Raw genomic sequence first — 102,758 nt, forward strand, 5'->3', positions numbered from 1 at the left:
TGTATGTGCACTATGGTCCTGATGAAAATAAAATTATAATAATGTGCCCACTTTAGTAGTGATTTGTAATCTATGTATAGTTGACAACATGAAAAGCATTTTAAAAAGTGCGCATGCATATAGTTCTCACCTAGGAGGATTCATAAACTGGTAATCTGTCAAATTTTCCAGTAAAATGGATTATAAATATTGTTCAACTAAATGTTTATACTTTTACGTGATATTGAATTATCTGTGCCTACATCTATGCAAACCAATTAAAATTTCGCCCGACCAAGAACAAATAAAAAGTCAATACAAATCAGTTTGTTTACGTTGTCAAAAGCTCCATTTCATAGCTCAAAAAAACCTTGGATGCTGATGTAGGTTAGGGTACAGTCAGCAGCCTTAACGTGTATTAAATGGATCAATTTATCACGGATAAAAAATTGGGCACTTAAATCTCATTCAATTTCTCACCAGCACGGAGGAAAGGAAAAGCCCTTCTTTCTTGCGGCTACATAATATTTCTCGTATATACACGAGTAAACTTGTCCATAAAGGTTGTTGTGCATTATATTTTATGGATATGAATGAATGGAAATGGATCATCTAATGCTACCGGTTCTACTGACACGAATCCATCAATATGTCGCTATGAAATATTTGGGGATCAATTTCTCCAGAGTCATGCTGGCACAACTATTGTCGAAAATGACAGGTTATGAATTTTAGAGTTTACTTTTCCTGCTTCCTTCGATTTTGTTACTTTCGGATTTTGGACCAGTCTCTCACTCAGGAAACATGGGAGAAAAGGCCGTATGGGGTGTTTGTGTTTGGAAACCCTTCATCCACTCAGCCTTCTTCTAAATAAATTCCTCCCCCGGAAGATCCAGGTTATTATTGTTGGTTTCCAACATGTTTACATATTAAAATAGACCACATCCTTCGTGTGATTGTGATTAACTCCGCAGGACAGTTTTCTCCTCGACTGGGCTGCGTGAAAGTGGGCATCTGTTTTACGGAGAAAAGACAAACGAGGAGAGAAACCAAGGTGGCTCGTAGCAGTGTGTATTTACGTAGATGGATACTTACTATAGTCGTCAATGTCTAATCTACTACGTCCCACCCAGTGTGCGATGGTATACATACGTGACCGGATGTATCAGGAATTAGTGCAACTTTCTCCTTCACACAGCCAACGTCCGAGCCAAACTGCCAACTGGTTCATTGTTAGGAAAAGAGGACCAGCTCACAGCAGCTCCCATCAAATATCGAGTGACAGCACAAAGCCAACGTTTGTCTTGTTACACGTTGTTCTTGTTAGGCCACAAAGTAGCAGCCAGGATGCCTGCCCAGTCCAACTAACCAGGAGGCCTGTGTGTGTGTCGACAAACAATGCAAGTAGAGAGGAGCCCTTGAGAGCGTAATAAATCAAAATGAAGCTTATCAAAAGAATAACAAGGAAAGAGAAGGAAAGAGTGGGCGAAGGTTAGTAGATCGAGATGAGGCTCATGTCGTTTTTGGCTGGGAAAGCAGTCCTCGTCGTCGTCCGTTCTGTTTCATTCAGGGCAAAGAACAAGGATGGTGGAGAAGAGTAATGAATGTTGTTTTATATCCTGTCAATAATATGATACGTGTGGAGTGTGCATTTCCTGGCACATAAAACTCGCTGCGATGATGATCCCAGCCAACCAAGTAGATAACCGACCGTGTGGTGTGGTAAATAGTAAAGGAAGAAGAAAGGACGATGATGGGAGAAATTCCCCGCAAGCGAGATTTGTTTTTGTTCCATCAAATCAAAGGGAGAGAGAGAGGACAATGAGAAGAACGTGCCGCTAACCTTCACTCATCAAGGGAAACAACAAAGCTCCGATGCCTGCAATACTTACCAAAGAAACAAGACGCGGTCGGAGCATCACAATCCAACAACACTGTTTTAATTCAAATTCAGACTGTGATTTTCCCACGCTAGCTGCTGTTGCATATTAAATTCATTTCATGCGGTAATTATCAAACGAAATGTTGCAACGTAGCCGTCCAGATTTTCCTGCCTGGATTTATTATTACCTGGAATAGTAATCAACACAAATTTCAAAAGATGGATGAATGGTTTTATATTTCAAACGAGTCCCTTGCAAATAATTCCAGACATTTTGATTTCAATATTAGTTTTTTTTAATAATAAATCGTTTTATCGATTACATAATGATTTAATAAACTATTATCCCTGACATGATGCAAATACAAAGATAAACACGTATATTGGATTTTTTAGTATTTATGTACATTTCAACTCACTGAGAGAACATAACTTGAAATCGTATCTCGAACATAAGGTCCCACTACGTTACATTATCTGTATTGGATGGAAAATATTATGAATTTTATATATGTATTTAAGCTACACATTATTGTTAGATTAGTTGTATTATATTTAAGTATTTTAGATATTATACATTATTATAAATAATCAGTACACTGCTGATTACCAACGAACAGGGGTGAGGTGGGAGATACTGGAGTTAAGGTGGGTGGGGGAGCACGCACATAACGGTGCAGTGGAGATTGGTTGTGGTTAAAGTTGGAGAAAGTCATGTCGAAACATCTTTGCTTCCGTTATCAAAGTTGTAATCGAATATAGTTCAACTTTCTCCTCGTCCTCCTTGCCTTGAGGGGTCAAAGTAGTTGCTGGGCGGGCAAGCACCATCTGAACCACACTAAAAATGTTTAAATGGAGCACTAGTTCACACAGTGCTCTCAATTTTGTCTTGCATCAAAGGAAGTTCGGAAATGGTTTCACTTTCCTCTTCCAACGTAGGGATTTGGAGTAATGGAGGCATATCATAAGCGTTCAGTTGGGTGGACGCACTTTGGGACGATATTCCGGCGGGCGATGAAGTACGATGAAAAGTACTTAGGGCTCGGGGGTTCTGCCCTCCTGGCAAATGTGGTGGGGGTGGGATGTTGGTGGGACCACCTATAAGGCGCTGCTGTCTACCTTCTCTCCCTACGTACGTGGGCCACTCCATGTGACCCGTTATGCAAGTACTGTCCACCAACATATGTTGAGGATGAGTGGAAGCACTGACATTAGTGGACAAGCCGTGTCCATGATGATGGCGAGGAAGGGTTGGACAGGCACCAAATCCTGGTGACCCGTACTCAGGTCCCTGCAATTTAGAGCAAAAAGGCACATTTAACTTGCCGTAAAATTTCATTGATATTACAACCGTTACTTTGATCCCTGATCTGTGAGAGGGGTTTTGCCATACCACGTCGTATGACTACGTACGTAAGACCTTGTTGTGGTTGGAAGGATTCTACCCCCTTCAGTGTCATCAGAACACTCGCAAAGGATTAGTTTGGGTAAGGCTTGGAATTATATCTTCATTTGGCTTGTCAAAAAAGTAATTTGCCTTTAATGACACTGAATAAGCGTCTCAAATTGAACAAAAAGCGTTTTTTTGCACTGATTTTTTTTACATTTCGCCCAAAAACTTTATGGGCTAAATACGAAAAGTGTTTTCAGCGATGTCAATTGAAATAAATATTAAGAGTGATATGTATTTCTGTATCTGGTTCAAACCAAATATCGACCTACGAGACTTTCGACCCAATTTCGAAAAACATGACCCTCGTATTTAACGACTTTGGAAAGTGTTTTAGGCAGATTGAAAATAGCATGCATGCGGATAGACTCGTAGTTATTACGGACGAGGAAGTACATTTACTATCAAAAGTGAAATATGTAACATCCAAATGGCAACGGACAGTTTTCACTCAATCTTATGCAGAAATTGGAAAGTTCCGAGTGCCCACATTAGAAAAATTGGCTTCTCTCATCCATACGATACGATCCTATAAACCACATCAGCCAGGAGTGTTTGTAGCATCGGCTGACTGCTACACAGTGGAGGAAATGTAGTCCATCCAGGAACTGGGACTATGTATGTACGTATATATAAATATACGTAGTGAGTCTATCTAGCCAGTTAGACTCCAGTCGTCAGTGGCTGCTGGGGTGAAAGTGTGCAGAAATGGCAGTGGGAGCCTGTTTGCTTATATAAGCTTTTAAGATGTACATCCCACATTCTATTCGGGCAATTTCGCAACTCTCATCCATCCACTTTGACTCGCTCTTCTGCATAGCAATACATTCCGGGTGTAATGTTGAAGTGCCCGTCTATTTGATGTCCTACACGATGTTGGACTACTACGAACTTTCTTCCCTAGCTGTTCCGATTTGACTACAGTTATGAATCTTTTGATGCTACTTTCGTACACTATTCGCTGCGTGTAACTATAGGTTTACGATGTTTCAACGGAAAGGGACCATCAAATTGTGTTCTTCACTACTCGCAGAAATGGACTCTCACTGCCAATCGTGTGTCACAAGGTTTGTATGTATAAATATATACGCATGTAGATGCATATAAAGTGCGGTGAGGTTTACTACCGCGGCTGCTCATTCTACATTATCACTTCCAACACTCCACATCAAAAATTATTTAATGTCAACCCTCCGACCGCAAATTAAAATTTACTGCATCGAGTTTGATATTTTACGTAATCGTGCACTTTCTAGCTAGCCATTGGATACTGAATATTCTATTATGGCTGCCATATAGTCCGTCATACCATTTCAGATGCCACCCATAGCCAATAGTTGTTACAATAATATTGTCATCTTTCAGGATGGCTACAAAATCCTTTACTTATTTAATCATAAATATATCATTAATTGGTTTGTAACACTTTTCTAAGCTATTAAATTGTATGTATCAGACCAACGGACAGGTGAGACCGTATTCATTCTTATGTAAATATGCAGTAAATAATAATGCATAAAGTTGGCGAAACATGTGGACAATCTTCCCTTCCGCATACCCACGAATTACCCAGCACGCAGGCTGCATCCATTTTGTACCAGCATATTTTACTTTCGTCTTTATTTCCCTGAGAGAAAGCAAACCACGACCACTTTTCTTGGCTGGAGAAAACCATCAACAAAGACTTTAGTGAGTCGTAACAGGAAACAGAAACAGAGAGTAAAGTGCATTGTAAAATTGTAAAGGGAGACCACTAATTCGATTTCGGATGTCTCCTCTCCCTCCTTTCTTTCAGCCGAACAAAACCAGTGTGCATTAGCTTTGTTTTTTATTTCATTTCAACTCAACCACCACTCTTCCTCTCTCCCTGCCTGAGGTACATGCATGCATTTATACGAACGTATGTAGCACTGTTACTTACGCATCTCAGGCCGACTTCCACACTAGAGAAACTCAAACAGAGGAAAGCCAACCAACCACTCAATTCAATGATTCCGCGTTTCCTAATGCGAAAGATGTAACTTTTCCCATGCATCCATCTCTCTCCGTAACGGTCTCCGTTGCACCGTGCGGATAGATGCATACCTATTTGTATATTTCGGATTCACTCAGGTAGGCCGTTAGACGAGAACCACCCATCCACCCACCCACACCCGCAGTAACACATAGCATATTGCAGTCCGCATGGTTCTCCTCAGTTTCTGTGCGATAGTCAAATGTAATAAAACAAAAGAAAACAACACGCATTTCTCCGAAACCCATAATGCTGCACTGACATTTAAATTCCATAGACTTTCCACAAACATGCATCAAATAAACGAGAGCTGTCAGTAGCCGGGTGCTTGTTATGTTCTGCAGACGAATTTCCAGGCAGTCAAATAGAGCTTGTTGCACCAAATTGCATCCCAAGCAAAACCTCAACGTTGTACATGCTTTTCTCCCCGTGCATACTTAGGCAGAAGACATAAATAAAGAGTTGCTCTTCAGGCCTCGATCTTTAACGAACTATAATGATACGAATTCTGAATCTGAAGCAGAGTTATTTCCTAAATTACGTACGTTTTATGTAACTTCGAATGGAGCTTATTTAATCTCAGTAAATTGAAGCATATCACTACTTTAAGTATTCTAAACAGGTGTTGCTCCCTGTAAAATCGTTGAGAAATAAATAGCAACATTTATCGCAATGTTATTTTATTTTTATATTTTTTGAAAGCAAGTTCAACAATTTTTCTCATTCGTAAAGTGAAAGTGATGGGCAATTTTCAAACATTTTTCTACCAACTTTACCAAATTCCCAACCCCTTTTGACGTGTACATCACTGATCGAATATGGAATTCGGGGTGGTGAATTTGTCGAGAATTACTTAATGGAAATGTGGCTGACGATAAGATCCCTCCGCTGCTGCTGCTCTACGTCGTCGTCAAGTAGGGAAAGCCTTTTGTCTCACAAATGCTCTCTTTTTTATTACTATACACGCATTGTAACAAAGCTGTCTGGTCGAGTTTCAGCGTTGTGATGTGAATGAGAGGCTGAAAGCCCCAACAAATAAAATGACATTTTCTTATTTGAATGAAATATTGCATTATTCAAATTGGGCCTCATTCACCAATAGCGGCCACAGTGCTTTCTCCGGAATCTTAAACTTCCAGCCAGACTTGACATGCATGCATGCATGAGGCATGAGGGTCGTGAAACCCAGACAACACAGCGGGACTGCGGTATACATATGTATGAAGGTCAAATAATACCCCATGCTAATGTTGCTCCTCTGTTTTACCAATATTGATTTGACGTCTTTGTTCCCTCCTCCAGCCTTCTTTTGTTCTTACGGAGAACAGTTATTCGAATGGAGCTCTGCAGGATCGCGTTGAAAATATGTCTTGCATATAGACCACGCTAAACAAGGTTTCTTGTCAGAGATCAGCAACTCTGAATGGATTTGTGGAATAAATAGGAAAGCCCACATAAGGTAGACAGGTCATTTTAGGCCGCAGCAACGTATTGTGGGAAACTGAGGTTACAGTAGTTAAGTGGTTGGTCGTGGGCACAAACTGGGCTGAACCACTTGAAACGAAACAGAGGGCCAACACACGTCCAAGGGTGATAATGAAGTGTGGGAGTAGAGGTAATAAATCATTCGGCAAGGGCACGCCAAAACTGGTAAGGATATGACAGAGAAAGAAAATAAATTGCAAAATTAGCACTATTAATGATCAAATCGGGTATAATCCCACTATAAATTTTCAAATGGCCCACATGTGGTCGGCCCATGCGACATTTACCAAATCTATAACGTGGCATGTAACTCACTCACTGTTCGCTCGAGCAAACATAAAAGCAAAAGTACTCATATAGGAAAATGAGACTACAGTTTTTGGTTTCTTTTTGTCCACGCACCACAAACATACGCTAAACGCAGTGTAATGAAAGATGGTGCAAGTACATTGGAGGAAGGCAAATGCACATATATCGTATAAAGCAATATTTTATAAGATATGGGCACATTATTTGTGGGTAGAATTGTGAAAGTCAGGTCAACTTTTATAATCGGACTTGTAACATGCAATGTGTTGAACGAGTTCCTTTCTGGATGGATTTCGTGGTCAGTATAAAACCATTGAAATTCCGCCTGCCACAAGTTACAAGAAAAACATAAAGTTGAAACGACAAGTTAGAAGGAAAGGAAGTTAAGTCCTTTTTTATGTTGGCGAAATTGAGTAAATACTCCATAACTCATGCTGATCTGGACGAATCGGTTGTTTTAAAGCTTGACAATACCGACGAACGGTTACTCCCCCGTAATTATGATACAATGAGTTCTGCGGGGTATTAGGCACGTTTTTTTGCCAGCAATGTTTTGATTACTGTAGATTATAAATGATGAGGATTGTTAGATAAGGCCAACATCTAAATTATTATGACATTCAGCCCCACCACAAGTGTAATGAAAAAGGTGCATATGTGTGACTTTAAATTGGTGTGACTAAATTTGAGCTCATTTTATTAAGGGAAATATTTAGGCTCCTCCTGTCGCCCCAAAATTCGACACACCAATTTCGTTTAGAACTAAGCCCGTTGATGTTGATGAGAAGTTGAAGTAATGGGCTGAGAAGATTGTGGCTGGAGCTTCTAGAGAGCTTAATTGTGAGCATAATCACTTTGCAAACATTTTGAGCCAATGAAGTGGGTGTGGGATCGCATCTTTTTGGCCAAAGTGGTGGGATTATACTTCCGTATTCTTCCCCACATCCATCCAACTTTTACTACTTTACATCTCTCCATACTACATGCGTGCATAGATATGCGACCGTATTGTGGATACTACTTTTCGCTTTCCAACCCATCTGGTTTGGCAGAGATTAGCATTAAGTGCAATTTGTTTCCTTCGCTTGAATGGCCAAGCCACTTTATGCAACATTTAATCATCTTACAAAAACAATACGCTACACATTAATGTGCCTCATTACTTCAAGTAGTCGTCTGGTCTGGCACACTTGCCTCGTCGTAAAAGCCAAAGCCAGAAAATTACGTTAACTCCAAGGTCTAAGATATGGCTGGAAAATTAGGTCACCGTTTCTTCCCTTCTTCTTGGAGTGGTGCACACTGTGTAATAGGATTACAGATACAAACAACTCTGGCGGTGATATTTTGTGTATTTAGATTATTTTGGATATTGTGCATGTATATGCGAGATTCAGATTTTCTATTTTTTTACAAAAAAATATTTAATTAATCAAATGCATCGGAATGTTTAGATTTATACTTTCTTTGCAATGTTCTAAATGGGTCTGTAAACGAATAAACTGCACGAGAAAAACAGCTCAGAATTGGACACTCAATTGGGCTTTAAAAGTCTGGCAAGATTTCTGTCATGTTTGCATTACTGAGATTCCACGACCCGTCCAAACTCATGTGAATTTGATAAGTCTTTCTAATCACAATCTAATTCACTGCAGCGAATAAAGTGAAACTCACTCACCATGAAATTTGGCCGAGTTCCAATGTGCGTCCCAATATTGTTGAGGTCTTGAAGAGGGATTCCTCCGTTGCGGAGCGTGCAGTAGTTGGGAAGACCCCCAGGGGTAACGCGGGCTGGGGAGGAGGTATCAATCGTCGAAACAGATATGTGTTGCTGACGTTTTCGGTAGTATTCTACCTCGTCGGGATCTTCTTGGCCAAATCCGCATTCCAACAGATTATTCAATTCCCATCGCATTCCCACACGTCCAACATTAAACATTTGATTAGGAGTAAACCCGTCAGCATGTCCGCCACATCAGAAGGGTAGATTAGGGTAGAAAATGTACAAAAACATAACAGAAATTTCCAATTAGACTGTGAAAAGTGACAATTACTCGTTACACAAGCTGTGCCTCATTCATTACTAATTATTTGTACTAGCACTTATGCAATACTCAACTTTCTAATAAGAAATGTGCCATGATGATACAAACTTTCTTAAGTCGTCAATCAATCTGAATTTCGTTAACACGTAATGAAATGCTTATAAATAATACATAACCAAATACGTCTACATGGACGCGGTGGCAACTAGTTGCTTTAATTCAAGGACAAAATGTAAGATACTGAACTGACAGAAAGCTCAGTTCTCAGAATCTAACATTTATGTATGTAGTTACGACGGATGAAAAAAAGTACATTATGTGATGATGTATGTAGCTTACCTTGCGGGATGACGTCAGGATTCTTCTCGTCCGCATCACAGCCATCAGGAGCATCTATTTTGAGCGGAGTGGTTGCAGCCTTATCACGACGCCTACGATCATGACTTCTTCGTCGTGTGCAGTACACGCGAAGAAGTAGAATTACTATTGAGACAATGGACAAGGCAGTAAGAACTCCGATGAGAATGCTGACAGTTGGAGAAAGTTGGAAGTGTGCACTGCTTCGTGGTATTTCTACAAAACACATCAAATTAACATCTATTATTAGCAATAATAATAACAATAATAATAATAATTGGAGCCGTCATCATAATTCATAATACTTCGCAACGCTTTATTTTCCCCATAATGTTGGACACCTGTATAGCAAATGACACCGAGAGAGTGAGAAAGAGAGAGAGTGAAGGGGGAAGAGAGCCAATATTCAAGTGGGAGTACTTGGACATAGACGGCCCTGCATAGTTCCATCCGAAGGGCTTAACGACCAGAGTGGATCTACTGGTCGTATATCAATACAACTGCGGACGCGACGTGTAACTTAATAACTGGGGATTAGGAAATGAACCTGCATGCTGCCTACCTACCTACGTGTGGTGGACAGAGGTTGTCGTGTCCCTTCATACGAACAACAACAAGGCCGACTGTACACTTCCGAAACTTATCCCGCACCAAGTCCCGGAGCCTGACTAGCATTAATTCATCATGAGATCTTACTTTTTACAAAGCACAAAATTAGAAATGACGGCTTGAGTAATGGACATTCCCTCGAGTATATTTTATCAAGAAGTGAGAGACGATATATCACCCTTCAGGCCTCACTTTGAAACGACTTAGGTAAGTGGTAGGTGTTCTGATTGGTTTGTTTCCGGATTGGAGTTGGCGGAAGGAGGGATCTATATTTATCTCACTCCCGTCAACTTTTCGAGACAAGAGAAAGTTTGAAATATAAGACTGAAATAGTTAAGCACTGACTGTGTCAAATTCTTAGCAGTGATTTCAGGAGAAAACGCTGTGCGAAAGTTGTATCGGTGTAGTTGGCTTAAGTATTTACTCAGCTACACGCGCAAACAATCTACTAATTTACCGTAATGACTCTTCGGATAACGGGGCTGTATATAAATATACATTTCTAGACATCTGCATATGTAGCCACCCACAGGTGACGATTTTGAACGAGTTTTCTAGCTGACGTTGATTTCCACGAAGAAAACAAGGATTTCAGAGGTTGCCACATCGAAATATGATTTAAATAATGAGACGACGAGGAAAGTTGTATGTTCATATTATTTTTTAAACGCTGGGGGCAATCGCATTGCAATGACTCCAATTAGTTTAATTTAATTGAAGAGAATGCTAAGTGAAACTTCTCACTGTTGTGGCAAGCGAGGAAGAAAAGGAGGATGAGGAACGCCTCTGGAAAGAATTGAATTATGCGCCCATTATGTACAACCAACTAACAAAACTTACACACCGCACACACACACAGCCACAAAGGGATGGAAAGGAAAACAAATAATATCCTCTGATGAGCCATGTTTTACGACTTCATGCGAATAAAGTGTAATAATAAAGGAGATGGCTTTTCTGTGTAGTTCCCCAGCCTGTTTCTGAACAGGGAAGAAGAGAACAAACGTGATCAAGCTTAATCTTACACGCAGAACTCTAATGAAATGAAATTGCTTTCTCCACATTCCCTCAAACCAGCATATGCCGCAGAATTCTTCCCCTTTTCCCTTCCACTCCTCGCTTCGCCCTGGAAAATATTGCATTGGGTAACCCAGAACTAACAACTCATCTCGACATCATCCGCAATACTCGCGTCTCAACAGGTATTTCTCTCCCCATGAGAATATAACCACTTCCATGTCACAAGGTAAGTAACAATGGGGGCGAAATTTACGGTGCATGTGGCAAATAAATGTATTTTTGTACATGGGGTAATCAGCACAACCAAGTCTCTTCTGCTGGTTTTTTGTCATTTTGTCGCCCCATTCCAAATGCATATGTGTTCTTACAACCGAAAGTCGTTAGTGGTTTGGGTATTAATCTTCTATAACTCAAAAGAGTCTGTGAAGGAAGCTACTCGCAATATGTATGAAAAAGGTGGAAACTATCCAGGTTGGTTGAATTTTTAAGCACCTAGGAATTTATTATAAAGCGAGAGAAAGCGGGAGTGAAATCTCGTACCTTTTTCTCGGGTGAGTATTTTCTGTAAAGAAAAAAAGTTTAAATTTTCATTCCATTTTATAGTGAATACTTTGATCATGTAGACAGATCTTGTTTTATTTTTTATTACTAAATTGCCAGACTAGAATTATTTACTTTTCTAATACATACATGTTATGAATTAAATGTTTATCCATAAAATATTTGATGCAGACCAGCTCGTTTTATAAAATGAAGTATTGTGGTTTGTGCAATTACTAAAGCTTGTTCGTATTTTATCTTGAGTTCACTAATAAATTGTACTCCTTGAATTGCTTTTCTATGTGATTTAGTAGTGTTTATTCAATGATTGGTTACATACCTCAGGAAGTCTCATTGTGTATACTGTAACCGAAGCAGCTTCTGACCGACCCTTGTTGTTGAATGCGTACACCTGAAAAAAGATGGTGTCAACTTTCACTCATAATGGAATGAATAGGAAAGGACAATTTTTTGGTAGAAATTACGAACGAAATGACTTTAATTTATCTTCGTGTTTGTAATAAATCCGCTAAATCCAAGTGGCTGACTCTCACTTTAACTTAAATATCTACTAAAATAACCGAGCTTGATTTAGAGTTTTTTGTGACAAAATGTAAGTACGTGACACCTTAAAGTCAATGTTCGATTCTTATGCCATTATGTAATTTATTAAAAATGACATACGGATGCGGTGAAAGTGAAACCCGGTTCTAAGCCAGCTACAGCAAACGCTGGGACGTGCGACGTTAGGTTTGCTTTAAGTTTGTCACTTTGTGACTCCCTCAACTCGAGGATGAAGGACTGTGGAAGGCCACCATTAAAGCCCTCAGTACAGTAGAGGAAGAACGAATCAGTTGAGTGATTGGCAACAGTACAATTGTGCACCGTGTCTGGTCGTCCTGCAAATCAATGACAATTACTCAACTTTCTATGCAAAACTAACTAACCCTACTGCAAAAGTAATTAGAAAATTACCAGCTGCTATAACGTGATAAACGCATGGCACGCGTTGGTCCCCGATTTTGTTACTTGCCTGGCATTTTAATAATATATTAATAAAATGCATCGTGTTGTAAAAAGTTTATTCGGGTCAAGTTTACACAAGACTTGGGATTGAATAATTGTAGATATTGCGTCTTCCTTACCCAGCAAAGTAGCGTTCCATAGTCCAGCTCAGTCATCGGTGTATAGGTGACGACACTACGTGTCCCAACGCTTCTGGAAAATATTATAAATTTAAGTTGGGTATAAAATTAGAATGAACACTTTCAGATGATAATAAAGTCATAAAATTTGAAAGAAACTGATACTTCGTGTACACAAAGTCTCATCCCTATTTTAGATCCCTTTACAAATTAGCTAAGACGCTTAATCTTCATTAGTGACGATATTAATAAACCACAAACTAACTACTTATAAAGCCATTTGATACATGGATAGATACATGCACACAATAGATATAAAATACTACTAACAGGGGTGCTTCGTATATATATAAGGATGCAAATACATGTACGGACTTGGCAAGAAATTGTGTAGATCAGATCCAGAGAGTAATCAAAAGTGTGGACGTAATAAGCACTGCATTTAGAAGAGGAAATAACAACTGCAGTTTAATAATCTCAAAGGCGTCCCTCCCCCCAACGAGGAGTGAATGAGCTGTTACGTATAGTGCAGTAATAATAATAATAATACGGCATCTTACACATATCGCCTCGTATCTGGCTTTCCCTTCTCAACCTCCCTCTCCACCTTAACATTACCAACGACTCAGTCAGTCTGCGGGTGGAATAAATAGTAGCATTGCAAACACATAGTAAATATTAAAGATTGGTGGAGAGCGAGTGAGCAAATAATATGAAACCGCGTGCCATTAGGGTTGCAAACAACTTTCTTTTATAGCAAAATGATTCATAATCCACAAACAACGCTCAATCCTTTGAGATTAGATTAGCAACTGCCCACTTAAGACTTCAGAGTCGCAAAATGCAACAATATTAATAATCCTTTTAGCTTTGGGGTACAAAAACAGGAGCGTTTAAACCCAAGTCAAGCTTGTAGGCTATAATTAGTGTCATGTCATTGATGGATTAGTTCATTTTAAGCCAGAAAAGTTACTTGTTACTCATTTGGTTGGTTGGGGAGTGGGATTTCACAACTTGTGTTGCAACTACGACGGATAAATCTTGCTCCCCTGTGAAACAACTTCATTTCCGGCATTTGTCATGTTGACATTGTGCCAAAAGTATTATCCTACCCTCGTCCTGGTTGTGTCATGTACGTAGAAGGAACTGAAAAATTATGGTATTTTGCTAGATTTGAAACAAAACTTGCTTCAAATAAAACTAAAACTAAATATGCATACAAGGAAATGTTTCTCAGATTAACATCCTTCACTTCATTATTGCGCTGCAAGTGCTATGCATATCTTTGTATTTATGACTATTTCATTGTATACGCTAATCTCGCATTTTACTATTTATAAGATATAGAATATCATTCTTAAGCCCAGCCGAATATTTTAGCTCATGTCCTTATCATACGCAAATGAACTTGCGAATGAACTTCCAAATGAAGTGGAGAACGAATCTGCCAGCAAACAGTTCTTTTCCAGGATGATAATTAAGCTTAATGATGTCAACATGAAAAACCAATACACTCTGAAATTAACATGCGCGTTAGACATCTTTATTGCAATAATAATCCATGAAAGAGATTATTCCTGCGCACACAATGAAATAAAACTTTCACTCTGTGCAATTAAATAGAAATATATGTGTGCTCATGGTTTATGGCTTCTCTACAACACATGCATATTCCATGATGTACCTGCGCACTTGCAATTTTGCAATTTCATTAGTTCAAAATTTTACATAGAATATATGATAACAAAGAAAATATATTTCTAAACTTAAAATAGTATGCACTTTGAGTTTGGGATTAACGATTAATGACTTTCTCTTTGTGTGTGCCGTCCAACTTTTTTCGTAATTTTATTTGTTAAGCTTATAGAATTTAGCAATTAAATATAAATTCGCAACTACGCTGAACTAATAATCTGTAAGTGCTTAAAACTTCGTATGGATTGTCAATAGCCTTACCTGAATCGTTGCGAGGGGACTTCTAAACTTTCTGCAGAATTGTTAAAACTCCACCGAAATTGTACTTTTTGGGGATTCGCATCCACGTCGCTATAAAGTTCATTACGCAATGGCATTATTTCCAGCGATAAACTGAATTACGTATCCTTCTGGTGCATGTGTATGAAAGTGTTATGTAAGTAATGTTCTCTTACCAGGTAATGTTTGCGTTTTCCAATTTGGCGACGCCATGGACGCGGATTTGGTTTGGCTTGCATGATGGCGCATCTATAAATATTTTAACAAGTCATTTAGGATAACTCTTGTACCGCAGTGACGTGCCGCTATGTCAGCCTTCGTGGTTTAAATAAAAACTATAATAAGGGATTTCCCCACCCACGGGTGCATTCTTTAATATTTAACGTCATTGGCTTCTCCCGTCTACCTGCACACAAAGCTGTAGTGATTACAACAGGCAAAGAATGTACTTACACAGAACGTCCAAATAGAACGGTGGGCTTGAGCCTTCTCCTTCAGAGTTTCGTCCAATACAGGAATAATTACCTATGACAATTTTTATTTTAGTATGAAAAAATTTGTAAATGTCAAGCCGTTGAACTATCTACAAGAGTGTAAACGGTAAGAATAGAAATTTAATTACCTGCAGACAAACGCGTCACTCTCTGCAGAACTAAACTCTGGTTCGTCATTATAATTCCAGCACTGATGTTGTGATACAACATTTTGCCCTGCAACAATTTAATTAAATCAAGAACATAAGCCAGCGAAGAGACAATGAAGTAAATTCTAAATTGAGAGTTGAACTGTAACAAATTCTAAGAAATTTATAATTTAGACCATGTTAGAAGGTCTGCTCACATTGTGCCTCCAGTTGACCTGGCTAACGACGGGGAAGGCGGAGATCAAACAGTCGAAATACCTATTGAGAAATACATACATATATATATATATACGTATATATATATGTTTGATAAATATATATGTAGAAATACACGTCAGATGACTCCTTTATGAACGATCCACTCAACGATGATCCCAACTGAAGCCTTGCCTCGGGCATATCTGATTAAAGGATTAAACAAATCAGTCCAATTTCCGGGCACCATTTCCACTCATTGAGTTTGTGTGCCATTGAGGCTGATAGGTTTGCAGTGATGCAGAATGATGAGGATTCTAGCCGTCTAGTTGACAATATTGACATTTTAAGCATGTTTGAGCCCCATTAATTGATTCCCCTCGTTACATCATCACCTTGCATTGATCCATTTTCCTATTTTTGTCATGTATGTAAATTGATCACAGACAAGTTGAAGTTGAGAATGAATCAATTTGATTTGAATTCTTAAAATATGATCGTTTTTGGGAGGGGAAAAATTGACGGAAATGAAGCAAGGATTAAAGTACTGTTGGCGGAGAGCTAGAAATACTACACCCACGCTTAAGTTACACAATCTCACGTGAAAGTTAGGCAAGAATGTGTCTGGTGTTGAATTTTCTCTGGTTAAGCAACAAGTTTTGTAATAATACAGACAGAAGAAAGAGGAAAAGATTCCAGCCGACTTTTGTGATCGGCGTTCATTTAGATTCATAGATTTTCTACTTTATTTTCAATCATTCCTTCCTCTCTCACGTGTGACTTACTGCGGCGAGGGAAATGAATCAGGATCAAATGGAAACCAAAAAAGAAATCCGGTGTGGGCAATGTCTGGATGCGGAGGGGAAGGAGAAAGCGAGGAAGAAAGATTTATTTCATTAAATCTTCTCTCCTCATATGATTATATGCTCGCGTTACTAATGCATACGTACGAGACTACCACGAGATGATAAAATTATTTTTTTAAAGCTAATTAAAAAGTTATGGTTAAAAAACAAAACTATGTAGATTTTAAATTGAAATCCGTGCTTATCGTTTTTGTACTGGAATATCCGCTTCAAACAGATTCTGTTGTACGTCTTAGGATTAGCCAAACCAAGACTTATGGAACCGTTATGACTGGATGTTGTGTTATTCCGACCCGTTTTAATTTACTGTTGTCTATCAATGAGTAATGTGTCTCAAATGTATCCTGTCGTCATTTTATTACTGCTACTTAAAGACGAGGTTTATGCATTTTAAACACGTTTCTAGAATAAATTTGCAATTCAACGCCCAGTCAAGGTTCTGAAATTGGACTGTAAATCTTAATTCATGAACTGGAAAAATTTCTGTGTTAAACGAACCAAAATAACAATACGATCTTATTATGCTGATTATAGTCATTTAGTGTTGCCAATTTTATCCTAGATTCTCCCTCGTTGTAGATTTTGGGCTGCTGTTGCCTAATTCTTTCATTCTGAAGTCGTCTTAGGAATAGTCATAAGAATATGATCATCTCAGATGAATCATGTACAACAGAAACAAAGAGTAAATTACGAAATGCTAAAATAAGAACAGCACTTTGTAGGAATACAAATGTATGTGCATGTAAGATTAAAGAACTGTTTTTATCTACGTCAATTCTACAGTATAAGGTGGAATCAATTCAAAAGTTTTCATTTTCTCAGTAACGGTTGTGAAAGGAATTTGTTATTGCGAATCCGTGGAATTTACCACCCTTCGTGTTTACGCAAGAATCAAATGAAAAATAGGACGGAACTTTTATTAGCTCCGTTGACAAATATCACGGACGAGCCAAACAAACCCTGCCTTCACTGCATGTAAAGTTAATGAGATTTGTTTCACTTGCTTCGTTTCGTCAGTCTCCTTACTTACAAAGTACATAAGCAGGCTTGAAAAACGCCAACTTTCAATTTCGACTTCCAAGTGAATTCTTGAAAGTTGGAAAGTATGCAGCACATGCACATGTCTCAAGATTAAATGCTACAAGATTAAACGCAAACTGAGATGAAGGTCTATGTATTGTTACCTTTTCAAGCATTATTATGAAATGGGTAACAATACTCAACTCGCCGATGAATCAACAAACTTTGTTCGATTAGCTTATATTTATACATACATAACACGATAATAAATCCACAACAGATGTGAATGCTAGAGTTATTTAAATAATAAATAAATAAAACATAAAGGCATATTGTCTCTGCATCATGTTTAAATTGCCAAAAATATTCTGACCACAAATATTCAACACAAATATTGTGACGACTGTATGCAAACTTACATTGGATTACAAGTTCCCATCCGTCCTCCAATACCTTGCTCGGAATTATTGAGTTTTCAGCTCTGCAAGTTCACATAAAATAACTTGTTATACATTTTATCAACGCATCTAGAGCTTAAACTTTCAGTAAAATCATGATTATAGTTGAAAATGTATTTTGTAAACTGGAACGGAACGTGACAACCCGAGACTTATGTGCATTCATCCCCTCATTAAAAAGAAAACATGCTACATGACTAAAAACGAACCTGCAGGAAAGATATTTCCCAGAATCTTCTTTTTTCGGAATTAGTGAGAGCGTGCTCGTAGTTGTGTTGCCGTCCTTTGATGTCTGAAATATAGATAAAAAGTGAAGCATGAATAGACGCTCAGCCGGATTTAATTTTTATATATACTTAATAACGACACTATTTATACGTATTTTATATTGTATTTCTTAGCCAATGTTTATTAGCAGTTACACTTTTTTATATGTATTTATCAAAGGTTAACGCTATTTTTGTAGGCGAAATAGCTTTTTTGAATTGCTGCCGAGCATTAAGATCATCCTCCGTCAATAAAAGTTTCATGAAGAAAGAAGAATCTTTGCTATGTGCTGCTACCCAGGACCAAGTTGAGGAGCAAGTCAACAAAAGCTGTGCTGCTGTCATTGTATTCATTCTCCAACTTATTTTGAACTTGTGTTCTGCAGACTTTGCTTTCACCGTGCTCCGAAGAAGATAATGTGTCTCTTTTGGATAATAGATGTGGTGGCCCGAGATTCTCATTTTCTTCCTAATAATTCTTTTGTCACAGCCCAGCACCATATTCTCTCATCAGTCCCTTAGACAAAACTGTCCCAGAACTTTGCACGTTTCCTACCATGCGGAGCAGGGTTGGAATAAAGTTGAGCGAGCGGAACGGGAAGACTAAATTTTTAACAATGCGTAGTCAGAAAAGAAAGTGTCTCATCTCTTTGGGAATAAGTTAGTCAAAATATTCGCACGGTTAATCAGAAACGTGAAAGCTGCATTAGGCCTTTGTTGTATCATTTATTAAACCCAATTCCCATTTTTTCTCATTGTCAACCTCACTTTAAAGTTTTATGCGTGCCGCTGTGGAGGAGGAAACAGCGGTGGCGAGTTGATAATAAAGTCGGGTAAAGTCATAAGTCACTTTCTTCTGGGCTCTGTCATACTTTGCTGCCTGTCCAATTATGGCGTCTAACCCTGAATGATGACGAGCCCATTATTAAATCAGTTGGACTCTGTGGAATTTGTGGCCGCACTGGCGGCGGCAGAACTGCCGAGCGGAACGAACGTTTAAATTATTCTTGCAGCTTCCTTTTTTTATTTAAAACATTGGTAGGCTGGTCTTGCTTTCACTTCATCTGTAAACTGTCCCAGCTCGTGTCGCCTTAACTTTCTACGAACCCTTTCTTGAGATGGAAGGTATCTGAGATGATGACTTTTATCCAGTACAATGTGCATACATAGGCAGGAATTTAAAAAAACGGATTTTAAAGTCAGGACATTTATATCATGATCGAATCGTATGAAAAATACGAGAAAAATTAAAAGTATACTTTCTCTCTAAAAAAACATCCCACATTATGCTTAATCGTTAAATAGCTAGTGCCACAATTTTAGTAAAAATGAATCATGCATGAAAAAGTGGGTTTTATTTTTTATTTTTGCATTTCAAACATCCGATAATCCGATCTAGTCCTCGTGTTGCTTGGATTTTCCCTTTCTCGTGTTTCAATGAGATTTCGATGACTTCTTCCTTCCCCTTCCGGGAGAGAGCTAAACCCTTTTATTTTTTGTAATGCGTTTTGCTTTCTTTGAAAAACTACATCAAAGCGTCGAGGCAATCCATGAATTCCTCTCACATTACCAACAACGTAATAAGACTTGCTTCCCACCCGACCACGACATCAATGTTGATGAAGGATTCAAAAGTGTGTTCCCAAGCTCGATTTTACAACTTACATACAAGCTCACACACACCAAAAAAATTGAGCTTAAACCCATTAGTTTCACATTTACATTTTTCCCCTGAATATTGCATTTGCATCAGCACCCTTGATGCCACCAAATCGCCATGAAAATTTGCTTGGCTTTTCTTGGCTCAGCTTATAATATTCACTTCAAAGCATACCACGACGACTATTTTTACCCTGCTTCAAAGAAGAAAATGACAGAAAATTACATCAAGTATAGTTTTACCTATCAGTAGTACTATCCTCTTTTTTGCAGAAAAAATATATCATGTATTTGTGTGAAAGTTGGAAACATTAGGGAGTAATATAATAAATAGTGATTTACAGAATATCCAAGTTTGGAAGAACGCTGTTTGTCGATTTTTTTCCTTCCCTGTTGATCATGTTTATCCGAATGTAACTCGACTTCTCAAATGATTATCAAGTTTCTTTCTATTTGGCTTCGATCCCAAGGAAAACAATTTTTCCACAAGAGTAGACTAGCAACTCTGATTTTAACAGCCTCCCAACAAGCTAACAAGTTAGTGAGTAACGCCGAACTATGTTTTATGGGGTGCGAGTTGGAACTCACTTTCAGACCTTCTTTTGTGCTTTTCCCTTTACTTTCTCTTTGCTGGAACATGGACACTTTTTCCGTGCGCTTGGTTTGAGATGTGATGGAGAGAGTTGATGGAAGAGTTAAGTAAGTGCGGACTAAGGTCGGGCGTAAGAAACTTGGCTACGACTGCAATAAACTATCTTTGGCCCGGTTGCCTTGTGTGCCCCGGATACCCCAACGCCTCACGTACTTTTCACACTACCACCTCCACTTCACAGTCCAAAGTGAGTGAGTTACACAAAATCTTTAAAAGTATAAAAATCAAGCATCGAAAAACGTAAAAGTTAAAAGTACTTTCTTTCCGTTCAACCTACGACTGATACGTTTTGCGCTGTGAGAGCAACCTTGCGAGACCTCATGGATGGAGATGAAACAAAATTTCTTTCTCTCCACACATGCCGAACTTGGCCTTGTTTCGCACCCACACTGCTTCAAATCACAACTTCGTTTATGAGTCTATCTGTCATTAAATAGAGTACGAGGTGATGTAATGGTTTCCTGTTTAAAGAAAGTAAAAGCCAAGATGGGGCGTCAGGTTTCGTTCTAAACGAATAAATTTGAAATCACACTCACTGTTCTTCGATTAGGAAACTTTGGAATTTTGGAAGAAAGCGGAAGGAAGTATATTCTGAGGAGAAAATCATGAAATAAAAAAATATCGCATGACATGTTCTCACTAAACGTTTTCAAAAATTACTAGGCAATCATTTTTTATCGCTTAACCGTTCCATTTTTTAACAAGACTTTCTGAAATCGTGAAATTTTGACCATGGAAGTCATTCCTCACATTTTGTATTTTTTAGCATGAGGAACAAAGAACTCGTACTTGCAAGTAAGTACTCAAGCACTTATGTTGGGTTAGTGGAAGGAAGTCACAAAGGTGTTAATGGAGATATATATACATAAATTTTACAATATATGTATGTATGTACATATGTGCTCCTTTCTTTTTCATAGAATTGCCTCTTTGCTGAGGAGAATGAAGCAAGGGAAGAGCCGGGTTGTTATTGGTGTATAATAAATAGAAGCTCTAGTGTAATTTAAGGAGTGGGAAGATTAATTTAGAAAAAAATCCAGTTTTCCACAATGACAAGGAGCCCCTCCTCTGGGTGCTATATGTGTCCTGCTGCTGTGCCAGATAAGGTCTCCTGCTTGGCCCCTAACAAACCTCTTTTCTCATTCTTCTCCCATAATGTTGGCTGGTTTTGTACTTCTTCAATGGATGTTGTTTGTCTACGATGCTTCCGAGAATGAAAGTGGACCACTGCTGTGAAACTGTAATTGACTTTTGATTTACTCAGCTTTAACACCAACCCACTCAAACGTCAGTGTTTCTTGAGGTAAAAAATAAAGCTGTCTCAAACTCCTACCTCTTTCTTTAAAAGGGGTTTCGCACCATGCATATTTATGTAATTTCAAAAGTGAGTACAAACAAGTGTTGGAGTTACGTAAGATTCTCTTCAACCAAGCAGTAACTGCACGCCTTCAATGTTGAGAGGAATTACAAACTAGCATCTAAAATCTGATGCACTTTTTGGTATTTTATGTACATTTTAAAAATAGAGTACAAAATCTTACCGTTTCTTTCGCACTTTCCACTCTTTTGTCGTCCAAAAACCACCAAATGTGAGCGGGTGGGCGTGATCCGACAGACTGACACATTAGGTCATACTTCTTCCCTGCCGTTATTCGACTGCTTTTCCCCAAAATGGTCACTTTTAGAGAAAAATTAGTTATCGTTAGTTATCAATTAGTTTATTACAAGTTAAAACATATTTCTTACTATTATTACGTATCTAATTAAATTGCAATCATATAAACTTACCTTCCAGTGGACTAACTGTAAAATCAGAAAAATAAACCGAGTTATATCCTTGTAATTAATTGCATATATTTTTTACTACGATTATCCAGATAAATATACGCAATTTATTATTTTTGGAAATCAATTATCCAGTACTACGCACAACACGACAACAATGCCAATTACTTTAGTGCTACGAATTAATGATGATGACAGTCATTTGACCCAACCAGCGTTCACATTTGCAATCTGCAGTGATAAATATGTTTCATTTCACTTAGGATTAGAGTTCCCCTTTCTCTGCGATATCATGGGAATCGCTCTAGTGTCCTCCAAGATTTGTACCATTTACGTCAACGACAAGAGAGCTCGAAGAACATGTAATTAAGAAGAGCGCAACTTTGGCAACGACGATCACTCATGTGAAAGTGTAATGTAGATGTGTGCTGCATGGTTCGTGCTTGCAGTGCTAACGTGGGAGTCGAGGACGTGAGAATCCTCCTGGTGCAAAATTCTTTGAACATCACTCTCAATGCGATAATGAAAATGTGCAGGAGAGTGAGTGAAAGCGAGTTATTTTCTGGGCCGACATTTGCAGATCGTGATAATCTGTTGATGAGAAAACCTCAAGATCAGCCAATAAATAAGTAACATGGTTATGCACAAATAATTGCCTATGGGCATGTACATACACTACATTTCGCACAGGAGAGAGCCTACCCAGAAATATAAATTTGCACGCATGCTCTCGTTTTAGAATTAATGATGTGAAACCTCGAAGCCATCTGCACATCAATCAAAATAGAAAATGAGCAAGCCACACATAAATAAGACCATATCATAAATACGAACTTGGAACGTAATGTCAGGAAAATTTCGTGAAAGACGGATATTCGTGAGAGTGAAAATTTGTACTACATTTTACCAACAAAATTGTGTATGTGTGTAAATATTTATTATTCGTGATACAGCTTTGCTTAATGCATAATTAAAATTGTGTACATATTCTCAGATTGTACACACGTTTATGTACTAGGGAAACTACAATTGCGTAAAATAAGTTGAGTACTGTACACTTGAAGTCCCGGGGTTTAAAAATGATATATTTTTAAGTGACTGATTGGGAATTAAAAAAAAATTAGGTTTTATTTCATGATTGACGCATCCTCTTGGGAAAGGTCATCTCGAAATTAAATGTTAAGACGACGATGATAACATGTCCATCCCCTTCAATTTATAAATACACCCAGATCTGGGTGTTGCGTAAGTAGGGTAACAAAGTGTCATGCTTTCAGGTTGATAGAAACTGTCAGTTGCAGTTGGGTTTAGTGAGTTGTGTATAAATATGAGGACGCGATGGAATGAAACCGCAGCAGTTTACGCAAACATTTTCTCACTGACCCGATTTCGATATTTCCCACCCGTGTAAGCATTCCCTTCCTGTTCGCCGACTGGGCAGAATGTCGCAAAAGAGAGCAAATGATTATTTTTTGCTGTCAAGTTTCACACCCAGTCCCGTCAGATAGTGACATGACAAGAAGGACAAGTTTTCGATAGTTTTGAGATTATGACACGACACGAGGCCCTATTATACTTGGTGCGGTGTGGATGAAATTGAGGACTGGGAGTCAGAAAGAGGGAATTCTGTCACGAGCTCGAAACTTATCTCTCTTGAGGGAAACATTCTTGGAAAGATAGACCGACTTCACTAAAATATTTCTATCTGTCGGTGTCCAGCCAGACCCGACCTCACTTTCTCTCTTCCTCTCGCCCTCCTCTCTCTCTCTCTCTGCGGTCTGTGTAAGGAAAACCATTGCAGGAGTAAAGAAGTGGTCATTTACTGACACCACACAGGAACCAGTTGACTTTCACTGCTCCGCCTCGCTTTCGCTCATATTACTCAATACCACGCAAGGATCACCTCCCATGCCCTCCACCACGCTTGGCCACTACGGCCACCAAAACTTCACGGTGATTTCCTATGTGTTTGTGAAACCCAATATATACATATGCCCAATGACTTGAGTTGGCGTATTCTATCCTCTTTTTTAACATAGTGATACTCGTGTGGTGTCATTGTATCCCTTCGAAGCTGACAAATCCACAGCATTGTGTCGCGTTGTTATGCTTTCCAGATGTACTTTATTGCATGTATGTTGCTTGGATGCTGTGGACGAAGGATTGAAAATTTCAGTATGCACCGAGTAAGAACTTTTCCATCTAATTCTGGAACTAGCCTGGAATGACCATACAATTCATGAAAAATGTAAGTTGAGAAAGAGTTATGTGTCATCCTATTTTAACGTGAGCCTCGTTCCCGACACGTGGACGCCACAAGCCACAAAACCAGGCAAGTAAAATATAGATAACCTCCTCCTGGACCACGTCGCCTTGTATTTTACACATGGTTTGTGGACTTTAACTTTACATTTACGCGGTTCAGCCATTAAATATTGCAGAAACGATGTATCTGTGCATGTGCTGGACGAGGCGGACTTAACTGTAATAAATTGCAGATTCCACAGGCTCCGACGACGACGACTACGACTAGTGCCTCCAAATTTCTGCTGACTGATTCACACTCTTCTGCTGGCTAACTTAATATATTGTCTCATACTCATACATACATACAACCGGAACCTTTCAGTATGCTCGTGGAGTGTGCTACACAATAGTTCTCAGGACGCTTCGGAACAACTTTTTGTATTCCCTGAAACTGTCCTCTCCTGTTGTTAACTGTGACTTGCGTACCTCCAGAGCAAGCAACACTACGGCGATAACAATATAACGCTACCCATGTTGCTATTTATTTTCCTCTACAAAAAAAAACTAAAGTTGGACCCATCTTTCAAAACCCTTGGTTATTTCGTCTTGTACAACTATGTTTGAAAGTTAAGTTCTTCTTTTTGTGCGTGCAGGCTCTCTTCCGCTTTCCTCAGACTTGATGGGAGTCATGACATGCACAACGTTTCTTTCTGCTATTCTGGTCAAGAGAGAGCGAGTGAGCGAGGAGAAAAGCCTTTGTGAAATTCTTCGGTATTATTACTGTCACGACTTGAATTATATCTTTACGTGCCCCCTCAACTCATGCAAGGTTTATAGCAGAGAAATAGATAGAATTCTACCCTGGACTCTGGAGAAATGGTGGTGGTGGATCCTTATAAAATCAATAAGTATTTATTGAAAATGCGCCCATTACATAATTGTGCTTATAAATATGGATGTAGCATCAAGTGTAAAGTGCTCATAAATGTAAACAATGTTTTATAAAGTGAAAAAAATATTTTACAGCTTGGTCAACCATCAAATTTCATTAATATGAGCTATATTTGCGGAAGGAAGGTAGCGCGGTTGTGAATGGACGAGGGCGATGGCAAATAAATAAGTTAAGTACCCATTCGTCATGACTTTCCAAACGAAGTGGTGATATCCTTGATGATCACGTACGTGGACGAGTAACAAACTTCCTTTCCTTTGCCCTCGTCCGCGACTTCCCATGAATAGAAATCAGCTCAGCTCAACTCACTTCAGTTGTCGGAGGACTCCTCCACGACCTGCCTACCACCATAACTTCTGCCTTACAAACTGGTCCCCTATGCCTTGGCCAAAGCCAGAAAATCCAACAACACCTTCCGATTGTCCCCCATTAGAGAAAGCCAGAACTAATACGAAAAGTTGAAAATGCGATAAAAACTCTTTTAGCTGCATTCAATTTCGAAAATGAGAACTTTCTCCTGAATCATGCGGGTCTTCATGTTTGACTTTGGTGATGGGTGCCACATTGCGACAATTAACTATATGAACATTTTGCAAACATGCTTTCTTTATGTCGATGCTATTTATAAATTTGTGTTAGCATATTACGCAAATGCATACAATAAAAAATCGAGTTCTTACAGTTCATATCCAAATGGACGGTGGTAGCCAGAGGTCGGCTTATGTTGTTATTTGACGCTTCGCATGTTAATTCGGCAGATAGGTCGGACCGAGCGAGGACCGTGATGGTGAGATCATTCTTCACGAGTCCGTCGGCAAAGTAATCGCTGGTGTCGATCAGCTTTCCGTTTCTGTACCAAACAACCCGTGGAAGAGGGGAGCCTGAAAAATGAAAAATACGGAATAAATAGAGTATATTGCATTCACTTGACTTTCTGAGTCACGCGGCCAAGTTCATTTCGTGGGGTCGTCGTGCAGAACCCGACACAATATTTTGTCATTGCATGAAATGCAACAGTAATGATGTTCAATGTTAAGTCAGGGACTTCACACGTACAGCCTTTCCGTAAAAATGTCAACCTTGAATGTGTTTCCCAGTCCGCCCATGTGATTTGGCTTCACTTTCTCCCTTCTAATCTCCGATAGTCATTAATCAGTTTCACTTGCTTTCATTACCCTTCAATAACATTCGTGTTTTGAGTGGGAATTTTTGACAAGCCCCAATAATGAATATATTTATATCTATATAAATACATGTATATGTATATAAATCAAAATGCAACCCAGACGGTTTACTCTGAAAATTTCACAAATTTCAAGAACAGATAGAACATGTAATTCCAAACTGAGACTATAAGCGCAGAAGCCTTGTAATTGATGTCTAAGAATACAGCCTCCCCAGACCAATAAAAAAGTGAAAATATATCAGATGTATTCGGAGCAAAGTATTTCTGCCTATCTGCTTAAGTAAAAGGAACTGACAAACCATTCAATTTTTTATGCTTGTACGATTTCCAACTGTTATTTGAATAGTTTATTGGGAAGGATTTGAATGAGTGCTATCAGAGCAATTTTGTAGGGTTCAGCAGAAGAGGAGGGATTCGTATTTAGGTAGAGAACTATGTATTGCGCAATTTCAGGTCAACGTAAGAAAGGTCTGCGGCTATGTCGACGGAAGACGTGGGATCTCGAGGTTATTCGTTATGTAGATTGTCAGCGAGTGCAGATTGAAGATATCGGCGACATATTGAATTCAATCTTTATTTATGTCTCCATACCCATCCAATGTTCCCTTCTGAAAGATATGGATAACACACATATAATGCCACATTGAAATGACAGAATATTTCACTGAGGAAAAAACGAGAAAAAGAAATTGAAGGTTTTCGATTGTAAATGTGCACCTATAATGCACGATGACATGTTCTACGTAGGTATGTGCAAGTAGGGGGAAGACGAGGGCTAAGAATTTCATATATTTCTCGTCCTTTTCACATTTCAATGAAACATTTATGCCTCGCATTGATCATCAATATGCATATAAAGTATATTTTTGAATCCTCGCACATTTCTGAATATTATAATAATATCCTTCTGGACAATAACCCCTTTTGTATTCGATTTTAGATTTTTAGAAATTCTTTTATTCAATCGAATTTTATGGGCTTCTTGGTAATTTGAATACTCGCAAAAATAACTACAATCGGAGCAAGAATTGCCATTATGAAGTGCAAACGGAGAAAAATACAAAAATAATCCGCACTTTCTCCTCTTCCGACTGTTACACAAATAAACTGCTGGTATCTCGAAATCTTTAGATAAATGTATGAATAAACGTGGAATCACCGAAATCCACCGCATTATGTATCTCGTGATAGAAAAACTTTCACAATTTCAATCCACATTGAATAGGAAGAGAGATTTTAGTAATGGGAATGGGTGTTGAGCCTTTCCACTTTCTCAATGCTCTGCGGAGACCTCATCCCCGTTGGAAACACTCTCCCCGACAACTTCCAGAAGGCACAACCGCCGTGGGATTCGTCCTGGCTTATTTAGTTCACTTCCAACTAACCAGCTTGCGACAAACTTTGGCTTTGCGTACTTTCAAATCTGAATCTTCAGCTTAAGATTGGATACCTCAATCTAAGCAGGAATAATATATTTGTGTCAAATCGACAGTACCAATTTCCCACTTGGTGCATGGAAATCAGAACTGTGCAGAGTGCATTCTCGCTTAGACTCCATTTATGTTGCGCAATAAGATGAGCCTCGTTTTGTTGATGTTACATGTAATTAATCTTGATTGCATATTTTACACTATGTGTGATTATTACACAACATTACACAATAAATAGGCTGTATTTATTTTGCCATCATTTGTAGCTTAATTTCTCATCAATTTCATATTTTTTGCATGTTTTGTTAAGTAGACAACAAAAATACACAGATTACAACATTTCAAAAAGGTACTAGACCAATTTCGCAAAATGTTTATATTTAGACATATGTGCTAAAAAATGAGCAGGACAGCCGTGCTATACACATACAGCGTTGAGTGGTTAGGATGGCTGCAAAAGTTCCCAACAACGTCATGAAGGGACAGCGACAGGAGAAGAGATTCTTACTCATTCGATACATTTCGCGATTTACTTTGAAGGCACGCCAGGCAGTCATCCCATACAAACAGATGGGATGTGTGTGCAAAGAGATTTTTTTCTCCAGGCGATTCCAGAGAACGTTCCCATCAGAAATAAATCCGGTGTGGCGGGTGGATGGATCGTCTTAGGAATTGCATGCACATAATGTTTCACTGACTGACTTGTTTCTATTTCCTGCCAAACAGAGCGGACGAAGTGTTTCAAATGTCCACGCTTCAACTATGTGCTTCTACTCAAGATATACGTATACATATACCTCGAAAAAACAAAGTCTCTCCTCCATTCATGTACATATGTTCGTGTTTCTATATGTGTATCTCAAGACTGTAAACCGTAGGGTACAAATTTTCTACAACGCTGGCCGACTCGCTATGTCGTTTAATCTTCGTCACTTTCTTCAATTCCACTTTCACTCAGGCAAGGTTCCTTAAGGACAACTTGACTAAATCCACTTCCACTTTACCCAAATCGCTCGAAAAAAAAGAAAATGTGTAGGACAGCAAAAATTTTCGACCTCTGCACAAAAATGAAACTTTGGCATGTATATGAAGGCAGGGAAACAAGTTTGGAGAGGGAAAGTAAATGTACGAATTGCACGGAGGCTTACTTTACACTGACTGACACGGCGCTGTCAAAGTTGTTTGCTTGTGGACCGTGTCCTGTGTGTATCTCTTTCATTTTGTTTACTTTTCGACGGAAAAATGCTCACACTGATATTCCGTAAACCCTGTTTGAGGCATGCATGCAATATATTCCACACCTAAGACAAATCAGACTTACTTGCTGAAAATGGATATATGGATGTTAAACTCATGTCCAAGGAAAATTGCAATGCAGAGCTGGCACAAAATTCCTTTGCAGCCAGATACATGCTTTCACTCAGATTCATTTGTCTGGTCCTTGAAGCTCCATGAGGCAATCTTGGGAGAAGAAAAATATCCTTCTGTTTTTGCTATGTGAGCTGAAAACATCAGATGCCATCGTCATTCGTCGTTCCCTTTCTTGTGCGGCAGCGAATGAAGGACTACGTTTTTTGTCTTGTTATAAATAGAGAATGCTCAAAATACAATAAGTGCACAACCTTCTGTTGTCGTTAAATAAAACTGTTTACGTCGTCATTTTGCCTTGAGCATTAACTTTGAGTACATACACATTCATTTGTACAACTTGCAATATTTTTTAATCCTGGATTTTAATTTATTTTTTATGGGGTCTACATAATGTTTCTGACTTGCGTAATCAGTCAACTTTAACTATAAATTCATCTAAATATGTACGTACGCCCATCTGTGATTACGTATATAGTCCCTATTTTTGTCACATTAAAACTCGTTTTGTAGGAGTGTACATATATCCATATTTTACAAAAAATATATCAATTTTCTTTTATAATTTCTTATGGCTAGCTCAGAAAAAATTATCCACGTCTGCAATAGCCCAGATTTTGAAATTTGGCTATATTAAGTCCCCCAATTTATATTCAATGGAGCTTTGATACTCGAAATATTAAAAGTGCCATTTCCTGGTGAGGAAGAGTATTAAATACTTTTCATCGCACTCCTAGTCTCATTTAAGCTTTCCTTTTCCGGGTTTAGTTAATTCAACTTTGCAGAAAATCGGAGATTTGAGACGTTTAATTTTATAATTCCTAATTCTAACAATACGTAAGTGCTAAGATAGGAATGTTTCTGAGAGCTTAGGCATTCTTGACGTTGTTTTCAGAATTATTGTATTTGAAATTCCATCAGAATTGATACCTACTTACATACCTATATTCCTAGAATGGATATATGGATTAAATTGAAATTGATTTCGCAAAACCAATTCGGTCGCTCTCTGAGATTAGTTTGTCTTGGATTGTGATGAGGCAATTAAGCATGTCTCCAATTGGGCCTAAATGAGGAAACTACTATTTGTTGCCACTAACTTTGCTTGAGACTTGTTAAGAAACCTCATTAAAATTAGCCATTAGTTTCAAAGAAGACATCAACACTCTGCTCCGGTCTATCGCTTTCTCTCCTTTACAATACATGAAGTTGCGAAAATTTGCATCCTACTCAAATACTACCATTGAGAGAACTGTTACATAAGTGATTCATTAAGGTCGTTCCATCTGCAAAGCAATTTTGCTTGGACATTCCAAATTTCTAAGTTACAAAGTTGCAAACTATTCCCATTTCGAATGATTTACTTAAGATTAGAACTCTACTCAAAAGATTTTGAGGGTGCTTTCAACTAAGCCAGTCAACACAAACAAGGAACCTAATATAAGGACGCAAGTTGGTTCCATAGCTAAGACCCAGAGAACAACTGGATTAATAAAGTGGGCTAAAAACCGTTTCATTTTTCTGTGTCTGGAATACAAACGCGTGGATATGTCATATGTACATACGTACTTGGATTGCATACGGTGACTAGTATTCTACACATGTTAATTCTTAATGGCACGTGGAACCATGCTTTTATTTAAATATTTCACTCTAAATGTGTATGTCGCACCCGGAAACATAAACGTGAACAGAAAAACTAAGACCGAAAAATGCTACATTTTTTATTTTTCGTCAAAACCACTCCCGCCGTGTAGGAAATTACTGCAAACAAAGTGTCATTTATCACAAGTTTGTATTGCATACGTAAGTTCCATATGCAGTACAGCTATCCACCGGCTTGAACATTTCGTAGAATTATTTCACTGAATTGATCGCTGATATATAAAGTGTCTGGAGGTTCTATGCACTCCAGAAATCTAAAAGTGAATTGAAATAAAATGACGAAAATAGATGCATATTCTGTTGACTTTACAGATATAAATGACAGCATAAATCAAAATACGTTTTACATAGGGTAAAAATAGAGATCACATCAATAATCAAAGATATGTGCGTTACTTACTTATCAATGTGTGCATTATTTGGGAATATATTTGTTTTCCGAATCCACAAGATCAATTTATCAATGCATCAACCTGCCTTTAAAAGAACAAGCCTCACAACAAAGTAGGCACGCTAAGCTCTTGGAGGAAATTCAAAGCAAACTGAAAACCTTCTAAAATGTCTTGCAATGATTAAGCTCTGAAATGAGGAATACAAGAGAAATCCGAAATTGAGGGATCACTGCAGTGCAGCAAAGAAAAGAAAGAGTTGGGAAAGAGCTTTGTAGCAAGTTGGCCATGTATTTCTGTGTGTGCATGGGAAGTGGTATAAAAGAAAAGATATCAAACACACATACAAATTGTGGACTAGTTTGCTAAGACGGAGGAGGAGGACGGAGCAATAGGAGGGTAACAAATGAAAGGAGAAACCACTTTGTCAATTTCATTATGAGTATGACGTGGAGTAGGTTGGCTGGGGGTGGAGGTCAGGAAGGATGTGGATGGAACCTTCGACTACCTCGCTCTCTCAAAATGACTCCATTTTCTGAGGCAGGATCAGGCAAGGCTTCAACTGCTTTCTCTCTCTCTCTCAATCCGCATCTCTCTCTCTGGTTTTGTAGCGGAATGTAGAAATCGCTCTCAAAGGTTTAGGAGGAAGTGAACAGAAATACGGGAGTTTGGCAGGAAAATCATCAAGTGCTGTCACTGTCTCTTCTTCTTTCTTCTGGGAGTATGAAGGAGCAGCGTTTCATAATAATCCTCCTTTCTCTTCTCTCTCTCAGGAGTCGAGATGCTATATATTGACTTGCTCCACCAACTTTAATTTCAGCCTATAAGCTACTACCCATCAGAACCATAATTGTTCAAAAAGTGGCCATCTTCCCCCACTTTCACAACTACTTGGCATTGTTGAAATCGTAGAATTACACTTCTTGGATGGGGGAGCATTTCAAAACTTTAGTTTAAATTAGGAAATTCTTTGAATCCTTATAACTAATCTAATTACATAGTTGGGAAAGTTGTGTGAAGAGAGAAAGATCTCGTCCTCATTTCACTTTCTCATAAATACACAGTTGTAAAAAGAATGAAACATCTGATTAACGAGATGCACTTTCATAGCTTAACTTTTTTATTTTCATTCAATGGAAATTTCCTCGGAAATGTTGAGTAATAGCGACGGCCTCAGTTACACGTGTAGATATTTGCTTCATCGTAGATAAGTCGCAATCTATATGACAATTTAATTGGCTTAAAAATTGCCCTGATTTCACAATAATTCTGCCTAATGACGTTGCCATCAGGTATTGCGCCAAGTGTGAACAAAGTGCAAATACCTCGAGTCGCAACAACAACAGAAAATAGTTGTGCAACATTTTGAGAGTGAATGAATTCAACAAAGGACAGCACAAACTAATAAATCTGGACATTTGTATTCCTATAACGTGCATTAAGACGATGGAAACTTGAAGTTCTCCCACTTTCTAGGTAAACTTTGTTAATAATAATATGCTAATATACAGCAGATAAAACAGTTTAGCCCCACTTTGCCCGCTATGCTGCTGGAAGAATGAATTAAACAATTCCTGTCGTCGCCAACAAGCAGAAGTAATAAAACGAGAAAATGTGTCGAGCTTGAAACTCTTGGTGTTATTAGAGGAGAAAGTCGTCGTCCAAGTTGCTCCTCGGTCGTCGCACATATGCCGGACTAATGCTCTGCCTTTTGAAACTCTGAAACTGAAACTTGAGAGAAACAAGTACCTTTAAATGATAGACCGACCGACGTATCTGTGCAATGAACAATCTTTAAGCATGCCGAGAGAAAGGAGAAGGATGAAGAAAACTCTCTGCTGCGTAATATGTATGTCTGCTCCACTGTATGTACGTTCGTATGTATATCTGGTCAACGTCCTGGTGATTTCAACTCACTTAAAGTTGAGTTTATGTCAAGTCAAGTGAAATGAAGTGAGGAATATGGAGTCCACATTGCCAGAATTGTAAGTTCTTATTCTCGGACTCGACGATTCGACTCAGCTTCCGTTCTCTACCACTTGGACGACTGCTTTGCTATGCCAGGGTCACTGGAAGCAACGACAACATTAAACATTTAATGCATATGCTCCAAGCTCATAAGAAGACAGAGCAGGAATTCATTTCGGAATATTAAGTTAAACTTGCCAAACCAAGTTGTAACCGTACAACGCTTGCTTTCACTTTATGAGTTCTCGACTTGCTCCACCCGGCAGCCAACTTGTGATAAAGCCTACACTTACAGATTTATGTAATAAACAACGTGCTCTATTTATTTCATGTTTGGTCTTGCTGGGTCATCAAAATCTCAAACAAAACGTAGATGAAAACCCTAAACTAAAAATTCGCACAATGTACAAAACGTCGTAGGGTTGGCACATGTCATAATTTTCAATGCCTTGGTATGAGAATGCACAATAAAATAAGTCTTTCTCACAGGACGAGTGACAAAACGGAACAATTAACCCAGGAACATATAATCCTACTTGCGGAATATAATTCTTTGACGATTCTACATAATTCTATTTATTCCCGACTTTGTCTTTTTGTTCTTCTGGTCTTCAATCCAGTTTCCGCCCTCAACTTGAATTCGTTAACTGCTCTCTCTCTCTCTCTCCCACGGGTTTATGATGAAAAGGTGGAAGGAAGTGATTCAGCTGATGATGCATGCAGCACGAGACTTCTAACCTTGCTGCCTCCATCGCGGTGTTGGCGAGGAAGAGGAAGCAGTCTCCGCAGAAAAGAAGTCGCTCATTCAGCAAATTTTGAGTGAAAGTTAAACTTGGGTCCCATTTGTATGTATGCCTATCCATGGATAGGCATCTGCTTAAGGCAGGATGTGTGATTTTACTTTACGTGGAATTGCCAGATTCGGATCAAAGTAATGGGAACAGTCCCAGCGGACTTCCTCCACATCTGTATGCACATTAAGCGTCTCTTACTCTGTCTTTCTAGTTATTTAACTAAAACTAAACCCATTACCTACAGACCTTCTCCACACAACCTCAACTTGAAAGCTGCTCTTCTCATTTTATTCCAACCAGATTCCAAAAGTCAAGACGCAAGACTGTAAAAGTCACTTCATTGGCCGATAATGCACAGCACAACGCCGACCCGTGTACATACATACATATGCGTTCTCCTGGCTCCCTCAATTTTAATCAAAGTACTCCATGTGACCCACTTGAGTCAACGAGAATTCTTTCTACCCGCTATCTTTGCCAACTTGAGGGACTCCAACTTGCAATAACATATTTCTGAGAGTGGGACCAGGTTTTGCTTTAATTTTGTAGAATTGAGCACATGTTAAAGACGAAATGTGTAAAAAAAAGTTTCCAGGAAAGTCGTCGAGTTGGAAACAATACTATTTTGATTTTAGCGCATTGTTGTGCAAAAGTAAATAAGACAGTGGAAAAAGCACACTCCCACTGCTGCTGTGTGTACAAAAAGGATAACAAACTTTTGGGTTTGGGCAACTTAAAGAGCACGAGGAGGAAATGAAATCTGGGTTTGGACCACAAGGTACGAAGACATAAGTGAGTTTTGCTCTTTGGGTCATTTTGCGAACCATTGTTTCATTTGGACAGAGAAATAGAAAAACAAAAAGAAATTGGAGAAAGGCTGAAGCCGAATCAAGTTTAGCCAATGTCCTAACTTTCAAGGAAACAAAGCCACAAACAGGACAGAGAAAGGGACACAGCACACAAGTAAATGGAGATAAAATGAATGAAAAATAAAAGAAATGAAAAGGCTGGAATCAACTCAATGGAGAAAGAGCGAAGAGTTAGTCAAGGAATCAAAGCAAAAGAGCAACGGGGAAAGAATACAAGTTCGAGAGGCAGAGAAAGCTGGGGGGAGATAGGTCCGAGGGAGAGAAGAGAAAGAAGGAACTTGAAGGACAGATGCAGAGGCGACACAAACAACCAAGAAAAGAATATCCTCCAAAAAACAGGACATGAACATGGGACAACAAAACAAGAAAGAGAAAGGATTTAAAAAGAAACTGAAATCCAGAGAAAACAACAAGCTCTGTTAAACTCTATATACTAAAAAGACCAGTCAAACCAACACCGGTGGACATACAGACAGGCAGGTTTCTTTTGGATTATTACTCCTACAGTAAAAACCCCTTCCATTCTAGAAAGAAAGCGGATTTCAGTTCAGGCGGCTAAATCATTAAACATAAAATCCTGTTGATGGAATGTTTTAATTTGCGTATTTCTCTTTCATTGTTTTGCTAACTAACATATATTTGGATTATACGCAAGTAGCACGGAAATTTCATACCAAATATTTAACTTCGAGCTTAATTAGAATTCAATTAGATATCGTGTTCATGCCATTTCGTGATAAACGGTGGATGCGCAAAATTATTCACAAGTGTACTCACTCGCAGCGTGCATAAAACTCATATCCGCTCTGTTACGTATGGCCATGCATCACAAAAACATGTTATGTAACGAAACTCATCCTGTGCCTGTTTCAACGTAAGAACAACAAAGCAAAGCAGCATAACCACTAATATATATTTATGGGTATACACATGTGTTTACCTTATTTATTTATATCTGTGTAATGTTGGCCTACATATATTTACGTAACTTGTGAGCAGAGTGTAAGGTTAAGCAAGTGAAGTTGCTGATGGTGGTGTCACCACACACTTTCCCGAAATTATTTGCTTTGGTGAAATTTAGGAAAGAGAGAGCCGAGGAGCGAAAGGCGAAGAAAAAGCAGTAAGGACAGAGAGCAGAGTAATAGATCAAAGGGGTGAACATACATGAATCATTTTTACTTTTTATCCCCATCATATCGTCCCAACACCCAGTCCACTTTTAGCCAACACTTGCACTCTTTGCCCCTCTTTGTGCTCAACTTTGTTCGCTCGCAATACTTTTTTTTATATTTGCACAACAATGGAAGAAATAACGAGAAAGTATTCCGATGCGAGGAACTTGCAGAAATAAAATGACTCGAATTATGGTACGATGCAGAAAACGGTAGGAACAAGAAATCATTTTTGACAAATATGAGGATTTGTAAAAAAACGAAACAAAATAAATTGATTGGAACTTGGAGGAGAAGGAGGACCAGAAAAATCAACCTGGAGGGTTTGGCAGAATCAATCCTCTTTCGAGATGGTGCAGTATGTCGCAGAATTAATCCCAACAAAATAAAGTACGGAACCAATCGAAGAGGAGTCGTCCACCTATCCTGCCTTTCTGCTTGTATTTAAGCCCACAGTTTTTTTAATCTGCTACTATAACGAAGACTGGAAGGAATTAATGATGAAATTTGGACGAAAATTCGTGTTCTATATATAAGAAGAGGTTGCCGAATAAGAAACGATCTTTTAAATTGTTATCTTAAATTGTTGGTTGCCGGAAACTCGCTTGCTTGATACAAAATGCAAAGTGTAACGAGTTTCCAATGTTTTGAATGCAGGATGCCCAAATGAGAAAATAAGATTCCATGCATCGCCCACGTATTCGCTGAGTGAAAGTGAAACATTTTATTCGCAGTTCTGAGAGTTGACTTTTAAGCCCCATAAGTGAAACTCAACTCCCATATTCCATTACATTACAGTTTCTCAAGAGTCTCACATCAGATACCACACGACCCGTTTTCTTTCATTTTGTGGTACTTTTGGGATCCTGGTTCCACGGGTTGTTTAATGTTATGTAATGCTCAATATTCGAAACCTCGTTTCTGTTTCATTCCCTTTATCACATTCTGCAAAGATGATGGAAAGATGGAATCACCTATGGTAATATTTACTAACAACTCCATTACCATTATGCAGGATAACTTACTTAGTCAGTGCAGGCATGTACCATAAATATGAATAAGCCACCAAACTTATGTATGTGCATGCATACACCTGCAGCTAGCTGTAAAAGTTATCATCCACAACAACTACTGATGGAAAGGCAGAATGCAGTCGAAGGAGAACTGCACATTTTTCCAGGACTATCTTCTTTGTGTATTTTTAGTTTTGGAGCAAGGCTGGACGGAGAGCTCATTCTTTATGCATTTGTTTATCGCGAGTCTAGAGTGTTGAAATAGTATGGAGCGTATCACATGAGTACCGAATTTCGTAATTTGGATGAAAAGGGAAAAGTTTGTAAACTTGTTACCAGAAAGCAAGCATTTTTCCTTGCTTGCTGGTCATCAGACAATTTGGCATAGTATTTTTTTTCAATAAGCACCATGTTGAGAATGCGGATCAAGCTATGAAAAATCTTTACGAATTGTATGAGATTATTAATACGTAATTATTTATTCTACCGATGAGAAGAAAGTTCCAATGACCTTCTCTTCCGAAATTCCAGCCGATTGATAAATGTTATCCTCCTTGAATATTATTCTATTCTAGGGTTACTTTATATAAGCAAGGATGCATTTTATAACTGTTCAAACAATCACTGTTACTATTACCAGACAGATTAAGTACTTAAATTATTATTATATAATAAATCGGTCAATTACCTCCTTCCACGAGACAGTGCAGAGTAAGAGCGGAACCTTCCGTGTAAGGACCTGAATGACGATGGACAAAAACAATTTATACAATCAGTAAGTAAATATTTATAGAAAGCATTCATTGAAGCAGAATTTATATAGGCAATTAATGATGATTTTCGTAAATAAGTGTATAAATTGTTGACTATTTGGTATAAGCAGGATGGAACTCAACTCCACTTGTTCAAATAAAGAATGCAATGTAATGACCATCAGAAATAATAGTTGACCTACCCACAAAGATTGTACGCTCCGACCCAGTTTCATCCACTATCACCGGGTCCTTTGGGGGAACTGGAATATAAAAAATGAACACAATAATTTTCAGACTTTTCTTTTCATACATTCGTATTTCACAGAGTTAGTTTCCTCTCTCGGGTGTTCATGTGTGTGTTACGTTCATTATAATATTTTGTCATTAGGAACAAAATAAATACATGGACAATAATGCATTTCTGGTTTCGCAAAAAAATGTTTAAGATGGAAAAACCTTGTTCACAAAACTTTCGCGGTGTATCATTCATGCGTTATCATTTTTGTGGTTAAAAATAAACCACTGCACTGATAATGTCATTAATTATCGTGATTAATTAGACACATTTTTTTACTTCATTTAATTAGTAATTAATTATGTATTCTATATTATTGTGAGAAATAAATAGATATGTGAGCACAAACCAGTCATTTAATTTTTCTTGCATTATATGACTGCTCAACATTTGCAACATTTTCAACTATGTTCAAGTTTCTACTTAGGACGAGACAGTATTAAAATGCATCATAAATTATGACAATAAATTTATTTGCAAATCATAACTAGCAGCAGCACATGTTGTTCATACTAATGAAGATTTGCAGCATACTAAACAAGCAACTTCTTGCGAATGGAGATGGAGTAAGCACCCCAAGCAGCACAGATGTCTAGGTGTGTGTGATAAGACCTAATAGAGTGGGGCAAAATAGGCAGTTTGAATTTATTACGATGATTATTATGAAAATGGCGATACTTCTTGCTTTATAGCATGAAAGGTAAGATGCAAAAGAGAAAGCACTTGCTGTGGAGGAGAGCAGCGTAATACATTTAAATTCAGAACCCGGACTGACGCTGAATATTCAGTACCCAAGATGAAGTTTATTATTGTCTGCTGTTATTGTCGTGTACGTACTTGGCAGGATTGGAATTGCCCTTAAGAAATATAAGGTTGCCAGTAAATGAGGTGTTGGTTATGCTCTGGACGAGGAGTTTAAACAACCATAAAGCTGCATTACAACGTGCGCTATAGTTGGTTTTACAACACTTATTGCTTGCTCCTTAAATGAAGAAGGTATTAAGTTGTGTTTTACAATAAGATTATGGACGTACATATGTATGATGTTTCATGTAACATGCTGCTTTCTTCATGGCATCCTCCATTGGGTCGGAATGAAATAGTTTGAATTCAGGCATGCGACACTAGAGATAAGACACAAACATCTCGAGCGTTTTTGTAGGCGTGGGGCGGTGGTGGTGGTGGCGCTGAAAATGGTATTGGTGGACTACAACAACTACATATCTGCATGTATACACACGTAGAGTAAATTATGGCTGGGACGAAAACAAGTTCAACTCACTCAAGAGAAATCGCATCTGAAGCGGAGAGTGGGAGAAAGTAACTGGTGGAACATTATGCAAGCACTTCTTTGCGCGTTTAAGTACTTTCTCGCCCCGTTGTGTCTGATTTGGTTGCGATGGATTCTCAAGTTTTACAGCCAACAAGAACCACCACCGTCTACTAAATACGTACTTCTACGTTGGTGCTGCTGAACTAGATACAGATTCACACAACCATACTAAATAAACATGGATGGAGTGAAAGTGTAATGTAATTCTAAGTAAGAAGGAGGGAAATCTGGAGATGGAGGAGTGAAATCAGGAGCGTCTTCCACCAAGAGAATTTGATCAATAAAATAGGGAGAGCATAAAGACCATTCCTTCCAAGACATTGACTCTGGACTCTGAATATTCGACGTCTTTTAAGCGTCGAAAACACAGTATTAAGCGAATCCTTGATTTCGTTGAATTTGATGGATTGCTGTAGATAAATGTTGCATGAATAAAATGATTGAACGCTTTAGTTCCCTGGAGAAGGAAGGTATGCACCAAAGTAAGGAAGACTTGTGGTTAACTTACATCACTCCAAAATAGGAAGAAGCAAGGACGCAGAGAAGCCGAGCCATTTCGAGTCATTATTGTCAGGCGTGAAACACCTTGCCAAGAAACAAACGAAACACACAACAATGCCAAGAAATGATTATTAAGCATGTTCCGTCGCAATCCTGTTGGACGTTCCCAGATCTGTAACTGCAATTTCTTGTAAATTTTGAGTATTCCAAGATTTGATATATTGGACGGAGCGTCTGAGGAGTAACACTTGTGCCAAATTTTGAAACAAAGTTCCAAGAAAAGTATGAATTTGAGTGAACAAGAAACTGCTAATTAGTCTTTTGTAGTTCTTTATTAGGATAATAATGACAATCTTTTTCTAATGCGAACAATCCAACTGTTCATCTGCAGAATTCGTGTGTATATATTTCGCTGAATGGAGAAAGCAACAGTTAAATTTATAAACTCGGAGCTATAAACTAGAGAATAAAGTTTTCTCTGAGCCGTGTTGTGGTTGGATTAGGTCCATATAACGTGACTAACAATAAGGAACTGGGTCGTAGGTCGCCATTATGTGAAATACTATGCTATAGTATGTAAAGTAATGCCTTCCGTAAATCTTGAGTCTCGGGCAGAACCCATTTCATGGCAAAAGAAAAACCACCACATTTCGTCTTATCTGCGACCATGCTCTGCAGTTGTTGTTGTTGCTCATGTTCAACTAATACTGGGCGAAGAAAACATGCAAATTTGAACTAAGCTTAACGATGTGACGCTTGGTCGTGGTATAACACAAAATTATGTGATGTTTCTTTATATCTTGCTCTCGTATCTTTGTACATGCTCTGTTTCTCTGCTTGAACAAGTTAAGATAAACTGCTCTATTTCATGCACTGAGGTTCCCTGGTGTCCAAATTTAGTTTGAAATTTAGGGTCTCCCCGAATGCGGTGCTGCGTCTTCTGGGGGGAGCCTACCACGATCGGATGAAAACCTATATACAGCGAGGCGCGTAATGGTAAAATTAATCCCATAATTGCCACTTGCTAAAAAAATACTAAGCTATGTGTGCTTTAAGGCTATTATTTTGTATGCATACATAATAAACCTCTTGCCTCGCTTTAAACGTAACGTTCGTTTGTAGATAAAACTGGGGCAAGTTATCTTTACATAATTTAAATGTTCATAGTCTAAATATTACAAATGTAAATCGCAAGTTGGAGTTCCGTGAGAACTGGATGGGATGAAATGCAACAACAAAGGGGAACAGGGAATGGTTCTGCAACAATCATTACTGAAAGAAAGTTCATAGTTTTATTATTATGATCATGATACTACTTTCCGGAAGACTTTGCGAGTTTTCGCAATTTTGCTCAAGAACCAAAGTTTTCGGGACATTGCAAGAAATGTAGATTCCGGAATTTTTATTTGCGCCACTTTCTCGACAAGTTCATCTCATTCTTATCAGTACATCTGCACCATGCGATATCTTTGTAAAAGACAATTGACCCTGCCTCCAAATTGGCATTCTCTTCGCAGTTTTCTATAGATATGGATGCCATTAAATCTAATATTTATAGGAATGTCTCGTTCGCCAATGATTAATGAGCAATGCCTGGTGGCCACATTTCTTTTATACAAGGACAGAATATGAAATATGTTGCTCATGTTCCTCTCACATCCGCCGTGCTACACAATGCAGGTCAAAGGACTCATAAAGTCTGTATCTTAAAAATATTTATGTCAACAACTCGTGTTTTCAGGTACTTAGCTTGAGATGGCCCGTTCTCTAGTGTGGCATTAAATGCAACAACGGAACATTTCTTTGCAATTTGGCGCAAATATTAATGACGGCATGTCATATTCATGCAACACAGGCAGAGTCAATCGTTGTTTCTGCTAATTACCAAAAGAAATGCATCGTATAAGGCCAAGAGCAAATATTGTTGGGCGGAGTTGCATTCAAAACGCTGTTTGAAAATGATTAATTATAATTTCTGTGGATCAGCATCAACTTGTCACTCAAAGCAGTTTCAAAACATAACGTTGCAGAGAAAGAAAGACTCGAACTGTAAAATTAGATGGGATGAAGCATCAGCCGTTTTCAAACCATGCCAGGTTTCTCCGTCATCATCCATTAGAAAATGTGTAGGAGGAGGAACTAGCAATCTTTTTGTTCGCTTTTCAACCACTAATTAATGGAGGATCGGGATGGGGGAGAGACGCCAAAATTAATCATGCTTTTTCTTATTTTTGATAAGGATAGGTACTGCATTAGACATTGCGTTGCATTGAAAGTGAAAGTGCCTCATTGGTGACATACCTTATACCACACAATGCATACGCATATGTACGTACTTGGCCTGTTTAACTTGAAGCTTGTTTTGATTAGCTAATACAAAGTACAACGCATGATGGGTGGGATTATGTAACGTGGCTGTAAAATGGCTTGGGTGGATTAGGGTAAGCGCTGCACGATTATTTGCTTTCACTTTCAGGATCTTCTAACAACAGTGTTAACTCAACCTCGAAAGAATGGTCTGTCACATGCTCGCGTACACTGTGTCTACTCGCACAATGTTTTCGACAGAGTGGATTTGCTTCAAATTTCAACCCTTGTTGACATTAATTATTGGGCGTCGCACTGTTCGCCTTAGGAAAAATTGTTTAAACTGAATTATAAATATTGCAGGGTATGGCGAAAAAGTTATTTACACGGCATTGAAATATTTACAAGAATTTGAGGTGCCAAAGGATCGAAACTAAATTGATACAGCGACACTAGACTCAGTGTTTTGCAGGGTGTGCAGGCACATGATGAAAAAGTGCTCCGTTTATTCAGTTGGTTGAGTTTGGCTACTTGTGTGAGTTTGCTTCAGAGCAGCCATCCAAAGTTGTGTGGTTGGATTGATGGGAAATCTTTTAAGACCATGAAGATTAAGTATAATGTGATTAGGTCTGCTTTGCTAGGAGTTGCCAACCGCTACTGACTCCCACTCTCGCCACCCACCACGAGCCAACGTAGGAACGCAACAACCCTTGCTAACTACTTCTAGTCAACAAAACGACCAGAAACCAATCCATTGCTTTCCTGTCTGCCCTCGCCCTGCTGTCTGCTGATCCACAGAAGATCCATCTGCAATCAATACACACTTCAACGAAACGCCTAGACATTTGCGGACGCCATATATATGGCAGTCATCCTTCCTAGATTTTGGCTTTCACTCATCTCGTCTCCTTTATTCTCTCCTTTATTCCTTCTCCTTTAAAGTGGGTTTCCCCATACCGATGTAGATACCCATATGGCCCCCATGGCAGACCCTCCCACACAACTTGCACTTTCCCCACCCTCCGACATACGTATGTGGAGGGTGTTACTGTGGGGGGTGTGTCATAGCTACCTTTAAAACTCCAGGTTTCCTGAAATTCCAGACTATTTGGAAACGGAGCACTTTTCACTACGCAAATATGTATTCGCTCGAATCTCCTGAAAGAGACCCTCGTAATGAATGCTGTAACCAAACGAGATGATTGTTAAAGTTGTTGCATTATATTCTACTTTTGACTGGACTGACAAAGTTTATCTCTAAATTACGACACTAAGCGAACTGTGAAATAGTGGTAATACTGACATTTTCATATACATAGCTTTATCCAAACACATCGTATTATAAACTAGTTATAATCTCAGCAGTGCATTTGTCTGCCATAAGGAAATACTAGAGTCGACATACATATATTTATATACACAAGTTGTGTGAAGAGTTGCGTAACCTAAAATTTAAAGAGTTTCAAGAAGAACCCCCGGAGGATTTCACCATGTAATCCAATCTAAGGACGAATACTTGAGAAAATTAACATGCAACCATCTGTTGGAAGCATGAGCAGATTAAATTAAATATTTTACCCTTATTATGACCTTTATCCAAATCTGTTCTTTATGTAATTTGTTGCGCATACTTATTTACAAATTATGTGATTTGGGTACTAAAATTTGGAGGATGATAAATGTGTAGAAAGTAGCCATCTGGTTTGACATTATCCTGATTGCCTAGTAAGTTACAACTCGCTTACAGCAAATTATGTAAGAAACAATTTTTCAGTCAAAAAGGACAATAAACCTTTAATAACATCCTAACTTTTGTTTATTGTACAAGGATTTATACCCCCAGCGTAGATTCAATTTTCAAATTTCAATCTTTTAGAAAATGGTTTTCGTTGAAATATAGCCAAATATCAGTGCGTGAAGGTATGGCAACGACCAAAGTTATTGGTTTCCTGGGACTTGGCTCCGTACACTGGTCGTGGAGTGGAGGGAGGTAAAGTGGGGAGTAACTTATACAAGAAGAGTCGGCAGTCAGCAGGTACCGATTACGAAACTTTGTCACTTTGAACAATCAACTAAAGTCTTTGAAAGTTCGCCTGCGTTAGAGCTTACTTCATTCAATTTCTTTGTAGTGGTGCAGCCGGTGGTATGCATAGTGTCACTTATTGTTCCATATCGCCCTTTGTACCAATAAATGCTGGGTCACAACAAAATCATTACATAAATACATACATGCAGCTGTCAATGGCAAAAACCCTGCATTGTACATTTGTATATGTACCCACATACAAGCTTTATTACTAGGAATTTGGAAAGTTCTGGAGATTTAATAATGAATTCAGATAAAACTAACGATCATGTGTACTTATACATATTTACACATCTAAAAACTAATGTGAAATGTGGTCACCTTGTATGGTTCCATATTTAAGATGGTGATTATGAAATTGTATAATTACAATTTTGTATTTAAGGAATTAATACAGAAGTGGATTCAATGTTAAGAACAAAATAATAGTTTCTTCGGGTCACTCGCTGCATTGAAGTGTTTCAGGTAGAAAAGCGTAAAATAATAATAGCGAATACTGGCAAATAATGATAGCAAGCTGGATCGCCGTTGTGCCTGTTTGTAGTACATTTCACTTAAAATTAACCCAAATTGCTGAAATGGAAAGTACAAACGACATTCGTTAGTTCGTTACGTGGACATCATTTCTCCAGACTTATTGCCCATCCACCTACTTTCACTCCATTAGTTATGCATGCATTACTGGCAATTCCGAATGGAAATCCTGTGTCCTGCAGTAATATAATGGAAAGGAATTATTTTAGCAAAAGCCCAAAGTTGGAATTCTCATCCTCGTCCTGAACAACGACGAGGAGGAGAAAGGAGAAAGTACTGATGGACTTGTTGCTGCTGCTGCTGCTGCTGGTCGAGTTGGTCTCCTGTGCTGCACTCCACAACAGAACGAACATACTGCACAGACCAAAGCACGTTGAGTTTATTGCGTTGGGAATTAACAATTGAGGGCATCCCAAAATAAGGGTAAAAGCAAATATAATTTTACATGAACATGATAGAAAGTAGATCTGCACAAGCCCCGTAATGCTAAAGTTCATTTTATTCTGTAGTACTTGAGGTGCAGGCCGTTATTTGCCACTTAAATCATTCAGCAAGGCACATGGGCGAAATACATGAAGGGGAGCGCATTGGAGGAGCGGGGAGAAAGCACACATTTGCACAGAGTGTGCAAGGAAAGATGAAAAGAGAAACAGAATTGCAGATTGAATTGCTTGGGCGGTGCCTCAGCTGGTTCATCAGTTGGGCAGTCAAGCTGCTGTGGCCATCACATAAATGTTAGCTTGGAGGATACAAAATGACCCAACAAGTTCCGATACTTATTGCTGAAAGATAAAAGTAGTTTGCTAAAAGCTTCAGCTTTAAAAATGAGTTCAAAAAGATGAATCAAGCTTTACTGCTCATTTCATCCATTTCACCAACCAGCCAATCCTCCTCGTTCGTATAATGTTTGCAACTGGGTGGTGTGGCGGTGGGATGGTGGAGCGAGTGGGTTGAGTAAGTGGAGTTTAGAGCGCTAAAGAGGCAGATGGTCATCGTAATGTAATGAAATGGGAATGTCTATCGGTGTTGGAAGCTCTGTAAAATTGTTACGAGCCACATACACTGTTATTAGACGCCGATGGATATACATGGACGTATACATCCATGCTTTCACTCAGGAATGCGAATCTATACAACAGCACCCACCAGTAGAAGGAGCAGCAGCAGCAGCATGAGTTGATTTTCACTCCAGATATTACTGTAGATTGTTGGCTAAAAGCATTTCCAGTTCCTTTTCGTGATGGGAGAGTGACCAGAAGAGGGAGAAAGTTAAAGCTCCGTTGGGCTGTCTGATTTGCTCTGCTGCATTCTGTTTTGGGTGGGTGGCAAGCATTCAGCAGACAGAGTGGAATGAGTCAAAATCAATAACTGCTAGACGTTGGCTAGTCGAGTGAAAAACGTAGAAATTGAAATGGATTATTGTACTATATAATATTGCAGTGAATGAAATGTGTGAGAAATATGATAGAGTAAAAAATACTCTGCAAAATATTTTGCGTGTTTTACTACAAGACTTCCCTAAGACTTCTCCAAGAAGTATTTATGTATCTAGTACCTTGAACATTAATGCGCTTGTTCACTAAACTGACTACATTTTGGGTAAAATTTTACGACGATCATATAAAATCAACAACAGCATATAATCATTTAATTGCATGTACAGACACTTAAAAGTCACGCTCAACTACTTGATTTTAAGCTCCTTCGAGGTGGGCAAAAGGATAATGTCGTGGCCATCAAATCTCTGTAATTATTATTGAAAGAGCTTTATTTCTGTAAGTACATATGAGTCGTCTTTTATGTCAATTTAACTACAGATAAATTAGTTCAGAGCGCTGAACATAAAATGATCCCTCGAAAAGTTGTTACTCATCACGAAACATGTCCTCATCATCTGTTCGTTTATTAGGTTAGGTTTACATATGGCCATAAACTCGAGCAGAAAATGCTCTGCATACATACATACAAATGTAGGGGCGAAGAAACCTCAATTAAATTGTGAAAAAGGTTGTGTTGAAATCCTGCAGTCTTTTCTTAATTGCATCGACAACCTTTCAGCATACTCTTTCTCTTGTCTGCAATCAAATGAGGGTCTAAATGGCCACAATGAGGTTGCTTAAGTAAGAGTCTGCTGAGCCCGAGGTAAGAAAATTATCATTCCAATTGAGTCTGATCAAGTTAAACAAATTTGCTTGTACAAAGAAGACCAAAACTTTGTTTGTTGAAAAAGTTTCCTAGTTGGCATCAGACAGAATTTGATTCTTGATTTGCAAAACTTTACGTCCATGGTTTGTTCCACCAGTAGTGCGATGCTGGTTCAATGACTAAATGGACTAATCAAACAGATCCATGTCCCGTCTCCAGCCCCACCAACTTCTCATTAATGCCTTTCCTCCCTCTATTTTGATAAAAGTTTAAACCTACGATTACATTACAATCACTTAAAAGGAGAGAATTTCCCTTGGAATTATAGTATTAAAGTTTTTTTTAGCATTTTTGCGTCACTGCCGCTGCTGCTACTCGGTCGGCATGATTCTGTGTGAAAGGCTGATAAAAGTTTTTGGCAGAATTGGTAAAATACATGCAAATAAATTGCAGCAGGTCGACCAAGTCTACATACCTAATTCTGGTCGACTGTTGCTGAAATTAGCTAGCGAGGCGTAAGAGTGAAGCCACGGGCTCTACACACGCAGCAATACGAGTGTCTCCAGAGTCCCCTTCAGTCGCTGTAGACGTGACCTGAATTGTGAAGAAGGCTAAATTACATCGAACTACTCTTTTGTATTGATTTATTTAATTAGCCATGATTTTCCTTCCGAACTGTGTTGCAATTTGCATACATCACGACATGAGTTGAGGAGAAAGTGATTGAGGAGACGGAAAAGGAAGTGGCTAAATGGGAATAAAGTTCACTTTCTGGTGAAAGTCGGCAAGACGATTTCTCTCAGAAAGCCTTCTTCCTTTCTTTATTTTGACTCAAAGTGTGTAAAAGTTTCGTAATACTTGAGCGGAATTTAAAACACAGAATGAATTTAAAGTTGAGTGGGCTGTTTTTTGAAGTAGGTGAAAATATTATTCATTTACAAAAAATAAGTGGATATATGCATACGTAACAACCCAAGATTCCTAAACTTTTTAGCTTGTTTCCGTGGAGTGAATGTATTAGGATTATGTAATGAGGTTGTCCAAGGACGGGCCTCCTTTTAAAAATTATTAAAAATTTACGAATTGGGGACAGGCACGCATTTTTTCGCGTTGTCACCCGTTGTTCTTACTCTTATTATTTCGCAATTGAATCCTCCTAAATTCTAATCCAAAGTTATTTCTCGAGTCCATACTAAATTTCAGTTGAATGTATAAATTCTTAGAAATCTGTATGGGTCACCGCTTAGTGCCCCTCTGGTTAGTTTTTGTTCATATTTGACTTTATATTATTTCATACGAAGCCATTAAGTATCACCGTGCCGAATTTAAGCTTTTCACCACAATTTCTAAAAATCGGTATGGGTCATCCTAACTGGTCCCGGCATATGAAAATTTTACCAATTTCACTTCATATTCTTCCATTAGGAGTCATTAGCACGCTCCATGTCAAATTTCAGCTCGATTGGATGTTTTGGAAAAAATCGGTATGGGTCACCCCCTCGGGTCCCTCCGGTTGAAAAATTTTCCAAGTTCAGTTCATATTCTTTCATGAGGAGCCATTAGTCAAAATCACATAATATGCATTCGAGTTAGAGATTTAAATTTAAGAAATCAAGGAAACATAACATGTTTTTAAATAAGTATGCAAATTTATGGTAAAACCAGTAACAATTTTATAATTATTATTATCACACACGTGCAAACTGTACCTATGTCGTATGAAGATTATTCGAATCAATTCACGTTCCCATTACGTTCGGAGTCTTAAAACATGATGAATGGTATTTGTTCCATCATTCGGATTATTTGATCGTTGATTACAGTCATGGAAGACAGAAAATTCAAACATAATATTCATCTTTGAAATTCTATGCAAACGGTGTGTTTTATATATTTTATAATATAAACATCAAGGAAGAAACTTCTTTGATAAATTTAGACGAAATGAAACGCGAAGTAAATGGGATAATTTCATGCTTCCGCACACGAAGATCAAAGTTTTGGCAACCCTTTGTATAGTTTTTCTTGCATACAAAATATTAGTTCTTGTTTTTCGTCCACAATATTCCTCCTTTTCGTGTCTGATATTTTTCCTGCACAAAACAGCTATTATGATTCCATGCTTTCTTCTTCATCTTCATCACAATATATCGCTGCATATTCAAGTAAATAAGTTTCCATACCCAAATAATCAAAGTTCTGTGCACAGAAATATTCCGTAACGAAATTGTGAGGAATATAAATATAAACGCAATAATTTTTTGTTGTTTTGTGAGTATTTCTAATTCAGCTATGTAGAGACGTATGTACGTACGAATCTGTATGCATATTGTGACAAGCTTTATTCTTATGATTACGTTGTACATTTATCTTTATTTCGTTCGATTCCTCGCCGTATAATAAACAAATATTAATGTTTTCATAGAAATGGAGTTTCCTCGTCAATTGGAATATTCATCGAATAGTAATGTTTTCTCTATTCTCCGAGTTCCAAGAAACGATGCATGGCCAATGAAGTGGGTCATTTGCATGTATGACAGAAGCGAAAACGCAATCACCCAGAAAAGCCTGGAAGGCAGTCTTTGATGTCTCTTTTCCTATACGTGCGATATATCTCCTCTCGCTTCTCAATTCCCATTTTCCAAAGCAACATCTTTTTATGAAAATCATATAGCAAAGGGCGAAAGAGAGAGAGAGAGAAAGCTGCAATGCTATCCGAGTAATGTGGATGTCATCCCAACCGGGTAAGATGGATTGAGGATATCTACATCCGCATCTTAGGCCATGTGGCAGAAATAGTTTGAAATCATTGGCAATTTGTCGTGTTGAAACGAGATCTCAACTCTTTTTCTTGATCCGTTTGTGTTGAATAGAAAAAAGTGAAAGTTGCGGATGTCCCACCCCAGACGATAGTATTATTACTTGTGTGCGCTGGCTGCTGCTGAGATCCATCCACTCTCGGAGAGAGAATTTGCAGTGTGGCGAGGCACGATTTGAGGAAATACTTTTCATTCTATTACCACATGATACATTCGTCCGTATATACGCACATATACCCCTCACACTCGGCTTTCTCCTTCCATGCTGGCTTTTTGCTGGGGAGAAGCAGCGAGCGAGGAATGATAGGGAAAAAAGAAAGTTGGAGGGATGAGGCGAATCACACTTGATGGAGCAAGAGAAGTCGTCTCATCATCTCCTTTGGCACATTCATGTAAGTGATAGCAGGTGGGTGCAGATATTGATGGTTTGACGATAGCTGACTGGCTCCTCAGGGGCATCAAGACCCACATATTTTCGATGAAGTCAGCTATATTCGCCTCGGGCTTTACTTTGCTTGCTCACCTTACTCATTCCTCCTTCCATCCCGTTTTCATTCTTCTCAAGGGCGGAATGCTTTCGACAAGGTTGGAGACAGTGAAAAGTCGACTGAAACCACGCCAAACACACAGCCTTGCTCTCCATCCAGTGTGATATCCTAAATAAATTCGGGGACATTTCACCTGCTTCTAACTATCGGTGGTTGGACGGTGGTGACAATCGGAAGCCATGGTGGCTATAGGAAAGTGGACTTTTACTGAATACGAATATGTGTACGATTAAGGTCTGCTGCACCCATCTTAGGATTAGTCATGCTCAGTGGGTGTAAGATACCGTTGCAGTTTCAGATTTGCAGCCAGTATCTATTTCGTATTAAATGCTATTGAAGACAATCTCAAACCGCAGTGCAACGGACACAAGAGATTTTCGAATTATTTGTAAACTGTGTTGTTGACAATACTGCAACAAACAGCGTGCCTCAATTTTTTTTGTAAATGGCAACCATCTACCAACACATATTTATATATAGACATCGAGACAGAGCATGTCTGAGACCCAACAAGAGTAATTCGTAACAAGCGGAAACGAAACAAGGTTAGCCCCAATTTCAACTTTTGTGAAAAGTTTGACTCTGACTGGAGTAAATTGCATACCTTGTTTGGTTTAGCGTTGCTGGTACAAGCACACAGTGCATGCACATACATCCCGTTAGATACGTGTATGATAATGGTATTGAATTTTATGGATAACCTCACAGGGAGACTGAGACGAAGACGATCAAATCTAGAATCTGGATCTTCTTGAAAGAAGAAGAGCAGATTTCCGCTCAAGTGCTGTTTTCGCTACTTTTGCAAAGACTTGAATGATGAGGACAGCTGAGGAAACACGTTTGGAGGACGACGGATCCATTTCATGTTGTACTTGAAACCTATATTATCCAATGAGCCAACACAATACCCGACTGAGTAAATAATCGTGCTTATTTGGCTTCCCATGCACCAACAGGATGCAACCTTGTTTTGACCGTGTGCTATTGACAAACACTTTTGAATTATATAATTCAAACGGAATGTTATGTAATTTCGCTACGCGATTTATTTTTTGTGGTGTGACATAAGTATTGGCGCATTTTTTACAAAAGGAAAGACGGGTTTCTAAAAAAAATCGGGATAACAACAAAGTTGGTTGAACACAATGTGGAAGCCTTGCAGGAAACAATTTATCTGGGAGCAGAAAAAAATCAGTGTGGCTGCTTCGTGTCTGCAACTTTTCCCACCAATGACTTATTTTCATTAAATCCTATGATGTAGAAAGGCTAGAATTGCCAGTAACTGATACTGAAATCTTGCGGTTTCCTGTTCTCTCTCGCTAGCACAATGTTGCTGACTGAATAATTTCATTCCATTCCCTGAACCAATTCGCTGTACATGTGGATGCAAGAAGTGAGCAACGAAGGCACCGACAGATAACAATCTTCCTCAAAGGGCATGTACGAACGGCAGTACTATCATCAACATGTAGCTGTTCCTTCTCCAATCCAACACCATCATAGGAAGTCTGGCATGAATTGCGATTTGGCGTAGTTTTCCCACGCCATCCAAACACGAAAATGGGTAAATGTACAGAGGACGCGGAAGGAGCGGAGTGGACGTGTAGTTTGTGAGAGAAAGTGAATAAAAGAGAAAGTGAGTAAATGTACGGAGGATTCGCGCGGAGAGAAGTTGGTTGGTTGATGGTGGTGCTTGTGTGCCGGAGAGATTGTGGAGAAGGCTGGCGAGATCGATACAGACGAAATTGCCAAGTTCTGCACACAGAAGTGCTGCTGCTGCTGCTTCTTCTTCTTATTTGCTTTCTCTCTTCTTTTGCCAAAGCGGAGCAACGAGGCGAGTTGAATTTGGTTGGGATTGTTGGATATAAGTTAAGAGTTGGAGGCACCACACTCGCACATACCAGAGCATTCATGAGAGAAAATCTTCCAAGTTCTTAGTTCTACTTCATTTATACTGTGTTTAGTTAGATCTTATAGTTTATGGGTGAGATAGATTGTGGATGGGATTTTTACTCTTTAACGCAACACAGAGAGAAAGAGAGAGAACAGGCAGGATTCGCAGCACCCGTGATAATAATGTGTGCCAACCAGCGGCGACTGTCTCCTCACGCTGCATATGCGGAGAAGTATCTGCGAAACTGCACCACCGCTACTTATTCATGCTGTAAATTTATTCTTCTTGCTCCTTCTCCTTCATGCCGGGACTTGATCCTGATTTCGTTCTGGCACGGACACAGCAGAAATGTAGGAATTGGATGAGCCAGAAAAGGAAGAAAAGAATGCATGGCACACACGGGGTTAGGCTGTGGTTTGCTAAAATGTTGATGATTCTTTTATCACATTTTTCTGTTTTATGGACTCGCCACCACCAGATTTTATAAAGTGCTCCTTCTAAGCTTAGAATTTCATGCTGAGGCACATTTTTCTGCGACTTGGTCACGAAGAAACATGGTTTTTAACTGCAAACCAACTCTTTTGGACAGGAGGTTAAACACACAATTTCCACGAGTGGCAAAATAGCACTACAGGTTTTAGGGAAAAACTAGTAATTTCTGTATTACAAAGTTGTATATCAATCAGGGTTGTAAAAAGGAGAAACTTTTTCTACTCAGAGTTTCAAACTCTTCCACACATTGATTTACTTGACGGGCAAAAAATCCAAGCACGCAGGCAATTGCATACTACATGCCGTGTTGCATGATTTACTTAACAAGGGCACAAAATTCTGGTAAAATTCGTTACACTTTTTTGGTTAATGCAAACTTTCCCACACATTAAATTTTGAAATCACTTTTATGTTCACCGTATCATTTCCAAGTTGTACAAAGTTTAAGTGTAACTTAAAAATCACGAAGTGCTTGTTTTTTATGTACCAAAGTGTCAGAAGCAGAACATGAAATTTCCGCTTCCTGAATCCAATACGCGATTTGGTGATTGAAGTTTTCCTAATTCGACACATTTTTTTGTTGTTTTTCGTCTGAGCCCATGCCGACATATTCCTTTGCTACCACGCAGTTTTTGGCCAACTTTAGCTTCCAGGTTTTCTGAGAAAGCACGAAAGCAACATGGACATGCTGGTGCAGTTTTTTTGATTGAAGACCAAGTGTATATATGCATGTATGTACTTGTTTCAACTAGCAATACGCAAATAATGCAAAAAACAGCTTCAATTAGACACGATTGAAAAATGTTTCTTTTTTGCTACTTTAGCTTGAAAAGTTGAAATTGGGAAAACAAATAAAATGTGACCCTGAAAACAACGTTAATATTTGTGCTGAAATTGTTAGAAAATTTGTTATTGGCATAATAACACCTCCTACCCTGCGGTTATAACGATAAGAGAAAGTTGAAAAGTAGCAAACTTTGAAACCATTTACACCAATCTCGTCTCAACTTGAAAACTATATTGATACTCAATTATACTCTCAACAACATGCCTACATTCAGACACATGAACGTGCGTACTACAAACGAGTTGAAGTTGCTAACTAAGTTATGCATGGATTCTCCTCCATACTTGTTATGTACTTATATCTCATTAGTAAATACGTAGTTCAACAACGTCATCAAAATTTCAAACTTTCTCAAAACTAATAGCTGCTTTTTGTCAATTTTTCTACATTGCTGTGGATGGATCTGTAAAGGATGTCGATTTTATTTAAGTAAACAGATACATTCTATAAATATTCTATGAATAAATACGTATGTACATATCCAACCAATAGTAAACTACTTATATTTGCCACCAAACTGCAGAACTTAAAATTGTAGATAAAGTAGTGATTGTGTTTTTTTGCATAAAAATCAATTTTCATATATTCTGGTTCGTATACTTGTTTACTAACCAAGTTTAGAAAGCTCTGTGAACAAGACATTGCATTATTTTATTTATCACGTCATTCTATCGTGTCGCACGATTATTTTTAGCGTACCAAGCAAAAGTTAGAATAAGCTACGCTTTCTACATATGTACATATGCTCATAACCCCAGCCACACATACAATAAAAGAAAGTTTATCGGCAAAAATATTTCTCCAAAAACCTGGGATGAGTAGATTAGGTGGTTCTATTTCCGTAATACGGAAATGCGGAAAAAACTTGGAAATTCATTGTCGAATCGTTCAAGGTGGTGGATGTGCAGGGATTCTGAAACTATTCCCCACCCACATTGTCCAATAAGATTAGGACGTTATTTCTACCGTGTACCAATTTGTGTCACAGACTGGACTTCCACTTCGCTAAAACTCAATCTGAAGATAAGCCTGAAAAAGTTTAGATTGGACGGAGGGCTAAAATGGTGAAAGGAGTGAGAAGCACATTAGCGCAATGAAAGTTGGGAAATGCAAGTTACGTGACACATTTATGGACCAGTAATGCTAAAATACGAAGGAATGCTTGTACAAATACTATATTCTCGTTTAAGCTCCCATAATAATACCTCTGCCGTCCCAACCCATGTGTATGCAAACGGGAAGGAATTTATTTATTTGTATGACATAAAATTTTTCCTGTTGTGATTTTACAACTGTGTTTTGAACATAATTACACAATGTAAAGATCAATTTGATTCTACCAAAGTGTGATAAGCCATTTTGTTCGGTTATGCATAAACTTATAAGGATTCGATAATACACTTGCACATATGTACATGAGTACATATAAGAAATATTGACTGATGAGTTTTTCGGAATTTGTTATGTGCAGACTTGAGATTCCCGATTGTGATGGATACATGAATAGTGCTGAACTGGTGAAAGTAATAAAGTCACTCACCTATAACGGTCAGGTTGACTTTGACATTCCTCGTTTGGGCAAGTCGGAAGTCAACCCGGCATCTGTAAACAGCAGCGTCACCCTCGACGACGTTTTCTATGGCGAGAATGGCTGGACGAGAGCTGAGCCGAAAGTAAGCCCGATTTCCAAAAACTAAAGCAAAAAATGGAAATAGACGTAGTAAAGAGTCATTTCGACCTTAAAAATAATTGAACTTGTTTTGCCGAACCATTTTCATCTGACCATCTCTCTGCTTCGTTGAAGGGTCGGTCACGGGAGTCGACGCTGAAAATAAATTAATTGCCAGTTAATTTCACATCATGGCTGGTTTTGTGGTAGACATTGTGGTAGCGGATGCTCATCTCCACTCAAATTCAGAAGTACAATAAATAGCAGAGTCCACTATATGTGTATCTACCCAGTGGACAGTGTGCTCACAGGTACGTATGTGCGGTCTTTTGGGTGGAAACCGTAAAAACTATTTGATTTCCCTGTAATTTTGTTAACGGCTTTGTTTGCCTCTAGTTATACGTATGTTTCCTATAAAACAGGGAACTTATTTGACCTGCAACACAGCGATTTCATCCCTCGATCCTAAACACACCATTTCCATTGTCCACCCGCAAACCCTTCTGTGTTTGACGTGAATTCTATGAAAAATTATAATCAATCCGGGCACGCATCATCCATCCTCTTACCAAATCCACGTGTGTCATCCAACTAGAAAGTTGTTGGCTATGAAGGAGTAGGGATCAAAGGTTGCACAAAAATTGAGTTGACTTGACTATCATTTATATATACATGGGAGTGAAAGAGATCACAATGGCCGTCACCGGTCATTGCATCAGAGTCGGGAACAAAATCCCGTTCCGACCAGGCAGGCTCTTCTCAATTCCTACCCACTGACGAGGAAACTACACATTGTTACGGCATGTGACAAGAACATATCCACTCCAATGCACAATTTTCATCAATTTCTCCTCAGAACAGATCAACTGCCAGCCAACCAACAACAACCCTCATCCTTCTAATTCCTATACTGATAGTGATGGTCAGCAGTTTAAAAGAATCGACCGTAATCCAGGATCACATACGCAAATAGTAAATAGACGTATTCTCATATGTTGGAACTAAATGCGAGGAGAAAGCTTTACAAAATAAAGCCATCATCTCGTACAACATGCGATTGCATGTATAATAAATATATTAATTGTATAATGCATTAATTTTGTTTTGTGGACACACGTTGTGCGATGATATTAGCTGACGGCATACGAATGAGTGGCGCAGAGACGTTCCTGATAACTACGTACGTTCGTACATACACGGACGATATCAGATTATAAACTTGTCTCTTTGTCCCAATTTTGTCACTGCTGACTGAACGGGTGCAAATGCTGTTATTCCAACACCGAAATTGGGAATGATATGTGTGTCAGAACGTCAGGAAAAATACTGGGAATGCAATAGTGTTAGTTGTGCTGCAGAAGGAGAGAGTTGACGCTTTTGCACAGAATATTTTCTTCTCATGAGATGTAGAATTGAATGTCAACATCACTCATGACGGAAATCTTGCTTTGGGTGGAATTCGTGAATGCCTCGAATAAAGATAGGATCCTGTTATGTCCATTTCATTCTCACTCCATATTGCTTTTGACAATTGATTGCTTTATCAGCATATTCCTTCATGGACACGCATACTCTATAAATTCTGTCATACTCTGCCCTGTCCGCTTCCAACACTGTGGAGGACGGGATCGATCTGACTCCTGCCTTTTACCAAAATGAACAAATTTCATAACACGAACTGCAGAGCTCCGCTGCACCTCAAATGATGGAAACCTGTCCTAATTTCGAGCACCAAAATTGTCGTTTTTGGTTTAAAAGGCAATGCGACAGGGAGTATAGATTAGGACCGATTGCACTTAAAATTAAAATTCTGCCGGCGTTTATACAGCGGCCTTTTTCGGTTGAAAAATCTCCAGAGAGCAGGAAATAAACCTTAAAAGGAGAGAGAGAGAGAGGAGGACGCAAAAATGTGGTTCCCTTGTGAGAAGATGTATCCTCCTCGTTCTGAAATTCAGGATGAGCTGTGGATTTTTGGATACCGCCTTCATTTCATTGCCTTTCTCTTACTCTTCTGCTTTCCAACCCTCAGCCAGCCACCAACAACCTCGACTCAAATCAGCCAAAAGTATACATTTATACAAGGCCTATAGTGGGGAAGTAACGGTGAAAAGTGCCAAAGCAAACTTAACCACAGCAGTCCCAGCCAGCCACCACACAAAACGATTGGAATTGACCAGTTAGGTCAATCTTGAGCTAAAAAAGGAGGCTAAAGCCTTCAGATCAGACACTGCAACAACACGCACGGTGATTCGGGTGGTTGTTAGTGTCCTGAGCCGCGAGAAAGGTGGTACACAAAGGACATGTTTAGAATTGGAAAGCAAAGATGCTCCAGTTCACTATTATTAAAGCAAGGAGAGCGAAAGAGAGAGAGAGAGTCAGGAGGCTTCAGTCCTGGAGAAGAATCAACATCCAACTAATGTAATGTTCTTGGCAGAAGGAGCAGTAGAGATCGAAATTGCTGTTATAAGACAAAAAATAGCACATATCAGAGACAAAGAAAGTCAGTGCGGGCCTTCGCCTTTTTTATATGTAGATTGAGCACACCTGACACAGTCTTTAAACAAAATTCGAGATTAATGGACTCCAGACGATAAGGTAAGGACATAAGAGACCGATGGGTTCGATGTAGCCTGATATCGGAGGATTTTTCTAATAATAAAAAAAGTTTCAGTCGTTTTTCGAAAATACTTTATTTTACCCAATCATGTAATATAAAAGGTTACATAATTCATTTACATAATACGGAATTTCTGTAATCCCTGCCACCAGCCAGACATTAAATTTCCATCCCGATTGTGCAATCATGCGTACTTACCTAAACACATATACATATGCGACAGTAAAGATCAAAATCATATTCACTATTACCTGACATTTTTGGTATCAAACCCTCGATTTCCTTGTACATAAATTTCAGTATGTGCTGAGGTTGTTTTTTTCCTATTCTGATCACTTATCAAAGATTGGATTACCTAGATAATAATTTTTTGCTATGATTTGTCCTTTCCACATGATCGCCATGATTCTCGTGAACAACTCTGCATCGTCGCTTCCAGCTTTCATACACTTTCTTGACCAGGGTGACAGGGATTTCATGCACCTCACCATTTAGATAATATTTCCAAAGTCCACCCAAGCTAAATTTTCTGTGTTCAACACCGTGTTTAAAAAACTGATTCCAAAAATAGCCAAGGCTTGTGACTTGACTAATACCTTTCTGATTTTATATGATGGTCGGGCCCTGATTCACATTCGACGCCTTTGCCCACTACTGGGTTTTCCTCTCATTGTTCGAAAAGGCAGTGCCGTGATGAATTTCAACTATTTACTTCTCTCTATAATTCAACTTTTAAATTTATTTATCATCAGCAGGTTAAGTTCCATTTTACAATTAGATATATTAGTCACATAGGATCGCAATATTCATAAAAGTAGTAAATCTCGGGTGTTTACCCCTGTGGACAGGTTCTCATAATTGATGCAACACATTTTATCTCTGAGCTGAAATATTCTGCTCATTTTCTCAAAGTCTACTAAAAAATGAGGACCGAAAGCGAGACATGTGGGCGTGGGTGGATGTTGAGACAGCCTTGCTTCGTTATGGTGGTAAGTATCTCATCGTACAAATTTATTATAACTTTAGGCTTTGCTGACATTTCTGGTCGCTGCGTTCTTCCCAGGTTGTTGAATAAAGTAAGAAATTTATAAACTAAGTTTTGCTGAAAAGTACTTACATTGTTTGCCAGTTGTGACGCAACAGTTCTCAAAGTTTTAGCACGACGGCGGAAAAGGTCTGATATACGTATGTAATCTGATATATGCAATATTCTTGAGTCTTGACTTGCCAAGTAATATATACGTAAATAGATGATCATATTGCATATAGGATCAATTCAACTACTGATGAATATGATACATAAACGTGAGTAAGAAAGTTTTCCATCAGATAGAGATGGCATAACATGTTATTGCTGCAAGATGTGTAAAATAATAATTATAAAACTATCGTACTACAGATATCTCTGTATACAAACAAAGATAATCTGATTTGATATATTTATTTTATTTGCAATAAAACATCGCTGTTCACAATTACAGATCAATTCTTTTTCTTTTGCGCAAACCTTAAAAACACATTTGGTTTTGAAACAATCCTTGAAATTTAAATTTAAATCTACAAACTCAACCTGACTGGAAATGGTTTATGAGACTTATATGTACCTTCGCTATAAAAAAAGTTTATTGCATTGTTGGCTCCACAGAATAAAAAACTGCTGGTGGTAACCCACCACAATGGTTGCTGGTAATTTTGACGTTTCTCAGCCAAGGTTATGGTGAGTGAGTGAATGCCCCTGTCGCTGGTTGGGTGGGTCATGGGCCTCATAATATATTTAGAGCAAGTAAATAAGTTTCTCCGTGCACCTGTTTGCATTAAACGTGTTTCAAACTTCAAAGTGTTTGGAGTTGATGGGCGTCCTTTCGTTTTCATGATGCATTTTCAAATATTTAATTCGGCCAAAGAAATGTGAAGCCTTTGAGGTTCATGTACGCGCTCCCCCTTTTCACCTTTCACCATCAAGCCAGCCAACGGCTATGGGCCTTTGCAAGGAGCAGCTTCTGCTTACCCTCTGGCAAATATAAAAAATGTATGTGTTGAGCAATATCGTAAATTGTAGGCTGGTAACAACAATAAGTAACCCTGCATTTCAGCATCAATACATAATGTGAATCCTCAGACTACACAGCATTACACATGTTCCTCCTTTTATTCCCTAAAAATGAACTGGAGAAGAATAAAGTTGCACAAAATCCTACTTAGCATTGCATCTCAAACCATGAATAGAGAGTGAAACTCTGCTTTGTACGACTCTTCCAGGTACAATAGAATGCAAATTAGACCCACCACAACTTCCCAGCCTTAATTATTAATGATATGATGCCAACATTCCCGAAACCTTTGCTTTGTTTATCACATTCTTGTTACACATGTCCGCGATAGCATCTTGGGCGATGCAAATTTTTATATGTATACTTGGAAGCATGGTATTGCATCAGAGTAAATTGGGCAAGGTTGAAAAGTGCTGCTGGACAAATAGGCACTTCAGGAAGGATAAGAATAATAAATAAGTGGGTCGATATTAACTGGAACAAATTAGAGCCTTGTTCCCTTTCACTTCATTAAATTCTCGAAACAAAGTATTTTGTGAATCCTCCACCCACTTGCTCATTTACGCATGTAGTTTTTTTCATGCTCGCCTCACTCAATCAGCTCTTATAGCCCTGCTGCCGACCTGCCCTGCAATATCTGCTCAATGCAAAGAGGGACCAGAGTTTTACTCAAGAATAACAACCATCAACAATTTATAGGTTTAAGGCTCATTTTGTTTGCTTAGCGTGAGTTTTTTTTTCTTCCTCGACTTTCTCCACGTACTTTGAGTGGCGGAGAGGCTGAGGGAACGCAGGACGGGAGAGGAGGAAGGAAGTTCGTAGTCTTAATGACTTGTGTTACTCACTCCACTTCGCTCCTCACGAGCTTCAGCCTCCTTTCAACGTCTCGCACACTCGCCCAATCCAATTCTTCTACTTATCTGACTATCTGAGGAGCCTAAGTTTTGCAGTTGTAATCCCGTCTAATTCGTTCATCTCGTTGTTGCACATTTCAAATTAAATCTTTCGGAAGCCAAGCTCTCATTCCGCCCTGTTTTTATTGTATCGAGTAATAATAATTCGAACCAGAGTGCTTCTTTACATACTTCTCCTCCTCCTCACATTCGCATGCACTGTTTGCAAACTTGTTTTAATTATTGAGCACATTTGTTGTTGTCGAATTGTACGAATCTTTTTTACTCGCAAACGAGTTTCACGGTTTATGTGCTTTCTATTGGAGTTGTGAAAGTAATCCATTGTAAAATATGTTTGGTCAGCAGTGAATTCAAGGGTTGTAGGAAAACAATGCACGTCGAGTCTCGTTTGGTCAGCAGCAGAAGTGATGGCTTAAGCTCGGTCTCTGGTGGTGATCCTTGATGTGTTTCTTTCTTTCTATAACAAGAGAATTATCGGTCTTCCCTTCCACTGCACGTCTCCAACCAACTCGCCCAACAACTGAGCCTAAATTCTACAACACCGGATTTCCGAATTTCTCATTGAAAGAAACAGAGGAATAAAGCGGACTTTGCACAGGCGACACTTTTATTCCCGATTGGATGCGACATCTCCTACACGGTTTATCTTCAAGCATCGGATTATGGAGCTTGTTGTGCTTATGAAACTTTTGAGAAGGATTTTCAGAGCGTGTAAATTGTTTTTTTTTCGTCAGACAAACTCTTTTGAGCACTCATTATTAACTGTAGAATGAAACAAATAGTACCAAGTAAATAGTGCAGAACGGCAATGAGGATGAATGCATACATACATAAATAAACTAGTGTGAATTTGGTATGCATTTAGTATATTTTTAATAAACCTGTAAATTGGTCGACCCAGATCCTCTCGGTACCATAATACCAACATTACGTCATCTGTGGGATCGTGAGGTTCCGGTAGCGAAATATCACAGGCTGCAAGTGAGATTATAAATAATCGTGAGATAATGAGTACACATATTCAACTTATTGTTACCATATTTTAAGCTTACGTAAGTTGGCAGTTCCTTTTTCCACCGATTGGATATCAATTGTAGGAACTGAAATACAAGCAAATTTCATTTATATTAATTTTTTAATCGGCTCACATATCATGTTTATACAATCAGAAGATTGTTTAAATTACAATTGATTAAAAATATGATAATGGTTTTATTAGTTAATTTGCAGCAAATGCAATGCAAGCGGTAACACATTGTTAACTGAAAAATACTTCCCATAATTTAGCAAATACAAGAATTGCAAAACAAACAAAAAATCCCAACATATTACGGCGATTGTGCCAAAAATATCTACGTAGTTAAGCATCATTTTGTGATAAATATAAACGTCCATGAGATGAGCATTGACCCTTCAAAACTTTTAGAAGGAGAATCAATAACACTCGGGGCGCAGGCAGGAGGCAGAAGTGCAGCAGGATACACAACAATATTGAACTTGTGCCACAATCTTGAAGACATTAGAGCGATAGGAGAACATTAGAAGTGCAGACAGAGAGAAAGAGAGCATTAGTGCAGCGTAATTATCTATATGAAGTAATGGTAAGCCCATTGCAGAGGGAATTAAATCAAGAGCAAAAGTGAGAGTGAACAGGGCTGCGAGTCGTGTCAAATAACGCGAGGCAGATCACTACGCCACATGTCGAATACTTTCTCTCCGACTCCTTTGGAGTAAACCCTTACAAGTCCAGGCCAGGAAAAAAATACACCAAAATGGAGAAACACATACATACAGCAACATGGAGACGAGAGAGTCAGAGAGATGCCAGTTGCAGTGCAAGCAAACTATGTGGTCTTTCGTGCTTTCCTTTTTCTTTCGACAGCAAAAAGAAAGCTAAAGCACAAATGATTATCAGGCTTCATAGCAGAGCCGCAGAATTGGATGGAGAAATAATGTTCAATGGTCCAATGTAGATTTAAAAGAAGTGCATTTGCGGTTAGTGGATGGCTGATTCCCTTCGTTATACTTATGTATGTACATACTCTCGCGATACGAGTCTCGGTTGCGATGTGCTCTCTCAGCATATGAGTTCTCAGCCGCAGTGAAAGAAAGCCAAAGAGACGATATAAGAATAATCTGCAGTCAGATCTTTGGAAAAGTGCGGATGCGGATGGAAGGTCGAGGCCTCGCATCGATCTCATTGTAGTGCCAAACGAGTATATCATAACACATGGGCTAAACTTTATGTAGTTTTGCTCCCTCTTTATTTTCCCATTTTCCATTTCATGGCACTCCTTAATGTTTGACTAGTTTTATTTATTTTTTATTTTTTATATCCTCCTTTCCTCTCCTCCTAGATTTCGTGAGGTTGGCCACTGTTGCCTTATTTAATAATATGTACACAAAGTGTGAATAATACGCAGCTTATGTAACATGACTCATTATGAACTTGTACATTATTCAAACGACATTATTATGCCTACTCACTCTCGGAATATAATTCGCCCTCCACCCCTGCGGAGACATTTATTGTAAAAAGTTTAAATATATTTACTTGTCGTCAAGTTTTCAACAAGCAATTCGAACTGAGATAAAGTTCAAGATCACGACAACTCAAAGTTGTTTGAGTGAGCATTCGAGAGGGTGAGGGGGAATTTTAACGCGGTCCTTGCGATCCACTATCTATATAAACATGTAGCGATAAGAAGAATGGGACACTCCATTTAAGAGTATATTCAAACTCTATAAATGTCACGCGAATACTTAACAGTTTAATATCAGCAGTTATCTCTTTTCAAATTATGACAGTAAAGGAAGAACCAGAACTTTTGTTGGAGGACATTACCATCAAAATAATATAATGTTGGTCTTATAGTGAGTACATATTTATAGGCATAAAGGTATTTATGGTGTATGTAGGTACGCGTGTAAATGGATGTGATCAGAGTGAAAGTTGCCTCCCCCGTGAGAGACACTGCTCATCGCATAATTAGTGAATGAACTCCAGTGAAAGAAGTGATGTGCGTATAATAAGCAAAGAGGAGCTGAGAGTTATCCTTACTAATTTAGAGTACAAGTCTATAATTAGGGAGCTGGCTGCTTAAAGCAAACGAAGCAATAAACGCATCCTCTCATCGACCCAGAGTCTCAGCAAGTTGAACTTTCTCCCTCGCCTGCATCTCCTCATCCGACTCACTCAGCACATATTACACCAACTTCCTTGCCTGACTACTTGAGCATTTCAGTTATTCTAATCGGGGATCGAGCCTACAGGGCTCAAGCTAACTTTGGCTCCAGTGAAAGTTCATACATATTTCATACAAGTCTGCTGGTTGCCCATATAATACGAGCAACACGCTCGTATTATATTCCGGAAGCAGCAACACCAAATAAGAAAGAAGACGACTTTGAAGTGAGTTGATCCTGGAAGATGAACTTGACTAAATGCGTAATTCTCAGGATAACGCTCCGCCGCCCTCCACAAGAGGAAAAGGAGCTAATGATTACTCATTTAAAATGTCGAGTGGCCAATCTCAATCGGGGGGAAGCAGGATCGAAAAGGAGACGGAGCGAGGAAGCTCCGAGTGAGAAGATAAAGTTCAACTTTCAATTTATCTGTTTCACTGTCGTCGTCCTAAGAAATAAGTCAAGCCAGCGGAGAGTTCTTGGTCTTGGTGAATGTCATTGAATAATTAAATCACCCACGGATTATGCAGTTAGGCAGGTAGTTAAATAAGATTAATGAACTTTTGCCTACGAGTTGAACTTGAATTCATATCTGAGTGGTTAATAAGAGTGTAATCCCTTCCGGATTGAATTGAATGTCATGTCTGCTGCATCGCTGGTCGGGGTGGCATTTATCTATACATAATTTAGGAGAAAGTGAGATTATGCATGTCTGTTGTGCGGTGAGTAGAGAGTTCTGTTGACTAATTAGCCTTCTTAGTTTTCAATTTACCTCGTTGAGCTGAGATGAATTTATTATGAAGACGTATTGGTTTATGCATATAAGTACGTACGATTGGATTATAACATGAGATTGCATAATAAATATAAAAGTAGTAAACTGATTCTAAAGGAATGTGCGTCGCATCTTAAAACTCGATGGATAAAAATATCCCATGCAAGAAAGTAAGCTACATTAACTTACTTTTGGTACTTTGAAGGGTATTGGTTTTTCTTTCGAGATAATGGAGAAGAAAGTGAGCGAAAAAAGTGAGTAAAGGAGCGAAAGAACCTAAAAAAGTTGTCAATAAAGTTTGCAACCTAATAACATCTACAAGATTCGTGACAACTTTACAAACGATGAATTCTAATAACTGACAATTATTGAAAGTTGATTGTTTGCCAAATATGTTTGCAAAATCACTTAGGAGAGACTCGAACCAGACTTGAGTTGAAAAAGTTTCTTTTCTTTTACGCCCTCGAATTCGTCCTCAGACTTACTTTTCCTCCTCCTCAAGAAAACATAAAATGCAACGCCTACAAATTTTCACAAGGAGATGGCGAATTAGGTACTGTATTGAGACCAAAATTGAGTAAGTGGGAGCATTTGCACAGTCCAAGAAACCATATTTTCATAGTTCCTCAGGAATTCAAAACGCCTATTCTTATATAATTCGATTTAGATCACGTATGATATTACGTATGGTTGAATACTGAACTATTTTTATTTGCACTGTTCCAAATAAACTTTTTTTATGCTTTGCCATCATGCCCAGAAATGAAGAGAGACAAGACAAAAATGGGAAAGAAAGTGGAATTGAGTCTGTCTTTTCGTTTATAGCCCAGTAAACCAAGTCCACTTTATAGTGTTTGGAGGTTATAATTCAAGAAGCAAATTTAAGGCAAGTCACCAGAGAGAGGGAGAAGAGGAATAATAAGAGAATAGAATATATAAGGTATGTACAACTGGTTGAGTCATACGGACGACGACGGAGGAGCCAGTCGAGAGAGCAGAAACTTTGAGAAATGGACTCAAACAAAACTGACTAAAACTTTTTGAAAGCTGGAAAAGTTGAAGTCACCTCTGAATGTCCACAGGCAGCTGGAGTAGACTCACTTATTGTCACAAGCATCGTGGTAGCAAACCAATTCGCCAGAGCAAAAGCGAAGAGGGTGCTAGGTATTCGAATCTAATGGCACGACTACGTGTTGGGTAGCAGGCGGAAAGAGAAGAGTTTTTCATCTAAAGAATTAGATGTTATCCGAGTTTAAGGGAAAGTGTGAAACCAAAAAGTAGCTCCGTCCCATAACTCACGTCGTCCCGAGTCATGTGCCAAAACTAAGGAGAAAATTTGGTGCAAAGTTTTCTCCTTAATTTAAACCGCCTGGGTGAGTTTGTCTGGATCTATGTATGTATGTACGTGTATGTATGTATATATATGCATCAGTTGTTGGACAGAAGACCCAACCTTTTGTTAACTGATCGCTCTCCCTGTCAGAAAAACACCAAATGTATTCAAATTAAAAGTGCGAAATCCCTGGAAAACTAACAAAACGATGATGACGCTGATTGCTGAGAAATATGAATGAAAGTGAAAATTCACTTCTTATTAAATGTCAAAAAATTAAGCGGCATTTGGTGCGATCATATCAACTTTGTTTAAATGGAGAACTATTTACATACTTATTTTATTCAGAAATAGTTAAAATTTTACAGTTGAAGAATTTTCTTGGTCCTTATTTTCTCGGCGGGTTTGTGGTTGTGATACCATATTAAGAATTCCAAAGAAAAGTTTGTTTCTCTGCTAACTTGCTTAATACGTGCAATACATATAACATTGTAGTTAGCACAATTTTGTAGTGATACTTTTTCGAGACGCTTGACTTCACAGCTTTTTGTCTTGGCAGGCGCTGTGTGATGTCGGAACCGTGCTATGTAGGCGTTGGTGGTGTTAGTGCGAACTTTAATGTTGCTAACTTTTGTGACAATATTTCACCGATTCATCTGTTTACTATAAAGATGGGGAAATTAGAAATAGGCTTATTAGCTTGTGAAACTTTTCGTATATCAATTTACGTCGGTCCGTTAATGATGGAAGTTTTCTAGGTCGCTTTTCTTTATTTCTCCAACTTTTACTCTCCGTTTCAAGCGGTTCGTGCTGCATGGGAACAAAAACTGTGCTTTGCATTTTGATTCCGCTGAAATCCAATCCAATAGGGTCAGCCGGTGAAATACTTACGCTTGTTTGATTCTAGCTCTAACTTTAGATTTATGCATGACTTTCTTTCACAATAAAATTCAAGAAATTGCAAGGTTTCACATCAATGGTTTGTTCATTTTGAAACTCATTTCGAGTTGTGTTTTCATTAGTAAAATCCGAGTTTAGCCAAACTTGTAAATGCGTAGAGTACATGATTTAGTGAATGACAAATGATGACATTTAATTCTTTGTTTTCTCTCAGAAACTAATGAAAGCTCTTGAGCATTATTTATAACACCTATTAACAAAGTTTCAACAGCTCAGTTAATTTAAGCATGACCATTTATTAAGAAATAGTTGAATCAAATACATAAATCTTTGCGAATACTCGGAAAAATTAATTAACGAAGCAGCTGCATAATTTTTAAACGTATCTATTTGCTTATTTATTCTCGTGTCGACACAACTGTGCCAAATGTTACTTCATTCAGTAAATTCTGAATGAGAAATTACCTTGTTTGTGTGAGAAATCAGATTGCTACGCCTGCTTGAGGCACCTTGAAGCACTTTACTTTATTATTTCTAAAGTTCAATCAAGTGTAGAAGCAGAAAATGCTCCTAATTGAATGGGTTTGGGCTGTAGCTATGTACTTGCTAAATAGAAAGTTTTGGGGTTGGTGGGCTGGATTGGGAATTCAGACTTTAAAGTAAATTAACTCTCTCAAGTGTATTACAGAAACAATAGTGAAAATCTTGAGTGTCCAATTTGAATTTGAACTGTTTCGCTAATATAAATGCAAGTAAGCTGAGGAGATTTTGGAGGTCTATGTATCCAATCCTACTCAAGCAACATGATACTCGTACTGCCTGAGAGAGAAAGGAGTGTAGTGAGTGGTGGGCGATCAAATTGCGATATTAACTTTTCTCATTCATGGGAACAGTGAGTGAGTCCCTTAATGACATGCTTAATTTCATAGTAATCGATAAATGATGGAGCTCAGCTAATCAGCAATTTCCAACGCTTCAATTCAAAATCAACATAAGCACTTGAGCAATTATCTTACACTTTCTGTGCTGTAAAGCTTATCTCGGTCTGCTGAGTAGTACTATTTGCTAAATGCTATATAATTTTATTTCAATTCAAATAGCTTCCTCCGCTCAATTTGTATGTATGCATATTTAGTTCCCCAGTTCCTGTGCCTTGGACTAAAACTCTGTAGTTTTGCTAGAGACAGTGCATTATTTCGAAATTCATTTAAAAACATAGAAATGTTACATAAAATACGAATGCCAAATGCAATGAAAAGAATAAAATGAGACGTTGAACAAAAAATAATAATAAAAGTACTTATCGTATTGAGTATTTTTTTAGATGCGAAGGAGATACCTCGTTTATAATCTTGTTTCTCGGATTTCAATTTATTCTTGAAAGGAGAATTCCTAATCTCGTCAGCTACATTTTAAATCAAAGGAGTCCAATGCAAAAAATACACGTCGGTCGTACATATTATTCCCACGCATGGCAATAACAGAATTTCCCATCTGTACAGCTCTCGCGGATTATACTAAAATAATAATGTACTACTCCTACTACTACAACTGCATGTGTACATACCTACATATTTACTACATATTTACAACTGTCAACTATAGTTGGTTGAAGCGCTGTGGTAAAATAAACGCGATTTTCTCTCATCCCTTTGACATTTAGTATTTGCAAACTTGGTCATGGAAGAAATTAAAGCTGAAATATTAAAATGGGAGGAAGAGAAGGAAACGAACGCTACGATGAGTTTCACTTTCTCGAAGAGAAACCCATTTCGTGAAATCTCGGTCTAGCAGAATCGACAGCTGTAAACAAAATCAAAGTGACAGAGAATAACTTTAAAAGGCTGAAAGAAGAGGAAAACAATAAAAACAGAAAAAATTTGGGATTTCAATCTCTCTCTCCAACCTGTTTTTTTTACTCTTTTTATCTCTCGCAGTTTAGTACTAACGTTGTTTTGGATGCGAGCAAGTTCACTAATTGTTCAAGTGAACTGAGATGCAAATGATGGACTGTGCTTAATACGTGCCTACATATTCCTCAAAAGGAAACTTTTTCAACAATAAGTTACATTATTATTTGTGGAACAGATATAATAACAACACGCATATTGGTATCTTCAAACTGTCAACTTGTAACACAATATTTAATATTTTTATGATCATTATTCATCATGAATCTCAACTGAATTTGCAGAAGCATCACACAATTGACCTAGATTTGTATTTTTGGCAGATTTTATGTAGGATTCACGTATTCCGTGCAACTCAAGCTGATAAAATAAACGAATAAAGTACAGCGTGTATTTGTCTATTATGCAAATGATATTTGCTTCCAAATTTCTTGATCCAACAAAAGATGACCCCGCTGCGAATGGTTCCTGTGCCAAGATATTTCTCTGACAGCTAAAAGACGCTCAATAGAACACTCTTTTCTTCATGACTGTTTCACGTCATTAATAATTTCAGACTTTGAAGTGATTTAGAAGGGGGCGGAAGTAAAACAAGTCAATGCAGTGTGCAACTCTGGGTTGAGGACTATCATGAGGATTCTTTAACAGAATTACAAAGTGTATCCAAATTTGTTGAATATAAATAACGTCTTAATTTTAACACATTTTAATGTCATTTGTAAACTTGAACTATAAAATTAATACTGTTAAAAACTTGAAAAATCACGACTTTTGAAGATTCTGGCTTTACGAAACCTTACAAGCGGAAAGACCTTCTTGTTTGAGCTGAGCATCTACTAGGAATGTCATTTTGTAACCCATCCAAGGATGAAGATTTGCCCATCCCTCATAAAGATTTATTGAAAGGAATGACCACCGCACGATCCATCAATCTCTCCAGTTTGTCGAATCCCAACCAACTCAATTCAACCCCTCAAAAGAAGGCATTATATTTTCCTTTTTTTATTTTACGAGTGCATACTTGAAAACATAATGGACTACTAAGTACTTTCTCCCGATATTGGGCGCAACTTTCTTCCCCACATGTGTGCATACATATGTATGTAGCTGGAAAGATGTGAATGATGTGTGTGGTTCCCAAGAAGTCATACAGAATCAGATCCGTTGAGGGGATAAAAAGTAGTGGAAAATTGAATTGAAAGCAAAGAATGAGAACCTAAATAAATTTATGGAGGGACTGGAGGGAATTCTCTCTTTCTCTCTCTCTTTAGCTGCAGGTGGATTTTACAACAACCACTCCAAGCAACAATATTTTATGGCATTATAAGCATTTTTTTAGAGAGCTTTTCTAACGTCTACTTCAATTTACGAGTTGCTCAGTACGTCAAAGTTGCTAAAAGTTGAGAATAAGGTCAACTTTGGCATTTAGAAAGTTTTGTCACAAATTCCTGGTCATCATCACCTTCTCAAAAGTTTTTTTCTCTGCTTCTACTCCTTGTGCAATACGATACACGTCGTTCAACTTTGTACGAACAAAGTGAGGAAGCGAGATAGTCTGCTGTGGAAATATGAATTGGCGGGATGCATTACCCTGATTAAATTAGGTTGTCCTCTTGTATATCTGAATCATTCTTCGACAAGGAAATTGATACCACGTACGTACCATCAGCAACACAGTCTGAACAACTGTATCATCTCTCGTTCCAACCATGCAATTACATTAGCCAAGAAATTGTCGACTTTTAGCGATAGGTATTTATCTTTCCTTCCTGGGTGATGAATAAATGAAGCGTAAAACATGGCTGACCAAAGTAAATCTCAATTTCATATTTCGAGAGAAAATATAAGATACATGAGAATCAAGAGCATATATTTAGTGCAACATCGGAACTATGCACATTATCACTATATGCATACCTACGTACGAACTGGACACGATCCCACTGCATGTATATTATGCATATTAATGCCCATCCGAATCACATAAAGAGTGTTCGGTGACATCTGTAGCAGTGCATTTGTCCAAATCAACCCATTTATTTTTCAGAGTGCAAATGAGAATTGAAGAATTCCCCATGCTTTCACAAGACAATCTCATTATGCACTTTGTTTCAACAACGCTTTCCTCCAGAAAAAGTGTGAGACAAATATGTCCATTATTGCCCTACACTTCACTTGAATTACATTATTGATACGCTTTGTGACGTTCAGAATTGAAGACATTGGTTGGACGGCAAGTGTAGAATTGTGAAGGAAGGAGAACAAAAGTGTGATGAAAATCCCCCTCAAATGTTATTGTGGACAAGACCTCACCCCCGTTTTCTGAGCACCATCACCACGAACGAACCCTTTTGTTTCATCGTTTCCTTCCTTCCGTCCTTGTCCCGGTCAACTTCTTGCATTAGCTGAATACATGTTACATCAGGGAAATATCTGACACTGCAATTTCTCTAGAAAATGGAGAAAGTGGAAGGAAACTCACCCGTCGGTTGGGCAAAAGGGTTATAGGAACAAGCTACTTAGATAATTGCATTTCGACAGGAGCAGCAGCACGGAGTGAAGAAACGATGAGACAGTAATAGTATAAAGTTGATGTTTGTTCATGTTAGTGGTGTCAAACCAACTGGACACAACGCAGCAGAATATTTGATTCCGTCCATTGTGTGGATTGAATTTCTCCCCGACCTTTAAAATACACGGGGTAAACCTATGGTTCTTGTTTACCGTGCTCACTAACATGATCTGCTCTGCTGGTCACTGCTGCTTATTTCGTTCAGCTTTTAACACATCCCACTCGCACAATCACCTACATACCTCGTTATGTACCTCGTTACGCTTGTTTTGCACTTCTGCTTTTGGTATTTCGACTTTTCGAGGATTTCCGTCGCTTTCCTCAGACTCAAACGCAGGAAAATAGGAATCTCTAGTCGACTAACTAACCATCACGCACTACGAGAGCTACCCTTTGATCTTTTGATGGAATGAATTATGATGTACATATGTATATACCTACATATACCGCCATGTGTACATGTGTGTGGGCGAGAAGGGAAGGTCGACATCAATAAGTCAACTGACCGTTACTCAACCTCAGGACCACTTTGGGGTCTCATTAATGCTGATTATTTGCTCATCATTGATATTCATTTCGACTGCTCCTGGAAAATTAAACATCAAACTACATATTTTCCGAACATGCCTTTCCGCCCCTCTTCCAACGGCAAGGAATTCGCGGATTCGACGTTTGAATTATTTTGTACAATGTGGGTGAGCTTCGTTTGAGTCGTTAATTTTCTGTATCATAATTTGGGGCCTATAAAGGAGGAAGAATTACTTATTATGGGACGTTCATCTTTATGCACGAGTTATCAGGGCAGTCTGACAGGATTAAGGATGATTCCATATTTCCTCCTGGGTCAGTGGACTGCGTATCTAGCGTCTTTTTTTGTACTTTGTGGATTAGTCAATGTGAAAGGGAAGGGATTTCGGGGTTCACTGATGTTGGGGCTATCAGCATCATCATCATTATAGTTATCATCAAAAGAACACAATTCCAATTTCCCCATAAAAGCGAACGAGACAAGAAGACCAATATAAGAAGCCCTACTAGGAAGGAAATGACACTTTGCTGGCTGCAGCCCGGCGTAAAATCTGTCATATTTCATAGGCACGAATTGGAGATAATAATAACTGTTATAAGTGAAATAATGATAATAATTGATAGGGACGCTCTATACGGAATATTGTACAAATGGAGCTATTAATATAGTTCTGCGCCCATCATTCTCTGATGAAGGATCAATTTATCCAGTGCCATTATAATGGTATTATATTTCAACACGGTAACAAGACATGATTGGAGTGTGAACGAGGGAAATTAAGTATAATCACATCAACTGCTGCTCCTCGTTCTTTTCTCTCTCTCAATTTGCAAGAATAATACACATGCATGAACATATTCTATATATTTTCTTGCTCATATAATAAAAATGTCTAAAAAATATGTAGAGGGGGAACTATTCCTGTAACTCATCATTAAAATGCTTAACGAGCATATTTATAAATAATGTCACAATGTAGATCTTTGTGAACAATTTTAATTTTAATATTTTGTGTAATCCGACTTCTTTTAGTTTATTTATGAAGTTACTAATTAAAAAATATGTCGGAGACCAACAGAACGAGCAGAGTTAATAATAGGATTCACATTTCCAACTCCCACACTTTCTACGAGGCAGCTGAAATCTCCATCATGTCATCCAGCTCGTGATTTTAACTATTTTAGATGGGAATGAAAGTGCACTTTATTCAGCCAACTATGAAATCGCCTGTTATGTTTAAACCTCAGAGAGAGGGAGAGATCAGTGAGATGAGAGTTTCAAGCAGACAGATTTACAACGCCAAAACTTTCACAGAGTCCGTCACACTGTGGATATTCGCCGCGTTGGAGGAGTAACGAGGAGCTGCCCAAACTTTGCCTTCGCTTCCGGCTGACACCACCACCACCACTACACCTCGCTCGGCAGGTTCTTCTCCGCTTTACACTAATGCCCATTATTATTAAGGAGAAAGTTTAATAAGTGGCTTATTATTGAGTCTGAGTGAGCCCAGAATTTTGCTGCCCTCCGATGAACATTATGTAACTTTGAATGGGATTGTTTCCTCCTTATCGAGTGCTACGTGTTTGGTGTCATAGTCTGGAAATGGCCACCTGAGTCATAGTTCTGTATTGTAATTTTCACGCGTCCACGACACAATGCAGTAAAGTGAAAGCTAAAACTCTCACTATTCCATCTCCATAATGAAACTCGTTTAATATCCGTGTTCGGCAACCAAGGAATAAAATTTAATCCATAGTTTCTGAGACAATTAAGTCGAAATTGACTAAATTGACATCTTGATGATTTCAAAGTTTGGTCTTTAATGGGATTTTTATTACGTAACCAGCTGCAATATATGTAGATCCATCTATTGTAACTATCCCATCGTCAATTTCCTTGTCTGCTTGAATATTTTGGTGTGGGATGTTCCATGGAACTTTATTAAATGCAGCTATACCACGGTTAATGTAATATCAGGGTAGAGAGAGTTAAGTGGCATGACCAAATGCACCAAAGGACTGTTGCGAATTATGCCTTGAAAGCATTACAGGTAATAGGCCATTTTATCCAGTGTTGTGTGCAGGCTGGCTGTGCAGTCAGTGCAACTGATAGTGCACGGTTCAAGGAGAAAGCATCTCCGCCCGATGAGTTTTCCACCATTTCTGAGGGCGATTGTTATGCAGTAATGGCAAAGTGGCATTATTATCTGCTTCATATTGACGCTCCTCCGGATTTGAATTCAAACTCAGGTTTGCCCAGATTTCCTCTTCCAGGTCTGCTATTATCATCCAGGAGGGAAGGATGCGGAGGATGTCGCGGTTCTGGAGCAGAGTAGGACGACGCCGGAGTGGTAGGCATGCCCTCATGTTTCCCATCCAAACTCCGAAATTTCCCAATTTAAAGTCACATTTTGCTGTGATGATACTTAAATCAAAGGAAATCACGTAGCCACCGACACTCATTGCTCACGCACGCTGCTGATTATGTGCCCTGGAGAATGCACGCCGTCAAGGTTCCAATTCCAAGAGGAAGGGACGACTGGAACAAATAATCTTCTCTAATCGGCTTTGATTTTCATTCACTTTTATTCCTTCGGCCTCACAACAGTACGAATAACCGAATCCTCAAGTTTATCCTTGATTACGGTACGATTTTTTCGCTTTCAGCAATAATTATTGTTATTACTTTGGCGAACTAGTTAGATTTAGTCAACCCTGTTATGTCATATGCATATGTACATAAGTATGAGTAATACTGATATTAGTAAATGCAGCGTAGTGTACTCTCATGAGTAAATGGAAACATACATACAATCTCAAATATCGAAATGGTTGTATTTTGCAAAGATTTACGATACGATATTCGCCCACCAGTCACCCAGCATTCTTTACTGCCGAAATCCCGATAGTATAAAAGTAGGTGGACAATTTCTCTAATCCAGAATGTATCACGAAGATAAAAGACTTGGAAAACCAAAAAGGTCACCGCCTCAACTAATTTCAGTCATGGCCCTTTATTAAAGCGTGTAACACGCAAATCCCATCCGCTCAACTGATTTTGTTGAAATAATGCTACTTTTCCCAACACATTTGTAGACAATAATGATTTATACGTTTGTACATATGTACATAGGTACACATATTGTGGGCAGTATTACATACCTTACATATAAACCAATGCATAACCATTCTCACATAATATTGCATGCACTGGGATGAGGGATGTTTGCAAAAATTTAGGCAACTCATTGGGCCGGACATAAATGCTAACCACCACCGATTGTGGTATTGTTTTACAGAAATGTGCTGTATGGATTGGGCATGAAACAAGGAGAAAGTCCGACTGGGCTGAGAGACCATGTTCCGAATGGCCCAGAGCACAATTTTACCTCACTCAAACATTACAATATCTATTTCCTGTTCTGAAAACATTGGTTGTTCAAAGTGGTTTATTTGCATAGGAGCACTCGATGCATGTATGGTTTCGTCGAAAAGGATCCTTTTGCCTGGTCGGTCGGTTGGTCGGTTGCTCCTGATCCATCCAAATGCCTATTTAGCGAATGAGAATTATTTTCCATGTTGGTTGGTCATACGTGGTCAGCAACCACAGGACGACGACGCTTGCATTGTGTGTATGTGCGAGAACCATTTGAACATTTGAGGTCTGCGATTGTTCAGCCAAGTGAGAAAACTCATATTTCGATCGTGTTTCCAAGACTTAATTCGCCTACAAAATCAAAAGCCTACCAACAAAACCCCACTCAACCCATGCAGTCAACCAACCCAACCCTGCCTGGGATGAATTTAGTGTTTCTCACGGGTTAACCCGAACCATTACTATTAACATTCGGGTTTCGGGTTCAGGTTTCGGGTCCCATGTTAATAGTAATGGTTCGGGTTAACCCGTGAGAAACACTAGATGAATTGTGACTCCTTCGTGTTGCATGGCTCCATTCCATCTCAGTGAGTTGAATTGTTGTTGTTCTTGCCATACCAAAAGTTATTTCGGCTTCAGTATGTACAAGTTGTTATGCATTGCAATATGCCACACTTCAGAATAACGACCTCACTGTGTGTATGTTACCTCAAGTGTAAAGTCCTTATTACTCGACGTCTGTTTACATTCCATTGAATATTTTAATGAAATGCTGATGCACATGCAAATTTGTACGCTTCATTTGGCATGAATGGTGCTTGTAATAGTAGTCCTTGAACAAAAAGTTCAGCGGAGTTGGTTCTGGTCGTACATTTATGTTTGTTAGTTTCAAACGAGTTGGACATATTTATTGGAAAATTTTATGTAAATTAACTGTAAAGTGCACGCGCGCTTTGTGAATCGTTCAGTACATGTAACACGAGTTTTGGGCTTATCTAATGTTTGCACACACTCATAACTTATTGTGAAAGTCGTTACTTTCAACTTCACAATTTATTTATCACCATCTCCAACATTAACATTTATTACTTTGACTAAAAATATTTTCTTGGCTGGGGAAAATAACGTACAACTTCCGCAATTCTTCTTGGCTGCTGATGTGTTTGATGGCAACCATAAATCTGCTACTTGAGTCGCCATTCAGAAATTATTTAAAATTGACAGTCACATAAAGAGGCATTTTCATTACGAACGGATGGAAGACATTTGCTTTATACGAACTCCACAATACTTTCACTTGGAATAGCTTTTCACAATAAGGTTGATGTCTACTTTACTGATCTATGCGAAGCCCGTTAAGAAGGGTCAGACAGCAACGTTAGCACTTTTCAACAAACTTGTAAGACACAGCGACTCACGCAGTATTATGCAATGCAATTTCCAACCAAAAACAGCTGAGCCAAGTCAAGTAAATTCAGCGACTGACATTACATTGCACACTTTAAGCAAGTTGCGTCTTCCATTCATTAGGACAAGAATTGCATTGCAGGAGGAATCTACCGTATCTCCAACCTTTCTTATCGTCTAACTGCTTTACTTACGTCGCTAAGAAAAGTTTTGTCGTTCACTTAAAACATTGAACTTTCGTCATCGATGCGGCGCACCGCTTTGATTGCATGATGCCGATGATGTCCAAAGCTGATAGGAAATTCCAAGTTCAAATCCAATACGAGAGCATCTAAAAACTTGGTCATTGATTTTCACATAAAATTTTAAGCTTAATTGTTTGTCTTGTCTTGTCAAAATTTTAACACTACTCGAGAAAGTAGGAAGCTCGTCCTGCTACGTAATTATGCAAATGTCGTCGTAGATTTTGCACATTGATGTAGAAACTAGCTGCCAGTACGTGTGGCTGGACACTTCTTTATTCAAACTGTGTATATTATCCCAATAATAATACGAGCCCAAAGTCTTTTTAGCAAGCGTGCATGCAACACCTCACATACATAAATTATTAATGCTGCTTACTTATTTGTATTTTGCTGTCATACGTACCTGTTAGTACAAGTGCCTAATTTACTCCACTTAACCTTGAGGCACTTGATTCATGGGTGTCAAGAAATATGGATATTTACTTTCCTACAATGGGCTTTCATGAATTATGTAATACAGAGCCCAGTCAAACGAAGGAAATCAAAGAAATGTCAAAGGACATTTTCTGATGGAAGACGTTGGAACAGAAATGAGCTGGCAGCAAAGGTTTTTCTCAAGAACTTAAAGAGGCTCGCAAACACCTCACAAAGCAGTAATTTATCATATTGTTCTGCATGAAATGAAAGCAATTCGTCAGTGACTGGAGGAAATCTTTTTCGTTTGAAACCATCACCTGCCTACATGTACAAACTCCAGTAATGAGTAATGAATAGCTGGAAGAGTGAATATCAAGAACCTGCGAGCGAACCAGAATGTAACGTCTGCTCTTTGTACCCACGCACTTGTAAAATATTCCATTATGCGCCAACTTTCCAAGGAAAGTAAAAAAAAACTTGAAAAAAATCTGTAATTCTTTCTCCTCCTTCTGTTCTCCATCCAATCCTTCAGCAGCTGCTCCGTAACATTTCGAAAAGATTTACTTCTGGCATTCATGTCTCTGCCTGTTCGCAAACCAAGTCTATTCGCCCGAGTGAAAGTATGGCTATGCAAAAGGTGAAAGCAATATTAATTTCGAGACACATACTAAATTTGTGACTGTGGGGCGAGATAGAATACAATATGTAGAATACTTTATCCGACACATCGCGAAGATCATTCTTCATGATGTGTGAGATAGTGTAGCTAGAAAATAGCCCAACAAACTCGAACGTATTCAGAAATAAAAAGGAGTAGTGCCTCACATGCGAATTTCTCGAGTACAATGCACCAGTACGATTCTTGATAGCTTACCATGGAAAGTGTAACGCTTTTGCAAATATACCAATGTTTCCGAGTATAAGGACAACCTTTCCAGCGAAGGCTTAGCTTGTTCTTCTGTTGCTGATGGCGCTACATATGTATAAAAAGGACGAGTGTATGCGTGTATATCTGACTCTTCTAGCTTGGAGCGGCGAACTTTGCTTTTGCACTCTTTAGTCACTCAGGATGTCATTCTCTTTTGAACACTGGCTGGGAACGAAAGCCCAGCCAAGCCAAAAAGAAGACTTCCCTCCACATAACACTCACCACCAGCATACAAGAAGAAATACCTCCTTTTATTATTGAATAGCTGGGAAGGAAACACAAAAGGGGAAGCAGAAAATACGGAGAAAATTGAAAGTCAAAATGAAAGACGAGGAAAGTAGGAGACCTTTTGAAGAGGAAGAAGAACTTTCATTTTATTTCATTTAATCTTAAAGGATACTGCAGGCTTCTTCACTTCATTACTCAACATCTGAAAAGAAGCACCTTTGTAGTAGTGGTGTCGTACCAGCCAAGAGCAGTGCAACTACTCTCCCAGCTACATTTATTTCTCATCCTTCTCCTCCTCAGCCCCGGCCACTACCTACCGACATACATACATAAGAACTCATTTGACACTCATAAAAGCTCAGTCTGCATTGTGTGCACAACACCATTTCATCTTCCGAAAGAGATGAATGGGCTGCCTCTGTTGCAAACCGGAGGCACCAAAAAGAATATTGCAAAACAGGCCGCCATTGCATGTTCATGGAGCACGCTACAGATTTCCTGAGCCCTCCACGTACACATATAGGATTGTCTAAGGAACAATCCGCCGAGGACAGCCTGCTCTACTTTCTCCTAGAGAAGAAAATCTCTAAGTCAAATTTAAATCTGGAAAAATGAGCGGCATTGCGGGTGTAAACCAATTACTGAATAATGCTGTGGAACCGTAGCTATTTGCTTTCGCCAGGTTTTTTCACGCAAAAAAAACAGTTCACCAAATGAAAACTTTCACTCGAAGAAAATAAACTTGTTTTTTCTCCTTGCGACATTCAGAAAGAGAACTAAACACGATGTTCATTTTGCTTATATATAATTTATGCGAGTCAGAATAAAAATTACTCTCTGTTATATTTTTAGATCATTTTAAAAGAATCAGTATTGTTTACTTTGGTTGTTATTTTGTAGCTTCCAAAGTTTGTAGTATTCAATCGGTGTACATATTTGTTTGTATCAAATGAGTCTCGTAAGTCTTATTAGTGATGTTGACCTTGTATGCAAAATTATGTAGCAAAATTCAAACACTTGTCTGACAGCAAATGAAAGTTCGGCAAACCCAAAGGGCATCTACAATTAGTTATATAAGCATTGTAAAGTAAGAGTATAATTGGGCTGAAAGTGGATGAAATGACACCCAGCGTGTCTAGACGGGTTTGATGAGGCCTTCGCTAGTTCGCAATATCAAGGATCGCTGATGGATATCCGGCAACTCTCCTTGAACTAAATCTGACCACCATAAAGCCAAAACCGCCTACTTTTCACCAATAACCATAAAGTAACATTTTATTTAATATTTCCCTCACCTTATTGAGGGAAATAAATCTGTGGAATCTTCGCCCTCCCTGAAGCAAAGTTGAATGCGTATACTGTTTTCTCGTAATATTTTTATTTGCTCTAAACCAAATCCTTGTTCCCATATACTTTCTCCGCCGGCTTTGTAAAGTCAAACCACGTAATAATTCGAGTGAGCAAAAAAGGAGGCAGCTTTTTCAAATCATACCGGCCATTAAGGTGCATACACGCCTCGTAGTATTTCTGGAGAAAGCACACGGGATCCAAATCGGGCTGCTTGCTGGTCGTCCAGTCAATATATAACGGGATGGTTATAGTTGTGCCTGAGTTGTGGGCCATAACTCTGCTGAAACTACTATTCAATTCCACGTTCATCCAGACCAGATGTGAAGTGCATCCGGGAGGTTTGGTCTGGGCGATATTTTAAAACCAATAGAAGGTGGGATCCTCCGTTTCACTCCCTTCACTCCAATGCTTCGTTTCCTCCGAGGTATTTCAGCCTCCTCGTCGTGTACTTTATTCGTGGCGTCATCTCAACCGCAGAAAATTGATGCATGTATGGAGACCGTAGTAAAGCTTCTCTAAAATCTGTTATACTTACTTCTCCATTGCAATTGAATACAAGGTTGCTCGTGTGCCACCGCAACCAATAGATTTTTTCCACATGCTCGAATTTGAATTGGGCATTATATTCTGTCCTGCTGGGCTGTCAGTTATACATAAGCAGCGAGACTTCTCCAACACAAACGACTCCTGCCAATAAAGGTTACTGCAAGTAGTGTTCAGCACATACACATGTACTTCCGATAAGGTATACTATCCAGGTAATTGAAGGCTTGAATTGCACATATATATATGTGTATGGAGCTAACCCCTTCAGAAAACCAGCTATGGGAGACGAGTCGTTGCTCGCGAGTTGGACAGATTCAGCAACGCAGAACGACGCATTGGGGAGATGTAGAGGTTGTTCAATAGTAATTCCAGTTATCTGCTGGTGTTCAGTGGGTATAGATTGATTGAACACCTTCTACACGTGTAGAAGAAACTTAGGTGTCAAAACATTGTAAAATCGAAATGGCAACCGCTCAGCATGGGTTCAGATGAGAATCCGATGAGCCAAACCGGATATAGATATCTCTCTATCTCCGGCTTGGTTGAAACTAAATAGAACGGAACTTGGAGCCCAGTATATTTGCACCTTATACATACGCTATGTCTCCACAAAATAAATCCTACAATGGAGCCTCCTCTCTCTCTCTCTCTCATCCATTATTGTCGCTCACACATTTGTGCAGGATTTACTTTTGCTTCGGTATCCCACGTCGCGACTTCCTTTTTAGCTGGCTAGTCAGTCAGTAGAACGGCCATTGCCTTCTTGATGACTGTTGCGAACAAGGGGTTCCTCCATTCAAGTCTATTTCTGTGCCCCATAGTCACAGCGTATTGTGTGTCGCCATATCTGGGTCGCAGCAACTTTTTTGGTCTCAAGTTTAGTCCCATGTGTTTGTATTTACTACTTTGCGTTCCGCAGTACCTAGAAGATTGCCATACTCTAGACGTCTAAAGTATGTGGGCTGTTTTGTGTGCGATGATTTTTGATTCTTATAGCTTTGAATCGGGGAACGTCTGTGTGATAAGTATATGTACCTGAATAGTCTTCATACGCTGTGGGCAATTTTTTCTAACAACGGGGAACTCCACCCTGAGGAGTTCGGTCTGAGTACCCATATGAAACAAATTGACGTGTAGCATGATAGAAATATGCATGGAGAAAGAAGCTTCATGCAACAACATATGGTTCACTTATGGGGTTTACCTACATAAGTGAACGAATAGAAGAGATGGAGAAAGGTGTTACATTTATTGTTTTTAGTAGTAAATCTGCCATTTTAGATGACAAGTAACTTTAAAATTGAAAGACTTTTTGAAGAGACGTACGAGTGAAAGTGTGAAAAACATCCACCATAAAAATCCACGAAACGTAAATAACTGGTCCAAATATGTACGCTTTTTGTCCCAATAAAGTGGCATCAATCCCATGACCCATCGACTAGCTGCTCTCTTTGCTATCCATACGTACGTAATGCCAGTCGAGCAGAATTCATTTATTGTCTGCCTTGTCTCAGGTTAAGGAGCTTACAGGTTCCAATTTGTGTTGCCCTCATCCTCGAAAAGTTGGTCCGAATAGAAGGAGGAACGTATCTCGACGAATGAGGAAACATGGTTGCTTCATTCGTTGATGATGATATCATACTTTGTCATTGCTCCTATTATTGTCGCTTCAGCAACTGATGTGATGCTTATAAGGAGGCGCGTATTGTGCTAAGAGAAGGTAAACCGATTTGCAAACAAAAGAGTGAATTTCAATCAAAATAAATGACTTGGATGGGATTGAACTGGTAACAAGATGTCAGGAATTATATCTTCATGGACGAAAGATCAAACAGGAAATTGTGTTGCACTAAATTCAGAATTTGTGACTGTTGTCGATGCTGCCGGCGATAGAAACAGCGGAGGAGAAAGCCTGGCGAGTATTGTGAATCCAAACAGAGTCGATTTCTCTTATCTCTCCAAGGACCAGAGCAGTGAGCAGGCAGGCAATGAGTGTCTAGAATCTCGATTCTGGATCCAATCCTCAAAATAAGTTGTAAAAATCGACCATCTCTGAAATTCTGGATCCAATCTATGCATTGGTTTCTCTCTCTCTTTCTCGTGTAACAAAGTGACGCAGACCTTGGCGTGGTGGTGGTGAGTCTATTTTCATTGCTTTCACTCTCGAATTTCTTTCCGCTCCCAGCTCCTCCTAACATATAAATTATCCGCAGTTTTTTTCCCAACCGAGTGCACACACATCCTGCTTCTCAATTTTACCCCCTGTCTCATCCTGGTCAAGCGACAAAAAAACAAGAGAACGGACAAGTGGTAGACGTACTTTGGAAGAGAGCAACATAAAACATGGAGCCACCCAAGAGACTCGGTTTGTGAAAAGACAAGAAGTGTTTTTCAATGTCGTATGTCCATTTTTTGATATAATTCCCTCGTATGTGGATACAAAAGAAGAGAGAAAATAAACCTTAAAATTGACCTGGTGGATATTGCTAGCTCTTTCATTCAGCTTGTCCAAATTCCCTTGGACATTCTTTCTACTCGAGTGAAAGTCATTGCAATTGAGGAAATAAAGTGCATCTTTGACACAAACCTATTACTTGTACGGCCCACTTTGGCTGGGTTGGTTTATTTGAGACTAAAACAAATCGAATGTAATTAAGCATACAAGGGCTAATCAAGAGTGGCTTGGGAGAAAAATGTCAAATTTAATTACGAGAGGACTAGTAAAGAGTTTTTTCTTCTTTTTTTACAGGACTAACTCTTTGTTGAGGAAATGTGCAATAAAGAAATGCTGCAACCTTATGGTACACGAGCATAAAAGCAGACACTGCAAACACTTAGGACACTTTCTTTAGTGAAAAAATGAAGATATTATTATTTGGACATATTTTTTCATGTAATTACGTTAAAAGTGAATAGACTTCCAACTAAATTAATTATAATCATGACAGATTCATCAAGATGTTGCGCGAAACACATTTTTTCATCTTTTTCTAAGCGACAGAACTTGTGGAGACGAATGGTATCGATTTTAATTCTCAATGAACAAATCAGAGGAGCTCAAAGAATGGTCTTAAGTATATCGTGATATATTTGCTAATGATTCAGTCGAGGAAATGTCCATGCCCCCCTAAATCATCGCATTCAAGAACAAAAAAGTACATAAAAAGACATCACATTTACCAACTTTTGCCCACGCTATCTCCAAAATTATTGGAAAATGAAATTGGAAAGCACTTTCTCCACAAATTGCTCACACAGTTCGACATCGGACATAAATTGAAGGTGCTACTTAATCCGAGAGATGGATGAAACGATGTTTTTATTGCATTCTCAATCACGAATCTATCGCGAGATCTTTCCTCTCGACCAAAAAAATCCACCCATTCTCCAGTGACACACATACATCTCGAGAAAGGAGCTTCGTATAACAGGTCGCTATCATCTCGCACTCTTCCCTCCTTTAAATATATTTACTCTCCGCCATCCGCCTAAGAAAAAGGGAGATGTTTTCACAAAACCAATTCCAACGTTAGGAGGGCGATAGTAGCGTCGCTGACTTCATTTCCAACCAGGCATGGTGACAAAAGTATTATTCTTGCAATTCTCAATTCCGTTTCTCCCGTCGCCACCACCACCACCTACTCAACCCTTCATTTTACTTGAACATTCTTAACTGCTCCGCACACTCTCCAGAGCATAGTAAGGAAAAGGAATGGGCTTCAAAACTAGAGATCGAGATAACGATTTAGATCCTGGGTTTGCAGACTTGCCTTATTCTTCTTCGACCTCGGCCACTTTAAGCACTTGTTCTACCAGCCCATCTAATATTGATATGGAGAATGTTGGATCTGGCTCGAAAGGAGTTCTTACTACATCTTCTTCCTCCTTGCCACCAAGAGCATCACTGCCACAAAATATTTGAAACGTTGAATGTTCCATCCAACAAGGAAGAAAGTAATTCGGCGGAAGCGTAATATGGGAGGGAATGAGAGAAAGACATTTCTAAAAGCTCTTTGTCTGCTTTTACATCAACATTAGCATCACCAGCATCTCTTACCAAACCAGCAGTGACTGGCAACCGGGGAGGAGATGAGACGATCAAACCAAGAATAACCCGACCCACCATCTCACACAAGCATCAGCAACGCGCAAAAGTGATCATATATATTAGTTCGTCCAACTTTCAACGTTCTTCCCATTATTCGGCGGCCACAACCATTCCTCCTTCACGAAAGAAGATGCAGCGCCCTATATCCAAAGTTACCAGAGACTTTCTCAAAATATATGTTTTGACAAAGTCTTCCTCCTTCGTATCTCCTCCACAAAAGAGTGTCCTCCGTTCCATCCTCTCCTCTCTGAGATCATTAGGAACAAACAGTTTCAAAAAGTCTGACTCATATCTCATCTTATGATGGCCATAATTTATACCACCTTCCCCACTTTCCCTGTACCCAAGATTATTATTAATCGGGCTCAAGCAATGTAAAGAAATGAGAGATGGTTTATGGTCGATTCCAATGGCTACCTTGGAATAATTCGCAAGAAATGACTTTATCCTTGCACCCAATCCGTTCGCTCCCATCGTTTGTCTCATTCGCAACTCGGTACAATTTTATTTTAAAAGTTTCCTTATTTATTATCGCCCTTATTTCGGCCAGAAGGCCAATTCGTTGTCGAGTGATTTTTTTTCTAGAAAGATAAAGTGCCTACGTACAATGGTTTCAGAAATCCAGAGGGAAAGTTAATTCCTCAATCCGATAACATTATTCCCTACTCTTGTGTAATTGAACAGAATGGAGTGAGAAATTTCATTAGTTTCATTGTGGTAGAGTGTGTGTGATTTGCAGCGAGTGTGAAATTTTTGTTCGATGTTTTTACTTGCGTGTTTTTATCCGCGTTGCAGCTAACTCCATTCCATCCCCATCGCTAAACGTGTCACGACTGACATTTTGCTCGACAAAGTTTGAGACAAGAAAGTAAAGTAGGTGGGTGGCTACGAGATAAGCATCAAATAAATTCTGCTTACGAGAAATTTTGCAGTAATATCAAGAGTTAAAATTCCATTCCTTCGCAACTAGTGTTCACCTTGTGCTTACACGAAACTTTTACATGCATGACGGCTCGTCAACATGTAAATACACGTATATGCATACATTTTGGGGATTTAATATAGAGCGCGTGACCCAAAATAGGTATGCATATAATACATGCATGTAATTATTTATGTAACAAAAATTCTCGGAATGTATAATGGCACTACGAATCCCTACGAAATTAGTGAATGATCATCGCAAGTGCTCGTACAATCTTTTAGCAGTATGTCTGAACAGCGATCGACAGCATTGAATTTTACACAAAGGCATCGAGTGAGAAAGAAAAGTGGCAATAGAGCAAAATGCAATATAGATAAGAAGGTAACAACCATTCGTGTGAGAATAAATTGTGACGGTAACAGCGAAATGCCTGGTCCCACTTAACCACAGCTCCCCACTCGCCCAGGTTGTACAACAGTTATGTGTCCTAATTTGTCGTCTACATGTTCACAAAACCGTGAATGGGGGAGACGGAATGTTCTAATGGCTATTTTTCCAAGAGGAGAAAGTGCGACAAAACACGTCACCTGAACCTCTATAACTTTCCATCATTATCTGCAGATTGCATTGATCTCAACCAACACAGTTTTTGTGGAAAACTGAGAGAAAAAGAGCATGAGGTCATTATTTCTTGCCAGTCGCAAACGCCAACTATGTACATAGTGCAAGGTGCAAAAGTTTCTATACATGGTTTTTACGTAAGTAAAATGAGCAAAGAGTATGGAAGACGGATAGCTGGCCAACTGTGAGCTACATTTTATGTATGGTATCCTTCTGTTTCTCACAACAGCCGTAGTTTGGATGATATTATAACGTCCATGTGAATGTGGAATGCACAATGAATTGCATTCCGCCAAGATTGGAAAGAGGTCTGAATTGATCTGAAGGTAAGGTAAAAATTAGACTTTTGGGACTCACGATTCTAGAACTAGAGGAATAAATCACTTGAAACATAACGGGCTTTGAAGCTTTGATGTGTTTCGCTCGAGTAGTGCATGCATCCACATCCAGCGTCAACCAGTAGAGAAAAGAGAGCAAGCCATTGGAATTACCAGAGAGAAAGTAGGTGTTACTACAGGAAATTCAATTCAATAACTCTCCATCACATTCACCAATTCAACATTCTGCTGCAATGCAACCACTCAATACCTCTTAGCTCGCCTATATATACAACTGTGTACGTTCGTTACTGACTTGTGTGTGTAAGCCATTTCACTTAATGTGCTCCCAAAGAAAAAGGATACTTTCGCATCTCATCCGGTGCAGAAAAAATGCTGATTTCGTATCCGAAACATTCAGCTATCAAGACTTGAATGAAATATCTTGTGCCGTTTATTTCCAATGTGGCCGTAAATCCGGCAATTCAAATGTCAAAGTTAGCATCAAGCCCGCAACCATTTCATTGGGAACAAGATGATAAATAAACAATGCATATTGCTAACTGAGAAGTGGGCCCATTTTATGTACATACTTAGTTGTGCGCCAAGATTTCAATTGAACAAAGTGTATGCAGGGTTCACCTTACATAATTCTGTGGTTATGCAATAAGAGAATTGTGTTTCATGACAAAGATCGAGATTTGATTTCACGATGAAATCATTTTATGTTTCAGAGTTATTTTAAAGATGGGTTAGCCAAAGTATCATCGCCATACTTTATTATTACGATGACCGTGTATTTGTCATATATACCTTATATATAAAACAATATGAAAATGGAAAATTATGCAACCACTTAGTTCAACAGTGGTCATCATACGGGTGAATTCATAATTACGAAATAATGACGCCTTTAATAAGCATACGTAACTGTGGGATTTCTGTATGTAGTTCAATATAGGCTTTAACAACAATAAACATTTTGAAGCATGACCATTCATAATTCAAGCCAAATAAATACATTTGGTCAACAAGTTTGACACGGCCAAGCCCGAAATTATTGATTTATTCTCTTCGTGGGTACTTCTCCAACGGTAAAATATAATTATGTAAACGAAGGAATAAGGTTGTAATTCTCAATCCCACTTATGTACATCCGACAAAATAATTATGTACCATCTCGCATCAATATTTAATTGCTGGTAGCGACTAGGCAGACAGCATACATATTCAATTGAATTAACATGCAACCTGGGCAATATTATAATATTATTGACTTGATGGAATACAATACATACGAACGTTGAGGATTTGTCCCAAAATTCAATAAATAAACCAGAAATAAATTACTCAACGCATAATCGTTGTCCAGAGTGTCATCCATCCATAGTTGAGAAACCGTAAGGAATTGATCCAAGTGTCCAAGTCACTTGATCCAAGTTAGTTGATCGAATTCCATACATACTCGATTGAGCGCATGTAAAAGTTTTGTGCGTATTTATGTATGGACTGTTGTTGTATACGAATTAATATTCATGGCGTCTACCTCTAACTAGCTAACCATGTATATATTTACATATGCACAGACTGACTGTTTATGAGATTGCGAAAGTAAACAGTTGAAAGTTTATGCCGATCTATGAGCCGACCACATAATCGAAAGCATGCATATAATTCGCCAATGGAATAAATATTCGTCGTGCTTTTATCCCAGCAAACTTTGTTCGCAATTCGCCCTCCAAACGGGTCGTCCTGTTGTCGAGTTGAGTATCAAACAAGCACACTCATAAATTATTTCGGTTTTATGACAAATATTTCATGAAAAGTATCATGAATATGGAAAACCCGAGTGTACTTATATTCGTCCCACACTTATAACCACTCAAACCGCTCCCGTTAACTGACTGGATTTTCGTCGACTCTCTCTCTCTCTGGTTTTCTCCCAGTGAAATGTCAGAATTGGGGAATGTCAGCCCAATGATAATCTCTGACTGTTTTCCATCGTCTACTCCTCATGGAAAATTTATAAAAGGAGAAGAATCGTGAAAAAGCGTTAGTTTTAGAAATGTCACGTCCTACTCGGAATAAGAGACTATCATAACACCAAAAATGTCTTGCTCAGCTCAAGAATCCAAATTCATTTTTTCCTCTCTTCGGACCACCACCACGCCTTGGGTGGATCCAGATGGATGTTTTTACATACTAAATCGCATACTTGGTGATACTTATATATATTTTATCCCCTCTAAAACAAATGGATTCCCAGTATGGGATAGCCTGTTCTCTTCCATTGAGATGAAAGTGTGGTTCCTAAAAGTTTAGTTTATGGATAGCTCTTCTGTAATTATTTAATTAGGCATTAACAAAATAACTCAATTATTTACCTTGATAGACATGTATACTTGAGCCTGTTAATAATCTTTCTTTTTTGGTTTAACTGATTATAGTTTATTTCTTATATCCCATCATTCCAGAATTTATTAACCAAGTAAGCATTACGGGCTTATGCTGATACTACGAATAATATCTTTCGTCTTCATATTCGCATTTTTATAGTTTGGGACATTTCGCTGAAACATACTCAAACTCTAGTAACACTAAAACTTAATCTACTTGTTTCAAAATGGCATAAAGTTACTTAATCTCCGAGAGAAACGAAAACGAGAAGGTTGTAGCATAGTCGAAATTGCCAGACTACAATTGACAGATGCAGACAATGATGCCTAATCATTTCAAGTTATAAATATACCTTACAGTTGGTTCAGAATTAAACTTAACTGGAACTTTAAAAAAACCTACGATGACAATACCAGTCCATTTGCTTATTAGTCGTAGCATAAAAATCTGCACCAAAAATGTGATATATCTCACTCCAGTCAACCAGCTCCTTGTACTGACTCGCTCCTTTCTCCTTCATCACATTTATGCAAAGAGCATCGCTTCTTCTGCGTCGGAGAGCATATGGCTTGTAAAGAATATGGCGAAACTCTGGACGAAATATGGTGCTTGTTATGAAACAAGACGGACAAAAAGCGAAGAAGAGAAAAGAGAAAGTTGCTTGATTTGCCTATCTTTAGCACGCCAGCAGTTGTTCAAACTCAAACAGAATTCTTCCTCCACACGGAGCTCGTGTAGTAAAGCAAAGTTAAATAAGAAATCGTTAAGCTCCTTATAACAAAACATAAATTCGCTAATCCATTCACTCGCTATGTAGACGAGCTGGGTGATGCAACGTTAGAGGAGAAATGTATGTATGTATTCCTCACTTGCCAGCTGCTTTCACTTTGATCACTTGCAAAAATTTCTTACACTTTCTTCGCATCTCCAAATTCGAAAGTCGTCGAAAGTAAAGAGAACCAAGTTATGCATAAAGTTTGCGAATCGTGGGGCTAGAAATGGAGGCAATGTGGGTTTATTTTAGCGGCTCCAAGTGACATGTTCTGTAGAATAAAATAAGTTGGAACAAAATAAAATAAAAATAGTACAAGTTTTTCATAACTAGATAAACAAACAGTTTCCACTAAATTGTTTAAAAATTCGATTAGCAATCACCTTGATTTGTTACGTCATATTTTTCTTTTTAATGTTTACAGATGCGGATGTATCCAATAATAAGTAGCATCAATTAAATAAAACTATGCATGCATTTAAATAAACAATTTGTGTCTCGTTATATAAGAAGAGACAGCTGCTGGATCAAGGAAGCTTGGAAACGAAAATCAAACACACGGTTCCATACGTCGTTCTCTTACGTCATACATACGCATATTTCAATAAATTTCTGTTATGAAATATAAAGCTTGTTGTTATTGGGTCGCTCCGAACTGTAGTAGTTTCTGAACATGACACCGTCAACAATATGTAATATGATATTATACGGGATTTTAATTTTATTGCGTAACGTGGGGTTCTTTACTTTCACCCCGCAATAATGTCAACCTTCTATCGTTTCTGGGATAAATTTGTTCGTTATGGCGCATTTGTATAAATACGTGTGGCTCAAACCCAATTTCAAACAACCAAGAACAATTCCATCGAAATCAGTCTCAAGAAAAGTTTTAATTAAGCAATTCATATTTTACGTTTAAAGCGAAAGCAAATCTCATGTTCGCCATAAAACGACAAAAGCAGGCTCGAGGAATAAGTGTAAGTTTCCCCTTTGTGGTGAAATATTATTGTACAGATAATGAATGCAAATGACGAAGAATATCACGCAGAAGCTCATCCACTCAACTCATTCAAAGGGGACAATTAAGTGAAATCACTTACTTGGCTTCCCGATCCCTTCAACGGTGGGAATGGTGGAGAAAGTGGCGAGTAAAATGGCAAGAATTTGCACAAGCACATTCACTTTAGAATTAAGTAATGTCGTTCCACCCAGTTTTTGATGGGGACAGTTGACACTTTTCCTCATTTTTATTCCACCAAAGCTTAGCAATGTCTCCATCCCGCCTCCACCACCGCCACCACCAGAGTCTGAAATGTCTGAGGATTCTGAAGCTGAAATCGGACTTGGACTCCAATCGTCTCTTACACAACCATCTCGGCTGATGCTGCTTCTTTTACATAACGGAGACTTGTTTCTGCTGCTGCATTTGGTGGTGGTGGGTCTGCTGTTGTTGGAATTTCGTTGGGAGCACTTGCCTGAGCACGTCTCCCAAGATTTTTTCTTCATGTCGTCTTATTTCATAGAGAAAGTACACACTCGACTCACTTACTCCAGATTCGTGGAGATATACGGGGAAAGAATTACGATATAGACGTCCTCCACTGTTATTACACTACTGCTGCAGCCGCGGACTGAAGGTGCAGTGGCAGCTTTATGTCGTTATACTATCTCTACGTCGGCCAGCTTTCTCGAGGTGCTTCTCCTCTGAATAAGTTCATCCCACACCTCACACCAAGAACAGTTTTCGTGTTTCTTCACTACTCATTCAGCACACGAGAATACCAAGGCATACACATACACCTATAAAGGGAAAGTATTTGCTACACCACACACTCGGTCTGGTCTGGTGTGGGCCCTTTGCTTTGTTTCGCTCAATGTTCACCACTTTCCTTGAACTATATTGTTATAGCTTGTGGATGATGGTTGTAACATTAGTTAGTGAATTCTCACTGACTTGGTCGTCGGATTTGTAGAGTAGGAGAAGAATCGTATCGTGCCGATGTTCGGTGGGTCGTTCGTTTGTCCTCTCTTTCTCTTTTTCCGTGTGATAGTTCTATCAGTCAGTGCAGCCAAGTTTTTCGTAGGGTAGAAATATCCTGGTCCTTTTTTCCATCAAGCAGATTAGCAATTTTTCATATTCACAGTCTTGTCTAACTTGTCCTTTCCCAACTTCACTCAAACACAGAGAGCTTGAGCAGCCTCAGCCCTGCTTGCACCTTCTCATCCACACCATCATCATCATATCGCATCACACAAGTATCAAATCATCTCTTTCCTCCCTCTCCCACTTTTTCCTCTCTCTTTCTCCACAACTTTTCCAAACTTTGCTCCTCCAGAAGCACTTTGAGCAATACTTTTATCCTTTCTGTAGCCCCCAAGGGATCCTACTTTCTCTCTCTTTCTTTTCGCACTTCACTCCTCTATGCTGATGATTAGGAAGCAATTCTTTGCAGTCAATTATAGGTAATGTACCCAAAGATAACCTTAATGCCCCAATTCCGCTTCCCCTTCACTCCGTCAACATAGCCCGCACAATCGAGCTGTCTTTTGTCAATTAGGATGATTAGTTTGACTCTGTTTGGGAATCACTTTTGCTCCACGTAGAAAGCCTTTGAAACAAGAACAACAACGTCCTTGCACTCGATGCTGGTCTGCAATTTGGCATGGACCCCGATTTGGCTGCTTATATATCGTTCATGAATGAAGATTTGCTGTGTTTTGAAATTGTCTTGTGGTTATGTTATGAAAGGGTCAGATAAGATATAGATAACAGCGCAGATAAGGATGAATGAAACACTTTCCTCTTGAAAATGAAGTAATTTAATGTCTAAAAAGAGCCTCGGCATCCATCCGGAGCAGTTGTGAATGCTGAGAGGGGAATCGACCCAGATTACCGTTACGTCCACAAAGACCAAGGCTTCTGAATAAATGAGGAGATTATGATTTTTCCATTTATATGTGCCCCGTTATATCTCGTTGCACATAATTTTGGCTGGAATGCTGGGCGGGTGCACTGCTGGTTCTTCAACTTGTGTGTGATTTAGGCACCTATTTTATTCAGCCAACTTCATTTCATTAATATTCCTCTTTCAGAGTGTGTGGGCAGGCTTCTGCTTCCTCCAGCAGTGTTGCACATAGTTCAGAGTTTAGCCCAGAACCTCAATAATATACGAGCCGAGTTAAGTACTTTCATCAAGTATGGCCAACTTTTTCTTCCTTTTTGGGCTGGTCCAGCAAGTTGGTGCAGCAGGCCTTTCCCTTAAGAGAGATACAACAGGAACGTGCGGAATGGAAGTGTCCCCTCTTCAAACCTTTGCTCAAGTACTTGCAAAAATCGCTCGATATCTTCACTGCAAGCTTGACTTCCAGTTGAGAGCTTGGAGATCGTGTGTGAAGAAAAAATACAGGCTGGACCCTTGGAGACTTGGGAAGATATCTGTAAATACAAATCAAAAATTAGGATGCAGATATGTACATACACATAAAATGTCCACAATTTTCCATCATACAAGAACCCAGGATTAGGATAAACCACATCTTTCTTCAACATTTTTACATTTCAAAATAAGTAAGTAAAAATATTTTGTTCAATTTATGTATATTCGTAATACACGTGATAATGTGGGTGTTCATTTTAATTAAGAAGATGCGATAGTAATATTGGGTGTCTTATTTCAAACAAACAATTTTCCCCGAAAAGTTCCACGAGTCCAAAGCTGGGTACTTATCTTCTCCCATTCTTTCTAGTTATATAACGAATACAAGAAGGATTCATTTTTCGTAATTTAATTTTCTGAATGTTCCCATGCTTCAATTTCATAGCAAAAGTTAGCTTCATTCTACACTAATCCATGTCTCACTTGACTTGGCCCTCCTTCCACTTCTTACTTCTTGTGAGTCACCGAGTTCATCCTCAGTTAACCTACGAGGTTGTTACACGAGGGATTGGCATTAATCCTCGCGAATAAGAAGTTGGTTTTTTACCAACTTCTAGCTGCAGCGCTCATGCAGAGGGCGACTGAACGTGTGTACAGTGTGTACTATCTGATTTCACCAGGTCTCTCCTTATCTCTGATTAGAAAATCTCAATTAATTTCCATCACACAAGTTTTTTTGAGTGAAACCAAACGGAGGCTGGAGAGAGAGACGCTGCTGGAAAACCGGCCAACCAACCAGCCAACCAACATCCTGCTGGTTCCCAGAGGAAACCAAGACTATCTTTGTAATTAAATTTGGCACGCGAAGTTAATCCTGTAAAGGCACCTCCTGCCCGCATGTCGTTAGCCTTACAGACACAAACTATCTGCTAACCTGGCAAAGAGCGAAAGAGAAAGTGGAGTAAGCCTAAATCCATGCCTATGGGGCTAAGAAGGAGATGAAGAAGAAAACGAACTTTCACGACGCGCCTCGACATTTCATGCACATCTCTCCAGAACTCGGTACTCAAATTCTTAGCAATGCATTCAAGTCCGTCGTCCTGTTTGGTATGCGACATCACACAACACAGACTGCACTCATGCTTAACTAACTTCCATATTTCATAATTCCAGCAAAGTGAATTAATATCCAAGGCGAATATCCATTGCACCAAGGAGCAGGCAGGAAACGGAAATGCACAAAGCGGACCAGTAATGGGAAGTAATAGCATAGGATTTACTCTCCTCCTGGCCACGACATATGTATGTACCTGCATACAAAGGGACGCTGACAATTAATTAATAGTTGAGGAAAATTCCATTAAGTTGGCAATGAATTGCGTGCAGTGAAAGTTATATGCAATTCTCTACACGAGCAAGGAATTTATAACGAGAAGGCTTCTATTTAAACCTTTCTGCTCTACGTAAATGGTAGGCAATCAGTAAATCAAGGAATATTAATGGAACTAATTTGTTTGGATTTCTCTTTATGACGATTGCGTCACCAATTTTCAAACACTTGGAGTTGCAGTGGACGTGCAAGTCGTAATATTTCCATGATCCTCAACCACGTATGACTCACGGGAGACTCGTGACTTGTAAATATGCAGGTAAAAAATGCGGTGGCTAAATATTTACATGCATACACATATGCAATGCAACTGGAGGCAAATAACCGTCACCCATCGTGTGGTGGTTAATTTTATTTCCCCCTCTTCACTCATACCTTACTTTACATGTGCCCACTTGATATCGTATCTACACCGTAAGTATCACTTCAATCAACTCGCTATAATTCACTACTTCCGGTCAAAGTGCACTGAAATTGCGTACATACATTTCAATCCAAACCAAAACGGGATTGAGATGAAGGGGAAGTAGAGACATTGATGACTTTATATTTAGCACAAAATATTTACACTTCTCATACCGAGAAAAGCTTGGAGTTTGAAGATGAGGATTTTATTTTATTTTTATCGAAATCAATGAGGTTCGGATTCGTTATTGCAGCCAAATGGAGTGAAAATGTTGTTATTTTATTTCTTTTTGTCTATCATTTTCAACCGCTCCATTAGCTTCAGCTCGTCGGACATGCACCTCGAGAATGCCACTGCCAATAAATTTCAGATTAGGAAAGCTCAAGCTGGGGAGTGAACCATGTACATGCTTCTATCGGAGAAGATGGGAGTAGTCTTTCCGGAAAGGGAAAGGTTAAAGGCAATCTCGATTTTGAATTGACTGGAAGGGAAAATAAGGAATCTCGTAAAGCCATCCATCCACCCAGCGCAGTTTCATCCTCAACTGCATTTATTTGGGTGCAGTTTTATTCAATCAATTCCCCGTTTAAAAAAAGGGTTTGTTCTCGTGTACCATTATGATCTCGGAGCACGATAGATCGATTTCCACAAACCAGGCAAGTTCAGAACAATTTAGAGATTGAACATGCTCGAACAGATTTCTCATTGACGAGGAGAATAATAAACTGGTGAAAGGCAGTCTATTATGTTGTTCAATGATTACCTAACCGCATTGGGCCAATCCAGTCCACGTATTGACAAAGGATGATGGATACCGCATGTTGTGTATTTATAGTTCGTGCATCGTATCGGTATGTATGAACATACATCTTGTATGGCTTCATATTGAAATACTTGAATGCATTTAGTGCTGATTATGGTGAATGATACACAATCTTTTTTGTTGATGGAGAAAGGAAAAATCAAGTACATGAGTGTATACAGCTCTATAGTCTGCACTGTCCGATTTACACATTATTCATATGCACCGTCTCGCAACGAGCAGAGTTCAATTTCCTCGACAATTCATGTTCACCATTATTTTGGAGCAATAAGCAACATTTCACTTCACACTTTCTCCTTCCTGGTGTCAAGTGGGCCACATATTCAAATGGCTTGGAGCAATTGGCGAGTGTAGTGGCGAGGGGTTTATCCTAAGCATGCATGGTTTGGTGTGTGGGTGATATTAAATGTTGCATAGTTGCATGTGTCAAGTCCCTAAAGTGGAAAGTTAGAGTAGGCCGCACTTGACTTTCATAATAGTGATTCAAGTGATGATTGAGTGCATAAAATAAGTAGCGTGATTTTGGCAATTGTACCGAGAACCATTCAAAATCTCTCTCTTTGTCAATGTATGATTGGACGGGGAAATGGATTAAAGTCACCACATCAATTTATGAGAGTTGAAAATTTAATCTTTAACGAAACCCTTTGTTTTCTAATGGCTATCAAACGGGTTAGTGCGGGCGCTTTCTCTTTGCTCATTAGAGACTTGGTAATTCTTGTTGTCACTCAAAATTTCACAGCGTGCAAGAGACAAACCTCGACAGAAAGTAAATACGCAACTTGAATCGTGTTGCCGAACGTCGCACTGAATTATATTTTGAGTGCGGTGGTAGGTGGTAAATTTTGATGTTGGTTGAACTGGAACTGAGCAGAGTTATGCACTTTGTTTTATACCCATAAATTGAACGATTGTGCGATTAATTTCTGTCCCACAAGCTAAAATTGTGGATGTTCATTTACAGTGAAATGCATGCAGTGTTAATTCACCTTGTTCGCCAAACGCATGTATTTACCTAATAATAGTTGCTTCAAGTTGGCAAATTTCGTTCCCTAGAAGTTCAATCGACATGTTCCTATTGTTAATTCTAAGTAGTCGTCGTATTATCGAAATAATGAATGGTGCTTGTGGTGAGCTAATAACTAATCCAGTAGGTGTAAGCCAATCGTTGTCCCAATAACGACGTGGCTGCCTGTCAGTTCAAGTATAAACAATGTTTCGTCCAAGTGGTTGGTGGCAGCGGCTCGGTCGCCGTGTCATTCTGTGTCACCCCACACTCGTTATACCCAAACTTCCGTAATTGGTACCTCTCATCTCTCTCCTCTCTTTGTGCTCTCTCACCATTCTCCAGCATTAAACAATACATTTGGGCGTTTAGCGGATAATCGTCTTGTGTATAAACCAGGAAACCAAACATTATCCTCCCTTTAATGGTTAATTTCGACCAAAGCATGGAAACTTCATGAGACTCGACCTCCTCCTCCTCCTCATGTTTCTATTCGCCTAATATGTAAATAGGCAGGCTCGAATGTGAGTGAACTATGGAACGTAGCACACAATGGCATCCAAAAGTGGGTGAGTTAGTCATTGAGCTCTTCAATAATAATACTTATACTTATGCTTTGGAAAGGTTGGTTTTACGAGCAGATGAATGACTAATTATACACTTTAGCTGATTAGGGATATTTATTTCAACTTGCACCACCACCAAAGTTGCCAGGCTCAGTCAATGGAACTGTGTAGAGAAACTCATTTCCATGTGCTTTATAGTCAACAAATAAATGTTAACTCCACGCTACCCACGAATAGCCAGCTAGCTTTGTATCAATGTGGATTTACAACCCTGCGCTGTTGTTAATGAATAGACCATCGTATCAAAGTTGAATATTGAAGGGGTGCGTAGCATGCTGTAAAGCAATATTAGTGAAAATGAGAAGCCGTGTAGTGAAAAATGGAATACTCGACGATTTATTCTTTCCCGGATACAAACAAGAGTAGGTGGTAAAGGTTGTAGGCTGCAGGTTCCGTAAATGTATACGCCTTCTAATGTACAAAGGTTAATGCATTATTTGCCACCCTTTGTCCCATGTCGACTAAACAAAACCGGAATCTTTATTTATTATAATGTGTGGACGATGATGATAAATTGGTGTGGTTATGGTGGTTTTTCAATGCAATTGCATTTTGCTCTCTACCCTCGGCTTGTGTTCCTTTGATGTCACCTCGTACATACTTCAATTTCTATGTCAATCTCGTTTCCGTCGTACAAAAACATGCATGCAAAATGACATTTTTTCCTATTGCATGTTGTATAGTTTTTGAGTTATTAAGCACAAAATTGTCAAATTTTGAATTTATATACATGCATATGTGAATACGAATACACATATGCTATTGCATATACATACATGTGTGAATAGGTGTTCAGCAGTGGGAGAAAGCGTGTGACATGAGAAAAGTAAAGAGAAAAAACTTTGACTAAATTCTATTTAATTAAATTAAAAATAGTTTCCACTTGTTTGGCACGAGTTGGGGTTTAATTTTACTTGATTGAATTCACTTTCACTTAATGCAATGAAAGTCAACGGACTCGAGGCCACCTTGTTTTCTATTCTGTTTCAAAGGTGCTATTTGTTCGTGTCAGGACTGGGCTTGTAAAGTAATTCTAATTCACACTCATCCGTTTAGTAAACACAAGTCTTATTATTATGGTTGGCTTTGATCAACTTTAATGCAAGGACAACGGCAGCAAGGACAACCACGCCACGCCACGCCAAACCACACCACTTTAATAATTGCAACCAGTCAACTATTTAATGCTACTTCTGCCCTTTCTGCCCTTTCCGTCTGCCATATGAAGTTGTAGCTTGTACTTTGCCATAGCTCTGGTAGTGGGTGCACATCAACGCGGGTTCGGCTTGTGTGCAATGCAGTAGTGAAAGTAATGTTTCCCTTGTCAATCGTTTGCTTAAAGTTTAAAACCACGCGATGACCATCCACTTTTGTAATTTCCCGATTTAAGCAAATTAGATTGTGATGGCAAGGAAAGATAAGGCGGAGGGAATGAGGATGCTTGGGTGGTAGTGGTGACAATTAATGTTTACCTTTTAAATGTCAGTCGTGCATTCCCCCGTCGAGTGTCCCAAGGTGTCTTCGTCCTCCAAAATTGAGAGATCCAGTAGCGCAGAATTTTTAATGAGTCGAGATAAATACGAATTATGTTCGCTGCCGATGAGAATTTGGATTGTTTAATTGTGTTGGGAGCAGCTACTCAGTATTGATTGTAGTTGCTGCTACTACAATTATGCGCATTCACTAGAGTTACTTTCACTATTTATTGCCCACTCTCTACAATTCAGAGTTTAAAAGATTTCAGATAAATGTCGAGGGGAGTAATGTGCCACCGAGTTGCTTCACTATCTATTGTAATGGAGGGGTCGATTCGTTGAATGAATCCAAATTCAATTGAATATTCACGGTTCACTAATCCCTTGCAATGAGCCAGTGTTGGTTGAGTGCGGTGCGCACCGAATGCAATTACTTCAAACGTACTGTGTATTGTTTAGCTTACTTTGAGTCGGCAATGATTCACCAATCATTTAATGAGATTTGGTTTACGACTTCACTTTCTCAAACCACTCAGTTAAGTTTAAAGTTCGCATGTCTAAGAATAGATTCCAATGTTATGTTTATGTAAATAACCATTATTGCAAATTGCTAATTAACTGCTTAATTTCGGAGTAACTTGAAGAAAGACCTAATTAAAATTCTAGCCTGAGAAGGATCTCAAGATGTATTTATTTATAGCTAAAATTATATCGTGTGTGCAAACGCACTGATTGAAAATGTTAATGCAGGGCAAACCTTCAATTTGCAACTAATTGCATACCTTTACTTTGGAGAAACAAAGGCAGGCTCACGTTGGATTGGCCAAACAACATGCCATGAAGAATGCCGAGTCCAAGTCGACGGGTGAGCACGGCGAGCAGGTCGTGTTGTTGATGAGAACCAGGTCGAAGGAAAACTGACTTTCTACAGCCCCACACACAGCAAAGACTACCAAACCAACCAAGCTCCACATTTCCCCATTTTTCCCTCTCTTCGCAATTTCTTCTGTCTCTCTCTCTTTCTCCCTCTCGCTCTCCGTCTCTCTCTCGTCCTCTTTCACTTCACCCTGCTCACTCTCACTTCAACAAAGAGAGAAGATTCCAACTTACTCCACGATCCTTCTGCCTTCCAGTTAGGCTTACTTGCTGCCACGAGTTTCACAGGGTCTCCTCGTGGTTTCCACCGAAATTTCTAATGCGAAACCAAGCGAAATGCGGTGGCTCCAAGTCCAGTTCAGAGTACAAAACCTGATGTATTTCTGTGCGTTGAGTAGTCACTGTCATGGAAGAAAGATTTAGAGAAATACTCCAACATTGTAAAACTGAGACAAGGAAAAAGTTGTGCATGATGAAGATGACTTGAGGATGAAGTCTTACGTTGCCCCGTCCAAATCCACACTTTCTCCAGATGCATATGTAAGTTGGTGAAGGGACGAGAGAGCGCACACTCTCTCAGCCTTAAGCCAGCACTTGTTCGTCTTCTTCCTTGGCGTCTACCTCGCTCACTCACTTTGCTCACAGTCTCCACAAACAATGCTCATTGTACTCTTTTCTCCTCTCATGTGCGTCAGCCAACACACTTTCACCACGCCGTCTGCATGCCACACTATCCGTGCCTATTTTTACTTGCTACATAAAATTTAACTTACATTGCTTGCCCCGTGAGCTAGAAAATATTTCAATCTCAGATTCAGAATCAAAATTGAGATTGGTTCGAGATTGTGGAAACTTGTCGTGGTACAATAAAATGAGTTTTGCGTGTGCCAGCCATTGCTTGATATGTGTGGTTGACGTATGCAAATATATCGAGTATGCAGTTATTTATGGCGATGATAATGACAATGATCGTTTTTACAAGTCTGAATGGCTAAAGGAAAAGGAAAAATGATTAAAGACAACATACTGATATTTTCTCAATTTCAAACCGACAAGTTTTTTTCCGTTTAGTTCGTCTGACATGAAAATATTTAGAAAATCGTCTGTGAAAAGTGAGTAGGCTTCTACATCAACTATCATCAACTACATACATCTATCCAGAAATTGAGACTTTAGGTGATCTGGAGCAGGAAAGTGTACAAGATGGTAGAAAACTTGATTTTCCTTCCAATAACGTACTAAATCATCATTGGGATCTTTAGTAGGAAAGAAAACACGAGGCAATCTATTCATCTCTCGTTTTCTCTTCCTCTTTCCATTCAGTATTTACGAACTGCCGAGAAAGGTAATATTCATTCATCTCACAAAGAATAGGATAAGACATTGGATACGTAAACAATCGTTTCTTGTATTTCCTTCCGTAGCCTCCTAGCTAGCGATCCGATCTGACATTGCTACTCTGATGGGAGAAATTGGTTGGCAAAATATGAGCCGTGCCATCCTCAGAGTTGAGTGAAATCCATTGCCCATGATTTCATGAAAAAACCATAGCCACGGGCTACTATTTGGGATGTTACATTTTAGATTGGGACTGTTGATACCCTTCGAACTCGGGATCAGATATCGAGATTCGATATTTGAGAAAATATATGGCAAGGCTGATGGTAAAAAAGTTAGTTTCAGTTTTAAGGAAAACTACCGATAGTAAAATGAATTCATATTTTGCGTGTTTGCCACATACACTTTCATGATGTATCGTTGCGTTGTGTGTATACGTACGTATATGGGCTGGAGGAGTAAGTAAGGATATAGGTTTTACTATTCGGGGCGACCTATGGGTTTCCTGGCTGGTATTTGGTATCAGGTCTTGGATCTCTCTCTCTGAGCCGTTCCTCCAGGATCGGATGGTCTTTATTCGTTTACATGTTGTTGGACTGGAGGCATTCATTTCGTATCGTGGATAAGTAAAATAAGAAGAAGAGCATATCACATTGAGGGCAGAGTTGAAACTCTGCATTGAAACTTTGTCCTTGTCGTCGTGCCTTTATAAATATCGTGGGGTATCATATTTCTCGGGTCCCACTCGGATGAAATTGCTCCCAGTTATGATTCTCTATAAATCTAAGCACGGATGGAATTCCTTTTTGCGTGGCGAACAAGACTATCTGTATTCACTAAAGTGAAAGCTGAGGCCGACCGGAGGGAACTAGCAGACCGAACTAAATCTAAATTTGAGAACAAGGTTTAGTATTATACTAATAATAATAACATAATAGGAGCTCAAGAGAATCAGCGGAAGAAGTAGCAGCAGCAGCGGAGGGAAAGCTGAAGAGAGAGGGAATTTCGTGGAAGAGATATTGCGGCCAAGCTCCCTGCCCGATACTTACAAAGGGCTGCAGAACGAGGACAAGATAATCTCGATCTCGTGGATTCAAATTCAAGCAATTTTGAGCACTTCGTCTTAAATTTGACCTTATTTCGTGCATCTTATTGCAAATCCTTCCGCCTTGTTGGACACTTGGGTTTTGGTTGTGGTTTTACATTTAATGTCGTCAATCCATTCGGCAGGTTCACTTTCCCCGTGCGACATTGTAAGCGACATTGTGAATGATGTTATGTGCATGCATTCCTGCTGGAAAAGTTATGCATACTTTCCAGAATTGAGTATGCAGAATGCATTGACAATAAATGCATACATATCTGTTTTCATTAATTTGAATATTCATGG

At 38.8% G+C, this 102,758-nt stretch overlaps 1 protein-coding gene across 2 annotated transcripts; it reads right to left on the reverse strand.

Annotated features, from left to right (window-relative positions):
* Positions 1-2,133: 2,133 nt before the first annotated feature.
* On the reverse strand, positions 2,134-100,077 carry LOC110843475 (protein turtle). Of its 2 annotated transcripts, none has more exons than XM_035847987.1 (27): positions 99,152-100,077; positions 91,152-93,487; positions 62,263-62,310; positions 62,092-62,185; positions 55,729-55,784; positions 55,500-55,652; positions 38,359-38,418; positions 38,092-38,142; positions 26,230-26,430; positions 22,354-22,368; positions 22,107-22,243; positions 18,198-18,280; positions 17,950-18,011; positions 15,781-15,850; positions 15,647-15,707; positions 15,429-15,516; positions 15,260-15,331; positions 14,983-15,055; positions 14,789-14,878; positions 12,833-12,902; positions 12,663-12,720; positions 12,372-12,586; positions 12,028-12,099; positions 11,688-11,709; positions 9,501-9,734; positions 8,795-8,982; positions 2,134-3,152 (listed from the first exon to the last, which is right to left on the reverse strand). In XM_035847987.1, exons 2-27 carry the CDS (start codon positions 91,555-91,557, stop codon positions 2,727-2,729), a joined length of 3,105 nt encoding a protein of 1,034 aa, XP_035703880.1. In that variant the 5' UTR covers positions 91,558-93,487; positions 99,152-100,077; the 3' UTR covers positions 2,134-2,726. The 2 variants fall into 2 exon arrangements, with proteins under 2 accessions (XP_035703880.1, XP_035703879.1); XM_035847986.1 differs by having other exon boundaries at positions 12,833-12,905.
* Positions 100,078-102,758: the final 2,681 nt, after the last annotated feature.

Source organism: Folsomia candida, unplaced genomic scaffold, assembly GCF_002217175.1.
Source record: "Folsomia candida strain VU population unplaced genomic scaffold, ASM221717v1 Fcan01_Sc002, whole genome shotgun sequence".
NCBI lineage: Eukaryota > Metazoa > Arthropoda > Collembola > Entomobryomorpha > Isotomidae > Folsomia > Folsomia candida.

What these genes read in the sequence shown, in the direction of transcription:
- LOC110843475 (XM_035847986.1), bottom strand. Translation starts at nt 91,557, where the DNA reads ATGAAGAAAAAATCTTGGGAGACGTGCTCAGGCAAGTGCTCCCAACGA. An exon ending in GTCCCCTCGCAACGATTCAG is followed by an intron (nt 12,906 to 14,788) that starts GTAAGGCTATTG and finishes AATATTTTCCAG; the next exon opens with AAGCGTTGGGACACGTAGTG. An exon ending in AATACTCACCCGAGAAAAAG is followed by an intron (nt 9,735 to 11,687) that starts GTACGAGATTTC and finishes TGTGTTTTGTAG; the next exon opens with AAATACCACGAAGCAGTGCA.